Here is a 142,811-nt window from a genome sequence, read left to right as displayed (position 1 = left end):
TTATAAGTTTATTCCATGATCAGCAAATCTTAGTGCAGTAGCAGTGGTGATGCAATGCATGACATTTGCCACCGGAGAAACCTTCAGTTTTACAGACGTACGCACAGTTGTGGTCATGAAAACAATGACCTTTGAACTTATGGCTCTTTGACTCACAAACCCTTGCCTCACCTGGCTGCACCCCCCATTCTACATCAAACAAATGTATATCAGGTCATAGCAAAGGCAAAATGTACATGAACATTCCAAAAATTGAACAACAAAAAATTTTGATAAAAATTTGATCATTCCGTCATTAATATTTTTATATATATTATAAATAAATATCCAAAAATATTGAATTTGCCGCTAGAAAAAACATGAAATTACACTTACGGAAGGCTAAGACAATGAGCAGCAGAAAAAAAATCCCCAACGATCTCTTCTCCATCTCTAGCCTGGCTAGGATCTCTCAAGTAATGAACAATTAGCCTTGCTAATTCTTTCACTTCCGAAACCAGTTATTTCACCCCCCCTATATATAGAGAGAAAAGGTGGGTAGACATTGATGGAATGCACGAATTCCAGTGGCTCATGTAACTAGGATTAGCATTAGCATTAATAAAATATTGTGGGAATAAGAGAGAAGGCGATGAAGATGCGAACCAGTGGAGGCAGACCAGAGACAGTGTCAAAGTAAGAATCAGGTGCTTTCTGCATTGACAAATGAAGCAAACCAAGAATCGGTTCACCTGCTTTCTGCATTAACTAATGAGCCGCCAGGTCGTTCGGTACTGTCCATTACATTAAAAAAAACTTTGTCGTCTTTCTTCCTCGGGCATTGCCTACTCCAGTTAGATAAAATTTGTTTCGATAAAATTCTTTAAAGTTTTATTAAAATAATAAAATCAAAATCAAAATTATAAATTATAAATTATAAATTAGAAAATCTTGTTACATATATTTAATCTCATGTTGAATAAAAACAAAGGTTTTTGAGAATATATATCTGAGTTGAGTTTTGACTTCTGATGACATATGGATTTGAATTTTTTTTCAGACATAAAAACATTTACTATATTTAATATTCACTATATTAAATTAGAAATTAAAAAATTCTTGTTACATATATCTAATCTCATGTTGAATAAAAATAAAAAGTTTTTGAGAATATAAATCTGGGGTGAGTTTTGACTTTTGATGAAATATGGATTTGAATATTTTTGTTATATACATAGAAAGATTCACTATCTTTATTAGATATTATTATTTAAAAATAATAATATAAATTAATTGAATTAAATTTTAAATTCATTAATTTGAAAACTTTAATTTGCACATAACTACTTGAAAACTAAGAATGACAATGAATAATAAATAAATATATGTCTTGCACTATCTGATCCAATTACGTCAAATTTAAATATTTATAAATAGATAATTATCTGATTTAAATAATAAATTTATTATTCATAAAGGATTCAAATAGGATTTAAATAGTACCCTTGCTTATTTGGCATCCAAATCTATTTAAATTTTTTAATGAATAATATTGGATGTTTCTATCTGTGATGTAGAAGAGTTCAAACCTTAGCAAACTAGTTACTGACTCCATTCCTGAATTATTTTATAGAAAGTGACTCTTGTAGTCAACAAAGTTAACATCAGTCCCTGGATACACAACGATCTTCTTTGAAAGTTGTACAATCTTTATTTTAGGGTGAGTAAAATCTCATTTGTTCATATTTACAGAGTTAATTATTTTACAAATTTTTCGTCACCCAAAAAATTATTATCGAACCATTTTCGATGAATTAACAACGCATTTACTTTAATTGGATATCTTGATTTATCGATGAAATTCCGTGGATAATGTTTGACGGCAAAACAATTGGTCAAGCATTATTTTACAAACAGAATTTCGTAGCTAAATTACTACAAGAGAACAGTTCTTTTAACGACGAAAAAATTCTGTCTAAAAGCTTTTAAATCCCTAAAATCCCATCTCATCTCTTTCCCTCTGGCATCCCAAAAAGCATGCATCCTTAAAATCGGGGATTACAATATAAAATCTTATATACCCCTCACCTTATTATTAAAAAAAAATCTTATTACTCTTAAATTTAATAAATGATTATAACATTTACTATAGTGTAGGTAAAAGTGTTCAATGTCCAAGCTGTCCGTTAATGCACATAGTCTTGATTAGAAAATATTAGTTTATTAATAGATTATAACGTTCTTATTTAATTTTAAAATAATAAAATATTATAGATAAATTAAATTATATACATTTTTAATAAAAAATAATATAAATTAATTCACCATGTGTTACATCACATCTTATCTTGTCAAGTGGTTAATTTGATTCATAAACTAAAGAACAAAATATTAACCTTTTGATACCATGACAACAAGATTATCCATCGATAAGGCTTTAACATTTTAATTAAATTGGTTGAAAAATAACCTATATTACATTAAATTTGTAGTACAAATTTAGTCATGAAAATCATATTTATATTTATATAAGTTTTACTTTTGCGTATGGTTATATTGAGTTTGAAATTTAGATTTAATTTTTCCCATTTATAATTGTGCTTGTCGGTAATAATTTGTACATTATATATAGTAAAGATTATATATTTTGGGTTTTTTATGTTACAAGTTTTGAAGTCCCCAATTGGAGAGCTTTGAGAGAAGAAAAAAAAAAGTTTTATCAAATTATGGAATCGATTCTTATACTTTGTTCAAAATCAAAATTTAATCCGTTTATAATAATTTAAATAATTTTTTTGGTATTTAGTTTATGTACTTTTTTTAAATTTGAAATTTTAGTCCAAAATGTAATAAAATTAAAAATCTACCTTTAATTTCCTGATGTCAAAATTTTTTTTACCATGTTTGGCGTCTGAAAATATTTTTCTTTATATTCTCTTTTGTCTCCTCTTTTTGCTTGACCAATTAATTTTCCTAAAAAAACTAGTCACTAATTTATAGATCTAATCTTTATATTAAATTTGTAGTTAGATATGATAATTTATATATTATATCATATAAAATATTTACAATTCACGTATTCATATTATATTTTATATAAAAATTATTTATCAAAATTTGTATCGATACAAAAATAAAAAATATATTTTTTGTTTTGTTAAATCTATTTATAATTTTTGTTAAAATTTTAAATCATGTTACTTTCATTTTTTTTAGCATTTCTATGAATATATCATCATATCGTATTTTAAATATAGATACTTTCATTAATATTTGTTTAACATAATTTACATTTCATTTTTGTAAAATTAAACCATTCTTGCTCACTCTTATTTTTCAATTTAAAGATTTATGTGTACTTTAAAAAAAACTAGAATCTAATTTTTTCAATTTAAATATTCATTTACTATTCAAATTCGTATTCAATAAAATAAGCATTATTATTAAATATTCGATTTTGTTAAAATATTTATTTACTTAACTTTTTTTTGTCAAAATATAAAAACTCATATTCAAATAATAAATTTAATTTTCAAATCCATGTTTCATCCAAAGTCAAAACCGACCTCACATTTGTATTCTCAAAAACCTTTTATTTTATTCAACGTGAGAGAAAATGCACTCTACTAACTCTTCCTTTCTACTTACTCTTAAAATGCCAGCGAGACATATGCTCATATATTGAAATATCTATTTACTTAATTTTTTTTATAAAAATATAAAATAAATAAGGATTAAATTTAAAATTTAAGTTCACTCTTAATTATTTTGTTAGTTCACACTCTTAATTATTAACAAAAAAAAAATTGTTGTTTGCTAAGGTTTAAACTCTTCCACAAACATAAAATTTTACATATTTTACATATATAAATCATAACAGATTGAAATATCCAATATTATCCATTAAAAAATTTAAATAAATTTGGATGTCAAATAACTAAGGGTACTATTTGAACCCTATCTAAATCCATTACAAATAATAAATTTATTATTTTAGTTAATTATCTGTTTATAAATATTAAATATAACATAATTGGATCGGATAGTACAAGATATATTTTTATTATTATCCATTACCATCCTTAGTTTTCAAATAGTTATGTGCAAATTAAAGTTTTCAAATTTATGAAATCAAAATTTAACTTAGTTGATTCTTGTAATTATTTTTAAATAATGATATCTAATAAATATAAAATTTAAATCCTATACAGATATATAAAATCCAAAGCCTTTAGAAAAATAAATAAATAATCCTATGTGGATATATTATACTTTTGCCACATGAAATGCATAGGTAAATGCCACATGTTATATAATTATTGAATTTGACTATATAATTAATTTTAAAATAATTTATTATGGCTAAATTAATTATGTTTAACTATCAATATTCTCGCCTCCTATAAATTAGCTATAATTAATTTGATCATTAATTCAAAAAATCAAAATTTAAATAGAAAGTGAATTAATCATGAATATTTTGCATATTTATTAATCATTATTTATAATTATATAAACATATTAATTTGCTAGAGTAATCTTATATATATATATAGAGAGAGAGAGAGAGACAGACAGACAGACAAAGAGAGACAGAGAGTGTGTCATACACACAAAAGATAACCTCAATATATTAATTTGAAAAAAAAAAAGAACAAAACGAAATAAGTCTATCAATGTATGCAAGTCAATCTTTTATTCGTGAATAGTATCAAATGATGTCATGTGCTAATATCATAATCAACAATTCAAATTTTAAAATTAAAATTACAAACTAATTTAATTTTTAATTTTTTTAATTATCGTCCAAGAAATATTGTTAACTATTCAATGGCTTCAATTTTAGTTTTTTTTTTTTAACTTTAAGTATGAATATTTCTTTCCATTTTTCACAATAAAAGTTTTATTGGCCATTCATAGCTTTAATTTTGTTTTGAATTCTCTGAAATTTTGTATACTTTATTACCTTAATTTTGGGTATTTGATTACAAAAATAAAAAGAACTGATTGGTCAATTTATGTATTTAAAATTTAAACTCTATAATAATATTTAATTAAGGGAGATGAAAATTTTTCATAATAATATGTAATTGATTGATAGTTTGATTCTTAAGATTCACATTTATAAGTGCATATAGTATCTATATAACGGTAATATGATGAATTTGACATATACAACAACTATTGTCAAAATATTTTCATTCATATTCTTCTACTCTTTTTTTCCTTTAATACATTGTTTAAATAATGATCGGACTTTCGGATATTTTACACCAATTTTTTACATTTTATAACAAACTCAAAAAGGATGTTGTAAGATTATAACTTTGTAAGTGTTATTATTTGTTGTGACATGTTCTTTTTTTATTTAGTACTATATTTTTGTAAATATATTTTCCTTGATTAGTTAGTTAGAATTATTAGATTAATCTTAATTATGATTATTTAAGATTTTTTCTTTTTATTTTAGTTTTGATTTACCGTTCTTGAATATTTTTACTATTAAAATTAACTGATAATAAATATTTTCTTTTTGATTTTATAGTTGCAGGGTTTTCATATTAAAAGAAAGAGTTATAATTTTAAAAAAAGAATGTGAATGATGATAAATTTCTTTTATCAAAAGTTTAATTCTTTTTTATAGACCCATCTTATTGACTTTATCTATTTATATATAAGTTGATCTTTTTTTATTTTTTTGACTAATTGATCTTTTTTATTTATTATTAATATTTGACACTTATATGTTTCTGTTTCTTTGATGAATTCATTATCTAATTTTCCAATAAATATTATTAAAAGTCCACTTTTCTTATATTTTTTATTTGATTATTAAGTATTTCATTAGAAATAGTATGGAGAGGGATTATTCTTCACTTATTTTTATTTACAGTTTTATTCTCTTTTTTTTTTGTATGTGATTCAACATAAAATTGAACCAATTTGATATTATTTGAACTTACATTGAATTTTCAATTCAAAGTTCATACAAATCTAATAAATCTTCAGTTCTTTCTTTTTCACACATATATAGTAAATCTATGGGTTTTTTTTTTCTCAAACATATATAATAAATCTTTGGTCCAGATTATACTTCACTATATAATTTTTTTTCCAAAAACATATCTTACAATATCTTAAATTACTAAAATTTTGAGTTTCAATAGTAAAATAATTTTTTTAATGATATAATTTTATGACAAAAATATGTGTATTCAAATTAATAAAAAGGAAACTAATTATTAAAAAGAATCATGCATTTTCTCTAATTGATTAAAAAAGTAGATAAAATCATGTTAAAATCTCAAATTCATTAAGGCAAATTTGATTACACTTATGAAAAAATGTTTAATTTGATTTTTTTTCATTTAACTTTTTAATTACATGTAGTTATTCTTAGATATCATTTGGATATATGCATACATAAATTTTATCAAATGTTTAATGAAGTATTAAATAATATTATTCATTGAATGTTTGAATATTTTAAATTATTAATTTTTTAGGATATCATTTGAATATATACACATATAAATTTTATATTTTGTTAAAAATAATATTTTTATATAATTATATAAAAAAATAATTTATATATAACGCGGATCACAAATTAATTTTAATAATAATAAATCTTTTGTTGTATAAAAAAATTTTGAAATCCAGATTTCATCAAAGGTCAAAACTCACCTCATATTTATATTCTCAAAAACATTTTATTTTTATCGAACGTGAGATTAAATGCTCGCTCCGTTAAAACGCGAAAAGAGACACGTGTCCATCAAATTTTTGCAAAAGTTAGAAATCATGCATTCAATACTATTTATTGATTGCCAAAAAAAAAAAAACTCTTGTTTATTGTTCCCTGGTGCAATGTGTATCGTGAAATCGAGAGATGATTTTATTTTTAAAATCTTAAGCATGTGAACGCAGGATAAATTTTAGATAAAAATTTTTAAATAATATTTATGAAGTTTATTTTTTAAATGTTTTAATAAAAAAATCAGATTGATAAAATGTAATAAAGAATTAATAATATGTAAAAAAAATTAAAAATAATGTTTATAATTTAAATTTGATGTATATTTATTCAATAATAAAAAATTTATTAATATTTTTATTAAAAATATTTATTTAAAAAATATAGTAAAATTTATTAATTTTTTTCAAATTTGAGGTATTTGATTTATTTTACACGATTTTTTAATTTATAATTTTGATTTCCATTTTGTTATTTTAATAAAAAATTTCAAAAATTTTATCAAAAAAAAAAAAAATTTATCTAACCGGGGTAGGCAATGCCCAAGGAAGAAAGGCGACCAAGTTTTTTTATGTAATGGAGTGTACCGAACGACATGGCGACTCATTAGTTAATGCAGAAAGCAGGTGAACCGATTCTTGGTTTGGTCCATTTGTAAATGCAGAAAGCACGTGAACAGATTCTTATTTTGACACTGTCTCTGGTCTGACTCCACCGGTTCTCAACTTCATCGCCTTCTCTCTTATTCCCACAATATTTTTATCAATGTTGATGCTAATCCTGGTTACATGAAACACCGGAATTCGTGCATTCCATCAATGGCTACCCACCTTTTCTCTCTATATATATGGGGGGTGAAATAACTGGTTTCGGAAGTCAAAGAATTAGTAAGGCTAACTGTTCATTACTTGAGAGATCCTAGCTAGGCTAGAGATGGAGAAGAGATCGTTGGGGATTTTTTTTCTACTGCTCATTGTCTTAGCGTCCCGTAAGTATAATTTCATGTAGTTTGTAGCATTGATGACGAAATTATCAAATTTTTATCAAAATTTTTTATTGTTCAAATTTTGGAATGTTCATGTACATTTTGCCTTTGCTATGACCTGATGTACATTTGTTTGATGCAGAACGGGGGGTGCAGGCAGGTGAGGCAAGGGTTTGTGAGTCAAAGAGCCATAAGTACAAAGGTGCATGTTTTCATGACCACAACTGTGCGTACGTATGCAGAAATGAAGGTTTCTCCGGTGGCAAATGTCATGGATTGCATCACCACTGCTTCTGCACTAAGATTTGCTGATCATGGAAGAAACTTATAAAATTTGCCCACATCTCTATAATTTGTTGTTTTTGGCTTTATGGTTTCATGCATGCATGCATAATAAGGTATTTTTTTATGGGTCGATGTTTTAATAAGGTATTATATCTTCCAAGTTCCATCTTTGGGAGATATTTTTCTTTCTCGGTTTGGGTTTTCGATTAGTTTATTATGTTTTTCAATTAATGTAATGAAGCTGCATCTGGTTAACCATCATGAAATCTGTTGATGCCATTGCTGATCACTTTTCCGTGTTCTCCATCATCAAAATTCCTAGTTATTTTACCTATGAATATCTAGCATAATTGTAGGCGTACGTGTCAATTCTCTATTTAAAACGACTTGAATTTTTTCAAAGGAATGCAATCTCAGGCTTTATATTTAGTAAGTTAAAAATCCAAATTTTAACATTAGTCAATTTTGAATTTTTTATACAAAGAAGACCCTAACTTATAACAAAAAAAAAAAAAGAATTATTAGTATTAGTATTTGAATTTCAAAATTAATAAATGTTATTTTTTAAAAACAATTACATAAATCAACAAAATAAAACTTTGGATTCTTTCATTACAAGAAATCTGACATATTGTGATGCTCAAAAAAGTATCGGTAAAACTCCAAAATTCGTCAGTATAGCACCATAAATCTTAAACCGATAATCAAAATGTGTATTCCGATAAATTTTTAACCGTTTATATATCCTTTGTAGGTATAGACCTATACTAATGGTTTTTAAGGTGTCAAAATAGCTTATAGAGATATACTTAAAGTTCAAGACCGTCAATAAATGTATATATATTAGTATAGCATCTGTTATGTGTTTCACCATTATACCTTTTAGCGACGGTTAACACCCATTAGTATAGACTTATATGTTTTAATTTTTCTTGTCTATACCGACGATTAATGGTAGTCAGTATAGACTTTTAATTTTTTTACCTATACTGATGCTTAAAGCCCATCAATATAGATTTGTATGTTTTAGTTTTCTCACCTATATCAATGGCTAGTGCCCGGTAGTATAGACCTATATGTTTTAATTTTTTTGACCTATACCGACAATTAAGGCCTATCAGTATAAATTAGTAATTTTTTTTACCTATATTGATGCATAGCATCCGTTAGTATAGACTTGTATTTTTTAATTTTCTTACCTACATTGATGGTTAGAGATTGTTAGTATAAAATTATATGCTTTAATTTTTTTACTTTTATTGACAATTAGAGATTATCAATATAGACTTATATATTTAATTTTTTATTATATTTTGATGACTGCTAGTATCGCCTGAAATATTCTAACGATCAAATGTATCAGTATAAATGTTAAGACGTTGATAAATTTTTTTAAAAATTATATTTTTAATTATTAATGTTCATTTATTTATAATCATAATATGATATGTTTTTTATATAAACAAAAAAAAATAAAGTAAAAGATATTTAATAACATTAAAACTATAAGTAAATTATTTATAATCCACAAACTTAGTATAAGTAAAAAACTAAAGTCATCGTACCAAGTTTGATAAAACAAACATCGATAAAACAAATATAGATAAAGAGTTACACCACCTCACCCTAAAAGACACAATCATAAGTTTGCACCACCAGACACTTAATAATATTTTGATCACCTTAAAACTTTAATAAAACCCTGAACAAGATAATGTTAAAAAATTTGTAAATGAACAAACAATTACAAAATCATCTCAATAAGAAAAAACATACATGCACCTATTATAAGCCCTTTTCAAAACCAAAATATTTTAATTCATACAAAATATCACAAGTCTTGAAAAGTCAACAAGTGTAACTACATCATATAACTAACAAGCTCAATGAACTCGACTCACTAACAATATTCAACATACCAATCAAGCATAAAAAAACACAATAATCTTATTTCAACAAAGTGCATAATATCCAAAATAAAACCAAATCCCCCTACAAACATAATGCTCCGAGTAAATAAACAACTTCCTAAAATAAATGACCCGATCATAGATTTCTACAAAGAAGCATCTACATAGCATAAAAAAAATCCAATTAGAATTCTTTTAAATTATCTTATATATAAAGAAGGTAAAAAGGTAATCATCCATTCATATACCACTAGAAATAATTTTATAAACATCTTATTCATTCATATATACAGAAAGTAATCATCCATTTACATACTAGCAAAAATAATTTTATAAACATCTTATTCATTAGTGTAATACATGAATGAACAAGAAATAACCTAATTTGCATGTGTAATCTCCTTATTCTTTTAGTTTAATTCCAAATAATAACTTAATGAAACCAACCTAAGATTATTTTAGTTAACAGAACCATCATTAAACAAATATTTTCATTATAACATTCAAGTCTACAACTACAAAGCATGCTTAAATCATAAGAAAGTATTTTCAAAGGAAAAAAAAAGGCAAGAAAACATTTTCAAGGGAAAAAGAGCAGGCTTTAAATCATAGTGTAATTTAATAATTATGGCAGACAATGGGTAATGTTTCAAGATCACAATTACATGATTCAAAATCAAGATTCAAAATTGATTTTGGCATTCTATCTAAGAAACAAGTATTAAGCAAAGCATTTTCACATGTATATCATGTGACGACGAGTTTACCATTTTCATTTTCATTAAGTTGATGACTTAAATTTAAAGAATGATAGTTTTCACGTGTGATTTTTAAAGCCCTACCAACATCAGGAATCTAAGATTAATTCAAAAGAAATTTCAATAAGGTTAAAGATTCATGAGCAAGATAACAATTTATATATATATATATAAACTAAAATAGATGTTATATATACCTTTCTATTCACCATTTGAGTAACAGTATTCAATATATCTATATCTCTTTAGAAAATTATCTTTTAAGTACCGATAAAACAGTGCTTAAAGTTTATTTCAAGTATTTAATTTCAACCTTCAACTCTTGTACCTATTCCTTATGTTGAACCAATTTAGAAAATGAATGACTATATTGTTTAGATGAAGTAGATATTGTACCCATGCAATGAACACACCCTTTTCTCTATGATCCTTTAACTTTTGAATAAACATAATCTTTCTATGAATTCTCTTCACAATTTTGAGTACTAGTTTCACTCAAACCTTGTTTCATGAGTTTCTAAAATTGTAAACAAACATTTTAGTATAAAGAAACTAAACATAAGTAAAAGCAAGAAATAACTAAATTAAATACGACAATTTCAACTACCTTGTCATTCATAACACTTTCATCTTTATGTGTACGAGAAAGAATATACACCTCAGCATGTGATGGTAGAATTTCATTAGCTTTTTATTTTTACAAAGGTACAACATTAATTATTTTAATGATAAATTCGTACATATAAAAAGTAAACTTCATATTCATTTAACTGAATGTGATAAGAAAAATTGATATATGTACCAAGATTTGAATGATTCTTGAAAATGATTTTATTCCTGTGCAATGAAGCTATCTAATTTTAAACCATTTGTCTTGTTTGTCTCACTTTATTTCCTCAAACAAATGAATATGAAAAGAGATTATGATAACATTATAATTATTATCATAGTGTTAAAACAAAATAAATAGTATATTTTGTAAACATTTACCTTCGCTTTATTAGTCAACTAATGTGCAACAAGAAACAGAAATTGACTTTTATCTACTCGAGAATCATCAACCTTTGCAGCTATTTCCTCCAGTATCTTGTGTTTATCATAAAATTTAGCCTTCAATTTGTTCATCCATTTCCTCCATTTATGACCCATGTTTCTTAGTGCCTAAGACTTAATTTTTTGAAATATTTCTTCATAACGAGCTCATCAAAATCAGATTTATGAAATTTAAACTTTGACTATAATTTGAAAATGGTAATTGGAAAGAAAATGTCAATATATATTATATGAATTGCTACTATTAACTAGAAACTAAAAGATTATTGTCATGGCATTAACTAACAACTAAAACATTATCGTATTGATTCCTTTATGTTTTTCACATTCTTCCTTGTTATCATCCAATATTTCATGTAAATTTGTATAATTAATTGGTGCAAAGCTAGGCATTCTCACCATGCTACCAATGAATCGAGTTAAAGAGCAAGATTCATCACCATAGGTATAGCATCATCATTGACCTTAACAACAACATGCTCCCCTTATTCCAAAACCCAAATATCAGCTACATGCTTAAGCATTTTTATGTTGAACATTTTCTACATAGAAAATTACATGTAAAAAAAATAATTAAATTAATTAAAAATTGTAATTGTATAACATTATAACACATAAAGAATTGTACTAACAAAATATAGTGTTTTTATACCTGAATTATGTTCAACTTGTTCATCTTAATCTTCATTATTTATAGATTAAGAAATTGGTTCTTGGGATTCTATAAAGGCTCATGTTGTGAAGCTTTTGGATCTATAGGCACATGTTATTCTTTGGATTATATTTATAGTTGAGAACTAGAGGCACGATTTGCCCTAGTGATATTCAATCATCTACACTTTGCCATCTCAAGTATAATAATACACAAAATATACTAAGTACTATATAACAGAGAACTTGATAGTGGCAAACCATATAAAGTACAAAGTATAATTTAATATATTATATGATCACATAAAATTAAGTAATTCAAGCTAGGAACACAAAAATAAAATATTAGTGAACTATGTCTTACATTGCAAAATCTTAACAACAATTTAAACTATTACATAAAATTAAAAACTATCATCCCCTTTATGTTCATCTATGGGATTTTCTTCTATATGCTTATTTTTCATCTCTGATGTGACTTCTATTCTTTATCCATATAATGTAAGATGATTTACCCTAGTAATAAAATTATATTTAATTTAAAAACTTAAATTAAAATAGTAGCATTTAATTTTAGCACTAAATAAAATTTGATTATGTAAACATTATAGCATATTTTCATTAAGAATAATATTTCAAACGTACATTTATAATTAAACTTATGTATTTTCAAGAGTAGCACAACCAAGATCAATTTCAATTGAATAAGTAAGAAAGAGGCAAAGGATAGAAGGAAAGTAACTCAAAACAAAAAACAAAAATAACTCACTATTGCAAAAAGACAAAGTTTTAAAGCTTGAAAATTTAAACAAGGATTTTAGCTTAAAAGCTAAAAAGATCAAAGGTGAGGTAGAGTGAAATGAGATAAGCTTCATGTAAGGTAAGGATAGTGGGAATAAAATTTTCACTACTTTTGTTTTAATAAGTTTAGATTTTTTAAAAAAAGTTTTCATTCCCAAGATGTGGGAACATAAGGTAAGAATAGTGATCATTAGAGGCATTTTTTGCCAGAAAACACTTTGAATCATCTCTAGAAAATCTTGGCATCTAGTTATTTATGTCATTTGTGGCTAAAAATACCTTGAATAATTCTAAAAATTTTTTTATAGGAAATTATTGAAGGCATTTTTGTCAAAAATACCTTCAATAATCTCTTACAAAAAAATTAAATAGGGTTATTGAAGATGTTTCTGGCTAGAAACGCCTTTAATAATCTCTTAATATTTTTTTGAGTGGATTATTCAAAGTGTTTTTGGATTATTCAAGGTGTTTTGACCAAAAACACATTAAATAATCCCTTTTAATTTTTTAGAGGAAATTATTCAAGGCATTTCTGTCAAAAAATGCCTTTAATAATCTTCTCTTTTTTTTTTGGATCATTCAAGGCGTTTTTATGATAAAATGTCTTAAATAATCTCTTTCAGGCATTTATAAGGAGATTATTGAATGCATTTTTGCCTAAAAAATGCCTTAAATAATTTTTAAAAAAATATTGAATGGGGTTATTGAAAGCGTTTCTAACCCAAAATGCCTTGAATAAATCTTGAATTATTAAAGGTATTTTTGGCCAAAAATGCATTTAATAATCCATTCCAATTTTTTAGAAGGGATTATTCGAAACATTTTCTACCAAAAATACCTTCAATAATTCCCTACAATTTTTTAGAGAAAATTATTCGAGGTGTTTTTTTATGAAAAACACCTTCAATAATATTTTCTCATTTTTTTGGAGATATTCAAGGCATTTTTGTGATAAAACACCTTGAATAATCCTATTCAGGCATTTATGAGGAGATTATTGAACATGTTTTTGCCTAAAAAATACCTTCAATAATCCCTAACAAAATATTAAATGGGGTTATTGAAGGTGTTTTTGACCAAAAATACCTTGAATAAATCTTAGATCATTAAAGGTATTTTTAACCAAAAACATCTTCAATAATCCCCTTTCATTTTTTTATGTGATCATTCAAGGCGTTTTTGTAATAAAATGCCTTGAATAATCCATTGGGGTTAGTCAAGGTGTTTGTGACAAAAAATATCTTGAATAATCTCCTTCAGGCATTTATGAGGAGATTATTGAAGGTATTTTTACTCAGAACATACCTTGAATAATTCCTAACAAAATATTGAATGGGATTATTTAAGACGTTTCTGAAAAAAATACCTTCAATAATCTCCTTCAATTTTTTAGAAGGGATTATTCGAGGTGTTTTCTATCAAAAACGCCTTCAATAATTCACAATTTTTTTATTAGTATCATTCAATGTGTTTTTACCCAGAAAATACCTTGAATATTTTCTTACAAAAAATTAAAGGCATTTTTTTTTGTAAAAATGCCTTTACTGATCATTTTTAAAATTCATTCTCCTATCTTGAACTTTGAAATCTTAAACTGTTATTACAAAGAATGATTAAAAGCTGCATTGCAACCAAACTAAAACCCCTAAACCCATTTAGTTTGCTTTTTGGTTTTTTCATCTCTCATCGCCACCGACCTTCAACAACTGAACGCTATCGCACTTCTCCTTTTACCAGTATGTCCTTATGTATTTTTTTGTATTATTTATATTATTCGATATAGGTATTTTTTTCGTTCCTTACTATATATATTTTTTATTCATTCCACCGTCACCTTAGTCATCTAATCTCCCTTCATTGCATGTATGATATTTCTTTTTTAGTTTTGTTTAAATATTATGGTTTGTTGAATGGTATTATAAACATTGTGTGTATTTTTTTACTTATTATTTGTTTTGTATGGAACTCTTATTTAAGGTAGAAATCACAATATAGCTTGTACTTGTAAAATATTATTGGTTTAACGTATACTAATGTAGTAACTGTAGTATGATTATTACGTACTATGTGAAATTTAAAGAGACAGTTTAGTTTATTTTATATAATTATGATCAAAATAGCAGGTATTATGGAATCTAATAACATACTTCTCCTGCTACTGAACATGAAAAAAACACACCTGTAGTGAAAAAAAAAAAGCAAGGGGACAAAATAAACAAATTAAAGTGATTGACAAGAAAATTCATATCGACTTCAATCAAAGTGGGCAACCTGTGTCTAATAGAGCTACCAAGTTGGCTAGTCATATTGGAGCGATCATCCATAATAGCATTTTTATTACATGACATAATTGATGATGAGTTCCTGATTATCTAAAAGATTATCTATGGAGTCGATTGTGGTGTGTTTATTCAACTATTTCATAAAATTTGTTAAATGATCATTTAATTGATATTCAACGTGTTCATACTAATTGTGTTAAATTTATTAGGAACAGTTCGATATCCCAATTGAGTGTAAAAAATTTATGTTGCAATCGATTGAGAAAGCATTCAGATACTTTAAAAACAGATTGATAACCTAATATATTTTACCATTTGCTGATCATAGTGACATATTGGTTGTTCTATCTTCGTCATATGCAGATGTTATAAATTATCAAAATTAGATAAATTTTGTTCAAGATCGACTATCAAAAGAATTCTCGATACGTATACCTATTACAAAAAATTATTTATAAGATTTTATGTAATATATTCAATATCTTACTATGTGACTTACGTAATTTTTTTCTTTTTTAAAAAATCAAAGAACAACAAAAGAACAATTGGACCAAACAAGTATATTACCATTGAACATCAAGAAAGGGTTATGCAAATGTTAAATATAGGCTTATAAGTATTCATACACTTGTTTTATACTCATAAATGAATATTTCTAAACATTCGTTTAATAAATTATGGTTCTTATATACCATTGATTTATTAGGAATCATCTAACCCCAGCACCGAAGTTTTTAGATGGAGTGTGTGAAAACAAAGACATATACGAAAGGATTAATCGTTTGCAGATAAAGTAACTGAAGAAATAACTAAAAAGATTGCATGTATAACTACTCATATTATCACATATGATGACTTTGTGCTTATATGCATTACTCTATACTCATATAGATTTGTTGTTATAGCCTATCTTATTATTGTTTCAGGATGATTTTGCTACTAAAATTATATCTAGTGAACTGGTAACCTACTATGGTGAAGATCCCTTGTTTTTATTATTAAGAGCGAAAGAAAGACACGATCGAGTTCATAAAGTTGGTAGATTTGTGTTGCCATCAAAGTTTTTTAGTAATCAACTCAAAACCCCTCAAATAACGAATGAACAATATGAAGCAATCATTGAGCAACAAAAGCAAAAACTTGATGACCAAGAGCAATGCCTGAATGATCAATAGTAACGACTCGCAGCTTTGGAGGCAATATTGAAAGCAATGCAACCTAGCATGCTTGTAGGCCAATGGGATAGCATCATCAAGCTAGTACAAGCTTTCGTTGCAAGTCAGGTAGAAAACCCAACCTCTGATACTAGCCATGAAGTATGATTTTGTTTATTCACTTAATATTTATTTGTTTATTATATTTATTGATTTGGTTTTAATACTTATATTTCATTATATATTGTAGCAGGATGTTGAGACTCAGAGAATGACCCTTGCTCAGGCTGCCATTGATGTGTTATCTAATTATGCACTTGATCATTTATCCGAAGGAAAGTGCATTATCATTGAGTTCGAGGATAGGTTATTTGATCATCCATCAGTTTTTTAAATTGGGAGGCTTGAGATTAAGAAATTTTGTACCTAGATGAAATATTAGCTTCTAATATTGTTGTTTATATGAGATTAGCTTATAAATTTAAATATGCAAAGTCAATATGTATTAATCTATGTTACGGTGTATTACCAACTAGTATTGTTGATTGTTATTATGCAACTTCCTATACAGAGATCAAGGTAAGACAAATGACCTATAAATTCAAATTCATTGACCCGAATTTCATTAATTAGCAGAGTGACACTATCATTTTTCATGGTCGTCATGTGGGTCAATGCTTGCAAAAATGGGCCGATTATTTTTTGGTCTCGTATAATGCTGTGTAAGTTATATTCATACAAATAATTATTCCAACCTTACTTGAATTTGAAATGATGCCTAATCTAAGTATATCATTCTTATTATTTTACAGTCGTCATTGACAGCTTATTGTGATTGATACCAATTCCTTAACGTCATACTTATTTAATTTCGCTCAACCAACAATGAAGCCTAACCTTGTTATTCAAAATTTTATAAAAAGGTATTACAAGTTATTATATTTTCTTGTGTTTCTTCATAATTACTTTTATTTTTGTATTAAGTATTTTTTTCTATTTAATTTAGGGGAATGTCTACAGTTGATAAGAAAGTAAAGATAAATTGCTTGTCATTACCGGTAAATGTAAAATTTATTGTTTTATGATAAGTTTGTTTAAATAAATATTTTCTAAACCTACTAAATTTCTTTTTTAGGTACCTCGTCAACCAAGATATACTGAATATGGATATTATGTCTTTCGTTTTATGAGAAAGATAGTTTTATAAGATTTTATGATCACATCATTCAAGGTTAGTATTAATTTCATACAATTATAATATATTTAAAAAAAAGCTAAATTATGTTCTCGTTTATTAACATTTACTTCTAATTTTTTTAATAGTGAGAGAGTAAAGGAAGCTTCATATAGGCGAACTTGATGAAGTCCATAAAAAGTAGGCTGAGTATGTATTATCGTTCACTACACCTTAAGATTGGAGATTGTTGGTTGGGTGTAAATATATGCATTTCATTTTTTATAATGTTTTTAACATGCCATGTTGACTGGATAATTTAAGTTTCTAGATTGGGGTATTGGTTTAATATTATTGGTATATATTTGTTTTCTATCAATTGGCAGCTTATATGAATACACATATATTAAGTACGATTATTTGAAAAAAGTATATTTATATGGCAATACTATCAGCTATAAATTTGGATGTGTGATCAATTTATTGAAATATTATAATATTCGTAATACAAATTTCAAAATGTAATTCATAGTATCACATATATAAACCAAATGGTTTCTTGGCATAAACCTACAATCGACTGCATTCATTTTCAAACATGCTTTTTAAAATGGTAACAACTATTTTTTTCATTTTTAAGTCAAGTCAAATAGCTTAAATTGAAAGCGTTTCTGGCCAGAAATGTATTGAATAATCCCTTTAAATTTTTATGAAACACCTTGAATAATCTCCTTTAATTTTTTAGATGAGATTATTGAAGGCATTTTTGACCAAAAATGCATTCAATAATCTCCTCCCATATTTTTGGGATTATTCAAGGTATTTTTGTGAGAAAACGTCTTGAATAATCGCTTAGAAAAAATTGAATAAGGTTAGTCGAGGTGTTTATGGCCAAAAACACATTTAATAATTCCTTTTAATTTTTATAATGGGATTATTGAAGGTGTTTTTAACCAGAAAATATCTTAATATATCCCTTACAAGATATTAAATGGGGTTATTGAATGCGTTTTTAGCTAAAAATGCTTTGAATAATTTGTGGATTATTCATGGCATTTTTTGTCAAAAACACTTTCAATGATCCATGAATTATTCATTTAGAGGGGATTATTTAAACTGTTTTTTGTCAAAAACATCTTCAATAATCTCAACATTTTTTTTTGGAATATTCAAAGCGTTTTTTCCTAAAAAATGCTTTGAATATTAATCTCAACATTTTTTTTGAAATATTCAAAGCATTTTTTCTCAAAAAATGCTTTGAATATTCCCTTACAAAAAATTGAAGGCATTTTTTTTTGTCAAACGCCTTGTGATCATTTTTAAAATTCATTCTCTTTTTTTAAACTTTAAAATCCCAAACTGCTAATACAGTAAACGATAAACATTATTTTATAAAAAAAATTTTACGAATAACATAGAAAAATATTTATATGAATATAAATATTACTATATATGTAGATTATTTATAATTTGATTTTCGATCTAGAATGATTTTATAATTTTATGAAACCATATTAAAACTAAAATATTAATTGAAACCAAATTAATATAATATTTAAATTTTAAAAATTTTTAGTCTAATATTTAATTATAAATTTATTAATTAATATAATACTTTCAAATTTTATTTAAAACTTATTATCATTTAAAATTAATTAAGTTACAAATTTTAGTTATTAATAATTATAGCTTTTATTAAATTATAGTTTTTAAAAAATTTTATTAGAGGAAAATATTATGATTTAATATTTTTAAAAAAAAATTAGGAATAAATTTTTTTTAGCTTATACTGACAATTATTATAACCGTCAATATGTAATATATTTATACTGATGGATATTTATATACCGTCAGAAAAAGTTTACTTATACTGATAAATTTACAAAGTATTGGTATAAGCACTGTTTATACTGACAATAACAAAAATCCGTTAGTATAAATACTTTTTACTTACATAATTTGACCGTCAGTATAGATAAGTGTCAGTATATAGCATACTTATACTGACGGATAGTTATATACTATCAGAAAAAGTTTATCTATACCAACGGTTGTATAAAGTATTGGTAAAGTTATGGTATATTCTGACGGTTTTAAAAATTTTTCAATAAAAGTCTCTTTTACTGATGTAATATGACCGTCAGTATAACTAAGTGTCAGTATATGAAAAATTTTTAGTAGTGCTTGCCAACCCTTTTTTATTATAAAAAAAATTGAATTTAAATCTCTTGTTTATTTAAAGAAAAAATGTCTTCCATTTTTCTAAAAATTACTTAATTTTAGACATGTTTTGTTTTCTTAATTTTTTTTACAAAAATTTATAAAGTTCAAGAAAAAATAGTTTTGTGTATTAAATATTAAATATTTTAGTTCATTTCATAATTTTTAATATTAAAAAAATATAAAACTATCAATAGTAATTTTAAAATATAAAAAAAATTTTAAACATAAATTTGAAATATATATATATATATATATATATATAAAAGAAAGAGCGGAAAGAAGTATCTCAATGAAAAAAGAAAAACCCAAAATAATTGAACGAGAGTATAATGACATGGATTGGGCAATAAAATGGTGAAGGAAAGTCATCTACGTTAGCAAAAGATGTTATTCATCTACTCTCATATTTAGTTTAATTAGTTCACGTAAAGTTAAAATAATAAAAAAATTCGTGAATTTTTTTAATTTTATATAAATATGTCTTTATATTTTTATTATATTTTGAATAAGTCCTTGATTTTTGTTTTTTAACTTTTTATTTGTATCTAAATAAATTTTTAACTCTTAATTTATAACTAAATAAACCCTTAATATAAATCAATTTTTTATTTAAAATAAGAATTTATTTGGATTAAATTAAAAAATAAAAACTTATTTTACTATAATAAAAGTATAAGGACTTTTTAAAAAAAGTGAAATAGTTTATAGGCATTTTAGTATGCCTTTATGTAATTATCTTTGAGTTGTGTTTGTAAAGGATGATAACCCTAAAAATATAGTGATTTACACATGTTGATTAGAAAATAGTGTTTAGTAAGTATTTAATGATCTTACATGGCAATAATCATGGCCACCAAAAATGATTAAACTTGGAGGGTGACCTAAATACTATATAAAATGATGAAAAATTTTTATCATTAAAGTAAAGTGATATTTAGATTAATTAAATATATAAATTAAAAGTGTTCTTTTTCTCAAATTTGTATTTGTAATTGTTTTATATTATAAATTTTTTATATTTTCAAATTAATATTCATTGTAACAAGTTAAAAAATAAGTTGTGTTTTTTGTACCTTTTATTTTAATAGTTTATGTAATATAATATTTTTTTTTTTGGTTATGAGTTTAATAGATTAGTTTCATTTTTTAATTTAAATATTTTTACATAATTTAAATTATAAAAATTAATTTATCTATCCATAAATATATTTATTAATTTAATATTTTATTATATTTTATTATAAAGAAAATAGAATATTACCTAAATTATTATTTTAAAAAAATATTAAAATCATTAATTTATATAACTATTACAATATGTATTATGATAGTTTTAGCTATCAATTTTAAATAAAATAATATTTAATTTTTAATAATTGGATCCTTGACAGCCCAAATGAAACGCACCCCACTCTCCTCCAATGCGGAGGCTATCGCTTCCATCTGCCGTTTGGTCAGGGTAATCTGGGTTCCGAAGCCAACGTAGACTAATGATTTGTCAACTTGACAAGAATCAAGCCATGCCACGACTTGATCTTGCGGTATTGAGCTTGGTCCACCCCTTTCATTGGATTCCTTGCTGCTAGCTTTTATAGGTAGCAAAGGCCCAACCGCCCACAGCCGATCATGTTTGCTAAAGTCTTCCTTGATCATATTCATTTTACCCCCATCTAGCTCAGTAAAGGTGTTGAAAATGAGACCCCAACTTTCTATACATCCAAGATGTACCCTTGTGGAAAAAGCATCATCCCTAACTTTCAGGGCCTTAACCATCCATGGAAACATTGAATTTGGATCGAGAACACTGAAACTCAGATTTTGGATGTTGAGATGAGAGGCAAGCGAATTAACCCAAGAACTAAGTAACATATCAGACAGAAGTTACTCTCTTCACCAACTAGATTAATCACCTTTGTGGATCGAGAAATAAGAATCATTTATTAGCTATTGAAGAGACCAGAATACCAATACATGCAGGTTCATTAACAGGGGATATATAATAAATCAATGCAAAGTCCTGATGTGCAAAAGCTGGAGATACATTAATAATTAAACATTCACAACTAATTAAGGATAAATATATGCCGAACATTGACAACTAATTTATATATCGAAAGTCTGCATTACCGCCTGTGTGATTTATTGAAAGTCTGCCCTGCATGTAACTTATCAAAGACTGGAAATATTATGTTGTTAATGAATAATCCAATGTTTGATAAGTTACATGACACAACCCAATTTTATAATCCTTGTTTATATTGTTTAAATAAGATAATCTTACTAATGGCGATTCCATTCTTGATGATGAAGTGTACACTTGAAAAACAAAAAATTTTGAGTAAAAAATTTTTCTTAAATATCTTTTCCGTCAATCGAATTATTAAATCTATTTATAATTTTTTATATATTATAATTCAGAAGTGGACACCTTCGCAAAATACTCTTTGGATCTGCCACTAAATCTTACAGACAAGATTTCTTCTCGACTCTCGACCATACTTACATGAATGGTATTTGAAGATCTCGAATTGAATGGTGAAGGTTAATTCTTTTTTATAACTATCACATGGTAAGCAAATTTTATTAATCAATAGCTTTGATTATAATCTAATAATAATTAATATACACAGTATCTAGCTTGTTAATTTAGTGGATTTTTCCTCAATCCAAAATCCAAAGTTTTATTAACAAAACAATATGTACGACATAGAGGAATTGACAGATGGTACTATTTTCTTAACATTATTTAGTCTTCATCTTTAGTTTTGTATAAGCTACAACTAATCTCAATGGCCACTCAAGGTGATTGCAATGGCATCCACATCTTGACAATCCCATTCCCAGCTGGTGGCCACATTCTTCCCCATATGGATCTGATCCACCAGCTCCTCCTTCGTGGCTTAACAGTCACAATCCTGGTCACATCCAAAAACCTTCACTATCTAAATCCTCCTCTTTCCACTCTTCGTCCAACGTTCAAACCTTAGTTTTTCCTTTCCCTTCTCACTCTTCCATCCCACCTAGAGTTGAAAATATGCAAGATGTTACTCCTTCGTTTGCTCGTAACAACCTTGCGTAAACTTTATGATCCTCTGGTTCAATGGTTTCACGCCCACGATATCCTCCTATTGCTATTCTGTCTGATATGTTACTTAGTTCTTGGGTTAATTCACTTGCCTCTCATCTCAGCATCCAAAATATGAGTTTCAGTGTTCTAAATGCAAATTCAATGTTTCCATGATGGTTAAGGCCCTGAAAGTTAGGGATGATGCTTTATCCACAAGGGTACATCTTGGATACGTAGGAAGTTGGAGTCCCATTTTCAACTCGTTTACTGAGCTAGATGGGAATAAAATGAATATGATCAAGGAGGAGTTTACCCAACATGATCGGCTGTGGGCGGTTAGGCCTTTGCTACCAATAAAAGCTAGCAGCAAGGAATCCAATAAGAGGGGCGGACCAAGCTCAATGCCGCAAGATCAAGTCTTGGCATGGTTTGATCCTTGTCAAGTTGACAAATCAATAGTCTACGTTGGATTCGAATCCCAGATTACCTTGACCAAACAGCAGATGGGGGAGGTAGTCTTCGCATCGGAGGAGAGTATGGTGTGTTTCATTTGGGCTGTCAAGGATCCAATGAAAGGAAAACAAAATGGTGACAACCAAAACGTGGTTCCCCCAGGGTTTGAAGAGCGTGTGGCAAGGAGGGGACTAATGATCAAAGGGTGGACTCCTCAGTTAGCATCGAGCCGTTGGTTCATACTTGACTCATTGCAGCTGGAATTCAGTACTTGAGGGACTCCTTAGTGGAGTGTTGTTGCTCGCATGGCCAATACAAGTTGACCACTTCGACAATGCCAAGCTATCGGTTAACGAATTGGGAGTGGCCGTCCGAGTTTAGGAGAGTTTAGACAGTGTCCCTATGCAACCAAACTGGCTCAGTTCTTGCCTGACTCGGTGAGCATGAACAGGGTCAGAGAAGAGAGGGTTCGAGCCGTGCAGCTCAGGGAGACTGCATTGGCTGCCATCCAAATGGGTGATAGTTCAGATAAAGCATTGGATGCCTTGTAGAAGAATTGTGTAGCTTAAGTGTACGGACAAATATGAACGCAGAAGAAAAGGAAATAATTAAAACCTATACAATATTATATTATAGATTTTATATATTGTCAGTGAATCAAATTTTGACAATTCATTAATAAAATGAAATAGATGATAATATCTCATTAATAAATAAATTTTTTTAAAAATTTTAATTTGTGTATATTTATTATAAGGGTTGATATTTACTTATTAATAAATTGTCATTATCTGATTCACTGATAATGTATAAAATTTATATACTTATAATGTATAAAATTTATACACTGATAATATATCAAATATAAACTCTTTAGAATTTATATTTGATAGACTATCAGTGTTTAGAGTTTATATTTGATACACTATTAGTGTATAGATTATATATACTATTCATGAATCAGATGTTGATAACTTATTAATGAGATGAATCAGATAAATAATTAGTGGTATCATTTGCTTACTAATATCTTGTTTTAATTTTCGTATTGTTAGAATGTTGTTGGTATTGGAAATTGATAGTACCTTATTGGAATTGTAACTTGGTCTTTGTTTTAGTGATTCTTGGAAATTAAGATCATCCTTTTTACAATGAGTCTGCAGTTCAAAGTAGAAAAAAAGGAAAACCGTAAATGATGGGATTTGAGTTTTAGATCTATTTGAGATCAACTCTTATACTATGTTTAGATAAATATTAATAAAGGAAAGGAAATGAAAGGAAAGAATGGAAAAGAAAGTTTTCTAAAGAAAAGGAAAAGATATATGTAACATTTATTTGGATAATTAAAATTAATAAAGGAAAGGAAAGAAAATAAATTCTAACAACAATTGTTTGGATAAAGAGTGAAAAAGAAAGAAAATAATTTATTATAATAATTTTTTCAATTATAACATTTTATTGCCTGTGATTTTAGAGCACTCTTGAACCATGAATGTTTACTATCTTATCTAGTCTCAAAATTGCTGCTATATCAATGGCTTTTAATCAAGTGAAATAAGAAGATATTTTACAAACATGCATTGATGGATTTTGAGCTTGTTTGTCATCTTATGAACCTAAAAAATATATCTATTCATATTCAACTATTCATCGAAATCAAATCACCAAAAAATTATAAAAAAAAAATTTATATTGGAAGAGATATGTGAAACTTACTTGAAAAAAGAAATGGCTTTAAAAAAATTACAGGATAATTGTGATCTGCTTAGGTTTTTTTATTAGGTTTTAGTATTAATAAAAAGATAGACATAATAGTCTTTTTATAAAAAAAATATTTTTCAACCTTCCTTTCCTAGCTTTTCTGCCAAATTGGGGTATTAAAAAAATTTGGTTTACAAAAGAAACCAAAAGTTATTTAATTTCTACCTCTTTCCCTTTCTTTAAATTAAAAATTTATCCAAATAAAGAAATGAGAGTTTTGTTTCCTTTACTTTACTTTCCTTTCCTTTTCTTCCTCTCCCTTCAATCTAAACACACTGTTAAGGTAATGTTTGTTATTATTTTCAAGATTGTAATATTAATTTAATTAAATTTAGTATTTAATACATTATCGTGTAAAATTTTAATTATACAAGGAGTGTTAAAAATGTGACACATATCGCATTTTCTTTTTTAATTAGAGTTTTTATTTTTTAAATATATTTAAAGGACATGTGACACTTTATTAATCCCGTTTATTTATTAAAATTTTATATTGACAGTGTGTCAAATATTAACTTATTTAATTATCGATGTGATTTTATCACTCATAATTTAGAATTATTTTATTTGGTTAATAATTATTAATTTTTAAGAATTAAAGATCTAAGTATTTGGTATTACTAAAAATTAAATATTATTTTATTTAAAAGTGCCAAAACAACTATATATATGGTAACAGTTACATAATTAATGAGTTTAATATTGTCTAAAATAATAATTTATAAAATATTAATAATATTCTATTTACTTCATAATAAAAAAAAATTGAATATTAAATTAACAAATTTGTTGATAAATAAATTAATTTTTATAAATATATGTAAAAAATATTTGAATTAAAAAATAAAATTAATCTATTAAAATCACAACAACACCAAAAAAAAAAAAAACAAATATTATATTATTTATAAAATTTTAAAAGAAAAGTTAAAAAAAAACATAATTTACTTTTGAATTTATTACACTAAATATTAATTTTAAAATATAAAAAATTTATAATATAAAACAATTATAATTTCAAGAAGTATATTTTTAATTTATATATCAAATGAGGGATATTAACTATTTTTAATTTTAAATATTACTTTATTTCAATGATAAAATTTTTTTATCCTTTTAGACAAAAATTAGATCATCTACCAAAGTAATAATTTAATTACTTTCAAAGACCCAAAATCATGATCATGTAAGATCACCGTATGTTTATCAAACACTATAATCTAATTATCATATTTTTAAGGTTATTATCCCTTACTAAACATCACTCAAAAATAATTATATGAAGGCATACTAAAGAACGTGTAAACTATTTTACTTTTTTAAATAAGTTCATATACTTTTTTTATATTAAAATAAGTTTTTATTTTTTAATTTGTATCCAAATAAATTATTATTTTAAATAAAAATTAATTGATGTTAAGGATTTATTTAAACTTAAATTAAGGATTAAATGTTTATTTGAATACAAATTAAAAATTAAAGACATATTTAAATACAATAAAAATGTAAAAATTTATTTAAGTAAAGCTATAACTTTCATAACCTTATATAAACCAATTGACTAAAAATTGATTGAATAACATCTTTTGCTAATGTAGATGTTTTTCCTTCACCATGATATTGCCCAATCCATGTCACTACTCTCTCATTCAATTATTTCTTTTTTTTTTTTTTTCTCATTGAGATGCTTCTTCCCGGCCGATTTTTTTTTTTTCAATATTATGTTTAATACTGTTTTTATAGTTTAAAATTACTATTTATATTTTTATATTTCTAATATTAAAAATCATGAAATATAAATTTTATAAAATAAATTAAAATATTTAATATTTAATACACAAAACATTTTTTTTTCTTGAACTTTATAAATTTTTGTCAACAAAATTAGCAAACCAAAACAATCTAAAATTACTTTTTAGGAAAATGGAAGAGATTTTTTCTTTAAATGAGCAAGAGATTCAAATTCAACTTTTTTTTATAGACAAAGACTACAGTATATGGAAGAGGGTTGGCAGAGAATAAAAAGTTTCGTTTAATTGATTTATATAATTATTTTTTAAAAGTAATATATATTAATTTTGAAGTCAAATTTTAATACTAACAGTTCTTTTTCAATTTTAAGTTAGGGTCTTCTTTGTATAAAAAAATTTTTGACTTGAGATTTATATTTTTAAATTATTAAATATCATCTCTTAAAAATTATTGTATAAACTTAAGGGTTTAAGGGTGTTACTTTGAAAAAAATTCAAATCTTTTTAAAAAGAGAATTGTCACGTACACCTGCAATTATGCCAGTTATTCATAGGTAAAATAACTTGGAATTTTGATGATGGAGAACATGGAAAAGTGATCATCAATGGCATCAACAGATTTTCATGGTGGCTAACCAGATGCATTAATGAAGTGGCTGCAAATGCAGTTTCACTACAGTAACTGAAGAACATAATAAACTAAACCAAAAACCAAACCGAGAAAGAAAAATATCTCCCAAAGATGTAACTTGGAAGATATAATACCTTATTAAAACGTTGAGACATGCATGCATGCATGAAACCCTAAAGCCAAAAGCTACAAAATTTAAGTTTCTTCAGTGATCAGCAAATCTTAGTGCAGAAGCAGCGGTGACGGAGTCCACGACATTTGCCGCCGGAGAAACCTTCATTTCTGCAGACGTACGCACAGTTGTGGTCACCCATGCATGGACCTTTGAACTTATGGCTCTTTGACTCACAAACCCTTGCCTCACCTGGCTGCACCCCCCATTCTGCATCAAACAAATGTATATCAGGTCATAGCAAAGGCAAATTGTTCATGAACATTCCAAAAATTGAACAACAAAAAATTTTGATAAAAATTTGATAATTCCGTCATCAATTTTTTATATATATTATAAATGAATATTAAAAAATCTTGAATTCGCCGCTACAAACTACATGAAATTATACTTACGGGCGGCTAAGACAATGAGCAGCAGAAAAAAAATCCCCAACGATTTCTTCTCCATCTCTAGCGTAGCTAGGATCTCTCAATTAATGAACAAATTAACAAGTTATTTCACCCCCGTATATATATAGAGAAAAGGTTGTAGCCATTAATGGAAAGCACGAATTCCAGTGGTTCATCTGACTAGGATTAGCATCAGCAAAAGATTAAAAAAAAAAAATTGTGGGAATAAGTGAAAAGGCTTTGAAGACAAGAATCAGCAGGGTCAGATCAGATACAATGCAAAAGTAGGAATCTGTTCACGTGCTTTCTGCATTGGTTAATGGAGCCGCCCATCTCATCCTGTACACTCCATTACATAAAATCTTTGTCGTCTTTCCTGCTTGGGATTGCGTGCGCGGGAAAGATTTAAGATAAATTTCTTTTAGTGAAAATGTTGAAATTTTTTATTAAAAATAATTAAATTAAATTTTTTTTATAAATTAAGTGTAAAAGTTTTTAAAATTTTTAGCAAATTTTTATATAAAAATAAATATTTTTAATGAAAATACTAATAAAATTTTATTATTAAATAAATATTTATTAAATTTAAATTATAAATGATATTTTTAATAAATTTTTTTATATATTATTAATTTTTTTTATTATATTCTATTAATTTATTAATTTAAATTTTTATTAATTTTTTTAAAAATAAAACTTTTTGAAAATTTTTATTTAAATTTTGTCTTGCGTCCACAGCTTAAGATTTTAAAAATAAAGTCACCCTTGATTTCACCATTCACAATAAATACAAAATAAATTTATATATATATAAAAGATTTATTTTGTTAGATTTAAATTTCTATTTATTAATTATTAATTTTTTAATGCATTCGAATAATAAATTTACAATTTGTGACGGAAATAGATAGATTTCAAATAGTATTTTTAATTATTTGATATTTGAATTCATTTAAATTTTTTAATGAATGATATTGGATATTTTAATATATTATCGTTTTATACGTGTAAAATATATAAAATTTTATACTTGTTAAACAATCAAACTTTAACAAATAACTTTTTTTGTTATTAATTAAAAGTGAATTGGTAAAAAATTTAGAAGTGAACTTAAATTTTAAATTTAATTTTTTTATTTTATATTTTAATAAAAAAATTAAATAAATAAATATCTTAACAAAATTTGATATTTGCGATAATGTTTATTTAATTAAATAAAATTTTAATAATAATTTTAAATTTAACCGGATAGTTAAATGAATTTAAATATAATAAAAATTAAACTAATTCAGATTTAAATATCTCAAAATAGCGAAGATTCGCTCTGTTATCATTTTTACTTAAAACGAGCTGTGGCTTCCAAGATCAACCTTTTTATTTACTACATGGTCTTCTGGTACCGAAAACGGTAAGAATGGATGAAAAATAAGTGCAAATTACTACAATATTCAAAAGTCTCAACATGTAAAATGTAACTGATTACAAATAAAATCATTTGGATGCTATACATTAAAGACTGACAAAGTTCACTCAAATTGTAAGAAAACCCTTTACTCAAAAATACAATTACCAAAAAAGTACAAAAAAAAAATAATGGAATAACTCAACCACCTAAAAAATACACCCGATGCCAATTATGTTTGCACCTTTCACACAACTGCACAAGGCTGGCCCCAAAAGACTGTACATTGACTGACCAAAGCAGGGGCAGAGCTAGAGGGGGCAGGCAAGGGGCCATGGTCCCCTCAAAAGTTTTTTACCTCCCTTCTTTTTCAACGATCAGTCCCACCGAATTACCATTTTGATCCCCTCTTCTCCTTTGAAATCATTATTTAGCTCGTCCTTTACCAATTTACTGCCTTCGCCAATGGACCGAAGTCTATCCAACTAACTAACCATGTGGTTCAAATTTGGAAGCATAAATTATACAAGGCATTCCAGCAATGGAACTGACTAGATTCTAACAAAGATCCAGATTGATATCAGGATGTGATCTTTCAAAGCAAACCAAATCATATAAACAATGGCCTATACCCAACAGCGTAACTCTATATGATGTTTTGGTCCTATATACATTTGAGTACTGTATGAGAAGCTACCCGGGAACTATACACGGCTCTGCTGCTCTTTGTTCTCCATTTCCCGCACATTGTCTTCTATGTGTTGGATCTTCTTTGACAGACTCTCATTGTGCTCCTCAATTTGCTCAAAAATCAATTCTAGATGTCTTTTATAGGTTGCAGCTCTCTTTTTCTCAATGGCTAGTTGCTGTGTTAATTCTCGGATTTTATTATGTTCATTCTGTCAAAAAAACAAAGACAGATAAAGCAAGTTTAAGTACAGAGAATGAATAACAATATTGAAACTCATAACTTCAAAATAAAAGCATTTAATGTTAACTTGTTGGGCAGATGCTTAATCCAGAGGCCATTTTGTAAAAAGAACAGCACACTTGAGTGATACAATGACAAAATTACTGAGGTGAAAATGGCCATTTGATCAATTAATACACAAAATACAGCAATTATATCTACTGAGACAATCCCAAATTCTTGAGGTAGAAGGCTACGAGAGTAACACCAAGAGGAAGATACAAGGCTAAATGAAGCCCTAAGCCTAGATTCAAAGAAATTTTTAACTCCATTCTTAAGGGTTCGAAGTGGTATGTTACCGGTAAAATGCTCAAGATCACATAAGAGCAATAATAGGAAGGAATAGAGAGAGGTCTCCACTACTGCAGCTTAGGATGTAAGCTGTTAAGACCTTTCTGGAGAAAATGGGGTTCAAAGAAAGTGCTAATCACAATAAATAATTGCACGAGAAAGTGTCAATCACAATAAACATCATAATTTCAATAGGATAACACTTTCCAAAAAGCTCTATGTCAAAACCATTTGTTACTACAGCTCCAGTTAGGCCCAACAAGCTCCTATCAGACCTTAACATACGCACAACAGCATACAGGAACAAAATATCTGTCATTTGTTTGAAGGCATGAGATGGAGGAAGGCAGGCATAGATTAATAAATTACTTTAACTGTAAATTTAGAAATTTTTAATTTTAATTCTTACCTAACATGCTAGCACTTCAAATGCCATATATTCCCTTGGTGACATAATATCTGTTCCTCTTACCATTATGTAATGCGCCGAGATGAGTCAACTAACAAAAAATCAAAGCCTACATTGTCATTGATGAAAAGAACCCTACAGTATCCTTAACTATGGAAAGGGACAGAATTATTATCAATGGACCTTTTTGAAGTCTAATCAAATGTAGAGTTCCCTGGTAGCAATTATGTGTTCTAAGAACTCATGAAAATTCAAAAGAGACCATATATTGTGGGATGGCGATTAATAACAAGAAAGAGCTTCAATGCCGCCCTTTAAAGCAGACCTATTTCCAAGCACTTTCACTTCATTAAATTTCACTCTTGCAGTGGCATTCTGGACTTACCTCAATAGTTTAAAGACATGTGTTGTACCAAAGCTATATCAGAATCATCAGCAATAACAGTAACATATTCTGCACATTCTGAGAAAGACCTAGGCCACTATAAGCGCATTATTCTCATTTCAATAGAAGTTTATAATAGCAATTCTGAACTTTATATTAGTTGCCATAAAAAGCCAAATTAGAAGCAAATTTCATTTAAATTATGCATTTTGTTTTATCAATTCATCCATTATTTATTACACTTAATCCCACTAAATATCACTTAACATTGGACCATAATTTATATTAAGAGCACTTTAACAATCTCCTGCTAAGCAGAAAAGATAACCAGCTATTTAAGATACTACTTTCACAGTTAACACATATCTTTTCGAAAGTGTTATTATGTGAGAATATTTTTCAGATTATTTCCAATTTCAAAGAAAGATGAACAACACCAACAGAAATAGGCATGGATGGTTATGATAGAAACCTACAACGAAAAAACATGCATAAACTACAACTTAAATAGAGAAGCACAACCGCATTTTAATAGAAGCAATTTGACCAGATATTTCCTGTCCATGTTCTGCTATTTCTGATATAACTTATATCATCATTATTTAATAGATGTCATTATTAGCCCAGCAGATCACAATCAGTGTCTTTGAATAGGACTTAAAAGTTAAAACCACCTTAATTCAAAGTATGCAAAGATAACAAAACAAAGCCATTTACATGCTAGTTGTCAAGGATCCCCTTATCAAACACAATGAAAATGCTCTGCATTTTCTAGGAATCTAGTATATACACATTCTTCCACCCTCTCTCCCTCTACACACCATTTGTCAAACATCTTCATCCCCAACTAGAAAAAAGGTTCAATTTTCAATCAACAAGAAGGAACTGGCCCAGGCTAATACAAACTATCATCTTCATTTCTTTAGATCCATCATCATTTATTATTAGCAAGGAGGTCATAGATATTCAGACAAAAGTAAAAGAAAACACTTCACCCTAGGGGTTATTTACCTTTTCCAAACTAAAAAAGAACGTAAACTGATATTTTAAAGTTCAGTAAATCTAAGTGTAAATACATGTACAGTCTGGAAAACATCTGTTTGCATGTAATTCGAGCTACTCCTACCTCCCAACCTGAAGATTCTATAAAAAACATTTCAACCATGCAAATAATAAACCTCGACTCACTAACAGATATGGTGGAAGAATATATATCAACAGACATGAGCAGAGGGTGAAAACCGACCGGGTATTGATCATAAATGCAATCCCTCCGACCTTTTCCAGGTGCCAGAGGATGAGTGTGCTCCTTCACAAATTTTGAGATAACCCATATACCAGAACTTACTTTCCTCACCAAAATCATTGCCCTGCATCCAACCCTCGTCTCTGCCCTTTGCCTCACAATTTTTTCTCGCTTGTCAGGCAATCTAAAACCCTCTTTGTTACAAACAAGTGCCCTACCAATAGCAGATCCATCACGCCTTGAACGGGAAAGTTTGCTTACACGAATGATGAATCCCACCCTTGTGGCATATGCATTATAAAATGCATGTGCAGCTGCCTCTGACTCAAACTCCTGACCCACATAAGGCTCATCAGCTGGAATACCCTCTGGGAAATCAACCATTCCACGAGAAGTTGGATCCAATTTTTCATTAAGACCCTGTTGAAAAGCTCCTTCAACAGGATTTTCTCCGGTTTCATTTTCATTTTCCACGCTACTAGCCTCCACTTGGACCGAATTCAGTACCATGCCACCATTAACATCACCATGAACCTCACACTCCACTGCAAGAACAAGCATTTTTCTAATTATTGCTAGAAGATGAAAAGAAAAGCATGCAGAGAAACATAATTAGTTGGTTTTTCAGTTTGTTTTTCTTTTTCCGGTTTCTGATCAACCAACTAGAGCATAGATTCAATCCAAGATGAAAATTAAGGAAAACTGGAAAAGAAAACACAAATTAAACTTAACAAATTGATCTCAAATGGAACCTACAATCAGTCTGATTGCCAAGAAAGCTAAGGCAAAATTTTAAAAAAAAAAAAAAAAAAGGAACATAAAACAAATACAAAAGTTTAAAAGCCTGAGTTAATAAAGTTTATTTCTTGAGTTCTAGTTGAAGTCAACTCTGGAATTCAAATTTGCTCCTTTTCTTTCCTTCTTTTTTTCCCTTTAATTTTCCTTTATTTTACCAACCACCAAACAGATTCTAAACAAAAAATTCCCTTAATATCATCAAATAATTCTACAATCCGAGACCATAATGCTATCATTTACTTGCTACTTACATTCTTTAGAAAAAAAGAATAAAATTACCAGAACAAACAAAACAAAATAAAACCTAATAAAAATTCAAAATCTAAACTTTTTTGCTTACACGTACATTTTTTGGGCAACCAAACAGAGGATAAATTAATAATTCAAACGAAAAAAAAAAAAAGAAAAATATATATGTTCAACCATTGGCACATTTCATGGAAAAATTAATCAAAAAATTAATTAAAAAACTGGAATCTATATATCTTACAATTGACTAAACGATAAAAATTAAAAAAAAAAAAAAAAAAAACTTACTTGAAATTTTATGAAATTGTGATGATCGATTAGGTATCGAAAAAAAGGGCAAAACTTTGAGGGTGCGAGATCAGCTTTGGTAATTTTAGGGACGCAACAGAACATAACGTGGCAAGAGTAGATTGGACAAGGGATAGACAAAGTCAAAGTTTTTCGATGGGCTAATTGAATGGTGAAACGTGTTCGATGGATTGGACTTGACCTCGCTTGATCACCCTGCACTTGATTGGGGCAAAAGACTCAGCTTTGCCTGCAAAATCCAACCCGCTTTTGTTACAAAGGTTTTTGGCCGTTTGCCGCATCAGACTGAACATTCAAGATCCTAGGAGGCAGACGACACGTGCAAACTATAATATATGCTCATGATAAATTAAAGTGCGAATATCATAAATGATTTTTAAATTATATTAAAATTTTTAATTTAATATTTAAATTTAAAAATTTTTTAATATAATATTTAAATTTATTATAAATTTATTATTAAATAAGATATTTAAATAATTATTTATTTATTATATGTTATTTTTTAAAATTAATTATATTAAAAATTAATATTATATTAATTAATATATTTATAATTCATACATCATATTAAAAATTTTTAAACTTCAAATATCATATTAAATATTTTATTATAATTTAAAAATTAATCATGATATTAATCTTAAATTAAAAAATCAATCATACATTTTTATGAATCGATTATAAATCTTACGTATGATTCAATTTGATTCAAATTCGTTATAATTTTAAATCAAACCCCAATCAATTTGATGTAATAAAAAAATTCAATAATTCAAACTTGAAATTAAATAAAAAAAAACATTTCACTTTTAACTATTTTTACGTAATATTATAATTAATCAATTATAATCAACAATTATATAAAAGTTCATCACTTAAAACTATAAGTTTTATATAACATTTTAATAAATTTGATAAAATCCTATGAGTGCATATGGTTTGAAGTTTTGTCGGCATGAAAAATTTCTGTCGTGACTACTGAAAAAACCACTTATTTTTTATTATTTTGCTTTTACTAGAATCCAAACATATTCTCTTTTTTTTTTTTTATCAAATAATTGGCTCTACGCATGAGATCTTGCGAGATGAGCCTAAGCAAAGGCATGGGTTTCAATCATTTTTTTAATTTTAAAATTTTTAAAATATACAATAAAAAAATAAGAGTAAAAGTTTTTAAATATTATAAAGTTGTTTTCAAGATTTCATATAGTAATATTATTAAAAGGAACGCATGCCATGTGATTACATCACTCCTTTTCACTCAAAAAATTGGAAAGCAATGTATCCATTAAAAAAAAAAATTTTCCATTTGCTCAAAAAACATTTTATTATTATATTTATGACTTAATGAGTAGAAAATTCCCTTCTCATTTTATTATTACATTTTTTCCTTTTTATTTTTTAAATAAAATTATATGTATATATACACATAAATACTATAATTATAAGTTAGGATAAAACGTATTTTATTTTGTTTATTTTTTAGAATTGAGCTTAAATTGTGCACATCGTTTTGCCTTTTTTCGCTTTTTTTTTTTTATTTCGTACATTTCAAAGTGGATTTTTAAAGGTCTCAAAACTTTTCTTTCCCCCTATTTTTTTTTTTATTAATTTTTCTTTGGTATCCCCTTGTCCCAATTTGCTGCCGAAAGGATGGAAGATTTTGGGCTTTTTAAAATGATTAGGAATAAAAGAATATGATTTACAATTTTAATAAAAATAAGAAATATATTTTGTATTTAATATATCAAGCATAAATTATGATATAATAATTTTTATATTTTATATGCAATGAATACGAAATAAAGGAATTATCAGGATAATTTGCAATGTGATTAACAAGTCATTGTACCAATTATTGAAGTAGTGTTGGTTGGCAAACACACCATCATGATCCGGATCTCATTTATATTCATATTGACATATTGACATATTGTCTCATGACAGATTATTATTCGATAGTAATTTCTTACGATAAATTATTTATATATTCAATGTAAATTTTGTTGAGACTTGTGACCTATTTTGATTTTGAACTAGAGAAGTCACTTTTGTAAAAAAAAAAACAAAAACAAAAAGGATTTTAGCATTATACAGCATCTCTTCCAAACAAAAGGGAATAGGCGAAAAATTATTTTTTGGATCAGTTTGTATATTATTAAAATTGATATTTAAAAATTATGAGTTCGAAAGAATTTAAATGTGTAATATTTTTTTTCAGGCAAATATGTGAAAATGTAAAAGATTTAAATGTAAATTACAAACTTAAAAGAAAAAAAAAAAAAAAAAAAAAAGGAGCGAGCGAGAGTAGGATGATTCGTGGATGAATTCATATCAAGAAATAGTATTTAATCCCATGAATGGCAACCTCTCCACAAGCATAGTTAATCTACCATAGACCTTTGTCAATATGGGTATGAACTCAAAAATAGAAGTGTCTATTGGACAAATAGATATGCTGGTAATGAACAAAACTGAATAAATAACACAACATTATCTATCATTGATTATGCAAATGGGTATTGTAGCTTACACTATACCAAAAGATTCTTGTTTGGGAGCCAAAAAACAGTTGGATTGAAGTTGGTATGTTTGCACATATAGAACCATGATTAGCATGAGTGAGCTATGACAGGAAATTTGACAGTTGAAATCTAAAATATTATAAATCATTGATTAAAATGATATGATCAGTGGTTTCTAAAGATATCTCAGTTACTTATATATAAGAACCATAATTTGATTAAAATGAATAAATAGAGTTTCAGATTCCATACTTAGAGCTAAAACAATCTACATTTACATAAATGCATACATATGTTATATACATCACCATGCACTTCAATGGTATTATTTGATATGATTCAAACAAGTTAAGGAATAACACAGAAATATAAACATCAATCTAAAAGTAGCTTGTCGAAAAAGAAGTCGTCAGGATATATTCAATTCAATTCCCAACTAATGTAGTGAATCAATGTGGAGTATGACCTTTTGACAGTGCTCAAGAAATGCACGTAGATGTTCTTGCAATTCATGCATCTTTTCACCTTGTGGGCATTTTAGTGTCCACAAGATAAATAGACATTTTAGTATAAATCAACTGCCAAGTGAAGGTAATTTGATCATTTTGATTGATCTGAAATTTTAAGATTTACATCAGTTTGGCCATTTTAATAGCCTATCAGCTAGTGGATTAGGTGCTGATTTGTCATATCTTGAGTGAACAGTCAACTGTCAGCTCAACTTGGGTTTACAAGATTAATCGTAGTCTCTTATACTAACTTTAGGTTATCTAGGCCCAAGGATGCCCATCTCATGTATAGATAGCTCCATCTAGATATTTCTATTCTATCTAACAATCTTCGCATTTATGTCTTTATTTTCGTTTTCTTTTTTAAACCGAACACTAACTTAGAACATCAAAACACAAATACCAAAATAACTTCCTACCTTTATTGTTAACCAATCTCTCTTTCTTGTGTTTTTAAATTTTTTCCCTTCCCAGACAACTCACAAATAATAACCAAGCATCACAACTGGCCTCATTCTCAAGCACAATGCCAGAACATCTGGCCAAGCTTTAGAGTTAAGTTATGATTGAAATATTTTCATTCCATAGAACATAAGGTCAACATAAGGCTTCATTCGTTTTTGCCTTATAGTTCAGAAGACAGAAAGCAAGCAGTAAAAGGAACAATCAAAACGCGCAAAAATCATGCTTTTTCCAGGAAAATACATTCATTAGAGAAAGAAAATGGGATGTCTTGATTTTGAAAAAAAAAAATTGTTTGGGGTATTTTGGTGTCTAAAGAGTAAAATAGATTTTTTAAAAAAAATACAAGCCAGTAGATGAACGAGAACATTCTAATTAAGTTGATGTGTCGAATTGATTTAAAACTTCAAAATTGATCTTAGTTTATCCATTTTAATAATCTACGAACTAAAACTTGAGAGTATTGATTTATCATCCCAAAGTAGACAATCAACTACCAACTTAACTCCGACCTACGAAATCAGCCTTAATCTCCCTACATTAATCTCAGCTTATCTAGGCCTTAAGACCTCAATCACACAGGTATAAACAAGCCTATCCAAGTATTTTAAAATTAACTAAAACTCTTAACTTCTAAACCTTATTTCACCTTAAAGTTTTACCCCTTGCAAACAGCTCCAAACAAACAAAAATGTCTCAAAGAATAATAAAATTCATGCTTTTCACCCAGAAACTCCCCCCATGCCTTTCAGCAATATAGACAGAGCTAAAATGAAAGTAGAAAAAACCCGGAAAGTGAAATATTGAAAGGAACCCATGAACGTTTCAGTCACAGGAAAGAAAGAAAAAAAAGGACCTATTTGGAGTCCACGCTATTGAAGACGCCATTTGATGTGAGAGAGAGAGAGAGAGAGGCGTCCAACACCTTCAATGCTTCCTCTACTTCTGCAGCTTCCATATCAAAGCTCTAACCAGTAACCACCGTTTCAAGAGACCGAAAGGAAGGACTCCAGAGCCAGCTGTTGGCATTTTTGAGCCCAACATTAAGATGGTCGAACCTACTTGACGATAACCATTTGAGTTGCATTACTGTGTGTTGTGTATGACAGACAACAATGAACCAAATACTTGGCAATCGTACAATGATGCAAAAACTGGCTTTGTTTGGTCCTCCAATCATCGGGGGAAAAAAAGTCAAATATCGAAAATCCAATTGATTTGATTTGATTTTGAATTGATTTTTTTGTTCGATGATATTAAATTTATATATTAAATATATATTAGATTAAAATATAATTTTATATTGATAAATAAATTAAATAAATTGAATTATATATTTTTATTAATTTATATATTTTTTAAATTTTTATAAAATAAAATTAATAAATTTATATTAAAATTTATTAAATTATTAAAATTTTATATATAAAAATAAAAAAATTAAATTTTAAAAATTAATAAATCAAATTAAATCCATAAAATTTAATTCAATTCAGATAAAATCATATAAAAAATTAATTTAAATTCATATAAAATTTTTAAATTTTATAATATTATATAATATTTTAAAAATTAAATTTCAAATCAAAATAATATAATTAGATTCAACAAGCTAAAGCAAGATAACTATCATTCACCTTTTAATAATATCAAAGTATTAATTTCGAGTTATAATTTTTTTTTTATATTGGTTTAATCGATTAAAGTTATTTTTTTTTATAAAATAATTTTAGGTTCGAATTTTATTGATGATTATTTAATGAAATCATCTCGAATATATGATCTAAAATCACTTATTTTAACTTGTCAGAGATGATATTTCTTGTTATGATATAAAAAATTAAACAATCTATCTACCTCTAAATTTTTTTTTTTTAAAAGTTATACCTCCGAAACAATAAATAAATAAAAGCAAGCAAGGTGACAGCATGTGCTTGACGCGTGCCTCACACGATTTCCAATTTTTTCTTCGATTTATCTTTATCTATCCTTCACCGTTTCTCTGAGTTTTCCACTACCGCGCTTCCCTTGTACTTGGAAAAACCCTCACCGGAATCTCTTCAGAACTCCGATCTTCGCCAACACCTTTTTACCGCTCTCTTTTTAGTGCAAAGGTCCTTTCTTTTCCGATTCAAATCTCTCTGTTTATTAATATAATAAAATAATTTTGTCTACATTTGTATTTTTGCGTGATTTAATTGAAGTTTTGCTTGCAAATTAAAATGAATTAGAATCGAAAATTTCTTCTTATTCATTATTATTATTTATTTCTTTGTAGTTTAAATTGATCGATCATTGATTCAGAACCGTTCGTGTTCATCTTTCTTTTTTTTTTAATTGTTTAATTCTTGATGACTTTTGCATTATGTAAAGTAGATAGATAATTGAAGATTTATGAGTGAGTTGATTTTCAGTTTTTTGTTCAATCTGGATGTGAAATTTGGTCCTGGCTGCTTTACTGTTGCTACTTCGAGGTTTAGGGCTAATTTGATTCAAATAAAAAGGGGTTTTAAATGATTGAGACGAAGGGTCTATGGGGCATGTGTAGATGTTCAAATTATATTAGGGTAGAACACGATTTTGTTGGCCAAGCTAACAAATGAAGGGTCTTTGAAACCGAAATCCCTTTTACTGTTAGGTGGTTTTTAGAATGATTTTGGCTGAGGTTGGAAATTATATTAGGGTAGAACACGATTTTGTTGGCCAAGCTAACAAATGAAGGGTCTTTGAAACCGAAATCCCTTTTACTGTTAGGTGCTTTTTAGAATGATTTTGGCTGAGGTTGGAGATGACTGAGGAATTTTAGAGCTTATTGCATCTGTTAATTGGAAGAAATTACGACAAAGAGTTTTTGTTGGTACCAAGAGGCCGCAACTTGGGAATAGGGAAAGGGTGATACAAGCCAAATGAAACAGTATAGAGAAGAAGAAAGATAGATAGATAGAGAGAGAATGGGTTGTTCTATCCCATGCTTCTAATGTGACCTTATTATGATGATTCCTCCCCTTAAATCTATTACAGACCAATACTCATCTTGTAACTAATCCAGTATCATCAATTAACTCTGACATTAACATTAATAACTAACTTTAACGGATAATAAAAATACTACACTATAATATTGGACTCATGAACAATTGGGCTTTAATCAATAACCCAACTTCAATATCTTCTGGCCCATATCAAAGGGGTTGCAGCCTTGTAGGTGCTTGGATTTGAACCCTAAACTTGCCACCTCATAAGGATAGCTGTATGAACCAACTAAGTTAAGCTCTGGGTTTGAGAAATCGAGTTCTTTAACCATGGGTAAGTAAGCATCTAAGTCAGAGCTGCTTGGATGACATGAAAAAGATGAATATAGTAAACTGAAAAATTGTACGCACTCTTGGCTTATTTGAACTGATAAAGCTGCACTCCAAACTCCAATGATTATGAAGGATAGAAATAGAGAGGGGAGGTATCCAAATTGCTAGTTAGCTATTTCTTCTTATGGTGCTTACAGTTTATTGGGAAAGTTAAAGATAGATATAAACCTAAGCTTTTAGTTTTGGAAAAAATAAGTTTTCAACTTATTTTGGACTGATTTTAAAAGCTTTGTCTGGTTGGTGAAATAGGAGGAGCCTTCTTGATTTCAGAAATTTGTTGTTTTTCTCAATTTGAATTTTTTTTAATAGGTAAAAACTCCTTATAATCTGCAGAATTATAGAATCTTTTGTGCTTGAACTGCAAATTAGAGGAAATGAAGCTGATCAGCTACAAGTAATGCTCTCAAAACTCGTGAAAAAAAAAGTACTTTAGAGTTATTCTCCTTTTTCTATGAAAGCAATTTTGATGGTCAATAAAACCCTGGGGTGGGGTTTTAGCATTCCCCTTAACCCTTTAAGGCTGTATTACATCTGTTTTCATGCCATTGGAAATGAGAGCTAAGCAGCTCTTCCTCCAAGTTAGTTAATCACATGTCTTCTTTCACCATATAATGAATGAAACAGAGTTAAATTGCATGCCAATATATCTCTGTTGCTGACAATTTGATATGATATTTTATCATTACAGTGAGCTAGTTATGATTAATAAACACAAACAGCAACATGGAAGAATGAACCTTTGGTGCAGATTTCACATTTTAAATCATCTAAAAGATTATAATTCTCCTCATTCTAAACAAGGTTGATTTGTGGTGAGAGGCCTAAATCTGCAAGAAACAAATCTTTTTTCAAAATTTTTGTTGCAAGAAGTAGAGAAAATGAGCTCACTAACTACTATGTTGGTTTTAAATAGGGATGCCATCTGATGTATTTATGGTTTTCTGCATTTCATTTGCATTAGTGCCAGTGTCTTAGCTTTTATCGTTTTCCTGAGTGTGCTTTGCTATTAACAATAACAGTGGTCAATAAGCATTGCTAATTCTGAACAGATTCATATATATATGTGTGTGTGTGTGTGTGTGTGTAATAATAATAATAATAATAATAATAATAATAATCATAATAATCGACAGAAGTATTCACCTTTGGCTTCTGTTTCTACCTGGTAGGATATAGTTTTTCTCTTTTAAATTTGAAGTTTGTGACTTTCTGTTCTTGCACCATTATGAGATATTCTCTTCAAATAAAAGTTTTCTCAGTATATTTTCTCACCTTTTGCTTGATTTCAGAAATGTATAATAACTTGGGAGCCCAGCCTGGGGTGCCAAGACCGCCAACAAATCCTCAGCCAAATCCATTTGATAATGCATTTTATGGGGCTGGTTCTGGTCTTATCCGAGGTGGTCTGGGTGCATATGGAGAGAAAATTTTGGGATCAAGTTCAGAGTATGTGCAAAGCAATGTAAGTAGCATGCTGCTGCAGTGATCTATAGAGTTTTACTTTATTGGTATTATCATATGCTTAAACAATGTATTCTTTCACTCCTTGTTGCATCATAGTATCATGTATTTGAATATTTGCTATTCCAGGATACTGTCAAAGTCATATGTGGATTTTAAATCAAATTTTGGGATCCCAAATCATTTTTCAGAGGATTTACTAATCGTTTGACATGGTTTGAACAGTTTGCTTGTGAAAGGCTTCTGATTGTTCTTAGGGGTGTATCCGATTTGTCTCACTTCAGCATATCGGAAATGCTCCAAATTTATGAATTTTGTTCTTGCCTCAAAATTATTTTTTTTATCTTGAAATGAGCAGATAAGTAGATACTTCTCTGATCCCCAGTACTACTTTCAAGTGAATGATCAGTATGTGAGAAACAAATTGAAGGTTGTTTTACTGCCATTTCTGCACAGGGTAAGCATTTGCTCTCCTTTCAGACATTTTCCATGTTTTTGTTTATTTCTCCTTCTCATATTCTCCCTTTTCCTTCAGGGCCATTGGACAAGAATAACTGAGCCAGTAGGTGGCAGGCTTTCCTATAAACCCCCAATTTATGACATAAATGCACCAGACTTGTACATCCCATTTATGGCTTTCGGTACCTATGTTGTTCTTGCTGGATTGTCACTGGGCCTTCAAGGGAAGTAAGAGATTTTTCCCCTCAATCTAACTGCTTCTTCTATTCCTAACTTCTGTTTCCAAATTTTGCAATGTACATTTTAGTGGTTTGAAACCTTATTCTGGACAGAGGTCTTCCTGCTTTGTTTTAATTTTTAATTAGGTGACTTCCAAACACTTATTACTAACTATAACTTGGTAACTTTGAGGGGCCTAACTTCTGTTTTCTCCTTTATGCCACAAATCCTCTGCTCCCTAGAGAGCTTTCCCTTCCTGTTCTCATGGGTCTTAAAAAAGAAGCCAATAGCTAAACAAATATCTGTGGCAAGCCAATAGCTACACGTATGTGTGTTGCATCTAATGTTTTTTATTTTATAATTATCGCTGTGAGATTAGGGCAAGTGGAGGAGTTTTCATTCAGGCACCAGAGCCAGAATGAATCTTTCTCTAGATGGTGTCCAAATTGTGAAGGAAAAAGAAATGGTTATTGTTATTATTGTACCTTGTCATTGGTTACTCAACATTTTTCTGTAGTTTGTTTGTTTTTGAATCTTGGAATTTTTTTTGGCCAATATCTTCTGAGAAACTGAAGCTTCAACGTTAATACACTATACCTTAAGATCTGGCTTCTTGTAGTCTTGTCTTCTTTCTCGTGGTGACCACTCTAAATGCAGTATTCTGATTCATAATTTCGCAAACTAATTTTAATCACTTAGTTTTCTACATATATATTACTTGGCAAGACGATATATCACATTTTCCATTTCTTTTACCTCAAATGATTTCTATTCTTATCTTTTCATCCAGGTTTAGCCCTGAAGCACTTAACTGGCTGTTTGTTAAGGGATTGTTTGGCTGGTTTCTGCAAGTCATGCTGCTGAAAGTAACATTACTATCATTGGGTAGTGGTGAGGCACCTTTACTTGACATTCTTGCATATGCTGGGTATACTTTTACAGGAATATGTTTGCCTGTCCTTGGAAGGATCATATGGAGATACTCCTACTACTTTTTGATGCCATGGACATGCTTGTGCATGGGAGTCTTCTTGGTGAAGACGATGAAGAGAGTCCTATTTGCAGAGGTTAGAAGTTATGAATCCAGCAGGCACCATTACCTTTTGCTCTTTATTGCCCTGGCTCAATTTCCCCTTTTCACATGGCTTGGCAACATTAGTGTTAATTGGCTTCTCTGAAACTGCAGCATTGTCTAAGTTGTAGCAGGAAAGAATTGTGTGTTTATATCAGTTCTTACATGATTTTTAGGCAATTTTACCATATAGAATTTCTTCTCTGGTTAATTTTTTGTTTACCATATTCATAAAAATCAATTTCCATGTGCTGAGAAAGTGATCAATAGTTTTTCCTTGAATGATTGTGGTGCTTGAGTGTAAACAAATTGGAAGATAAAAAATTAGAGAGTTAAATGGATCACTGATAAATTCATTGTTTACTTTTTATTTATCGAAGAGTGTGCTAGTTTCTCTTTTATTTTTTTGGCACTTGAAGCTGTCAGAATTTAAACTGTCATTGAAATTAAAAATTCAACATTTTATCAAGAGAGTCGATGAGCTCTATTGCTGTGGGTTGAAGGAAATTAAAGCGATCCAACTGGGGCAATGCAAGCATCCCTCATGATGTTATACGCCCCGAAAATCGGTTGTGGGACAGTCAAAGTTCTCAACCTCGCAGGAAGCTTGCAACTAACATAATGGAGCCAAGCTCTAATGTCTGCAGCTTCCATAATCCATTACTGCAAGGAATTCAGCCTGAAAAGCCATTATTTGACAAGCTCATGTGAGTAAAATCTTCTTAGTTCAGAAATCCCGGTAGGGATCTAACCGGAGAGGTCTATTCTTTCAACCTTCTTCAATCCATGGATCCATACCGAGATGCTGCCAGTGAAAATTTGCCATTGTAATGATATAGCATTGTCAATGGCTTCCCATTTCTTATTAGAACTTTTATCCCCTTCTTTATCCAATTGTAATGATTCATATTTGTTTATTTCGCGTTATAATTTTTATCTATATGTCAAATACAAAATAAATTTTTTTTATTTTTATTAATCATATATAATTTTTATTAAAATTTTAAATCGTATCACTTATATATCAAGTTTCATAAAAAATATCAGGACAGAAACTGGGACATCTTCTAAGACAGGCGTTTTATAATTAGAGATATGATCCATTGGCAGCATAACATGAAAGGAGTTGCACTGAATAGAATGAACAGAATATCCTAGAGCAAAGGGTGATGAATTCACCATCTTAAAACAAGCAATTCACACGTCAATGGAAGAAAATATAGATTTGAGTATTCTCATGAACATTTTGCCACCCAAGACTGAATGCAATGTATGTGTATGTGCTAAAGTAAGCGTCCATATGAAAGTATAAACATATAGTTGTTCGGCATATCGACACAGAAGTCTAATTACATCAACAGTCAGCCTAGATCAGGGACTGTGGAGAATTCATCATCATCATCTGGGATTTCAATTCTAGGCTTCTTAAGGGGCATGAAATGATTGGTAGGTCTGCATGAGTTGTTGAAATTGCTTGACTGTGGTACTGGAAGTTGAGGAACTTGAGCTGCTGCTAAAGCTTCCTGAGGCAATTGCTCACCAAAAAGACCCATGTCTGCTAGCCATTCAAGCTCTCCAAGCTCAAGATGCTCTTTCTGCATAAAGACCAGGAAAAATTATAGGAAGATGAAAACTCTTGACTTCCATTGATTGTCTCATGTTTCAGAAGTTTCATATCAGTCTCCTAACCAATCATTATATCTTTTCTCACCTTGTCAGGAGATTCAATATCTGAAAATTGTAACAGATCATCAACAGACCATGAAGATGGGAAGCTTGACTGTTGCTGTGGAGGCAATTTCATCAAAGTCTGAGGTGCACTGTTGTTGGGAGGCTCCAACCCATTCTTTTCAGTATTCTTCTTATTGCAACTAGAGCTTAAGGCAACAAGGATTCCTGTGGCTAGGAATCTTTGATGATTTGCAGAAAGGCTGCGAGCTGAATGGATAGGTTCATCACAATCCCGGCAAAGAAGGGCTCTATCTTCAACACAAAAAATGAAAGCAGCTTTTTCCTGTAAATCATGTAAGAGTGAGAAGAGAATCAGAGCATCTGACCATTCAGAAATTTTTTGCAATTATGATAATAAAACAATGTTGAACAAGCTTATAGAAAATTGAAAAGGATATTTACCATTCAGTTGCATTTCAACGGTATCATATTCTTTTCGAAGAATAGCATGAAAAACCAAGAAAAACATACAAAAGTTAGAACATCAAAATTTATCCATCATTTTTCTCAAAGCCATTGATTTTATTTTTGGTTATCACTAATAATTCCAAGTTTTTCTATATGAAAAACACCCTTAACAATAAGCCATTTAGATCTATGTATTAAGATAAGATCTATGAACTAGAAAATGTTTTTGAACCCATTTAGATCCCCACTCGCCCACCCAGATTTTCTGGTTCTATATTATTTTCTAGTAACAGGTTTAACAACCAAAGCCAATAGATAGATGACTTAGATCTATCAGATTAAATTAAAGAAACCATGAAAAAAGCATCTGACACCTATAAAAATCAAGGGTACCTGGCATATATCACAAGTAGGAAGCTTGTCTGAAAGGCACTGAAGGAGGAGACGTTGGTGCTTGCTTGCAACCTTGTTAGCTGCATGAACTTCAACATCACATTTTGCACAAAGTGCAGCCTCGTCTGCACAACATATCACTGTGGCTGGTGCTCTTTCACAAACATCACACTGGATTTTCATCTTTATCGACCTTGGAATGGAACTCTATTCAACGATCACCCGCAATATTTTTCACTGCCACTAGTTCTTAACCAATATTTCCCTCAGAAATTCAGGAGATACCCATACTTTAAAACCTTGTGAAAATCATGAAAAAGTGAAGCCAAGAAGAAAACAAGATCTGGGTACCCCGAGAAAAAGCACCTGAACTCGAGTACTTTTTTTTTAGAAAAAGAGGGAGGAAAAGATAAGGTAAAGAGGAAAAAAATCTGGGAAATGTAGACAAAACCAGAAGATGAGAGAGAGAAATAGTGGAGGAAAATGTGGGTGATGTAATTAACACAAGTAAGCAAGCTAGAATCTGTGGAAGATATAGGATTTAGGAAAGGAAAAAGTGGTTGGGCAGGAGTTGGACTTGCAGATAAGGCATTTAGATTTTGTGTATCAAAATCAAGAGATTTAGTGCTTACAACAATGCAATTGTTAGGGCCAGTAAGTCAGGCAGTATTCCCCTAATAAACATGTTTTTGTGTGCTTGCCGATAATTTGATAATTTAAAATATGATCTTGAAAATAATATAAAATATATATATAATTTAAAATTTTAAAAAATTTATATTTATATTTAATAAAATTAAAAAATATATTTTATATTTTTATATTAATATAAATTATAATATATAATTTTTATATAAAATATAATTTTTACATATAAATTATCAAAATTTCTAATTATTATAATTTAATGTGTTGTAGGTTGTGGTCACTATTGATTATGGATTTTTTAAGGAGTTTTGATTCTTGGGCTTTCTTTCATATTACAACAATGTTCAAATTGATTCGGTAGGATAAGCTGACTCTCAAACTTAGATCACGATCATCATTATTATTTGCTACATAACTTTTTTTTTTGTTTCAAGAGGACAGAACTTTTACAACAAGAGTGAGGGGAGAGGTTGGAGTCAAACCCCAACTTTTGTGTATTCTTTAAGGCTCTCTCGACAACTATATTAAGAAACTGAAGGCTTTTGCTACATAATTTTTGTAAGAGGACAAATCCCTTTGATAAATTTGTAAGAGTTGGGGCATAGAAAATGGGCCTTTGGGCTGGGTGTGTGAGTTATGGGCCAAGCGTGAAGTCCAATTTATTTATAAGCCAGTAGTTTATAGTTTTGTTTTTTACAATTTGCTTTTTTTTAACAATTTTTTATAAAATAAATGAAAAATATAATATAATAATTATTACATCTGACATGTCATCTCATAAGAGATCAATTTTTTTTAATTTATTTATAATTATAAAATATAACTCACATTTATTTACGTGAATTTTTTTCTAAGTTTCATATAGATTTTTCATTAATTATCATCTATTTCGATTATATCAACATCTATTATTTTATATATAAGATAAAAATAAGATCCAAATACGTATTTTAATTGTTTCATTTTTAAGCCTTTTTTCAGCTAATTTTCTTTTTCCTTAAATTCTAATATACTTAACTAATTTAAATATCGAAACGTACTCAAAAAAATAAATTTTCGATAATTTTGATTATGGTTTCTTTGTTATAGGTCCAAATCAGCCCAACTCACCTACGCTCTTAAACACCATTATCAATAATAAATATAACGAATAAATAGAACCAAAATTACATGACAAAATGTGAATTAATTTCTTTATCTCGTAAAATTTTTTTTCTTTTTTAAATGTTAGTGCATGAATTTTTTTTAAATGAAAACTAGCTATTCTCTTTTAATTGAACAACAATATACTAAGTATGACTTTCTTTGGATATTCTTTCATTCTTGACTTGGAAAATACAACAAATATAGCCATGTGAATCACGACGAGAAAAGGGGAGGACATGAACTCACTTTAGAACTAAAAAAATAGGAATCTTATCCATTAGAAAATTAAATAAAATATATGCATAAATAATTAAAAAAAATCAAAATAGACAAGATTGACATATAACTTGTCTTGTCTCTTATCCAAAAAAAAACTATTCTCTATATATACTTAAGAAAATTATATATATATATTATATATGAATTAATATTTGATATATTATTAGTATAAAATTTTAATTATATCAATGATATTAAAATAGTAATACATATTTTTTAAATATATTTAAAAAATAAAAAAATTAATTAAAAAATAGATCTATATTATTTTTTTAATTCAATTCGTATAATTAAAATTTTATATTTATAATGGATTAAATACGAATTATATATATATATATATAAATAATCATTATTGTTTTTAACCATATTGTTTGTACCCAAAAAAAAAATAAAATCACTTGCTAGGTGTCACTCATTCTCTTAATTATGTAATGAATTTCAAGATTAATACTTGTATTTTTATGTCTAAACAAAACAATTTCTTTTGGTAACTTTATAATTAATCACGCTGTAGAGTATGATAGGTTCCAAAACCAAAATATTACAATTGATCCTCAAATTTTTGTTGGTCACATGTAATTATTTGAAGTGAATTTCATTAGAGTAAGTACTATTATTTAATAAATTAATAATTCAAATATCATATAAATTATTTTTAAAATTTAAATATCATATTAAATATTTTATTATAATTCAAAAATTATTTGTAACATTAAGCTAAAAAAATAACAATCTTATCGTATAATCTTGTTTCTTTATTAAAAGCACCAAAGAAGTAAAACATATATTAATATGTCAAAAGTTAAATTTAATAATATAAAATATGATACGATAATACCATATGAATATGATATAAAAATAAATATAAAAATAATATAATTTAAAATTATAAAAATAAATATATATTTAATAAAACGTAAAATATATATTTCATATTTTATATTAACAAAAATAATAAAACATAATTTTTGTATAAAAATAATAAATATATAAATTTTAATATTTCACACGAAATAAACATAAATCTCTCTTAGTTGAAAAAAATGTAGATTAGTTTTCTAGAGTTATAAATATAAATGGTTCAAAAACTCACTTTTTTTCAGTTATTCATACTCCCTATGAAGCTAATCAATCAAATAAAACAATGGCAAAAGAGTGATATAGGCAAAGATCAAAGTTAAATAGGAATCCTGGTCATGGTATCTTTCTCCCTCTCGCCAAACACGCCCAAAGTAATCCTCTACACAAGCTTCTCGTCGACAATGGCCGCCGCCACTGCGAACACCACTTTTCCTAAAGCTTTCCCTTTAACTTCCTCCTTCAAATCTTCAATACCTTTTTCCAAATCTATCCTTCCCTTCTCTCCAACCCCTCAAAAACTCACCCCTTCCCGTTCCCTCCAGATTTCCAGCTCTCTTTCTCAATCAAGCTCCAATCCCAGATCTGGTGCCACCACCGTCATCCCAATTGTTTCCCCTTCCCATGATTTCGTTTCCCGTTATGCCCCTGATGAGCCCCGAAAAGGCGCTGATATCCTCGTGGAAGCACTGGAACGTGAAGGGGTCAAGGACGTGTTTGCCTACCCTGGTGGAGCTTCCATGGAGATCCACCAGGCTTTAACCCGGTCCAAAATAATCAGAAATGTCCTTCCGCGACACGAACAAGGTGGGGTCTTTGCTGCGGAGGGGTACGCTCGCTCATCCGGCCTTCCAGGCGTTTGCATTGCGACTTCTGGCCCTGGGGCAACTAACTTGGTGAGTGGTCTCTCTGATGCGATGCTTGATAGTATCCCTCTTGTGGCGATCACAGGTCAAGTCCCTCGAAGAATGATCGGTACTGATGCTTTCCAAGAGACTCCTATTGTTGAGGTAACAAGGTCTATTACAAAGCATAATTATCTTGTTCTTGATGTGGATGAGATTCCTAGGATTGTTAGTGAGGCTTTCTTTTTAGCTACCTCGGGCAGGCCGGGTCCTGTTTTGATTGATGTACCTAAGGATATTCAACAGCAGCTTGCTGTTCCTAAATGGAACCACCCTATTAGATTGCCAGGGTATATGTCTAGGTTTCCAAAGGCTCCCGAAGAGGCTCATTTAGAGCAGATTGTGAGGTTTGTTTCAGAGTCTAAGAAGCCAGTGTTGTACGTTGGTGGTGGGTGTTTGAACTCCAGTGAGGAGTTGAAGAGGTTTGTTGAGCTTACAGGGATACCTGTTGCAAGTACTTTGATGGGTCTAGGGACATTTCCGAGCTCGGATGAGTTGTCATTACAAATGCTTGGGATGCATGGAACTGTGTATGCTAATTATGCTGTGGATAAGAGTGATTTGTTGCTTGCTTTTGGAGTGAGGTTTGATGATCGAGTGACAGGAAAACTTGAGACTTTTGCCAGCCGGGCCAAGATTGTGCATATTGATATTGATTCAGCTGAGATTGGGAAAAATAAGCAGCCTCATGTGTCGGTTTGTGCAGATGTGAAATTGGCATTGAAGGGGATAAACAGGATATTGGAGAGCAAGGGAGCTAAGCTTAAACTTGATCATTCAGCTTGGAGGCAGGAGTTAAACGAGCAGAAGCTGAAAAACCCATTGAGTTACAAGACCTTTGGTGAAGCTATTCCACCTCAATATGCAATCCAGGTGCTTGATGAACTAACCAATGGGAATGCGATTATAAGCACTGGTGTTGGCCAGCATCAGATGTGGGCTGCCCAGTTTTACAAGTATAAGAAGCCTCGTCAATGGTTGACATCAGGGGGATTGGGGGCTATGGGATTTGGCTTGCCTGCTGCCATTGGAGCTGCTGTTGCAAATCCAGGAGCTGTTGTTGTAGACATTGATGGTGATGGAAGTTTTATCATGAATGTCCAAGAGTTGGCCACTATCCGTGTGGAAAATCTTCCCATTAAGATATTGTTGTTAAATAATCAGCATTTAGGCATGGTTGTTCAGTGGGAAGATCGATTTTACAAGGCAAACAGGGCTCATACGTATTTGGGTGACCCATCCAATGAGTCCGAAATATTCCCAAATATGTTGAAATTTGCAGAAGCATGTGGAATACCTGCTGCCCGTGTGACAAGAAAGGAAGATCTCAGAGCAGCAATTCACCAAATGTTGGACACTCCTGGACCTTACTTGTTAGATGTAGTTGTCCCCCATCAAGAGCATGTACTGCCTATGATTCCCAGCGGAGGGGCTTTTAAAGATATGATCACAGAGGGTGATGGCAGAACACAATATTGATTTTAATTACTACCAATACGTGTTTTTGAGAATGTATGTATGACACAGTTAAGGAGGCTTAGCTCCGAGTTGTGGCAGTATTGCGGGCTGTAAGTTCGGTTTCATGACAATGACATGGACGAAACTTGCTTGGGCTCCCATAATTAGTTTTTTTCTCTCTTTTAAAAACTATATCAAGTAGGTTTTTAGTTTGTTCCTATCCAAATCTTGTATGTCTTTTAGTCAATAATGTACTATGCAATAGATGAATCTATTTTAAGGGCATAGAGGTCCTGGTTTGGAGCCAAAATTTTCTCTCTTTCCCCCTTGTAAGGGCTATGCCCTCCCCTGAACCAAAAAATATATATATATATATATATATATATTTGTTTACAAAGGAGATCATGTACTGGCTATGAAATTGCGTTTTGCGTCCAATTATGATGAATCTAACAATTTAAAACATGATAGGGTAACACAAAGGATATCAAGGTAATATAATTTAAAATTTTAATAATAATTATATATGAATTTAATAAAAATATATATTTTATGTTTTTGTATCAATATGATTTATGATAAATAATTATTATATAAAAAATAATATAAATATAAAAATTTTAATATTTTATGCGATATGATTACATAAATTATCAAGTATAAACAAAATTATTATCCAATAGCCATTTATGTGAAGACCATGGCAAGTCATACAACTTAATGAAGTAAACAAATTATTAGAATGTTATCACGATGCAGGCACAAGTGTGATGCTGCATGACATCGCCCAAGTTTTGCTTGATGGACTCCAACTTTTCCTCCCAATGGAACAACTGAGCTTCAGCTTTCATATTGATAAAATATTGCATTTCATTTTCGTTTGAATTAATATATAATTTAACCCTTAAATTATATTAATTTAACGATTTAATATTTATAAGAAAATTAATGAAACCAAACTTTGTTAATATAATATTATAAATTCATTTCAAGACTCAATTTAACTAATAGAGTTGAGGTGAAACCTTTTTTAGTAAAAAAAAATGGATTAACATTACAAATGGCTTTTGAATTATAATGAAATATTTATTGCGATATGTTAATTTAAAAATCTTTAATGCGATATTAAAATTGTGAATTTATTAATTAATGTAGTATTTGTAAGATTATTTATTCATTACATATTATTATTTCGAATTAATCACGTTAGAAGTAAGTATAATATTAATTAATAAATTTATAATTTAAATATAATATTAAAGATTTTTAAAATTCAAGATCACCTAAACTCCAATATTAGTTAAGAGATATTTGCATAAGTCAAGTTGGACCTAGGGTTCATCGAGTAATTTGATCATGTAGATTTAAAAGAATCGTTGTAGTCGTGGAGATAGAGAAGCAATATATGATTAAAAGTAAGTATTATATTAATATATTTTAAATCAAAGTATTAAGATTTTAAAAAATCATTGTTGTCATGTAAATAGAGAAACCATACGTAACAAATCAATTTCCAAATTTGGATCATCCTATAACATCGGTTTAAATCTTTTTGATTAATTGTACATTGCATGGACAAACTCTGAAGAATTAATGGATAGTGCAGATTTAAAACTTTTTTAAATGTTCATTTATAATATATAAAACTTGATGATGAATTTATTAATTTTATAAAAAAAATTTTTTTTTTTTTTAAATTTTGTAAGTATCTAAGAGAAATTTTTCTTAAATAATTTTTTTTTTTAAATTTTAGGAATGCTTATAAATATCTTAAACTTAATTTTCAATTGATAAGATATTCGAGCGAATGAAATTTTTTATAAGGTTTAAGATTTTATGTAAAATGAAAAGTTGGGTTTGGTGAAAGCATTTGGTGATTAAAAAAAAAGTTATAGTGATTTTTTTTTTCATTATGAGTCTTTAACGGACAGTTAAGATAATTTTGATATTTATATCAATTTAATATGTCAAATTGATCAAATATATTTAATATCATATTAATTTGATTATATCATTATTGTCTCCCTATGATCTTATATCTCTTATCTATAAATATGAATGTTCAAATATCATTAAAACAAGTTTAATCTATCCTTAATTTCTTAAATAGAAGAAATGTGTTTAGAAGCTGGTGGCTTTTGGTTAGATCCAAACATAAATATTTTGCATCAAAACAAGACGTATCCACATTAAAAATTGAAACTCACTTAACTAACGCTGGAATCATGCAAACGTTGATATGGTTGGATACGGAATTATGAACTTGTTTTCTTTTTTTTTTTTTTTTGAAATTTTTGAATTTTACTTGATATATTTTATTTTTGGATCGGTCCAAATAAATTTGTATACGTTATAATATATAAAGTTGTTTTGACCTATGCCTCAACAACACTCATTTGTAAGCCATTAGACTAAATGAATATTTATGCAATTTTATTTTTATATCATCGATGCATAAGAATTAATTCTTTAATAAAAAAAGAAAAAAAAAAAAGAAGAGGAAGAAACAACTGCGTTTTGGTTCTAGTTAAATAAATGAAAGTCTCAAATTCAAACATTTAGAAGAAATAACTTAAAATTCAAACAATTAGAAGAAATTAATTAATTAAGGATTTAATAATTTATGAAAATAAAAAACAATAATTTTTCCTACAAAATTGTTAGGTTCATTTGATATGTAATTAGATTACCCACAAAGGATTAGTCCAATTAGAAAGTGAAAGAATTCCTCATCCTTGTTAATCATGGTTCAATTTTTGGAAGAAGCATATCGAAAGCAAAATTTTAAAGACTACAATATTATAAGAAATTTGAATTTTATCATTATAAATTTTTATTTTTTATTATTTTTTAATTTGTAACAAATAAGTTTTATTTTAAAAGCAAATTTGATTTATTTAAAGATTTATTTAAGTATAAATTAAAAGTTAAAATTTTATTTAGATAAGATTAAGAACTATTTGATTTTAATAACAATATAAAAATTTATTTAAATAAAATAATAAAATTCATGTTTTTTTAATATTTTAATCAATTTTAAATGTATCAAATTAATACGAGAAATTCGCACTTAAAATCATTGAAAAAAAAATTTAGACACTTAATTTTGAGAATAACCTGTTCCTATTATCAAATATATAAAAAGTAGATTCAATTTTGGAGTTTTGATTTCAAAGAAAAATTCAAACCAAATCATTGTGCTGAGAATTTTTTTTTCTTTGCCAGAATGTTTTCAAACTTTAGAAAATCAAAATGGAATAAAACCTAATTGAATTTTCAATGTTTGATTAAGGTCAACTATTTAGGTTTACATTTTAGTTAAAAGGCTTCTTAAATTTGCAATGATTTTTATTATAGCCTATGTATTTGAACCTTTAAAAAATCTAAATTTAAAATTTATACAAGATAGAATAAGTATTAATTATTAAGTTAGAGATAATTTTAATTAAATTAATTTCCATTTCAAGATTTCAATGTCAATAATTGAAATAAGAAATTGAAAGTAAGTCAAACTATTATGGTAACAATTTTTGTATGAAAATCAATTATTAAAATATGAAATCGAACTAAATTGAATTAATTAATTTATATATTATTTTATTATTAAAATTAAATAATTAGATATAATTTTGTATTAATATTTTTAAATATATTTTAAAATAAGATTAAAATTATATATATCATATAATATAATAAAAAATAAAGTATTCTCTATCAATATAATATATTTACTTTAAAATTTACGATCAACATAAAGATATTTAAAACAATAATTGAGTTTTTAAAATATTTATTCTTACAAAAAAAAAAGATGCAAAATTAACAAGTTTTATTTGGTATAATTTTTTTTATATATATTTGAAACTGTAAATCTAAAACTAAGGGATTAAATCAACAAGTAGCATTAAAATTAAATTTCTCTCAAAAATTCAAATTAAGAAGATGAAAAAGAAAAGGAGCAAGGGTACTTTGGTAATATTGGTTACTCATTTAAACAAGAACAAAATTTTGCAAAGAAAGTCCATTGGGTATGATCGAATTGAATTATTCTCTGTTATCATATTTGTAAAGTAAAAAAAAAAGTATATATATATATATATATATATATAGGTGCAAAACATAGGGAGGCAACCAGGAATCTTGAATCGATTTACAGCCAAAGCTGAGAAAGTAAGATCCCATATGTCCCTCTTTAACTCCTGAAATTTCTCTTTTTAATCTCTCAGTTTCTCCTGCTTGAAGTAGTTAATTGATCGACTGTGAAAAAACCCACTTCTTCTATTGCTGCTGCTTAATTTTTTCTGTGTTGAAATGATTGATATTTGAAAAGTATCGGGTATTTTAGATCTGGGTTTTTTTAATCACTGCAAGATTTGGCTTGATTCAAAACATTGTCAAATATTACCTTTTTAAGAAGTGTTGACAAGCTCATGGTTTTAATCTGGATTTGTGATGTTGGGTTTTTCTCCTTAGACTGAATAAAGTGAGAAGAGAAAGTTGAAGGAGTTTTATATATTAGTGGAGATGGGGAAGCCATTATTTTATGAGATATTGGAAAAACCAGCAACAAGTTGTATAGTAGGAATATGCAGTGCAATATGGTTTTACATACAGAAGAAAAACATTGGTTATCAACATGTGGGTTTAAGTTATGAAACTGCGGTAGACAGTCACTATTGGAGGATAATTACTTCAGCTTTTTCACATATAAGTGTTCTTCATCTTGTTTTCAATATGAGTGCTCTTTGGAGTCTTGGGGTTGTAGAACAATTAGGGCATTTGGGTCTTGGAGTGGCATATTATCTTCAGTACACGCTGGTTTTGGTTGTGTTGTCGGGGTTGCTTGTGTTGGGAATGTACCATTTTTTAATTCAGCGGTTTAAAATTGAGTATTTTCGGCGAGTGACTGCTGTTGGGTATTCTTGTGTTGTTTTTGGGTGGATGACGATTTTGTCTGTGAAGCAACCTTCATCAAAGTTAGATCTTTTTGGATTCCTTTCACTTCCCATTAGTTTTGCCCCTTTTGAGTCATTAGTTTTTACTTCAATCATTGTTCCTCAAGCAAGTTTTCTTGGACATTTATCTGGAATTATTGTTGGGTATGCTATAGCTTGGGGTTTGATTCATGGGATGACTAATTATTGGACAGTTACCATTCTGGGATGGATAGCAATTGTTTTTGTATTCAGTTTGAAGCGTTCTGGTGCTTATGATTTCAATTTTCTTGAGATTGAATCTGTTGCAGATCCTTCGTTGCCTTCTGTACGGTTTATTGGAAATGGTAGAACCTTGCAGATGACTACAATTCCACTTGAAGGCGTTGAAATTGTCTAGTTCCTTTGTGAAGACATTGCCATTACAAGTACAATGTAGGCATGAATTATTTAGTCATCCCTTGAGAGTATATGTGATTCTGCTTTGTCCAAGACAGTAAATTGGAAGTGGGATGGTCTTGATCAGTAGATGTTTCAGATTCATTGCTTTCCTCTGCTGTGATCACACAAGTTCCCAGGCCTCTTTTTAAATTCTTTGTGATTCTGCTTTGTCAGGCTAGACGGTAACTTGGAAGTGGGATATTCTTGATCATTACATGTTTCAGATTCATTGCTTTCCTCTGCTGTGATCACACAAGTTCCCAGGTCTGCTTTTAAACTTACAGTGATGTTACATGAATTTCTTCACTGCCCAACAAGGGTTGCAAGTTACTGATCATCATTGCTCACTTCTGCATCATTTATTGTTCTTTTTCCTGATAGTTTAAACTTTAAAAAATTTCTAGATTGTTCTACCATTCTTTTCTGTAATGGTGAAAAAAATTTGTTTACCCTGTTGAGATTCAACTTCATCGACAATTTATATAATTATTGAATAACTTAATGTAGAAAAAAGATGCATTTCTTTAAATTTTATTTTCTAGATTGAGTTCTGCTGGTTGAAAATAGTTGTGGTGACCTATGAGTTTGGATAGCGAGAAACGGTTATATAAATTTGCCGAATGATATGACATTATGTGATGACTGTTTAATCAGTTACTGGTTTTATGATCCTGCTGAATTACATAAATTTCACTCAAACCATTATTGAATTAGTAGAGTGTTTATAAAAAGAAGCCATGCTTTTTCTTGAAACAGATGCGAATTGGTTTTTGTTAGTAGGGTGGAAAGGGCTGTGAATTTACAGAAGGGTGATCTTATATGCCTCAGTCAAATAGTATAAAGGGGTAATTGCTTCAAATGAAATTTACTATTGTTATGGAGGTTAAAGCCTGGGGGAAATCTTGACGTTGAGGCTACAATGCATGCTTGCAATTTGCTGTTTTCCTTTGTTGTCACAGCCTCCTTTGAGAAGCAATTTTCCAAGTGGATTCTTGGGTTTCTTCTGTTTTCCCCTATATTTTACTATCTAGGGTAAGAAGTTCCTTTGCAGTAGAAAAGTTAAGGCCTATTTCATATGAACTCCAATTTCCAAAGTTTAGTTTATCAAAGCCAAATTTAAATAAAAAACATATGTTTTGCCTTTTGAATTTTTGAATGAAATAAACAAGTAGTGATTAAATAAAGCTCATGAGTAAACTCAATGATGCATATTAAGATCAATTTGGATGAGCGATGAGATTTGATTTCGGTAAGAGTAAAAGCAGTGGCGGAGGTGAGATTAATTATTGTAGCAATAATATTAAAATTAATGGTGAAATCATGTGTTTGAATTAGACCTGACAATTCGTGTCATCATGTGATGTAAAATATTATATTCATGTCATGTTTTTCATGAAAATTGTATGTCATAATTCGTATCAGTACGAAAATATAAACTATAATTTTTTTTGTTTTATTAAACTTATTTCTGTTTTTTCTTAAGTTTTAAGTCGTGTTATTTTCATATTATTTATTCATATCATTTTCATATCGTATCACCGTATCGTATTTCAAATTATTAGGTTTAGTCTGAATGCATACACAATGATAGCGATGAAATAAATTTTAAAAAAAGGAGAAATGATAATTAAAAATATTAAATTAAAAATTATATGTAATAATATTTAATCTTTATAATAATTACAAAGACAAAAAAATTAAAAAAATGGTTCATTTATTTATTTCACAAACGAAATTAAGATAATGATACTTATTTTTAATACATATTTAAAAAAATTAATTTAGAAAAACATGAAATATATGTCATTATTTTAATTTCATTCATAGAATTAAAAAAATTCACTATATCAAATAATTTCTGATTTTTTTATACATGTAAAATTGTTTTGAAAATAGTAGTGCTAAAGTTTTGAATTTGATTTGGACGTTTAATGTGATGAGATGTTCATTGGATTAGGCATTAGAGAATCCAACAAAAATAAAACAGGGTTCGGCTTCTGTCTCGGCCACAAGTTCACACCCCGTGACTCCACAAAATGGGTGACGAAGAGTCTCAACAACCGACAGGGGGAAAGGAATGTCACGGACTCCATCAATGATAAAGTTTACTCTCTATCCCAAATAATTTGGTCCGAATTAATTTTTACGAAATTTAAAAGAAAATTTTAACTTTAGTGAATTTAATATTAAAATTAAAAATATTTTATAAAATTAAAATTTTATAACTTTTAATATCAAAAAGTTAAAAAATTCATAAAAAATAATTTTAAAATATAAAAAATAAGAATTTTAGATGCTCAAAAAAAAATATATATATATATATAATTTTGAGACATCTAAAAAAAAACCCAAAAAAATGGGACAGAAGAGATACATAATATTTTTTTTAGGTCAAGTTTGTATAATTAAATTTTAAAAGTGAATTAATAAAAATTTTAATAAAAAATCAAATCAATATATTAATAGAGTTTAATGTAAAAATCAATAATATACAAAAAAATTTCTAAAAATATCTTTTGTAATTCAAATTTGATGAAATTTATTTAATGATAAAATTTTTATCAATATTTTTATTAAAAATATCTATTAAAAAATAAAAAATTATTAAAAGTTTTTCAAATTTAACATATTTGATCTATGTAACAATACCGTTTAATTTATCAATTTTAATTTTTAATTTATATTTATATTTAATTATTTATAGTAAAGATTAACTTCACGAATTTCACTTAAAAATTTTTATCAAAGTTTTTTCCCTCCATCAAGCTTAATTCTTTTTCTCGCCGATTCAATTTTTTTAAAAAATTATTTACTTATAATATATATAAAAACGATCGATGAATTTATTACTTTTTATTAATAAAAAAGTGTCAAAAGAAAAATTTTAAGAGTATTTGATAAAATATTTTTAAATTCTTTATTTTTCAAATTTTGAATGCCTTCTAAGCATAGATCATCCTTTTTCATACCCCTATATAAAAATGATAACACTTTTTATTAGATTCATTTTGGTTTTTTTAAATATTATATAATATTTTAAATTTTTTAAATTTGATTTGTATTCGAACCGATTATTGATACGATTTAATTTAAACCAAACTAAATTTTATTGGTTTGATTTAATTCAATTTATCAATTTTTAAAATTTAATTTTTTTGTTTTTATATATTATTAGAATATAAAATTTTAATATATTTAAATAGATTTTAATAACAATTATTTTTATTTTATAAAAAATTAAAATATATAAAAATTAATAAAAATATATAATTCGATTCGATTTAATTTTTTATCTTTTAATTCAAAATTCGATTTGAATTTAATATACATATTTAATATCCGAATTTAATCCAAAACTAATAAAAAGATATAAACCAAATCCAACATTAAAATTTCAAATTGATTTTCGATTTGTTAGATTTTTTTTTTCTCATCCTACCCCTATAAAAACCAATATTTGCCTAACTTGGCTCCTCCACTCTGAAACCCCCATATCTCACCAACTCAAAACTGCCCTCAGAGATCAAGAATGGAGAGAGTAATGGAGAGTCTGGCATTTATAGCAGCATTAGTAATGGTTTTGGCTATTGCTACAACAGATGCTCAAAGCATTTGCAACATGCCTGCTTCAGGTTTGATTGCATGTAAGCCAGCAGTGACCCCTCCCAACCCTCCTCCGCCGACATCCACCTGCTGCTCCGCCCTCTCCCACGCTGACATGAGCTGCCTTTGCTCCTATAAGAACTCCAACCTGTTGCCTTCCCTTGGTATTGACCCAAACCTCGCCATGCAACTCCCTAGCTTGTGCAAGCTTCCTCATCCTGCAAACTGCTAAATCCCTGTCATGATATTTGGTCTATGATCAAATACCTAATGCTTCCAGGACTAAAGATCAAATTATGCATATTATAAGCCTCTACTTCACATAATTGTATTGAATTTTGGGCTTTATTTCTCTTTTGTTTTCGCTTTTCATGTATGCTGATAAGACTCTTGGAATAACATTATCTGATCTTCGTTTCCTTCATGACTCTTTTTAAGTTCTAAACCATAAGCATACATGCTTGTGAAGAACAAGAACAATAATGGTCGCAACAGCATCAGCTCTCCTTGATTAAAAAAAACCCTGATAACTAATGGCTAAAATGCTCGATTTTGTCCTCAACATTTGACCAGTTACTCAAACCAGGATCTAATTTTTTTTTTTTTAAATTTTAACAAATAAAGACTTAATATATCCAAATATAACAATTAGAGACTTTGATGGTTGACATATGGCGAATATAACACGTTCCATTAATTTTGCCAAATGGCTAATATTTTTGTCAAATAAAATTACTACATGTAAAAAATATAAGAACAATTATAAAAAAATAAATATTATGAAAATTCATTTTCTTTCTTTCTCAATTTCCTAGCAACCAAACACTCTTCCCACGGTATGTTCCCCCCCCCCCCCCCCCATTTCTACATTCTTCTCAAATTATGTGATTACTAAAGAAAATCTTCAAGCGATTACTACTTGAAAACTCATTAAAGAGGAATAAAATATTAAATTTAACACAAAAAAAAAAAAAAGAAATATCCATCAACCAAACAATATAAAAATCACAAAGAATTCCCAAAAAAATCTCAAAGAGTAAAAAAGTTTTAAGCTTTCTTAAAAATCTTCGAATTTAATATCTTTAAAATACTTTAACTAAACTAAAATAAATCAAAATTATCAAATTGATAAAAATAAAAAATACCCATAAATTGAAAACTAAAAAAAAAAAAGATACCCAAAAGGAAATTCGCAAAAATAAAGATCAGAACACTTGGATTAAGAAAAAAAAAAAAAAAAAGAACTTGAAACCCTAATTAAATACCCAAATGACCAAAAAAAAAAAACACAATAAAAAATCTTTAAGAAGTAGGTACCACACAAAGCACAAAAATGGAGGGTTCAAGCGAGAAAACATCACAAAATCGATAAAGAAACTAAAATTTTCCTGGGTAACTCAATTGGTTTGACGTTTGCAAAGAAAAATTTTGAAAAATTAGAAATTTATTTGTTATAATGGGTAAATTTGTTAAGGGTAAGAAGATTTATTTCGAGAGAAACTTGAGAATAAAGGGAAAGGAGAGGTTGATGGATATGAGAGAAGCATCTCCTACAATCATAGCGTTAATTACATAAGTAAAAAGGCAGAGTGGAGAAGGGTTTATTTCGAGGTTTTTTTTATAATAACTTTTCATTCGATAATTTTTTTTTTTTACTGAATATTCAAAAAAAATTCAAATCAACATTAAAGTTTTAGATCAACTGAATTTTAATATTTTCACGTGTTATTATCATTTGCATCATTCCTGACACAATTTTTATTAAAATAAATTTTACATTATTACAAATCAATACTTAAATATGGTAATTTAATATGTCTCCGATAAGTTTATGATCCCACTTGATCTTATGAGATCAATTTTTTTTTTTAAATTCAAGTTTCGGGTCGGATAAAATTAAAAAATAATCAAGGTCGGATCGGGTTCAAGTTTTAGGTAAATCTGACCCGATTTAATCCGATATTATATAAAAAATTATTTTTAAATTTTTTATTTGTATATATATTTATATAATGATATTTTTAAATATTTATATTTAAAAAATAATATTTTATATTTTAAAAAATAATATTTTATTAATTTCGGATCGAATCGGATATTGTTTATATAGTATAAGATCGAAGTCGGGTTCGAGTATAAAAAACAAAAAAAATTTCAGATAGGATCGGGTTCGGGATGAGCAAAACTCGTCCCGATACCAATCCTATTAATAACGTTCATTTTTTATTTATATAAATTAAAATATTTAATTTTAAATTAAATAATTATCTAAATGTTTAATTCTGAATATTTAGTCTAACTAAACTTTTTGTGAATTTCTGCTGGTGATACAAAAATCCCGAAATTTTCAATTTGTAGGAAACTCAAATATAAAAAATATGTCATCAGCTTCTTCAGCACAAAAGATAAACATTTACAATTTTGAATGAAGACAGACTTGGGTTGGTTTTATAGCAGCCCTTCGACCGACTCAGTTAATCAGCCATTTTTTAAATAATCAGTAACCAACTGGAAAACTTTTTTTTCTCTGATGCAATGTTCTTACTGCCAATTATGATATTTGTATATGGTAAAATTAAGTTGCTGCATATGCAATCAATGAATGGATCATAAACAGGGAAATTAGATAAAGAAGCAAAGAAATAAATCAACCAAAGCATTCACAAAGCACAAAGTTAATGTCTCAAGTTTTGCATGAACTTAAAGATAGATCATCACCAAATCCTTTTTTAATGACTTCAATCCAATGCAACAAGAATCGCTTGTATACCATCAACTCTCAATCTTTTTCCTGGCAATCTTCTTGTTGGGTTGCATGGCAAAACTTGTTTCATATCAATGGAGCTAGGCAACCTTCAACATCTGTTCGAACCTCTCGGATGTGCGGGCGATCGTAACAGGCCCATCAATCTTGGTTTCAAGATCATCATCTTGCGATGGGATAAGCAGTTCATGAAACGCTGGAGAAGACAGATACTTGATAGGAATTACGCATCTCTTTGCTTCTACCCCCACGTACAATGCTACGTACCCTCTTCGAGCTCGAAGGGTTTTGGCGTCCTCAGCCTCTTCCATCCGATTGTAGGAATTTTTGGGCTTGCTTCGTCCAAGCTTCTTCATCAGCGAACCGATTTTGGGTGCTGAATCCATTACAGATATCAGTCTCAATGAAACTTGTCTTGTTTTTCCAGGCTTTAATAGAAAGCTATGGAAATTCAGAATAATAAAGGTTTGGACTTGAATTTTGGTATTGAAAGCCGAGTTCATCTATGAAACTTTCAGGGGATTGCTTTTTTGGAGTTCACGTTAGTTCATTGTTAGTAACCCCATGCAATAGAAGGGAACCGACTAGAAAAAAGCAAGTTTAACCCTTTCTTCCTGAGTTTTCAAAGAAGACAAGGCTTCTTTTATATGGACGATGAAACTAATTGTGATTAGATTGAAAATAATAATATTATTATTATATTCACGATTGAAAAAAAAATTATTGTAACTGTGATTAATAAAAAATTTATATTAAATAAATTTCACTAGAATTGACAACTGATGATGTGATAAATTCAATCACACCAAACAGGCACTTAGAATAAGTGAGATTCACGGTAAAAACAAAGAGCTTTGGACTATTTTTCGACAAGTTTTCACCAAATTGAAGAATCGTAAATCATGAATTGACAGTAGTGCTGAGCATGGATATTGGCCTTATCGAAGCATAAGACAAGGATGAATGCATTTTCCTTTAAGCCACTACATTTTCAATGATCATATTATTTGTGAGATGAATAAGAAAGATATGAAGTAGAATCCAAGAACGAAGAAGTGTAAAATCTCATAGGTCAATGATGGAGAGATGTCGATATCTCTCAATTCCAACTGCTAAGAAAGTTTGTGTTGACTGTTGAGAGAGTAACCTAAAGCAAACCAAGCCAAGCCAAGCCAACACTGATGAATGGAATGGATGTAGAGCTCTAACCACCTATCAACAGAATTTTGGGAATTTTGATGATCAAGAAAATCAAGATCTAAACATGGTGCAGACTCTGACTATTAGCAGCTATCAAACTCTAGGACAACCAGATTCTACTAATCATTCTGTTCACCTTGAACTTGAAGATCAGTTCATCATGGCATCAACAGTGAATGAGCCGAACATGAAAGAACTAAATTTTTTTTATTTGTTGTATACCAGATGATATTATATATATCTTTTAGTTCAATCTTCAACTATAATTTAAATATAACTACCTAGACATAACTGTTATATAGAAACGCCTGAAGAGATGTGAACAAACAAATGAAATGAAGAAATCCGTCCTATCTAATGATGGGTTGCAACCTAGATTTTGAACAACAGCAAAGACCCATCAATACCTGGCACTATGGGCCTCTAACTCCTCAATCCTTTGACGCGGTTGAGCTGACATCAGATGAACCATCATTCTGATTGGGGGAAGGCACGGATCCTCTAACTCTCATCTCCCCTGTTTGCTGTTGCAGTTGATGCTGCTGAAGCTGATGCAATTGATGTAGTGGGAACTGATGCTGATGCTTCTGCGAGTGAATCTGAAGTTGCTGGAACTGCTGTGTTGTTAGAAGAGAATGCATAGCATGATTATTTGGGTAGTACTGATGACCAGCTCCAAAAGATGCAAAGTTCATCATTGGTCCTCCATTTGGCATAGATTGGCCAGTCAGCAACTTCAGATGCTGGATTTCCTCTTTCAGTGCATCATTTAAAGCTATCAAATAAGAAAAACAGAGTAAACATCATTAATATGGGCAACAATAAAAGCAGCGCAAACATAAGTGGGGTGCTCATGATAGAACAAGAAGCATTTATATATTCCAAACTGATATGCAAGCCAAAAGTTGAAAACCTACTTTGAGAGCCATTCAATAACATTGAATAATAAATAACATCCTTATACACACAGAGGTATCTCAGGTACTGTAAGTATAAGACATGTTTACAAAAGGCGCACAGCTAGGAGAATCCCATAAGATCAGTTAAATATGAATATCTAAGGGAAATATTGTAATTGGGGTACTTGCAAGCTACTCAGGCTCCAAGAAATACTCTTCACTTGTTATAACACTTGATTTGATAGAGCACAAGACAAGCTCGACACCACAAGGAACGAGGTCAAGTATTTCTCTCATCAAGTTTAAGTGAGCCTGATGGCGTCAAGATAGAGTAAGTCAAACTGTTAGCAGAGCCCAAATTTGAATAATGAAACTAAGTGAAGCTCAAGCCAAGCTCAAGCTCAAGCCCAAGCTCAAGCTCAAGCCCAAGCCCAAGCCCAAGCTAAGGTTTGCACTTTTTCAACTCAGCCCGCTCAAATACACCCTAAATACAATTTCAACATAAACAGTGAATTTTATTTCCTCTAAAAGTAATGCCTTCAGTAAAAATTGAATTAGAAACATAACAGAATCACATGGTTGATCCATTAACTAACATATACATAAACACTAATATCCTAAATCAGCTATGTTATCTGCTCCCAACTGCTAAATGCATCCACAACCCATGGAGACAAAACAATTAATATAGAATCTCAAATAAAAGAAATGATAATTCATATAAAAGCTGCAAATTACAATAAAAAATAATCCGCTTCTGACTGGAGTCCAACTCGAATTACAATTAAGAGTCTTAGAATCCTTCAAAATATGTGTATTTGTTTAAGTTTGATATTATTCAAGTTGTGAAGTGACATCAAATACCTAACCATTAAAATCCATCTTTGGAGTTTCAAATCTCAATGTCAAAATCAGAGACAACCCAACTATTTAGAAATTTTAAGGAATTGGTAACTTATCTCATCAACATCCAAACTGCCAAACCGTAGCTCATGAGTTACCCTTTTCTTTCTTTAGGCCCAAAATATAGCTTAACAATTAATGTGACAAATACTTACCATTACTAGCCCAATGTCACTAATAAAGTAATAAAAACCAACTCAATTCCATCATATCTTACTATCCCAATTCGTATGGCATTTATACCACATACCAACCCCCAGTATCTCAAATGTCTCAAACCCTATTCCCAACCAAGTAATCAATTGCATACAGCTTGTTCTAGTCTAGCCAAGATAAAATAGTCTTGCACAGTGACCACTGACCCTATACAGATAAATGCTGACATCCATAGTAATGGCCACATAATCTCAAATCTTGGCCATTTTTCTCCATCATGACAAACGAGGGAATAAGCAGCATAAGTACTTAAATGCATTTAAGAAGGTGTAGTTGGACCAAAGCCAATAAACAATTATTTACTCATGATTTTTATCAGTAATGAACCTTTTCATGTTTAAGAGAAAAAAAAAGAAAGAGATAAGATCAATGTTTCAATTCAATCAAATACTATTCCTGTTCTTTTTTGTACAGGTATTCACAGTTGACTCCAAATAACAATTTAAGCACATATATAATCCTAGCATTGAAACATCTATTTTAAGAGCATTGTTAATCGTATCATCAAAGGGCATTTTCTAACATATGACAAAATGCTGTATTTGCAAAAGGTAAAATTGTTGCTCCAAAACATTTTCAAGCCTGAGAAGCATCGTATTGCACTCTTATGATGATAGATTAGGAGCAAGAAGAAGTTCCCAAAAATACTATCTCTTTGCTAAAATATAAGATCCATATCAGGATATAATAAATTTAGGACAAAATTACAGGATGTTAAAACGATGGGTAGTATCTCAGGGACCAAATGCCTACTGTACCAGTATTTGAACCAGCCCCCAGCTTGCGATAAGAAAGACTAACATGCAGACCTCTCCCTTCCTCTCTCACTCCCTCCATACACACAGCCCCCCCCCCCCCCCCCCTACTATTGAATTTCTAGAATGGTATGTATGTAAAGAACACAAATCCAACTTGTTGCAGCTTCAATCTAATTTTATCTCTCTCCAAGTGTCTATCCAACCAAATTCTCACATGTAAAATCTGTCCAACCATCATAAATATCATAGAGCCCATAATATGTCTCTCCATTAAGATGAGGAGGAAAACAGACAAAAAATAATAAGGAAAGAAGAAGCAATAAAGCAAAGAGATTGGCATTTAAAGAAAGGTTTTCAAGAGGTGCTCACCGTCTTCCAAGTGAACCTGTTGTTCCATTGTTTGCAACCGCAGTTTCAACTCACTATTTTCAGCAGTCAGACCATTGGTATCTCTCTGTCCATAAGTTAGCAAGAGAAGAGTCAAATGAATGAATCATTAGATCTAAATAAATAAAAAGAACACAAAAACATAAAAGTAAAAATAAAAAAAAATGAAGGTCTGCAGGAATAAATATATATTTATATAACCAACAGAACCCTTGGATCTGGACACCATTTAACAAACACACAAGGAGAAGGTACTGAGCTGATGCAACTACCTGTAATAGAGCCAGCTGGGCAGAGAGTGATGTTGCTTCAGTTTGCAGCGTCTGTACTTTCCGTTCAAGCTCAGCTATATATCTCATCTTTCTTTCTTTTGACCTTGCAGCAGATTGCCTATTTGCCCAGATCCTATTACATGGAAAATACAAGAAAAGGTGGTGTCAAAACAAAAAACATATGGACGAAAAGAAATTGGAGGAGAATTATCAAGAGACACAAACATGCAGAGATAAAAAAATCAACTATAGCATAGGCAATTGCACTAGTTTCATAGTCTCTCTGCCATTAAATCTTTATGTAACTGGTCCCAACCTGACACTAAAAGGATTAATTCTTAGATTTACAACATTACGTGGAGCATGATTCCTTCACTAACATGTAACGCACCCATATAACTCTTATCTGTCATGAGTTACATCACACTTTCATTCCAAAATCTAATAACCAAACTCATAAAAAGTAAACTTGTCTGTCATTAAAATAATAATTATAGGAAAAAGTAAAATCCCAAACTACTTACTGCAAAAAACGCAAACCTTCCTTCTAAAACATAATCTTTTAACTGAATTCATAATTAAAGAAGCTGACAATATTACTAAGCGTATCTAAGGATTTGAAATGAAAAGAAAAAAGAATACCTCTTAGCACGCTTGGGATCAATAAGAGCAAGCTCAGCAAGCTTAGCAGCGGACATAGCCTTATTAGAATCAGCAGGTGAAACCTCTTCCGAACCAGACATAAGCATTTCCGGCTTAATACTCGTCGACCCATCCATCGACTGGCTATGTTGGTGCCTAACTCTAGGCTTCTCAGAAGACCCAACATCAATACTCACATTTTCCCCACCTACCGCAGCCACCAGAGCAGCAGCTGGACCAGCCGGCGCAGACGACTCACCGACCTGAAAAGTTGAGGTGGCAGAAGAAGAATTGAACTTATCCATATCAAGATACATAGACAATAAATCTTCCTCTGTTTCGTCCGAATACGAAGGCCCGTCGGTTGCCCCCACAACGCCGAGATCACTATCGAAGCTAATGTCGTCAGGAAGAGTAAGGATTTCGGAATGGGCACGGCGGTGACCTAAGTTCTTCGGTGGATTATCAGGCATTTTGCTTATATCATGACTAAAACGATTCGTTTCATGTTTCAAATTGAAAGCGTTTGGAGCATTTGAAAATCGACCTGACGGTGGCGGTAAGCCTGGAGATTTATCCTTTTCCATTTTAGGAAAATATATGATACCCGAAAACTAAGGAAACCCTAGAATTAGAGTCAAATTTTTATATTATTGGAAGTAAAAACTGGGCAGAAATGAAACCCTACGGAGAGCAAAGATCTAATACTAGAAAAAGCGGTGTAAAAACAAACAAGGGTCTGATCTTTACAAGGGAATTATGTAAAAGAAAAAACTGAGCATTTGGTGAAGAAAATGGGAAACAACAGCAAAAGCAAAGGAAGATTTTCCGGGAAAAAAGAAGAAAATATAGCACTAGGTCTTCTAATTAAATAAATGAGAAAAATGGAAGGCAATCACTGAGAAAGGGGGGAAAAAAGGAAGGAAATGAGAGGAATTGACGACAGGCTTTTTACAAAAAGGAGAATTGAACCGAACGAAGGAAATCACATGAGAAACGAAGGGAAAGAGTAAAGCCTTAGCGGAAAATTTTTTTAAAAAATATTTTTTTTCTGCCATTTTTTATATTTCTTTGGTTTTCTAAAGTTTAAACACAATACTTTTTTTTTTTCTCTTGACACTTTTTTTAAAATTATTTTTAAATAAAATTTTTAATTTTTTTAATTTTTAATTTTTTTGATTTATATATTCAAAAACTTTTTAAAAATTTCAAATTTATAAATCCAAAAACTTTTAAAATTAAGAAAAAATCAAAAAATTTACATGCATAATTTTTTATCAATTTGAAAATCAATTATAATTATTTTAAAAAATCATGCTTTTTTTTTTTATAATGTTGTAAAAATTTTTTAAGATATAAGATTTTTTTCACAACTTATTTTTTTAAATTATAAATTTAACTTACTGGATATAAAAATTCAATAAGTAAAAATTTTATAAGTTATAAAATTTTTTAAATATGCATATCAGAAAATTTTAAAATTAAAATGAGTAAAAACAAATAAATAATTATATTTAAAGATAATTTAAAGAAAAATAAGTGTAGAGAAGAAAAAAAGGAGTGTCTTTACAAATGTTGAAATTTTGTGTTGTACATTTGAGATAGGAAAAAATGTCCTGAAAAAGCACTTAATTACTTGGTTGTCCTGAGGTACAATATTGTTTATGCTGGAAAATTGTAAACAAGCGTTAACTGTTGAGTACGGAGATTAATTGAGGGTCTAATTGATGAGATTAAAAATAATAATATAAATTATTATATTTATAATTAAAATTTTTTATTATAATTATAATTAATCATACAGATGTCAATAAATAAAATATGAATAAGATAAAATATTTTTTTTATTTTTAAAATTTTATATTATATTTATTATTAATTCATATCTAACAAATATTTTAAATTTATTTTTATCCTCATGAGTATTTAATAAATATGAATAATCCTCATACTTTTAACTTTTTAAAAAATAAAACTAAAATTTATTTTTTTAATTTTTTTATGTTTATCTTGTATATTTAAATAATTTTTTATAAATATATATTAATATATATTTTTCAATAAAAATATATTAATTTTAATTAATTTAAAATAATAATTTATATTATTTAATAAAAAATTATTTACTAAATATATATAAATATATATATATAATACAAATATAAGATAAAAACAAAAAATATATTATTCATCTTCATTTTTATATTCAATAAAATTTAAAACTATATCCATCTCTATTTATATAATCTAATACTCATATCTCTTTTCTGAAGAAAAAATCAAAATCTGACCTCAACTACGACGCATTAAAAGTACAGTAAAATCTAAACCCATAAGCGTGGGCTGGCTACTAAACATGAGTGAAAGCAAAACGGGAATTATTTGGGTGTTATCCGAGTATAGGAATGAGTGTGCTATTTTGGGACCCACTTGATGGTGATGATTTTTTAGTTTTTCTCAAAGTTTGTTTAGTGGTCAAAATGAAATTGGCGAACAATAAATCAGGCTTCAGAATTAATTTTAGTTCTAATTAAAGTGTATAATCAAGTTAAATTACTCATGAGCTATTTAAACTTGGACTCAAAAAAATCAAACTATTCATAAGCTATTTGAACTTGATTATAAAATTAAATTAAATTACTCATAAATTATTCGAACTCGATTCAAAAGAATCAAATTATTCATAAGAATCAAATTATTCATAAGCTATTTAAACTTAACTAAAAAAAAAGAAACTCAAACTCGACTTATTCATTATCAAATCGAATTTCGCTCTTAATTACACCCAGTATATAAACCAAGAGCCATTCAATTCACAATCGCGAGTAGGGTAACATATAAAAAACGTTTCACAGTTTCAGGATAAGCAATCAGGCAATGTATAAAGAGCAAAAGGGGTTCAAGTTCACACATTCAAACAAGCCTTCCATATTTATATTAACAGATACAACATCTGCCATATCAATGGCCTAAAGACCATGCAAGTGTTTGTCAGAAAACATAATCCGGCTGCTGCAGACGGAACCGTGCCACTTGAACTTCAAATGGACTGCCTTTCGGGTCCACCAACCTACCAGGAACAACCAGAAGAGCAACAGTTTACAAAGTTTCTTTGCTCTCCATGCAGGGGGGGAAGAGGGAAAAGAAAACGAGGTCGAGTTATTCTAGTAAATAACATTGTAACAGGGAACAAAGATTTATTATAGAGTAGCTTTAACTTTTGATTGCAGACAATATCTTAGAAACAACCCAAAAATATATAAAAGAAAAAGACAATTAAACTATGGGAGGGAACAATACAGATCCAGATCAGATTACATGCAGAATCACATATACGCATCTTAGTACGGATATGCATAAGTAAAACCTATGCGATTTGGTGGGTATACCGGACTCTAATACTCCATCAATAATTCTTTACTCTTCTATTTGGAGAATTTTTAAGCTGTTGCCAAAACCAACAATCAACCACATGTACACTTCCTATGCCACGTCTACATTACTCTTAACACTTCAGGCAGGAATTGCTTGCAGTTTGTGCTTTTCTTTACCAACAAACAATTCTGTAAGATATAAATTGTTATGTAATTATCATTCCGTTTCTTCTCAACAGATTTCTAGGATGGCATCACATGTAAAGTTAAAACATTAGTGACTAGACAGTTAGTCAAAGGTAGTATAATTCATCAACATAGACTTTAACAAATTAAAAGTTTGTGCAGAATACCTGCCAGGGACAAATGTGAAAGAACCTTCGACAGAACCTGAAGAAGATGGTAAAGACGTGCAGCTCTCGTAAACAAATTCATCTTCGCCAGGATGCAACAGAGGGAACTGCAAGCACACAATAAAAAATGAGATTTATAGCATATGTCAGAGACTCAATTACTCATATTAATAATATATGTACAATAAAAACTACATAGGTCTAGTCATAGTCGATAGAATAAGATGGAATTTCTTCAAAATTATAAAAGATGCAAGCAAAAAGGAGACTTTTTCCTTTCGTGTCATGATGGTTACCTAGTTTACTGCCTCCATCTTTATCATTCATGCAGCTTACTAATAAAGAAATCCAGTAAAGCTGCATCATTTCAACAGCTTATTTTCGGATAAGGCTACTTTTTATCAGGAAAATTAAGCAAAAGGAAAAGAAGGGAAAAACTATAGTTTTTCTCCCACTCTTTCAAGGTGTTCAGTTCTCCTTCAAACTTATACAGAATTTTATGTGATATGAAAAATCATGAGAAAGCAAAACATTTTGTTCCCAGGAAAGCACATTTCTTTTACTCATTTTCCTGCAAAGGTTCCTGAAAATAGATTTACAGACTTAAGTGATTGTCAAGTAGCGATTGAAAGGTGACTGTTTAATAATCTGCCAAGTGCCAACAAAGAGAATCATAATCCTTGAAAACAAAAAGTAAGACAATTCTAAACTTTGAGATGATTAATTTCTCACCCGTTGAACTGTTGAATTTTTGTATCACAATAGATTCTAAACCCTATGACGTATACCGGAATACAAATGTAATGCTTCAGCAACAGAATAAAGAACTCAAAATGATGCATCAACATGACAAAGGATAACTCACAGCTAAATCCCCTCCACTATATTTTTCCCATGGGATTTAAACTAGATCCCAATTAATGATCAATTGCCATTCTTTACAGCAGAAAACAAAATTGTCAGGCACAGTATCTGTAGGAAACACTGAAACAAGAGAAATTGGTATGTCATTACCTTTCCAATGACAGCCTCTCCATTAACATCAAATACAATATCTTCATTAGCACGAATGATCCAGTGCCTCCAATTCAGTTGGCAGGACTTGAAGGTCATTCCATTAATGATGCACCCCTCAGGCAAGAGGGACAAACGGATTGAATAAGCAAACCAGTACTTCTCAGCTTCCGGCTCAGCAAATTCTGGAACAAACACAGCAGAAGCACGAACCTGAAGCAGATAAAATACTTTGTTAGTACCATTATGAAGCAGACCGCAACACTGTTACTCATGGGGTAAAAGCAAATTTATAACAGTGAAAAGAAAGAGAACACTCCATCAAAAGCACAAAAAGGTCTTTTAGTAATCAAATCATCTATGTTAGAATCACAAAAAGCAAAAAAACTAGAGCAAAGAGAATTAAAACTATTGATATCAGATAGAAAGCTGACAAGAAAGAAAGAGAATTCTTCAAAATGCAACACTGATTAAAATTTGAGAAGAATAAAAGTTAAGCTTTTCCAACTTCACTTATTCTCAGACATCAAGTTCCTTTGAAATCTATCAAGAAGGAAATGGTAAATTCTCACTCAGCTTTTAGCATCCAAACCGAGCATTGTTTAGTTATAGGAAAATATGCATCTTTTCATAGGCTCACTTGGAGGTACATCTTGAAGCAACCCCAAGGAGGTAAGACCCTCTGCCCTTAAAAGGTGAAATTACTATATACTTTCCAATATGGATAGCAAAATACAATAACCAGAAATTTTTTTGCTTAGTCACCCACAACTGGTAGACACTGAACTCAGCTAGCCACCCACACACTAATTCTAAAAAATTCGGTGAAAAAACATTCAAAAGAAAAAAGTACCAGAAGAAGTAACCCATGCACAAGTATTGTGCATAAAATTACCTGCACACCATTTGTTACAGCAGTGGAACATTGGGGTGGAACCTCTGGAAATAGACTGATACTTCGGACATTTCGTTCTTCACGAACTTTAATAATGCCATTTTCTAAGCGGCAACCGTGTTCTTCTAACCACAGCAGCATGGCATCTTGCTGCTGATCACCATGCAAATCATGTACAGAACGAACCAGAGCATTTGGGACACATTCAATCATTTCTCCATCCGTAGGATGGCTCCTTGTACAAACATAAAGTTGGCCATTGGTACAGTTTAAGAAAAACAACTTCTCAGTATAAGTGTAAGAAGTAGAAGAAGCAGCCATAACGATGTACTTAGATCTGCTAAAAAAACCTAGGTGATGTATGAACCCTCTTGTTTCCATTATGACCTGACTTATGGGTAACAAGTAGACATTAACCAAATGGTGAGGGAAAGAGTAGCCACCTATAATTCCCAGTGAGTGCTCTTTATCCGTCAGTTCTTGACCATCATGAAAACGATAGAGAAGCCTAGTGGGAAGAGGCAATTTAACTTTAAAAAGTGTCTGCAATTGTTGAATATCAGATTCAGATGCACCCCTTCTAAGTGTAGCCCCAGCCTCCGGAAAATTGTCGCTCAACCATTTTTTAAGCTTGTCCCAACATCTTTTAACTCGTTTAACAAGTGACCATGGATACATAGCAAAAGCCTCTCGCCATAATTGATAAGCTGCCTGGAAAAAAGAAACACAGACAAAGATAAAAAGCATTCCAGATGGAATTCAATCATCTAGACACTTTCAATCTTAAGCAAATTAAACATTTCTTTAGAGCTTTCAAATTGATTAGTAACATACTATGTATTCACTATCCAACCCTATAGAAACAAGATTTTCCTCCTAATAAATTTTACATTTTTCTTCTAAAGATTCCAAATTTTAGCCTCAGATCCCAGAAAACTTTTTTTTTCCCAATTCAGTAAGAAGTACAGCCACAACAATCAACACAAACATGCATAGAAAATCAAGAATAACTAAAAAAACCCCAAGAAATGAATAGATGAAAAAGTGGGTTTTGGAAATTGTTATGAAAAATCCAATTACCTTGAAAGAAGGAGCAGGGTTTCCTTGATGATCTTGAGGGGTTGAAAGATGAAGATCTTGGAAACAAAATAGGGCCCAAAGAGAATCCTCAGAAGCAGAAAGTCTAAGCCTTTTGCAGACACATGAAACCTTGACAGTGTCAGCTGGACCTAATTTTGATAAAATTATGTGGAGAGCAAAATCTTCTAACCCATCCAATCCCACCTCTCTTTCCATCAAAAATCACAACTTTCTCTCACTAAATCAACAGTGCATGTGTCTGGTCTCTGCTGTTGTAAGAAAGAGAGTTGTTCAGTTTACTATGGACTCGGTTCCAATGTTGATGAAGGTTTTATGCTCGTCAGGGGTGCAATCCATACGGCGTAATCGAGTCAATGGAATCCGTACAGTAGAAAGCTCAAGCACGAACTCCACTTGAAATTTTGTGCTGGAAACTCCGTTTGCGTTTCATCGAATTTTAATTTTCAAACTCATTTAAGATAAAAGTTGAATTATATAAACTCCTGGATTAGGTTTGTTAAAAATAATTATCGGGTTAAATTTTAAGTTCGATTATTTATATTAAAATTTAAATTTGAATTTGAATTTATATATATAAAATAATAATAATTTTTAATTATAAAAATAAAATTATATATTAAAATATAAAAAATTAATTAAGTTAATAAATTATTTTGATAGAATATTAAAATATTTAATAATTTGCTAAATAATTAAAGTGATTGAATTTGAATTTAATTTAATAATAATTAATTTAAATTTAAATTTTATATAAATTAAATTTAAATAATTTATGAATATTAATATATTATTTATACTTCTTATGCTTATTTTGATGTTTGATTCATCGATTGCAAATACATATATTTTAGATTTTTTATTAAAAAAAATTATATAAAGAGAACTGTATATATCTATGCTTACTAAAATAACAAAATCCTTAATCCAATTGATGTCACAAGTTAAGTGATTAAAATTTAATTAAAAAATAAATTATAATAGTAATTTCATTTTTTTAAGTACAATGAGAATTTAAAATTTAAATTCCATTTATTTATTTTTCAGTTTTTTCATCTACGAATAAATGTTTTATTTTGTTTTTTTATATTTTAAAATAACCATAAAATCTTTTTTTAATTTATTTAAATAATCAAAATTTCATTTATTTATGAGTATTACTAATATTACTATTAAAGTATTTATAAATTGCAAAGAAACCATTTTATAATATATTACTAGAAAAACAATCTGTTACAATCGGATTACAAATTTTTTTATTTGGTGAAAAATAAATTATATGAATTTTTTATTTAATAATTAAAAATAAATATTTTTTAGTGTTTTGCTAGTTTTTTAATTTTTTTGAAAACTATAATCAATTGAAAAAAAAAATTTATGCTCAATCATCTTCTATTTTAAATAAAATAAATTACTTTAAAATATATATAAATTAAATCAAAATTTAATAATATATATATAACAATCTAATCTATTAATATACTATTTACATATTACCACATTGATTAATTATCAAATTCAAACCCATTTTCTTATAGAATCAAAGCTTACAAAATGTGTACATACATATATATATGTATGTATATATTGATGAAACTCATTTATTGATCAAATTTGATATATGTAGGTCTTAAACAAAAAAAAAATTCTTAAAAATATATATAATTTTATAATTTTTAAATGTATTTATTAAATAATTTTTTAAAAAAATAAAGGAACAAAAACGAAACCTAAAAAAAAAAATGACATGCAATAGTAAAAAAAAAATTTGTAAATCGTATACAATTTAAGTGTACTAAAAAAAAACCTTAATTACTTTTTTTAAAATGAAAATCGAAAAGGGTAGAAAAAAAATAGTAATAATAGGTCTCACTCACAAAAATATAATTTTATAAATATATTTTTTATAATTTTTTAAAAATTTCTTAATTTTTTTAAAGAAAAAATGAAAAGAAGGAAAACAAAACGAAAAAAAAAAAAAAAAAACTAATATTATAACGACAGTGACATGTGGAAAAGCCAATGCAATCCGTACATTTGCTTTTCAAAGAAAAAATTTTAACAAAAAGTTAAAAATGTAAAAAAAAATAATAAAAAAACCAATAGGATTGCGACATGTGACATACTGAGCAACATCCTGTTGATCTATACAATTGCAACCTTTATATAAAGGTTAGGCAGCATTTATACAAAGGATAGCCATACCTATTTTCATTTTAAAGAAAGAATTTGGTTTTATATAAAGAATAGGCATACATTTTCTATTTTTAATATAGTAAACGATTTTAACTTTCTTCTTCATTGAGAGAAATAAACTTGATAATTCATTAATTCATGTCATATAAAATATTAAAATTCATAAATTTATATTATATTTTATATAAAAATTATATATTATAATTTATATCATCATTAAAATATAAAATTTATTAAATTATTATTAAAATTTTAAATTATATTATATTTATTTTTTATATTTTATTCATATCATATTATTATTTTGTATTTTAAATTATCAATTTTTTTAAAAAAAATCTTATTTAAAAAAAAAAAAAAAGATAATTAAACAGAAATTATGAGTTAAAATATTTGACATGAATAAATTAAGAACAATATTTGTTGACAAAAGTGATCTGAAAGAAAATTATAAAAAAAAGAAAAAAAAAAAAAAAAACCAATTTGTACATCCTCATTATGAAACAACTAATCAAATAACCGATTACTTGGAGTTAATAGACGTTAAAGAAACTACATCCATTCTCATGCAAATTGCAATTCGTTAACTTTTCTTCCCAAAAACAAAAAAGTTAATAATAAAAAATTCACGTAAATGATTTTTGATAAGCAGGCGTTGTTTTCAATGAAAACAGCTCGAATTTACCTACACAATGCAAAAATAAAAAAGGTCACATACCTTGTAATGTTGAGAATTGAGAAAAAAAAAATTAATTTCGATTTTATTTGACAGAATAAGAAGTAGCAAGAAAATACAAATAAAATATGACAACATCTGACCTCCCAATAAAATATACAAGCACTTTTCAACTTACTCGTCAGCTAATATATATGATTTAAGTAAGTTATACGATTTCGAGTTTTTGAATTACCAGACTGTAGAAAAATTAACAAAATAACATTAAAAAATGTTTGACTTAAAACTTAGTTCATATTTTTATTGATGAGTTATATTCTTAAATAAATCCAACATAAATAAAGTTTGATACGTTCGTGATTTTTTTTTAATTAATAAATTTTAAAAAATTATTTACATCATTTATTAAATTTAATAAATAAACATAAATAAACAAAAATAAAATATATTAATATATTATTAAATTAGTCATCTATCGCTTTACACTTTATTTCTACAAACCAAATATAAACAAATTTTGTTATATTCTTGATTTATTTATTTACTTAACGAATTTTGATTGTCTGATAAACTCATAAAACGCTGCTTATTTACACTCGAATCTAATGGTATTACCTAAAGAAAAATATATATATATATATATATATATAATTGTTTAAACAATATCCGCCAAGTTTTCCACCCACTCAAGTTTTGGTTGTTAGTAAGTCATGAACCCTGCTATAGTTATAAATTTCTTGTATCTGTTAACATTTTACTATCAAGAATACCTGAGCTCGGCTCGGTGGGTGATTAAACTTTGAAGTAAGTAAAAATCTCTAAGTTTGGCCAACAAAACTGTGAAATTTTGGTTCAAATGATTAACACTTTAAGCCATTTAAACGATGACAAGAAAGAATGAAACAAAACATGAACGATTTAAATGTATGTATTAATATATGTATGTACAAGTGTACTTAATTAAGATTAATGCAACTCACAGATAGATGACAGAAGTTACAGAACATTAGAGATTTGTCCATTTAATAAAGTTTTAATTTTTTATGCAAACTAGCTAAACTCATCGGACCATAACTCGAAATGAATTGCTTTAGATATCCAAGAAAGATTGTTCAATCTCTTTTCTTGACAAGGTCTTCCAATTATACCATCAAAATTTAACATTCTTGGCATGAAATGCGCAATCCTAATCAAATGCCCAGAAAACTCAGTCATGTCCAACGGATAACTTTAACATCTTGGAGAAGCTACATACAGAACCTTAATCCAGATTTTCGATTACATACACTAACGATATCTTTCTTTACCATGAAATTATTTTTCCTTTTTTTTTAAAGCAAGGCTAACAAATATAATCAAATATAATCGCGCCAAACATGTATCAGTTTGAAAAGATTTTCATTTCTAACTATAAATAAAAACTACAATTGATTTTGTAGGTTTTAAAGTATAATAATTCCACCACAAGCCACATAATATACCATGGGATTAAGACCTAAGCAATAGGATTATAGGAAATGAAAATTCTCTGAATGATTCACAACATTGTTCCTTTCTCTATGAACTAGAAACTCAATCGAGGCTGATATAAACGATCTAAATTATCCAAAGGTCATGATAGATCAAAATGTTGGACAAATGTGAACGAACGGAAATTCTTTCTATTTCTTTAATGCAAATAGATTAAATTAAAGACAGGATGGAGCATTTGACTGGACAACAACAAAAACAAAAGAGTCACCAACTTTTGGAATAATACTAGAAGACAACATGAATTACTCATCATTTTGATTCGTTAAACCAACCATTCCTAATCAATTTAAGTGCAGATTAGAAGCTGCTATTCTAAACTAATTGCAACTGTATTAAGTGAGATTAAAATGTTTTGACTCATAGTGTGTTGACATATTATGTTTCTAGTTATCCGACTAATTTTCTGTTAGTTCGCTGACACTCCATGCTATAAAAATTAAATCAGTATCCAAACTCTTGTCACATCATCAGCAAAGAATTCTAGTCCCCTGAAAACATTGTTAGGCATGTCAATTTGGATGGCAGTAGTTTGTTTTTACGAATTTTTTACAATTTGAAATTTGTGGCTTTCAGAAATTTTGAGATAAAGATGATGATGATGATAAAGAAACATCTTTAATTTAACATATTTAACCTTCATAAACTTATATATTCAACAAAGCTTCTAGCTCTTTAATTTTGACTTATTGAGGGTACTGAATTTAGTACAAGTTGGATTTTTTTTTAAGAGCGCACTCGACACAGTTAAAGACTTGCTTGCACCTAGAGTTAACCGTAAATACTTGAGAGTGAAAGAAACATTTTTAACATTTCGACATTAAGTGTTTCAAATTTAATAAAACTCCATTTTACAAATTAAAATTACAAATTCGAATCCCATAATATTTACATTTTAAGAATTCTGAGAAAGGTTTATCCTATTGTCTAGTTAGAAGTGCAAACAAGGCAACAAAAAGCTTCAAATTCATTGCAACAATAAGATGATACTAGTGTAGATGAAATAATAAATAATAGTAATAATGCTTGCAAACAAAAGAATAAAACAACTAACATATACTACTTGCAGAGAAAAACATACAGTAATAACATCTACAAAGAAAATAAAATAGTGAAGAATCAGCAAAATCAGAACTTGTTAATGCTTAAAACAACCAGTTAATGCGTCAGACATAACAGATAGGAAAAAAATATTAAACATCAAACACATGCAGAAGACATGTCTATACAAAATGTACTCAGCTTCAATAAGGAATATAATTAATTATCGAACCAACTATCTATATACTATAATTTATCCCCCCCCCCCCCCCCCCCCCCAAAAAAAAAAGCCTATCTATAAGCACTGGAAAGAAATGTGAAATAAGCACTTAGTAAAGCTTCATACTTTGCTAAAGCTGGTTAATCGCTCATAATCTCAGTGAAGAAAACTCAAAATATATGATAATTCAGGATCAAGCCCAACTAAAAAGCCACTCCAGCAAAGCACCAATTATTTGCTTAACTCTCCAACAACTTTATAGACTATATCAATCTGGACCCTCTTGATAGAACCACAAAGCTTGCAACTTAGTACTTTACCATGGGAATAAGTATCCAAACATTTTACAAGGCAACACTTCTGAAAGAGACACCAATACTCCACTCATCCCTGTTCTCAATTCATTAGTATTTAACCAACATAAGAAAAGACCAAAAGTGCTTTCCTGCCTCGTATCAGACCACTTCATCCTAGCTTGAACTATTAAATAATCACCATCCTACCTAATCTAAGAAGTACTAAAACCAATAGAAAACCATCTGCACATGGCTCACAAGGGAAAGGCTGAGAATAATAGTGCATAAAAAGGTATGATATTGACCCTGTACTAAGGCCCCAAATCTAGTTCAAACAAGCAAAGAATCAAATTAACATACTACAAAAGCATTAGAGTAAAAGAATCCTCAATCCAAGCAAAAAAGCCCTAAATGCTAGAATAGAAAGTTTCAACTTTAGAGATTCCACGGTCCCTTAGCACCAACTGAAAAGGGAATCGGCTTCAAACACCATACGATGACATATAGGACATGATGGCTGATGTAAATAAGTCACCCTAGAAATAAACTCTCCAAATGCACAAATCAGATTTAAATCGACTCCCATATCCTTATTGTCACAATCAATCCCATAACATTCTCAAAATGCCATGATACCTTGAAACACTTTTACCAATAAAAAAGATCCCAAGCACCTCATTACATCACATAACATCCAAACACTCTGATATTGATGCCCCATTTCCTACTCTCAAAATAGCAAAAGGTCTGGCTAACCCCATGAATAGTTGCCCCAAACACTACCCATAAATTTTCTAAGTTCTAAATGCAAATGGTTTGACTTCCTATACGTAATTTTCAGAATGCATATGTAGCCATCTAAAGGAAGGACAATAATGGTCAATATTATCACATAATAAACAAAAATCAAGACCATTCCCTAAATGAACCAGTTAAGCATGTATCCATTCAAGAAAATAAGTTATGACAGGAATAATTACCTAGATTGAAGAAGATTTCATAGCTGACTCCCCGCTCCTTGTCCACCAGGAGTATTTGTCTGCTGTTGCTGCTGCTGCTGCTGCTGCTGCTGCTGCTGCTGCTGCTGCTGAATCTGGAGGAGAAGGCTAGCTGCAAATTGCAGCGTTGACTGGTATCGCTGATTCTTATCAACCTCCACATCTGATGTTCCCTGACCAGCTCCAGAAAGCACAGATTGCAGCTGATGTACTTGACTAGGAGGCTCTAAATTTTTTCTGTCAGCTTGCATCGCATTTTGTGGCTGGGAAACATTAGCACCATGAACCTGATTAGACAAAAGAAGAGGATTGCTTGGCTGCCGAAAAGCTGCTGCACCATACAACCCAGAAGCATCTGCTCCATGCATCATTCCATAGCCCTTCTGTGTATTGGAAGGTACTTCAGACTGAAACTGCTGGCTGATAGGGGCAGAAACTGCACCATGTTCACTTTGAGAGGGAATATTGAAATTAGTCAATGACCTTGAAGCTGCAACACCTTGTTGTGGCAAGCTGACAGCAGACTCCTGAAACTGAGTGCTGCCAAGGACCATTTGGGCAGATTGGATGGGTGTACTTGATATAGATGAGTAATGCTGAACTGTTGGTAATTGTGCCAGAGGATTAAACTGTTGGAAAGATGGGGCTGCAGACTCAGAAGATTGCTGATCCTGATTCCAAATCTGTCCAGCACCTCCTTTAGGTGCAGTGGTTTGAGCAAATGACTGTGCAGTTGATGTCACTAATGGAGGCTGAACACTTACAATAGCAGTATGTGAGGTTGTTGGAAGAAAAGAGGCTAGAGTAGCAATGAGATCTGGTGTTAAAGCAACACCAGTTTGGGACAGTGCTGCCCCATTACTGGGTAGTTGACCTTGCACGTTAGATTGCCCAAGTGGACTTGCAGGAGGTTTGGAGTCCTCATGCAAAACCCTTCCATACTCCATCTGCAGAGCCTGTTCTTCCTTCAAGTGTGAAAGACTATAATCAGGATCAGAAAATAGAGGTGGACGCGGTTGCAGTGGTGTAGTGCTTGGCACCTGTGGAGGAGGCAACTTTAAAACAACACCATAGAGCCGTTCAGGTCCTACAACTTTTAGAACCTTTGTTAAGAATTCTGACGGAGGCACCAAAAATAATGTCGTTCCATCATCGAATTTAGCAACACCGGCTCTGTTTTTTGAACCAAGGTAGCGTAGGAATTCAGTGTATGAGGCAAAATCATCTTCACTGTCCGGTAAGAAGAAAACAATATCAAATCCAACGGCCTCACCATAGTGTTTTGCTAGCATATCCAGTCCTGTTCTGGCTGAACAGTTGACAACTTCGGGACTGAAGAAACAGGACATTCGGTGAGTAGCATAACTTATAATTGATTGACTGGAAGGAATTCAAAAACAAACACAGAAGTTGCAACAAAGCAAACTCAAATTTAACATAGTTTGAGGAAGTGAGCCTTCAAAAAAAGGACCTTATTAGGCAATGCCTCAATGAGAAAAACAAAGAAAAATCTTTAGTAAATAAGAAACTTCACTCAGATCCCTGAGATACCTAAAGAGGCGGAGTACCAATAAATGTCAAATTAGCAGGTTAGATGTAAATTGGCCATAAAGAAATCTGAGAGGAATTTAGTTATTCAACAAACTACAAGAGTGTCATAAAATGATTCCAAAAGGGCACTCCAATTTTAAGCTACTTTATCTCCCTTTTTCATTGGGTGTGTCTCATGTGTCTGAATGTCTTCAAATTCTCCCTTCTTCAAATTCTCCCTTCTTCAATGTCAATAGAATATTCACAATAGAGTATACAGGATGAAACAAAAGAATGTGTCCAACATGCATTTTATAAAAGATACATCAAGTAAAACCACAATCTGCTATGCTATGTCCACAGATTCAAAACTGAAAGGAAACGATATAGGAAATCTACACAGACCAAACAAGGAATGGAGCACTTCCTTTACAAAATGCAAAATCTGCATGGAAAGAAGTCATGTACAAGTAAAAAACACTTACAGTTCTGTCTCTAGCCCCTTTCCGATGGGAACACATCGAGCCTGACAAACAGGCGTTCCACCCTTAGCAATAATGCCACGCCATATGTAATCATTATCAGGACAGGCTAGTCCAGGTCCACCAGCAGTGACCTTTCCAGGCACTGGACTTAGACGACCATTCCCTTGAACATTAACAAATGGACCTGAAGCACCCCCAACAATTACTGGCCCAAGCCCATATGAGTGGTCCAAGCCAGGCCCAAGATCATCGATCTTTCTTAAAGGAAAAGAAACATCATCAATAGGCAATGAAGCCTCTATCCTTGAACGCTTTGCATCTCTCTGAAGTTGGTTCACATCATAAACATCCCATGAACCAGATGCCTGTCTCATTGGATGCCTAAAACCTTGAGCAGAAGGGAGAGGAGGAGAAGGCCTTCTCCAATTTGGACCCATGTGATTTTTAGGATCAACATCCTGCATATTATGATGTGCAGACAAATCATTGTATTCTGGACCTGAATGCAGAGGATCATAGCTACTTTGATGACTAAAAGGCCTGATTGCCACATTTGATCCAAGAATGCCACTAGGAGGTAATTGTCCAGATACTGTATTAGGTAGCACTGCATGATTTTGACCAAACATGTCCATTTGTGTAGGTCTAAATGGCTGATCACTAAAGAGCATGTCTGACCTTGGCCCCTTTAGACCTGAATAAAGGCCAGGTGCAAGTTCACTACTTGAGAACATAATAGTGATCCTTGGATCACTAAATAAACGACCCTGTAAGCCCTCCTTTGCACGCCGAGCTTCCTCCACACTCCTGAACTCCACAAAGGCATAGTTTCTTGAAGGAAAGCTCTTAATTTTCTCAATCTCACCAAACAGTATCATGGCATTATGAAGCATTTGTTCATCGATCTGCACAGAGGGAGGATAGCCTACCCATAAAACTTTGCTAGGCTGACCATCTCCTTTTCGGCCACCTAATTGAGAATGCTGCAAAGGTGATTCAAGAAATCAGAATGCAAAAAATTCAAGTCAGGCCATAAATGTATGTGCAGGAACAATGAAGAATAATTATGAAAAATATAGTTCAACAGAGGCTTAAGGTTTAAAACTCACAGGTCTTTTTGCCATCGAATGGCTGTCAGAAGGCCCCATCCTACCAGAAAAAGGTCCATCTCTGAGGTCATGAGAATTAGGCCATTGTTCCTGTCAACAGGATCGAGAAGAAAATTCATTCAGTATCACAACTATCAGCACATTAGAGCATTTAAAATGAGTGTTTCAAGATACATGGAAGAAATGGACAAACGGTTTGAGATGAGTTAAGCACAGGAAAATGAGTAATTCTAACTATTAAAAGCAGACTTCAAATTCTAAACGCGTTTACTTACTCGTCTTAAAGGGTGGGATCTTAAAAAATCAACACGTATCTGTTCACTACCTATTCGCTTTCCATTCATGCTTTTCATGGCCTGGGAAGCATCTTCCATTCTAAAATACTCAACAAATGCAGTATTACGATCTCTAAGGAACTTGAAATCTTCAATTTTACCAAACTTGCGAAATTCTTCTTCCAATTCTTCCTTTGAAATAGTTTGGCTAATACCACCAACCCATAGACTCTTACAAGGCTTTGCCTGAGGAATTTCACAAAAAACCCAAAAAATTTCAAAAGTTAGATATGGTTTCTCACCAAAAGCAGGACACTTAAAAGGAAAAAGTTAGATGATAAAGTTAAAGCACATCAATTCTTGGAGAAATATAAATCATATAATTTCAAATTTAAATCATAACCTATTCACCTATAATGCTAACTTCCAATTGCTCTGAATTCATATAATTGCAAAATGCTCCAATATTAGTTCTATAGCAAGCAAATGTTTAGATCTGGCATTCTACCCTCCTTCTACATGACCAATTTCTACATGCTTTCAAGACAAAAGCAAAATCAAGAAAAGAAAACAGAAATTCACTTCCTTTTGAAGGGAATTAAAATTCAGGCATATTTAAAAAACAAAAGAAGAAAGAAAGAGGTAAGTCTGTAGATATTCCTACAAGACCAATTTCTCCCTAAGGCGATTACTCCTTGACTCTAAATGTCAGAGTGAAAACAGTTTAATCAAGCATATTAGAAATATGAGATTATGAAACTCAAAATTATCTTACTACTGCTCCCTCTAATTAAAAATGCACACAAATGGATTTATGAGATTCTAATCATCAATTCACTATCTAATGACACATTCAAGAAGACTTGAGTACCTTTTGTGATATATGAAGTTAGCAAAGAAAATGTAATACTCAAAGAAAAGAACATCCCAATTTAAAGGAGCTCCAATCTTTTAGAGCTTTCTGTAGCTTTCCTTGCTAATTAAGATTGAGGACTACAAGATTCTCACTTTTTTTTTTTTTTGTTCTTTTTTATCATGGTTACAAAGACCTAATGTACATAGGATTTATTAAATTTAGTAGAAAGAATGAGGGGAGATAAAGATGGATTCTAATAATAAGAAACGAATTTGTTTCTTGAGATCTTTTAAAGGCTATAGCTCAAAATAACCCCAAACTAGTTTGGGCCCAAAGGTTAGTTGAGGTGAGTTCATACTTTCTTCTTCAAGCCTAAAAATGTTATTTTGATCAAAATATATCAATATATGTTTTTTCCAACTTCTAGAAATAAAATGGATATATTTGTAAAGATCACATCATGATTAACTAGATAACCTAGATAATAATTTTATTATATTCCATTGAGTCACAAAGCTTGTTTAATTTCCACCCAAGTTTATCAAAATTTAAACCAAACATACATAAATTTGTTTTAATATATAAATTAAAAGTATAAGTTGCAAAAGATAACTTATCATTCATCATACAAGAAGAAAAATACAAAAGCTTTGGTTGAAGCACAAGAGCTCAAGAACCAATTTGATCAAACTCCTTTTGTAAAAATATGGCTATCAACCTTAAAGTTTCATTCTTTGATCAAAATTTTTCAGATGGAACACTAGTGAAAATCAAACCAGTTTTAAAGGAAATCATAAATTGTTAAATACCTCAATCTTGTGTGTAAGGGAATGATGTCCATTTTTTTTTTTTTTTGTTATTCAACAATTCAACAAAATATATATATATATATATATATATGTATGTATCTTTTTTATTCATTTGGAAAGGCATTTAGAGATGCAGGTTAGTCAATTGATTGAACACTTTGATAGGTTTTGAGAGGTTTCTCTCTAGTAATACTAGTTTATAATTTTCTTTCTGGGACGTTTTCCTGTTATTGATATAAGTTCTTAGAGTCTGCCTTATCTTTTTTGGCAAAATACGCTGTATCTTGTAATTTTTGGTAGTGATAACACATCAATTGGCAGTTGCCTCCAAGTATGGACCAGGGAATGGGGGAATGGAAACATGAGATCAATAGTAACTGCCAAATGAAGGTAAATCAACCCTGATAATTTCCATCAACTCAATATTATATCCTTCCATCAACCCACATTAAGGGGAAGATGTGATAGACACAAACATGAAATTAAAAGAACCCAAAGCTTAACTCAATTGGTTTATGAAGCCACTCTTAAGAGCTGGCATCTAGCAGGACTTGGGTTCAAATCCCAGCACATACAACCCCTTCCCATATCCCCAGACTACAGCCTCCTTTGTACAAAAAACAAAAAGATAAAATTAAAAAATCTAGAGCTTTACTAATAAGAAGAGAATGTATATTAAGATCTCTTGATCAACCCATTGAGCATCCATTTTTCTATTCAGATATAGGTAAAAGAAGTATAGAACATATTAAAATTGGAAATAGTTAACCAGTTGCTAGCTTTAAACCATGTAAGATTATAGTTTCAGGGGAAAATTGTAAAGTAGAAATTGGAATAAAATAAGGAACAAATAAAAGTAGCATAGAAATATTTGTACATATGTTTTAGTCTTCTAATTACTCATTTTTCTTTTGACACATAGTAACATAGAGTAGAACACCTGCACATTGTCTTAAAGATCTTCACCATTACCCTCCTTAACCCATAAATCCGTAAAATTTGAACGATTTTCTCATTATAAAATTTGAACGATTTTCTTTGTTGGTTGCAAAGATTTGTGGGTTCCATTAAGCAAAAAATTATGAAACTTTTAGGCTTAATAATTATGAAAAAGAATTATATCAGATTGCGCTTATTCCTTACATTTTTATATTAAATTATTAAACTATAAATTCCTCCAGTTTCATATTTCAGCTGCATTACTTAAATTTAAGATTCATTGCGAGCGTTCATACAACTAATATATGAAAAAATCTGCAGAAAATATATATATACGAATTTGGAAGACGTAAAACAGCTATTTGTCTTCTGTTTCCTTCAAAATATAAACACAAATAATTACAAAGAAAGAGCGGATAATTTGAAAAACCTAACGAGACGGAGAAGAGAAGAACAACGAAACGAACCGGTCGAGCGAACTCAATCTTGATCTGGTTTCCGTGCAAGCTGGCTCCTTGAAGAGCGTCCTTTGCCGCCTTGGCATCCTCCACGCGTTTAAAGTAGACGAAAGCGAAGCTTCTCGATGAGTACGTCGTGACGCTATCAAGGGCGCCATACTTGTTGAACAACTCTATCAGATCCGAATCCACCGTCTCTCCAGACAGGTTTCCCACCCATAAATGGTTCGACGGCGTTTCGGGTTCTTCCGATTCTTTCCCTAGCTTCGGTTGCTTCATCGTCGGCGCCATTGTTCGGGATTTTAACAAGAGGGATTTAAGAAATTGTTAAAATGGAATAGAGAGAGAGAGATTGGTTGAAAATCTGAAACCCTAGAGAATCCAACGAAAGAATTTGAAAGTGAACCGATGTAAACGAAGGTTAGGGCTGCTTTGAAACGGTGTCGATTGACCACGTCGGTAAAATTATGAGATGCGTAACTGATGAGGGCAGTTTGGTTGGGCTAACGTGGCGTATTGGTGTGTGTGCAGCGTGGATTTTTTGTTTACTAAGGGTGTGAACAGAGTTTTGTTTGGGATTGTAATTATTCTAAAACAATGAACATATGGAATTTGTGATTGCAGCTATAATTGCACGTCCTTAATACTTTATGATAGGAAACAAAGCATCACACAGCCATTATTCGCCAGTAACCACATTTTAACAGACGAAATAATTCAGATAGAATGAAACTTTTAAGATACGAAAACTGTCATATAAAATATATTCGTATGACATCTTAAATATAAAATATTTTTATTATTTTTATTAAATTAATATATATTTTTTATTAAAATTTTAAATCATATTATTTTGATATTATTTTTATTATTTCCGTAATCGTATTAATATGTGAATTTTAAAATTGATAAGTCCATTTAAAATATACATGCTTGTCAAACGTCAACTATTTTTTTTCTAGTAGACTAGACACGTGTTACAGACGCTTTTATGCATGTGCATGTGTTCCTATAACCTGCTTTGCTTTAAAATGTACAAACTCATGCTGTTCAATTAAAACTAACGAACTCATCTACTTAACTATTTTGATAGGAAAAGCAATTTCTAGTGTCTTATTCAACTTTCAAGTCTAACCAGGATAGCCGATCACGAGAGCTTGATCCGGCTATTTCCACTCCTTTAACAGAGCAGGGGCTTTTTCTTGAAGAAATGATGTGATGGAAGCTGTTAGGTTCCTCCATAGCAATTCTTTTGACTCCATGATACCATAGAACAGAACCTTCCCTAATCCATCAATCTCTGATTCATATTGTTCATAGACAAAAAATGCGGTGAAGGCAAAAACAAGAGCTGCATTTCGGATTGTTTCCGAAGTCAATACCAGGATAAACCGAAAGAACGGTTCATTTATTGGCAAAAGTAAATTGTTACTTATCAATGCCAATAAGCACAGCCAAGGAATAAGACAGAATCAACTTGGTGAAATAAAGAAAACCTGCAACCTGAATAAGTTACATGCATAAGTCAGAAGTTCAATGAATATGGAAGAAAAAGGTTGCATAGGTAAAGCAAAATTCAGCACAGAACTTAATGGTGTGCTCTTAGTTGTGCATTATATAGACTTATGTATAGCTTGTACAGTTATGATCAATCAAAAAAATTTTGGATGTGTGTATGTTGCAAGTTGGATTCAAGTCACAGTTTCACAAAAAATCCACATTGAGTTATCGGCAAAGGTTATCTATGCAAGGCTAATAAAAGAATCTAACCCCTAAGTAAAAGGTCCAACCAAAACCAAACTATTCACAGCAAACTAGAGGCAAAAGTATTGCTCAAGCAGGCTTTCAGTTGGCTTTGTTATGTGTAGAATTATTTCCTTATCAATGTGTTTTGATGAGGAAATCAATCTCGGATCTAATGAGACACTTCTAATTTCCTCCGGGAATCTATTACATATCTTTTATGTGCATGTATACATCCAAACTGCATATTCTACTCATACTCCAACAGCCAAGCTGTATGATGCACCTACTAATAATGCACATCAGAGATCATTAAGGCACATGCAAGTGAGTGCCTAAAGCACAGTAGTTAAGGTGCTGCTATTGAAAATACTTTCAAATTTAATGGTTGAATCTAAATGTAGTAATTTCCAATGCATGCGAGTAAAAGATTCTCCTATTTCCTTGATTGTTACTAACCTTAACAGGTTCCTTAAAGCACTCATTAGCAAGACCTTTGCAGTCGGTTTATGTTCAACAAAATTCGGATTTTAGGGTTAGAGCCTAAAGGTTAAGTAGCACAGAAAGAAATACTCCAGTCTAGCGGAAATTTTGTGGAATTGACAAATTTTAGGGGTTTAATAATCAATTGGTGCAGTTAGTTGGCATGAATTGATAGAGAGATATGACCAAGTTTTAAGGTAGGATACCATAGAGAAGAAAACATCAGGTTTTCTGGAAGTAGTTTTGATCTATGAAGCATGAACATGGATGGGAACAAGAAAGAATTAGCATTCAACCGTCACAAGTCATCCATCAAATAAGTCCAAAGTACTACGGAAGTTCATATAGGCATAATCCTGAATCCTAACAATGAAGTTCCTCAAACCACAAGATTTGGAAATAGCATTCAAACTAAAACATTAGACAATATAAACAAGCCAATAACTTTATTAGAATTAACCTTAGACGCAATGGACCATCATAATGGCACATTTTGGAAAACACAAGATTACTAGAATGAACCTGGATGAACTCAACTGAAACAATGAGGGTCTCAACTTTCAAGGGAACACATACAATGAAAAGTTCTAGGTTGGAGATTTGCTATTATACATGTTTTAGAATAAAACCATGATACTTATAAATAAAAACACTATAAAAATGCCTGAAATTGTAAAAGAAATGCCATCAAATTACAAACCTTGAAAAACTTGCTCCAATCCTCCCCCTTGGCCAACAATCTGATATTACGAACTACTCTATTCCACATGTATGATATGGATCTGAGTGAATTTTTCACAGCTGATTCTGGGGTTTCAAAACAAGACGAAGATATCCTTTGAACAGCAAAACCACATCTGTTGCAAAGGCAACCATAATTGAGACAAGATATGTGCAAATGTGCATGTGTGTCTATCCTTTTTGAAAAAGATATTTCAAAAAGTTTTACAAAAGTCAATAGGCTATTGAAGGAAAAGTAAAACTTGCAGACTTTATAAGTTAATGACGGAAATGTAAATCCTTTAGAGAGAAAAAAAAAAAAAAGAAGTGTAGGTATGTCAGGTGCTCTATACCTTGTAAACAACTAAACCACATTCTTTAATTGTTTTAGGAGGAAAAAAAATGTTGTGACATCTAATAAGCTAGTTTTACTGTACAGGGAGAAAGCCTGATTCAGTCATGTTGACAAATCGTTAAAGTGAACCAAGGAAACATGATAAGTACTTCAGCGCATCTCTTTAACTATAAAACCTCGTGGAAAAATAACAAACCCTCTTTCTCAAGCCACATCCCCCGTTGCCAATGACTCACCCAAACAGGAGCAAAAGCAAAATTAAGGGAATGGCAGGAAAACAGGTACGAGTAAGAGGATATTAATCAAACGAATTTGGCATTGAGCATGGACAGGGAAAAAAAAAAGGTGAAAAGGGAAAACCAAAGGGGGAATGAGGACTGAGCTACTGCTTCACATTCCAGATAGAATCAATCAATGTGTTGAAGTAGAGCTCAAATAAACTATAGCAAATTGAAGAAGCAGTTGCAAGACCCAATGAAATGCCATAAAACAATATAGGCATAATTAACAACACTCACATCTTGGATGGTAAAATGCCATATCCATAAAGAGCGACTGTAACTAGCAGCAGAAGCTTGGCTGCAGATGAGGTAAAAGCTCTTCGACAGAGAAAGAACCAGTAAAATACGAAAACCAGAGTAAGGAAGCATGTAAATGTTCTCTTTTCATCTCTCCACAGCAAGACGTCTGCAACTGAATCAAAGTAATTCAAGGTCATTATATAGCGAAAATTGCACTATCATGCCTCATTTATTTACAGGAGCCTATTTCGATGCATCCAAAGAAAAGATGCAGACTGTAGAGCAATCTCTATCTAATTGTACAGTTTGCCATGAAAAGTTTGGCTTAGGCTTCAATCTTAAGTCAACATGGCCTATATAGTCTGTCGGTTAAAAATTACAAACCAAAAAACCTTCACCATAGTACAATCCTGTGACATAGCATGCATCAGAAAGACCTGGACTTTGAAAATCAGGTACAAGAGTGGTAGTCAAAATGGTAAGCAAAAGAAATAAACAGTTCCATGATTAATCTAAAAACAAATTGATAACGTGCTCAATCATTGAAAGGACACTACTTTGAATTCTTTGGCAAAACATAATCTTCAGAAAAAATGCCTATGCAATGCCATTATGGAATTCTGCATAAAAAATCATATAATGGAATACCTATACCACCGCCTAGCAGCTTCTCTGCTTTAGATTGTTCATTAAAATCTCTGTATCCCATAAAAGATGAGTCTTTGGCTAAATGAGAGAATGATTCAATGGTTGACTTGACACCATCCTGTATTATCAGCAACAAGAAACAAAAAAGATGTCAAACTTTCAGATAAAAATATTGCAGTTTCCCCACTGGATCTTGAAAAACAATTTTCAAGTGATTGAAGTAATCGGGAAGTGAGAAAAAACAGTATTCAAATCAAACATTTCAATGTGCTGAATTCAATCAGCTAGTGCTTAAATCTAACATTAATTATCTCTTGAGCTGGGATAGAATGTAACATGAATGGAAAAAAGCATAACAGAGAATGAAAATTGTCTTTCAGATTATCAACTCAGGGGAAGGAAAAGAATAAGGACATAAAGAACAAGGCAGTTATTGGATTAGACAAGAAAATCCTACGCCTAACGGCCATTTTCTTTGCTTCAATTTCCTCCAGCTTTTAAATTTAGTAAAGCAATGAGGATACCTAATTCTACCAAATCCCAGTCATCCTATCATTTCCATTCAAGGATATAAGCAGAATTAACCTCACTCTATTTATCTTCCCATCAAGATTGTCCATATGTCCCTCACAATGGATATACTTACGAATTTGAACAAGAAAGCATTAGCATTGTTACCTATCTACATTACTGCTTTCCAGGAAACAAATAAATTGAAATCAAGAATGTTTAGTTGACTGTTCAAATCAACTGATAACTTATAATCCAGTTGACGCTTTAGAAGTGCAGACAAGGTGTAGGGCTTCTACTCTATAAAGATTAATATTATGGCAATAAAATACCATGAGATGAAAAAAAAATTCAAAAGCAGAAAAAGAAATTGAATGCAATGAGTAAAATCTTTGGCTAGTCAAATGATAAGAAGTATTCTAGTTTCTAAAAAGTCCGAATACAAATCATGAAAAACTATAGGCTAACAGAAGAACTAGAAAATATTCTATTTAATATAGGAGTGCCAAAAGAAATAACAGATAGTGGGAACATTATATGGTAGAAAGGAATGCATTTACATACAAAGAAAGACAGCGGAAACTTACTTCTAGGGAGACAACAGGTGAGTATCCAAGATGTTTTTTAGCTGCAGAGCAGTCAAAAGCTCTGCTACATGAAGCTAATTGAACAATGTAGTGAGGCAACACAGAATATTTATACATTCCAGAGCACAATTTGTCATGCATACATTGATGGAGTGCGAGAATATAGGAAACCATCCAAGTAGGAACCTTTATGAATGGTCTGCAACGCGTTAACAACTACAGTTAGGAGAAAAATATTAAAAGTCAGGCAAAAATTTAAAAATAAAGGAAAAAAAGGAATTTTTTGTGATTGTTCAGCAGCAAATCTAGCAGAAAAACAAGATCACATAAGTTGTCAACTACAAAAAATGAGAATTCAGAGAAGGAAGTCAAACAGGATGGTAAAACATATAACAACAGATTTATGTACCATAACAGTAGAAATCCACTGCAAAACAAGCAAGAAAATTCATTCCTACGTAAAGATCCTTGTTGTTAATGGTATGGAAAAATCCAGCAGCATTTTGTGCTGATGAATAAGCAATAAACACCTAATTTCAAACTTCATAGACCAAAACAAAGCATCCAAATAAAGAATAACGGTTCACAAAATAATAACAGATTCTTTGTTCCCTTCTCTGGCACATTGTTACCTCTTTTGTTTTTGGGAAGTGCCGCGGATTTAGGTGGCTATACTGTGGCAATGCTTGAAATTTACACTATCTGAGCAACAGTCTTAGTAACGCAAGTAAATCTTATTTCATGTCACAACCATGTTAGTTTGATAAATCTACAGTATAGTAGCCTGCTGTGAATCAGTATGATATAGACTTACACATATGAAAATCAGCACACTTTATCTTTGATAACCTAAGCCTTCAAGTATGAGAGATACAAATTCCCAGAACATTACAGGCTCGAGATTTGTGATGAAAAAGGCCTACATATTGAAAACATCTCCCTTATACATAGATTCAATATAAATTGAAATATGAGAGAACTTTAAATATCTAACAACACTCTTAAGTAGTACCTTTCCAGCCACAGAGACTATTCTAGAATCTAGAGTTTCTGCTGCACAGATATGAGCATGAGCAACATTCTCTGTATAGGTAAAGTCAGACATATTTTCACCACTTCCTGTAATAAACTGAAATGAGAAACCCTGTTACTATAAAAGGGATTAAATAGAAATAATCCATCTTCTATGGTAAAATAAAATGAGCGATTATTTTTCCAAAATGACAAGACAAACAATAGAATTTTACAAACAGACAACCACTGCACATTTCCAAAAAATGCATCAATAATCTAGGATGCATAACAATGAAGGATCTTACATGAGATAAATCCAAACATGGGAAATTAGGGCTAAAAGTGGAGAGATTCTTAAAACTAAATTGCTGTATTTCACTTTCAGCATTACTTGTGATTACCAATATAGAAATATCCATCCAATATGATATGATTGATAACATCAGGAAGTTTCCAAAGAAATAAGATACTAGTAAAACCACAACTCTACACAAATAAAGTGATGTTTAGACAGTTCACAAACCTTTGCCAAACCAGATTTCGCTAGATTCACTAGCGAAGGCATGAACCGTGTGTCACCAGGTCCAAAGACATTGCTAGGGCGAAGTACACATGTTAGAAGACCATCAATATTGTTAGCTAACCTGATTAATCCTTCTGCTTGAAACTTAAGGTCAATCAGCATATCCTGAAACTTATTGTGCATCAACAAAAGAAAGGACAATTAGCAAACAAAAAATGCTAACTCAGAATCCAAAATGTTTCATCAGATTGCAGCAATAAGAGACATACTTTCCCCGGGCAAGTGAAGGATTCATCGCCATTAAGCATATCCTGTGAACCATCAAAAACAACATCTGCAGAACTGTTGTATACAAGTCGTCTAACTTTACATTCTCAGCATGCATTAATGACATATTTTGCACCTGAACATATTACCAACCCAAGGGCATCATTTTAAAAATATATTATATAATTATACATCTACAACATCAAAAGAGGGGGAAAAATACCCATCAAAAGAGGGAAAAAAAAAGACCCATTACCTTGAACTATGATCATGTAGCAATAACAGAAATCTTGTGTGTCTAAATCAGTAGGTTCCATGCAAAATACAACATCTGCACCTTTAGTTACTGCAAGAGGTGAATTGTCAACGCAGAGTCAACTTCTAAAACATTTTCAATGTTGTTGAGAATGAGACTAAAATTGTAACAAATATGAATTCAAATTATTTCCTCTCCATCTCATATACAGTTCAGTTTCGTAACAAAGAGAATTCAGATACTACTTTCTGTTATCTAATTTTGTCACAACCAGACAGAAACCAGTACATTTTGTAATTCATCAGTTGCTGGGTTACATTATGAAGGGAAAAAAAATAAACAAAAAGATTTATTAAACTCTAGCATTTTCACTTTTTCAATTCTCACATTTTGTCATGGTTTCTCAGGAACCAAATATCGGTATCATAGACTTTAATTTTACTTTCTTTCCAGCTAAAACTAAACCCTTCCAGTAATATTAATCTCTGAGAAAAAAACTATTTCTAACATTTTCTATCTTTTTAATTGCTTAAAAAAAAAAAGAAAGTAAAAACAAAAGGTCTCCATTTCAATTAAGAAATGAAATTTTGAAACTATTTGCTTTTAGTTTTTTTCAATAAAACATAAATAAAAAATAAACTGAAAACAGGGAAAAAATAGCAAAAAGTAAAAACACCATAGGGAACCTTTTCCTACTTGCTTTCATTTCCAAAAAAAAAAAAAAAGGTTTTTGAATTAAAAAACAAACAACATTTTTGAAAATTTTAAAAAATATCTCTTCTAGATAACAAAATATATGATTTTACTTTTAGACTAATTATGATATAATTGGCATTAGTTTTTAGTCATTTATTCATTTTTAATCAACTATGAATTTGCTTTTTCTTTTTTATAATTGCAACTACTTTTGAAAGCAAAAGGCAACAACCAACGAAACAATAAAAAAAATTCTTGCAAAATTCAAGTAGATTCAAACAAAAATGCTCTGCGCAAACTCAACCCTCAGCCAAACAAACTCAAAATCATCCTAAATTTGAAAATATAAATAAACAGATACGTATACGGATCGTATATTTATATTTATATCTATAGTAATATATGATGAACAATTTCTTTTTACCTTGGATGATTTGAGATGCATCGCGAACGTCGACATGGCAAAAGGAGGCTTGACCAGAGCAAAGAGCATCGGAGAGGAGAGAGTCGGAAACAGAGGAAGAATCGAGCTGCAACGAGTGAGAAGATGAATCGGCGACTCGGACGATCCACCCTCCGAGTCTCAGCAGCCTGGTGACGAGCGATCTCCCTAAGAATCCACGGCCTCCGAGCACCACACACGTCCTCGTCTCGCTCCAATCCCCATACCCCACGTCATTCGCCATCGTCGTCGTCACCACCAGTTCCTCCCTTCTTTTGGCCTCTTTTTTCTATTTCCTTTTTACCTTTCCTTTTTTCCTGCGAGAATTAGGACCGTCAATGTTTTCGATTAGTGTGCGGACAGAGGATTATTACTGTCATGGGCGTTGTGAAATAAGAAGGTGTTTGGCGCGGAAAGCTTGCATTTACATATTATCCTTTCTGTTATAGGATTAGGAGAAAAAAATAAGAAAGTACCTTTTTTTTTTTTTGGTTAGGAGAAAAAAGTTGATAAATTAAATTGGACCGTGGGGGTGGGTCCCGGAATCCGGTGAGCTGGTTCACGCGTGTCAAATACTTGGGCTGTTTCAGATTAAAATTATTACTCCATAAAAATTATAATATATGCATAAAATACAAAAATTATCATATTATAATTTATATTCATATATCAAATATAAAAATATTTTTTAATTTTTATTAAAAATATATATTATTTTTTATCAAAATTTTAAATTATATATATTTTTTATATTATTTTTGTATCATATCTAAAATTATTTTATCTAATATATATTATATCACAACATATATAAATAAATTTATCATATGAACACTTATGTGGATAATTCTCTTAAATGATATATGATAGTTTTTTAAAAAATATGCTAGTTTCTTTTAATTACAAATTAAATAATTTTAAATTTATTTAAATATCAAAATTATTTAAATTATAATTAAAAATCAAATCAATTTAGAGATATATTTTTTAAAATGAAAAATATGAAATATGAGATTTCTTTTAATAAATAATTTTAGTTATTTATCAAATAACCTTATTTTAAAAATTATTTAATTATCAAAATATTTCAAATATGTTTAAAAATTAAAAATTATAAATATTAAGTTCATCCCAATTTTTTAATAATTTTTTATCTTGATTTAAAAATTTATTATTTTAAAAAATTTACGTAAAACATTAAAAATTTATGTAACTTTACGTAAGATTTTAAAAATTCAAAAAAATTTCATCTTAAATTTTAAAATAATAAAATTATCAAAATGATTATATCTATTTGAACTCTAATTATGAAATTTATGTTTCAAATAAATATAAAAAATTTAATAATATTTTTATCATTTATTATATCTATTTTAAATTTTAAAAAGTTAATTTAAAAATTATCTATTTAATCCTAATTACCATTAAAAAATTCTTTTACAAATTTAAAACTACAAATGTAATGTCCTATACATTAATTTTTTTACTTTTTCAATAAATTTTTTTCAAGATATATTATATTACTATTACAATTTGTTTTTTTTTTTGTTTATAACTTTTTTTTAGATATATTTTTATTGTTGTTACAGTTTTATTCTTATGAAAAATATTTTTTTTCAATTTAATTTTTTCTTTTTTTCACATATTTATAACATTTTTCATATTTTATATAATAATTTAGTCAAGATTACTAAAGTGAAAATATGTTAATATTTATTTTATTATTTAGTTTATCATTCATTAATATATATTTTTATTTTTTTAAGAAAAGTATATTTTATTTTTATTTGATATAATCTTACAAGTATATAAATATTATTGTAAACAAAAATATTCAAAGAAAAGATAATTTTTTTTGTTGTTTTCATAAAACTTTCTTTTTAATGACAAGTTAATATATATATATATATATTTATATATGTTATGAGTTTTAAATATGTAAATATAATTTAAAAATAAATTAATTTATATATATTCATATTAAATAAGTAAAATTATTTCGTGCATCGCAAAGTTATAATTTAATTTTCTTATAAGTTAACTTAAAAATTATATTAATAAGTAAAAAATTATTTAAAAATAATTATTTAAAAAATAAAATACAAAAAGTGTTATCATATCTTGCTTTATCGAAGGTTATTTTCTTTAATAAAAATTTATTATTTTCAGTATTTATTAATTATTAGTGATGACTTTGTTTAGATGTTATTTTGCTAGTAGTATTTAAATCTAACTTTTTTTTCAAAAATTACTATAAAACAATAATAAATAAATAAATAAATATCAAATGTATTTTTTATTTAGTGATGAAGGGGTTGGTTAGTAGATGAGATTGAGAACATATCAAACATGCCATAAGTAAAAAAATCATAGGGATGTCAAACAAAATATTTGAAGATATATTCAAACACTCAGGTCAGTCAAAAATACGAGAAAAAACAAGATAAATGATAGACTAAGATAATAAAAAATAAAAGAAAAAAGAAAGAGAATTGAGTAAATAATGTATTACATGCTTAATCTAATTCTTTTTTTAATACTTTACTGATGATGACGTGATTAATTAAATCGGTATAGGTAAGTTTTAATAACATGACAATTATAATATTCATTGATATTATTATTAAAATATAAAATAACGAAAGTTAAAATTAGTAACAATAAATAAATATAAATTCAAATAGTTATATATTTTATATAAAAGTTAAATTTTGCATTATAATTTAATTAAATGAATTTTTTAATTTTTGAGAAACATTGTTTTTTTATAATTAAAGAAGTTATTTATCCTTTGAATTAAAATAAGTTTATGTCCTTGCGATCCCTGTTGTGGCAAATGGTGTGAAATGTGAAGTATTACCGAAGGTTAAATATTTATACGGAGATTGCTTTGAGGCATATTACCACTAAACGAAGCATTCAGAGGTCGAGGAATGAAAATGGCCCATAGATATTGTGTTCGTAGAGAGGAGAATGGAACAGATTATTAGAGGTGTTTATAATTTAATTTTAATTAAATTAATTGATATAATAGATTTAATTTGATTAATCAATCGATTATTAAATTAATTTTGATTGATTATCAAAAATAACTTTTAAAAAATTTCAAATTTTGGTTAATTTTGGTTAATTTATTTCAAAAATCAAATTAATCGAAATATAATTTAATTAAAATATAAAGTATAAAATATAAAATAAATCACTTAATTTCATAATTTATTATAATTTTTAATATAATATTTTAGTATTTATATATGTTATTGAATAATTTTATTTAATTTATTTAAAATATAAAAATTAAGAGTTTAAAATATAATATAATTTAATATATTTATTATTTAATTAATTAAAAATTTAATAAAACCTACTAATTAACTTGAATTTAACTTAAATTTCGTCAGTTAATTTTTAAAATTTATAAATTTGATTTAATTAACGTAAATAAAATAATATAATTTGATTAATTCAATTTGAAATTAATCAAATCGACTGAATGAATACTTTTATAGACATCATATCTTTTTTTATTATGTGTTTAACTTAGGGGTGTCAATCTTACTCATATCCAATAAAAAATCTAATTTTTTATTCAAATAAATATAGGGATAGATATCACATTATGAGTATATGGATGGGGATACATATGATTTTAAATTCTTATTTAGTACGAGATAGAGATGAATAATATAGTTATTGTCCCGTATCAATACCTTACATATATATTTATATATATTTAGTTTATAGATTTTTATTAAATAATATAAATTATTATTTTAGATTAATTAAAATTAATATATTTTTATTGAAAAAATATATATTAATATATATTTATAAAGAATTACTTAAATATACAAGATAAAAAAAAAAAAAACTAAAAATTTTTTTAGCTTTTTGCTTTTTATTAAAAGTTATGGATATGGAGATTGTTCATATTTATTAAATACCTAAAAAGATGAAAATGATGATAAATTTAAAATATTTGTTAAATATAAATATAAATTTTAATATAATATAAAAATAAAAAGTTTTAAAAAAATTTTAGTTTTTATTTTTTATTTTTTTAAAGTTAAAATATGAAAATTATCCATACTCATTAAGGATAAAAATGAAAATAAATTTAAAATTTTATTTGGATAAGGGTATGGACATAAGTATAATATAAAAATCTATGAATGAAGATGGTCAATGCTTTACCTTACCCATATCTTACCAATTGACATCTCTACATTAATACCAATTGACATCTCAACATTAATATTAAGCACATTAAATGGACTTAAACAAATAAATAAGGTCCAATCAAAAAATAAAGTTGAGCTTAAGTTTCATCGTTAAAGGTTTGGATTCGGTTTAATTCGAAAATTAAAAAATAATTTTTATCATAACGAGACAAAGCTCATTTATTTTTTTTTTTATAATGAACGAGACCCATTTACTTTATTATTTATAATATAATAAAAATCTATTATTTCTTTATACAAAATAATGACTCAATTTTAAATTATATTTAACAAAATTAAATTGAACTTAAATTTAAATAACTCATAAATTCAATTAAAATTAATTAAATTAATAATTTACAAAAAAATAAAAAAAACTATTTTCCTTAATTTTAAATATAAATATTTTTGGGCAAGTTTAGACTTTATTATTACATATAAGAATGAATTTGGGCAAAAAATGAGGATCGAAAAATCGAAACAGAACGAATCTAAACTTACTTAAAATACTAAAATATCATGTCAGATTCGATCAAAACCCAACTCGACCTATGAGTAGGGTTATTTTGAAATTTATCATGTTTTTAATTAAAATTTTTAATTTTGTTATAATTTGATATCTTAATTATGTTATAATATATTTTAAATATATTTTAAATATGTAAATAATTAAATAATATTAATTTATTTTGTATACATTTAAATAAATAAAAATAATCTGTGCATCAAACTATCACAAACTAATTTACTTTTTTTTTTTAGAAATAAGAAAAAATTTAAAAACTTAAAGATGAGCTATATTCCAATAAAATTACATTTCGTAAGTATAAAATTCAAATTATAACATCTATAATTCTTTCATGCATTTTTAAATTATAATTTATTTTATTAAAAAATTCACATTCTTTTCATTTATCTTCAAACTATATCTTTTTTATTACAAAAAATCGAATTACCCAATTCCAAAAACAGGCATCTTGATAAAAGGTAAAAACAAAGCCTTGCAAGAATTGCTCGTGCATGGTCCATTTATAATCCATGAATAGAAAATTCCTTAAAATATTCAATGTAATATTTAAATTTTAAAAATTGTTAGTATAATATTTGAATTAAATTATAAATATGTTAATTAGTATAATACTCACTTGTAATATAAGTTACTTAAAATAATGACACATAAAGGACAAAAAATCTTCAATTAGCACAATAATTAATAAATTTATAATTTATGTATCAAATTAAAAATGTTTAAATTCATATATCACAATAAACATTTTACTATAGTTTAAAAGTTATTCATCATATTATCCATTTCATTAACAAAGGAACTAAGTAGAAATGTTCATGTATACGGCCAAATCAGATTCGGATCTAGTTCATATTTGATATTAATAGTTTATATGCTTATTTAAGTTCGATCTGACCCAAAATTTCAAGCCTTAAAATTTTCTCAAATTTAATCCAAATTTAAAAAATTAAATCTCAAACTCACTCGTTAAACTTAATTTGCATAATAAAAAATAAAAAGATGTAATTAAATTTAATTTAATGAGATTATATTCAATTCACATATAAGTAAAAAATAAAAATAAAAATTATATATGTTTTATTAAATTTAAGTTTTACTTTTATAAAATATTTATTTTTATTTTTAATTTATATATATAATTTACATATATATAAAAATAAAAAATTTATATGTATATAAATTCTAATCGAACTGGATCATATTCAAATTTAAATCTTTTGCTCAAAATCATATCCAAAATTTAAATAGACCTAAAAATTGTGTCCAAACCCTTTTAACATATTTTAATTTTTTCTTCAAATTCTCTCAAAACTTGAGTGGACCTTCAGACTTGGACGGATAACTTAGACTTCGAATAAATTTAGAACAGAGTTTTCTGGAATAACTTTTTCTATTCTTAAATGAAATTTTTTTTAAAGATGCATATATATTCAATTTGGACAGAGGAAAAAGCCAACATCTCAACTCTTCAGACTATTTTCATTTGTATAATAATGATTTCAGGCAACAAATACCAAGGAAAAAGAAAAGAAAACACCTGCACTTTGCATCAAACGCTTTTCTTTGATATGATTCAGGCATCTATACCTCAAAACCCATGTAGGATTTATATACATAATAATGATAAACTAGTAAGCTCCTCCTACCTTTGTAGGATGAAGGGCTACCTGCTGTGCATCAACACTGCTTGTATGCATTTCATGGAGACTACCTGAGTCACTTTTTCGACTTTGTTTCCACTGTTCGAATGGGTGGTGATGACTGTGATCCACCACCACCTAGAGCTGCAGCAGCAGATTGAACATGTGTAAGAAGATACTCGTATATTTTCTTCCTTAGCCGATCAATTGTCTCCGATGAAACATGGGGCGTCTCTCCTTCATCTTTGCTCGTGCTTATTTCGTCTAACCAGTTGTTCACACTCTTGAGCTGTGTCAACATGCCGGCTATTTGACCATTGTCTGATAAAGCAGATGTGTCCACGTCCGCATCCAAGAATTTCTCCACAAATCCTAAGAACCAATCCTGAGATTCCATTCGCAGCATTTCAGCCAAGTCAACAGCCTCATCCAGGCCATTTCCCCTTGTCCATTCTGTTGGTGGTTGGACCAGTGCCTTCGGACCAAGGCCTGAACCATCCCCCATTTTACGAAGAACACCCTGAGCTACAAGCTTAGAGCCAACTACCGGACGGCTTTTCGCTTTTGCAGAAGAATTCTTGGCAGAATTTTCTAGAATTAACATGCTTTGATTGGCAGGGATAGTCTTCTGGCTTTGTGCAGAAGCTGAAGAATGACTCAGCATTGGATAAGGTTCTTTGGTATACACAGAGATGGATGATAGATTGGTAGCCAATGCGGCTTGCACCCATGAGACTGCATATTTCTGTCTATCCGATGTGACCTTTCCTGCCTCTTCTGACAGGTTTCCTTCAGATTCTGGAGATGAACCGATTTGAATAGTTTTTGATAAAGAATCCGCAATCATGTGAGCATTATTCAAGCTCGCATGGAGGGTCAAGAACTGGTCCACTGCAGGCTGAGGGTTGTCCTCCTTGGCAGAGGTAGTAAGATCAGAATATAAGCTGCAAGACAAAATAATATACCAAATGTCATATAAGAAAGCAAAGAACATTGGAAAAAATTAAAACCTTGAAAACCTCACTCATTTAGTTAAAGAACACACAACAGTAAGAGAACAGAACTTATTTTTCGGGCATGGCAAGAGAAAGCTGACCATGCCATTACAGAGGAACCCACATAAACATTATGGTTCCATCCCTCTGCTTTTGACCTAAAGGACGGAGCAGTGGCCAATCTGACCATTTTGCTTATGGCATTAGACAATGCCAATGTATAAATTTTCTTGAGACAATCTGACCACTTTGAGATGAAATATGTGCCTATTACGTTCCTTAAGTGTCCCATTGAAAAACTCAAAGTTTCTTTTTCTTCACCCTTACCCAAAAGCAAGAAATTCTGCTGGTGCAACTCCAGAAGATCAATTCTTAATTCTCAGCTGTTTCCAATCCTGATGAAGCCAAGGTTTGAGTTGCTAGTCTATGATTGCTAAGCAATCAAACTAGAATGTTAAGACTGGACTTCACAGGTTTACGATGGAGATGAGTTTTAAAAAAAAACAACATGTAGGTTCCGGGTCAAGTGGTTGATTGTTTAACTTGCTACCTATAAGGCTTGAGATAAAACTGATGAAGTCCAAAGTCACTCTTATCTAGTACTACCTAGTAAAAAACAATTACATGGTTAGTTCCTTGCACCCTTTGAATTTGAAAAGCGAGACAACAAAACGAGAAAGGCCAATACATCTAAAGATCAAACACATTGGCCTTATTCTTTGCATGCAAGAACAACTTCATTATAACTATGGAGAAAGGCACCCAGGGGCCGAGAAGTGTTAGACCCTCGTGTTATCAAGTTTTTTACCTACACTTGCAGTCATTTGAACAAAATTGGCAGGGTATTGGCCACCCCATTCCATCTTATTCCCTCTTGAAAACAGTTATAAGAGCTACAAATTCCATCCCACAACCATTCACTCATTTCAAATTGCTCAAGCTTCAAGAAATTTTAGCTTTTTGACTTTCTTCTGAAAATCTTCCATTCTTCCACATATGCTATTGATAATAAGGTTCAACTAAAACAGAAGCCACCAATAAAAAGGAAATATAGGAGTCAAAGAATTAACCACACCATTCTAAGTTCCAAGAAACTAGATCAAACACATATAAAAAGAGGACAGAAACAATTGATCATGGAATGTATAGCATGAAAATTTTTCCATGAACTCTCGTTCTGGTGCAGCAATTCTAACCTGATGGACTCTAACTTTATTGAAGTTAGCACATTCTAGAGGTTTCAGTTACAAACATAAGTTACAACATGCAGATTGTTCAGTTGAGAATTGTGGTTTTTAGGATTTTACAATTTGTGTACAAATTAAAAAGTTTGACCAGGGTAATATGGAGAATAGAAATCCAGACATCTAAAAGATATTTAATCTTTTGAAATTAAGAGGGACTTAGCTTTTACTGCAAATTCTAATCGTTTTCTTTGCTAACATTTCTTTTCTTTTATTGTTAAATAGTCATACCTTAAACATCTAAGTAAGCTCTCTGAAGCAGCAGCCTCTTGTAAAGCTTGTATTGCTGCTGTTTGTGCTGCATCCCTGTGTTTCATGACCTCCTGTGACAACAATCACGAATTTGACATGAGGAATCACAAAAAGAACTATATATTTCACAATGCCAGAACGTGAATGACACTGTCAATGCAAGAAAAATAAACCACTAATGACAAACTATAACCCTTAAACATCAATTGATGGATGTTGTTGCCATGCAAAAGGTTGATGGTTAACCACATAGCCCAGTGATACTATGAAATCAACCCTTTTTACGACTGCAAGATAACCCTTAGAAGAGACTTTCATTTAAAAGCTAAGAATGTTGTCAAGATCCAAAGAGTCATATGTTCATACCTTTCCAAGCCTTGAAAGAGATGAGGGGAGTGAACCCCATGAAACACTTCCATCTGTCAATCTTTTATTATTTATCGGAACCTTAACCAAGTTCCCCAGGGCACCATTATTAGTTAATTCTCCAGATTTCTTCCCAACATAAGTTCTTGGCTTATTTGGTTTCTCTTGGTCATCCAACATTCCATTTGCCATGACTTTCTTAGTTGACACCTGAGATTTACTCTCCTCTTTTAATGACCTGGTATATGTATGGAGCTTAGCCTCCTCCTTGGATGATAACTTTTCGCTTGATGTGCTCTTTCTAGGAGCCTGGTATCCAGATTTCAATCATAAAGAAGAAGGGAAAAAAGTAGCTTGACAAAACAAGACCTTGAGACAATGCAGAAATCATACACATGTATTTTCCAAATTCTAAAACATTTTGACATTAAAGATAATATAGGAGGAGAAGTCATATTCAATGCTTAAACTTCTTTAATCGAATTCCAAAAAAAAAAAAAAAAAGATTGAATTATTCTGTGTTGCTTAGACGTTTCTACTTGCACTAAGCAACCACATCAAACACATATCAAGCACTTAAAAAATCGGCTCCAAATAAAAGGAAAACTAACAAGAGAATAAACAGACCGATGTCACACATGTATGACATATCCTAAACTTAAAGCTGAATCCAAGCATTACCTTGAGTTATATCCTTCAAGAAAAGCCAGTCCACAAATTGAACAATTAATATAAAACAGTAAAAAACAATTTACGAAAATAGAACAAATAGATTCTACTATCTCATATTTTAAACTTCCTTATGTTTTACTCAGTTAGAAGCAGCAGATCAAGAACAAGAAAACTTACAGTCGTGCTCCCAGATTCTCGCTTGGTAGCCCTCAGTTTAGAATGGTCCCTACCCTTCACTTCCATATTCCCTTCCCAGCTCTTTCTCAAAGCCTTGGCTCCTAATTCAATCCCTTGAACCAAAGTTTTGATCACAGGTACTTTTTTTCCAGTTGAACTCAACCCATGGAAGGAACTTACTTTCTCCACAGATCCCACCTTGGGACTTCCCTTCCTCAACCCCTTTATTTCAGCCTGATGCTTAATCCCAGTGGCAAACTTCTCAAAAGAAGTTGGCAATGAGTAACAACTAGTGGGGGAAGAAGGAATAGACCGTGAACTTAGTGCCTTCAATCTCCCCAAAGGTTCCTTCTTCACATCCAAACCCAACGCTGGTTTAGTCAATTGAGACTTTGATCTAGTCAAAGAAGACATTTTCTTATCCAATTGATCCTCTTTCACACCACCATTTGATCTACTCCCAACAGACTTCTCTTTCTCTCCACTGTGACCACTGCCTAAAACTGCTTTTGATGGTGACTTAACTTTCTCTCCAGGTTTTGAACCCAAGGCACTTTGACTACCATTATTAAGGAACCCAAGAGAATGAGTTGCAACAATATCCTCAGGGCTCCCTACACAAGGGTGTCGCCCAGGGACCGGCCTAACCCCACGGAGAATGGGTACCGGTGAAGCAGATTCTAACCGGTCAACATGAATAAACTGACCTAATTGGATCTTATCACTAAGAATTAAATCATCATGTTCATCAGGCAAAGATACATATGTAGCATGAGATGAATCTGAAACCTTAAGGTAAAAGCCTTGGTTAGGGAATAGCTCACCTCCTGCCAGTGCAGGAACTATACTCACTACTTGCAATAGAGATGACCTGTGCTCACCAGCAATCTTCACATCTGTGTTCATATGCTGTAAAAGCTTCAGAAGGACTCCTGGAACAAGATTTGCCATTTTGGGTGCTTCCAATTTACATTACTCTTAGAACAAAAACCCCAGACAAAGAAAATAAAAGATTCTGTATGAGAGAATAACAGAAACCTTGAATCAAAGAAATTGAAAAATAAAGAATTTTGGTCAATACCCAGATTAATAAAACAGCTTGAAACAAGGAATCAAGAATCAAAGATAATAAATTTGTTACCATAAAAAGGCTTAAGGTTTAAAGAGAGAAATAACTGTACAAGACACAAATTGGTGTCTGCAGCTTTTTTTGGCTCTTTAATATTAGTTTAACAAATAAAGAGAAGGAAAACAACAACTTAGACAACAACTCAACAGAGATTTATTAACAAAAAAACACATTAATCATAGACCCCCCTGAATTGTATTCAATAATTTTGTTGGTACAACTTGGAAAGAACAAAGGGAGAAAAAAATGAATTAAAAAAAATCTACCAAACCCAGATAAGAAAAGGCCTAAAGTAATAAATGATGAAGATGCCTATGGCAGTTTACAGAGAAAATCCCGCTCCAATATAAACTAACAAACCATTTACTTTCCAAAACCCAAAATGGAAATGGAAAAGAATTGCAAAATAGAAAAACTATGGGTTGGTTTTTCAGTCACGTAATGAAACCCAATCCAGCACAAAGAGTTTTAAAAAAGGTGACTTTTTAAGGAAGAGGATGAGAGAAAAAACAAAGCTTGAAAATGGGTTGCTGAAATTTTGCAGGAAACAGAGAAAAAGGTTGGACAAGAAAAAGAGAGTAACAGATTGGCTGGTTTAATCCATGAGTGACATAAAACAAGGGAGAGAAACAGAGAAACGTGTGTCAGAATCTGACACACTTTCAGATATAAACACATGCACAAACAATGTGAAGACAATGCTTGGAACCTGACCCCACTTAGGCTTCTGATTGAGTACCAGTACTATGGTAAATAAAAGAACTGATAGGATAAAGAAATGATTTTTTTTTTTTAGTCAGATGAAGCAAATAGTCAAATCGGTTTCAAGAATTCTTACAAGAACTGGATATGGCAGACAGAATTAAGTTATTTATAAATTCATTCAAGTTTTTTAATTAATATTTCAGTTTTTCACTAAGGTGAATTTTTTTTTCTTTCAACTGCTAAAAAAAACTGTAATGAGTAATGAACAACTTGGGCTTAGATTAACTTTTTTGATGAAGGAAATGAGTTCAATATGTATTAAGTTGTGAATTGCAATAGCAAAAAATTAGTATTTATATCCATTAAAAAATTATTTATGATAGAAATTTTTTAATTTTAAGTCAAAAAGTTAAAAATGTCTTTAAATTATAATTCAATATTTATTTAAATTATTAATATTTTATTATAATTAATTTATTTTTTATTTTGAACTCAATTAAAATTTTAAATGAATAGATTTAATTACGTGATAAATTTTAATTAATCAATCTCTAAATTATAAAAAAATTGTTAAAAGGGAAGAAAAAATAAAATAAAAATCTTTTATTTATTTTATTTATATATATATCAATTATATGTTATAAAAAAATTTATTATAATTGGTATTAAATTTTCATTTAAATAGATTTTTAATTAAATAAAAAAATAAGATCGATTGATTGTAATAAAAAAAATAAAGAGAGAGAATAAGTTATCTATAAAAATTAATCTATAAGCTTTTTTAATAATATTTTATTTTTGATTTTTTTTTAATACTAATGCAAGTGGTTACATGTGCAGAGAGCAATGGGGGTGTTACAAACAAGGTAATGGCTATCGGTTACCTCAAAAAAATTGTCACATCCCAAAATTACACTTATATATGTGTTACACTTGTCAGATTTTGTTGATATCAAAGTTTAAATTTATTATATCAATCAATATATCTAAATATAAATGTATTTTTATTTTATTTTAAATTTATATATTTTTATTAAATTTTAATTTATTTTAATTTTATATTTTTTATATTATTTTTATATCATATTATTATATTATATCTAAAATTACGGGTTTAATCAAATATAAGCAGTTTTCCCTTTTTTTTAATTTTTATTTTTATTAGACAATTTTATACGTAAAACTCTGAGCGAGATTTGAAGAAAAGTCGAATCCGTTGGGTCGAATTTATTATAATAATAATTTTTTTAATATTCAAAGTATTTATTTATTTTATATTTATTCGGAGGATTGTTTTATTTTGTCTTGTTAACATAAAAGATCTTATCAATTATGATGAATCAAAGTAATATAATGATATAATATAAAAATAATAAAAAAAAATTAAATGTGATATAATTTAAAATTTTAATAAAAATTATATATAAATTTAATAAAATAAAAAAATATTTTTTATTTTTTATTAATATAAATTATGACATGTATTTTTTATATAAATATAAAATAAATATATAAATTATTAATATTTTATACACGTTAATATATAAATTATTATGTCTACTATAATATAGATATAATCGATCGAGTTCAATCGATATAGCATTAGACTCGAGCTTAACTCAAAATTTAAGGCTTAAAATTCAATACAAATTCGATCAAATTTTATTTTGTAGCTTAAGTTTGATTTGAGATAGAAATAGAGTTCGTTCGATAAAATTTGATTAACATGTAAAAATAAATTTGATTTTTATATTTAATAAAAATTTGATTATTTATATTCGAATTTAAATTTGAGATATTTTATTAATTAAAATATATTAAAATATAAAAATTCGATTATATTTACGAAATACTTAAGTTAAAAATAAAAATATTTGAGTTACTCAACCTCGAATTAGATTCAATAATAAATTTAAATTTTATTTAAATTAAATCTAAATAATTTATGAATATTAATATATTATTTATATCTTTATACTATGATAAAAAAATTGGTGTAGCCACACACACAAAACCATTATCCAATTCAACTATTCAGAAAAAAATATAAATATTCTTTGTTTCTGGCCAGCATCCATGCTAGATTCTTCCCTTCTTATCTTATTATTTTTGTTCTAATTTTTATACAACAAATCTGATTTTGCAATAAAAAAAGAAAAAAGAAAAGGTTAACATTTTCTTTTTTATATATTGCTTTGGCACTACATTTTATTTTATAATGTGAATTTTTTAAGCAATGCATGTGGAAAAGAAAAAATTTTGAAAAAAAAAATATGGATTTTGTTTTTATGATCAATTGAAAAAAGATTCAATCTAAACAAAATTTAAAATATTTTTTTATCGAATTATAAAAAAAGTAATGTCAATTAAGCTTATAATAAAGTATCGTAAATGTCAATTAGTATGAAAATAATTATGTATGTGAAGTAAATATGAATAATTTACGATGATTTTTTTTTTAAAGAGAAAAAATGTACTGCATGTGAAAAGGTAATTTACAACAGGCAGAAGAGTTTGAAAATCACTGTGAATCAAAATGTGAAACCTGCATTGCTGTAAGGAAGCAGGAAACAAATGCATTTTCCTGCAAAGCAAACAGAAAATTATTGAACCCTAAAATAAAATGATAGAGACTCTCAAGTCAACTAGAAAAACAAAAACAAAGAGAGAGAAAAAAGGGAGTTCCAAACAATCATACTGCAGCCGCATCTCTCTTTCATAGACTCTTTTTTGACGTTCCCAAGTCAAAAACTAGTAGTACGATTTATATATATATATATATATATATTTAAAGTTTTCAAATTTTTTTTATATCATCGTTTATTATAGATTAATAATATTCACTCATTACAGATTATAAGCAAAAAAAATTTAATTTAAGTGAAAGTATTTTATTAATAATTACGGAGTCATTAAAACCTCAAGAACCAAGTCAAAAATTAATGGTACAATTTATATATATATATATATATATATATTTGTCTGTTAGATTATTTTAAGAAAATTAAACTAAATTAAAGATTAAAACATTCAAAACTTTTATTATAAAAAAATTAATATTATGAATAATTTTTAAATATAATAAAATATTCAATACGATACATATATTTTAAAAATTTTTAACATGATACTTAAATTATAAATCTATTAATTAATATAATATTTAAAAATTTATTTATTCGTTAAGAGTTTTTATTTAAAATTAATCATGTTAAAATTAAACATTGTATTAATTAATAAATTTATAATTTAAGTATCATATTAAACATTTTTAAAATTTATATACCACATTAAATATTTTATTATAATTTAAGAATTATTCATAACATTAACTCTAAAAAATGCAAATTCATTTTTTTTCTCTTTCAATTTTCTTCTTAAAAGGATGGAAAAATATGAATTATACACCATTTACTTCCTTCCCTATTTCCATTCTACCAAACATAACCTAACATCAATTTGTCATTAGTAAAGCAATTAAAGCATGATTATTTTAGTACACATAAGCAAATAGTTGCTTAACGGAGTTTTGTAAACAACACTATCCCTTCACATTTAATCAACATTGTGGAATAGAAAAACCATTGGATACTTTAGCTTAGATAATCCTAATACTAATAAATTATATAAATATAAAAAAAAAACACCAAAGTTTTACCTAAACATTTTATCTTTGAGGAAGAAGAGAATCCTAAGTGCTTTTTATTAATATATCAATGGGTTTAGATTAATCTATTCATAGGTCGAATCAATTCAAATCATATTGTCCTTTAAAGTTTTTTGTTCAAGGTTTAGTTTGATTTAATTTGAATAAATATCATTATTATTTTAAAATATTTTAAAATATATTTTATTTTAATATTATATATTTTTTCAAAATAAATTTTTTATTCATTAAACAGTAATTAGGGTAAGACCATATCAAAGTTTTAAAATTCACATTTAAAGCTTGGCCTAAACCAAACCAATGGGAAATTTAGTTTAAATTGGTTTCTTGTTATTTATTTTTAGTAAGATTAATCTAAAAATATATATTTTTATGAAGAATTTGGAAGCATAATACATACAATGATTATAATACAATTAATCAATCACAATTTATAATTACGTGAGGCTTATCAAAATTTTATAGAAAACATATATTTATAAAAAAAAAAAACATTTTAACTATAATTCTTTTTCTACAATGATATAATTGTCCAATCATAGTCAATAATTAAGTGAGGGTTCACCACTTATAAGAGTGAATTTCACATAATATTTTGATAAATCTTACACAATTTTAAAATATGATTTATTGATTGATTGCAATATAATTATTGTAAGTAATATGCTTTTCATTTATAAGTGATGATGACCTTTCTATAAATTTTTATTTTGATTGAATAATAATAATATTATAATAAAAAAATTATAAATGATATGCTCCAAAAAAATTTAATTGGCATTCTAAAAGTTATTGAGTGATTGAAAAGGGAGAGCTTTTTTGTTTCATTCACCAATTAGATTTCATTTCCATGCAATTGGTTTTTCATTTGGCCGACACAAGGATTACTCACTGATTTCTTACTTATTTTTTTCTTGGAAAATTGTTTCAAATTATGAAATACAAAAAAAAAGAAGCAAAGAACAAAGCAATTGTAATTAAAAAAAATGAAGAATATATACTAAAGAGTAGTAATTAGAATTTGTTTGTCTTAAAAGTTAATAAAGATAAAGTAACAAATTTTTTATCATTGCCCACTCTAATCATTATTTAGCCAGCAATCTTCAAGCAAAAGATTTTTTTTTTCTTTGAATTGGCAAAAGATTCAATGTTAGTTAAGAAATTAATTCACAATAAAAAAATAAAAGCATTTTAAATAAAAAAAATCATTTATTTTATAAAAAAATCAAATTTGAGCTCAAGACCTTGTTTAATACTACAAAATTTTAAATCATGATGTATTAACTTAATTTTCTTAAAATTATAAAAATGAAAATGTAAAAATAATAGCACATTTTTCTCCCTTATGAAAAAAATTATGTTTGATATTTTTTATATAAAAAATTATTTAACATATTATCAGTTAAATTTTTTAATTCTACAAACGAAATTAATACGATGATATATATCTTCTTTTTATTTTTTTAAAATTTATTTTAAAAAATATATGTTATTTTATTAACGTTACTTATGAAATTAAAAAATTATACTGATAATGTATTTAATAATTTCTCCTTTTATTATATGTTCAAAAATATTTTAAAATTTTACTTAAATTTAATTCTCTTAGTGATAAATTAAAATATTCAAAAAATATATAAAATAATACAAATTTAAAGATAAAAAATAATAAAATTATTTTACTCAAAAAATTTGTTATTGATGGCAGAAACACTTTTTTTATTATTATTATTATAGTTTAACATTGATAAAAACTGCTTTTGAATGCAAGACCACTTTCAATCTGAATGTTAAAATTATTTCGTAAAATTGATAACTAATTAAAAATGTACCAATATTAATAAATAACAATTATTTTAAAGAAAAAAATTAATGAAAAACTGTAATCTTTACGTCATTTTCAGTTAAGAAAAATCATATGATGCTCTGTGATCCAACCACCTGAGATTCGTAGGGTCTCATAAACATTTGTAGGACCACAGACACAGTGTCTCTAAGCGTAAAATCCATACAAACGTCGGCTGCTGCAAGAAAACAAATAAAATCAACAAAATGTCGGCACGATTTATGCTACAAATTTTTAACCTAGTTTTTTACTTTGTAAATATATTTTTTATCTTTTTTATTATAATATTTTAGTTTTTTTTTTTTAAAATGATATATATTGATACTAATTGTTTCAATATATTATTTTAAAAATTTTAATTTAATATAAATATATTTATAAATATATATGAATTTATATATAATAATATTATTAATAGTCTGTGAAAAAAATCTATAAAAATATTTTTGAAATTAAATAAATAAATTTAAAAGTACTAAAATAATATTACCAATTTATTATAATCTTTTTAATTAATTAATTTGATCATACTATATTTAAATAAATATTTTTTAATGTAAAAAATTATTAAAATAAAAACAAAAAGAAAAAAATTAACAATAAAGAGATTAAAAAAATTAATTTTGATTTCAAAATTGTTAAATTTTTAAAAAAGTACAAATGTTTTCTTGAAAGATTAAAATATTTATGATCTTTGATTTGAAAAAATTGTGTCAAAACATGTTACATTTAAAAACAAAAAAAATTCAACTTTCAAAGATTATTTTATCCATTAAATTTATTTTTATTAGATTAAAAATAATTAAACAACAAAAAACAAATTAAAAATATATTTCACATTCATATACCGATGGAAACAAATTAATTCATCAAAACTAACTGAAATCAATGAAAATAATCGGTATTATTCAATATCAAATTTGGTACAAAAAACCAACTTTAAGTGTACCCTTTTTTTAGTATAACTAAATCGTATTGATTGACACAACCAATACTAAAACTAAATTAACAACATTGCCTTTGACCTTGAATGTTTCTATAACACTTAAGAATTTCCTTCATGCAACAAGGACAAAATCCAGATCTTAGGATTCGAATAATTCTTCATAAACTTGTAGGAAACAGGAGATTCATTTAATCTATGTTGATCCGATTCTTCATTTTTCTTGAAATACCTGTATCTGAACATATTCGTCTCTGATGCTTACTTCCCTATTCTGAGTAAGAGCATTTAATAATTTCAAATTCCAAGCTTTTAAATAGATTAGCAAATTAATAGCAAAATATTCTTCCTCTCAAACAAGAGGATAGCAGTTCAATGAAGACAACAGATAAATTGCAACATTTATATTCTCTGTTCAAATATCATCAAATCAACCTTTTAAAACTGTTGCTGAAAGCCATTGCAACTACTAATTGAGGCGAAGCAAAACAATCGACAAAATTTAATTTGCATCAAGATTTTCTAAGAAATTGCAATGGAATATAAAGAGTAAACACTAGAAGCTTCACTTGAATTTCTCCCCCTATAGTGAAGGAAAAGACAAACCAGTTTTGAGTTTGGATTGTGTTGTCTGATCAATTATTGTATGCTTTTTCATTTGTCTTCACAACAGCCTGCTGAGAGACTTGATAAGTGATTTCAAATTTTTTCTTGTTGATTCATCACCCGTGAATCCCAGTATATCAGAACTTATATTCTGCAATGGTGAATGAAGAGAGAGATGCAGGACAGATGAGAATTTAAGATCTAAATAAAACAATTGAGTTATTTCCGTTAAAAGTAATGCCAATAGTGGGATAAGTAAGATCTTACCTCGATATTCTTCAAAGTAAAAATTAGAGTATAAACTGATTTTTGAAGCAATTCGGTGTTCTCAGGAGTCATAATGGATGAATGCACCCTTCTGCACAGAAAGGAATTATAGTTGTAAGGCAATAAATTTAAGATGAGAAAAGGGAAGCCAAGGCAAAAATCAAGGGACACATCTTGTTTTCCACATGAAGCAAGAGACTTTGTTTACCTCATACCATAATTAGAAAATTCAAAGTGTGCATACCTATGCTTCCAAGTTACTATTAATTTATCAAATTCAAGTCACATCATTTCATGATGAGATTGATAATTTTAAATTCGTTGCTCCAGATTCAAGGTTTCTCAGAGTAGCAATCGGGATCATGTATGAGGTTCAGGGCACAACTGCACAAAACTGTAGGAGTAAGCATAGATAGCTTGGTGGCTGGAGGTTGAGCATATCGTCCTTCGGTTTCATGGGACTACAGAGGCTGAAGAAGATGAGGTGGAGGCTTGAAACATTAAGAATAAGGGTGATTGTGGCAGTAATATAATGCTAGCTATTGATTACAGAGGTAAAATCATAACAATAGTCCATAACATGACATGGAGGCAGAAAAGGACTATGTAAAATGTAACAATTAACATCATTGTGTGATATATTTCCAAACATTACCCAGAAAATAAAAATCATCAAGCACCAGTAGAGTTTTTATCTAAAAAATAAACTTTTTGAATTGATGCTAGAGAAATGACAAAGATATTCATAACTTGTTTACTTTGAAGTTTCATAATATTTTCTTAAAATAAGATATAAGTGACAAGATTAAAGTGCCAACTAACATGAATTAATATTTAGGAACCCAAAAATTAAAGCCAACATTATGCTACAAAGCGTGACAAAAGGCCCGTCGATTCAAGCACTAAAGAAAGCTGATTAACTTCATCTCATAGCTCAAACATCTACAGCCAAGTATGAAACACCCAGACAAAGCACATAGCACAGAAGAGCTCGGACCAAAATAACTAAAAATTAACAATAGTAGCATTTAGGCCCAACTGATCCAGCCAAAAGCTTAGGCATTGGATTTCAGGTATTATGTGGCAACAGTCTTATGGCATGGCATCTATATCCACTGTTTAACCTGATAGACAAACTAGATACAAATGTTAGGAACTCCCCAATCCCAAGTCTTGCCTTCTTGCTCAGATCCAAAATTACTAAATAGCTGCCATCCTCATACTTGAGTGATTTGCAAAGCCGGAGGGCTAAGAATAGCTGGGCAAAATCTCAGTTCAACTTTGATTCAGGGATAGGATTTGCTCAAAATATTTTCATGTGAAATGATGAAGCAATGGCAGGCTGGGGGGCATTGGTTACCTGGCAGGGCTATTCCAATTTTCTAATTTACCCCTTCAAAAATTTGCCATCTTTCAGCTCCCACCATTTTTCTCAAGCTTTTTTGTTTAACCTCTTAACTTTCTAAATTCTTTACATCCTTTACAAATCCTTATAGTTTTTAAAACTTTTCTATAATTTTTTCCTCAACACACATTTTTTTTTTATCTTTTACATGCTTTGTTTAATTTCATCAATATAGACATATAAATCATCCACATACGTAACTTCTAGTTTTTATTTTGGAAATTCCTTTCAGCATTTGATTTTTTAAATATATTTTTCACTTTAACAGCAAATAATCAGGAAAAGGAATATAATCATTCTAATTGAACTAAATTCGAAAATTAATTAAAATAATTAAACAAAATATATTAATTTAACCATTAGAATTTTGGCCCTATTGAAAAAAAATCTTGGATCCATCCACGTACGTGACTGACACCATATCTTACAAGCCTGGTGCAGTCTAGATACCATGACACAAATTTCATGAGCTTTTGGATGGGATCCTTTATCTTAAAATAATTCTTAGTTATAAGCATGTGAGGGTAACGCTTTGTAACAAGCATATCTCAATCAAATTATAACCAAGGGAGAAAAGAGAAATCACCTTAAATCCTCAGAGGCTTGTATTAGGCTTCTGGTCAAATTCTCAACCTCCTTAAGCAGACCACTACCATGAACCTCAGCCAACAAAGGTTGCATATCTTCGGCCATGGCTTCAATCTGAAACATCACTACATCAAATTCAAAATTCTGAGCATGAGAATCCATCAAAACTTCAGTCTGAAGTGTTTATCCAGTCAGTTAGCCAGCAGGGAAACACATAAGACATAAACTCTACAAGGAATCCAAACAATGATTATGGACAATTTTCCAAGATCTAATTCAAGGAGGAAATTCTAACGCTACACGATCATGAATTCCAAGTAATGCTCTCCGTGTGAAATCATTAATATGATGTTAAAACTTTTACCTTTATCTAGTTTTTCCTTCAGGAGAGTGGCTTGCTAAAGCAACAATAAAAAAATATTTCTGTAACTCTATCAAAACAATTTAATAGATTTTGATGTTAACATAACAATTTTAATCTAATTTTTTAACTTTGTCTGATCCCTTCCCAACCAACAGAACTCACAGAAAAAAGATTAATATAGCAGACCCAAATCACTTCTTTTGGGGTTTAATAGAACTTTCAACATTACAGTTTAGAAGAAGAAATATTATCAATGACATAAAATGTAACAAGGCACGTCACACCTTTGTGAGCAGGGGCTTTGCATCCTGGATGACAGCAGCAACTCGTTCAGCAAGAGCATAGGTGTTAGCAATACCAATTTCCTCAATTTGACGAGCAAGACGGGTGACTATCCTTACCAATGCATCCAGACTTACCCCTTGTTCTCCCTTTATCTTTTGCCTATCACATATAATTAGACCTTCATTAGGACAGTCTGCATCAAGAGGTCCCACTGAAGGTGATGGAACCGGATCCCGAGGTGTGATGTCAATCAAAGTTTCCATCAGAAGACCAGATTGGTTCACCTCAATCAGTGAATTTCGAGGAATAATAATCTTATCATCTTCAACCTATGAATGGTGGCAGCAATGTTGGTGCATAAACAAACCAAAACAAAATATTACAGCAAAATCATTATACTGAAATGTACCTCAACAACTGCTTCTATACTTTTCAAGGAGGGATTAACACGTACAACATTGCCTACAGTCACACCTCTAATCCTTACAGGTGTTCCAGTGCAAATACCAGATGCCTGAGCAAATTCAAACACCACCAAGTACTTCCGGAATTTAGAACGTATCAGAAACCCCCTCAACCAAGCCAGACTAAGTGCAAGAAGTACTGTACCAGACACAATAAACAACCCAACCCCACCTTCCCAAATGCTTCTACGACCAAACCCAAAATCACTAAGTGGACGTAATGTTTGTCTCCAAATATTCCGAGGAATATCTAAAACAACAGCAAGTGGATTCAATTGCTCTGAAGAAGGAGGTGGTGGAGCATGTTCAGTACCAGAAGTCATAGCTCTAACTTTTGCCAACCTTGTTCTTGGTTTTGGAGGAATATATGGCAAAATTTTTGGAGAAGAATGTGGGATGTTGGTCAAAGTTGAAGACAACATAGATGGGGATGTTGAAATCTTGAAAATTGTAGTTCCAACCATTTTCGGAAAATTTGAAGCTAAAGGCAATTAAAACTACACAGTCCAAAATGCTATCTATGCTATCCTTTTTAGCTAATTACAGAATGAAACAAAACAAATTCTCTCTAAATCTTCTGCAGCTAAGACTTCCATTTAACTGAAAAGGCAACACAAATGAGATTCCATCAGTTAAAGAAAATTCCACTTCCTTGAATAAAACAAAACTGAATTTAAATTAAATAATTAAAATACCATCAATTACATTGGAAAAAGCAGAAAATCAGGTTAGTGACTCTTAAACATTGCATGAAACGCCACTTAAAAGCAAAAAAAAAAAGGGGGGGGGACCTAGCTTGAAATTGAAAGAAACAACTCAAGTTTCTATTATATTCAATTCAGTCCTTAAGATGAAAAAGAAAATTCACAATTAACTGGAATAGTACAATTACGAGCCACGATAATTGTAGTTCACATCAACTTAGTTCACTAATACTAAGCTAAGATTTCACAGAGAGAAGCTAAGTTAAAATTTTGAACATTCACAGTTGATATATCTTTCGATATTCTTGAAATTTAAAGATACCAACTTTTTCTCGGTAACCAAACAGATCAAGAACAAGATTTAACGTTGTGTGAGTGAGGAGTGAGTACCTTCTGGAGCTGGCTAGGGCTTTTCACTTGACGAATCCGGAGGCAATAATTCCGACATTTTGTTGGAAATGAAACAGAAAAGTGCAAAACCAGGTTTGAGAACTTTCAATTTTTTTAATTTATTTTCTAGATACTGTAAAAAAATGTAATGACTAATCAGTCCTCAATTTAGTTAATATGTTTTTTGTTTTATGAAAACATGGGGGTAAATTGGTGATAACATTAATAGGCACAAACAAAATGTGAATATTGTATAAGCAGGCCATATTTTATTTTATTAAAAATATTTATATTTAATATACAGTTAATATATAAATGTTATATATTATTATTATATCATAAGTAATTATATGTTTAAATATAATTAAATATTTATAATTTCAAAAATGTTTATTTTTAAAAATTTTAAATTTATTAATAAATGATGTGACAAAGACTATAAAATATTGTATTAAATATAAATCTATTTATTAATGAAAGAATTGAAAATTATTGGAAACATTGAATTTTACAAAAACTTTTAAAAGTTGTGATAATTTGAATCTAAACATATATAAAAATTATACAAATAAAAGATACAAAGATAATATAATTTAAAATTTTATCAAAATCATAAATATATTTAATAAAATTAAAAAATTATATTTTATATTTTTATATCGATGAAAATTGTGATAACTGATTTTTCTATAAAACGCGACAACATAAATTATTAAAATTAATTTTTTGCAAGAATTTGTTGATTTTGCAAAATCTTTTCTTGGATATTTAGGTATTTTATAAAATTTCATACAAATTGTTTCATTAATTCAATAAATAAATCAAATAGTACCAATTTTAATGTTTGAATTCACATAGAAATATTGATAATTTATTTTTACAAAAGAACCATAATTTAAAAATAGAAAAAAGATTATAAATAATTTCAAAATTGTTAGAGGCTAATCATCTGATATAATCCTTAAATTCAAAATATTAACAATTATATATATATATATATATTCACCTAACATAGGTAAAAAATTTAAATTAAATAAACAACATTTAAAATTATAATATATTTCATTAAATTTAAAACTAATGTAATTAAATTGAAAATCTAAATACATTCCTTTAAACCATTCCAATTTCATAAATAAATCTAATAATTTAAAACACAAAATAATAACACGTAAACGATATAAATAAAAAAAAAACAAAAATAATACAACTTAAAATTTAAAAAAAAATCATAAAATTATATTTTATATTTTTATATCGACATAAATTTGTAACATGAAATTTTCATATAAATCATAATACGAATATAATATTTTACATGATGCAATAACTCAAGTTGCCAAGTCTATCCATTAACCTTTCTCCAACGGTCTCTTTTCTTCACAATTCCATGATTCCATCCAATCAAGGAAGGCAAGAAAATATATTGAGAATTGATACAGGAAATCGAACAAACAAAAGCAGAAGCAATCATTAAGCATCAAAAAGTGCATATCATCCTATTCATCCATCAAAACACCAAATCAAAATCCATTAAAGAAAATTTTGAGTTTTGACTGTTGCAAAATGGCATAAAATACAATAAACCAAAAATTGAAATCTAGCTTTAACCGCCGAGTCCCGATGACAGACTTGAAGCATCCCTATTTTCACAGGTCTTGGACACTCAGACCTGCAAACATGAAAATGAGAATTATGGTCAAGACCAAGAACCTTGAGATGTTACCAACATGATCAAAAAGAACAGTAGAATCAATTATAATGCTGATGGTACGATGGATGATTCTTTCTGCTACGTATCTACAATTCTACATTATGCTTGTTCATTTCAAACAAGGATGCTGGTTCAATAATAAAAAAGGAAAACGAGGTTCCTTCATCATGTATTACCTGGAGGAAGAGATTGCTTCAACTTGTCAGCCTTCTCAGCATCAGACACACAAAGGGTGTACAAGTACTTGGAGCAGCGGACCTTGAACTTAACAACATCTTTGCTCTTCTTGATTTTTACCGAGCGTGCATCTTTCCTTCTGGCAGTGAGAAGGAAGTCCTTGATCTCATGAATTTGCTTAGGCTATGCATCACAACATAAAAAAACAAATAGAAATCCTTAGGAAATAATGCAGAAATCACAACCATAGAAGCCAAAAAGATGCAATGGCCAAACCAATAAAAGGGAAAATGCAAACTGCGAGTAAGAGAGATAAAAAACTGCACATTCATTCTATAACAAAGGTTACTTAACAGATACTGTAGAAGGCATCATAATTTAACAGGGATCCAATGACAAACACTCCAATGTTTCATCTTTGTTCATTAGAATTGTCAGCAATTTAGCCCCAACTTCAAACAAACTTCATCAGCCCGAGCAACCTACAATTAATAGCTTTCCTCTTTTTTTGAGCAAGTAATACATTAACAGCGAAATAGAAACATAGATACATTATAAATACCCTGCAACTCACTCCATTAAAGTTTATTGCTAATGGCAGTAAAATAGTTTCAAGCAAACCAAACACACAATAATTCATCAAAACATGTACCAATGGGTGAAAACAAGAAAATACATACACTAGAAACACCATTTATCACAATTTTACAATCCCTATAACTCTAAACTGACACAAAGCCACATATCTTTCCATTTTCTCCTTCTAAAACACATAACCCAAACTAATTTTCAGTATCTTTTACAATAACTGCTTCAAATTTCAACCCAACTTCACTAAGAACAGAAAATTGAAAAGAATTGTAACAATAAAGCCAAAAACGGAATATCAAACACAATTCCAGGTAAAAAAGAAAAGATCTGATGCATAAATATCAATAAATACAAACATTAGGAATTAATCATAAAAAACAAAATCAGTTTCGGATTTCTATTCAAATAATTGAAGAGATAAATGGGGTTTACCATTTTCGATTGATTTTCAGAAGAGCTTATTCAATTGGAAGAAACACCTAAAAACCACGCTCCCAACCCTAGTTTTTTCGAAACTGGATTATATAGAGGGGCTCGACGAAACCCTAAAATATTTTCTCCGTTTTGCCCATTTTAGCCTTGCTAATTTGGTGACGTTGAGAGTCCTATTCGTCAGCTTGATCTGGATTGGATCTTTTGTTTTCCAAAGGGCCTATTGGGAATATTATGGGCCTAATGACGAAGCACACAATTTTAGGGAAAAGAATTGTCTAAAGGATATTATAAAAGAAATTTCATAAATTTGCACACAAAATTTTAAATATCTAACAAGTGTTTTGAACCATAAATTAGAATTATAGAAGATAAAGTGATGAATCTTCAAAAGTTTGGACTCCTAATTTTTTTAATGAACATTGTTCGAGGTATTCTTGAAAAGATAAAAAAAAAATGACGATTAAAAAAAATATATATATATATTCTTTACATTTATATTTTGACGTATAAATTAAAATAAATGAAATCGAAATGAGAGTAATAAAAAAGCTTAGGGGTAAGATGAATTTGTTTTAAAGGTATCTAGACCTTTATATTTATAAATAAATAATAAAAAATTATTAAAGGATAATAAAAATAATGTCAAGCTATGTGAAATTAGGTGTATAAGATGAATCTATATGTCAAATTGACACAAATATTAAAATTATTTTTAATTGTATGCTAAAAATTTGTAATAAAAAAAAATACCACCGTCTTTTTTAACCACTAAATATCCTCAATAAACATGTATTATAGTTGGTTTTCACTTTTCACATCCAAACATTGATTTTAACTGTTGAGTTACTTTGTTGATATGTGGTTTTGATCTCATTTGGATTAAACTTTATATATTAATTATCAAATTTGGGTCTATTTGATCTTAAATTATTAATAAAAATATTTTAAAAGTTTAATTAATTGTAATTCATAAAGAGATTGATTCAATTTTATTGTGTAACTAAATTTTATCTAATTACAGGTTCAATTTAGCCAAAATAAGAGATTAAAGGCTTAATTAATGATAATGAAATAGTAAAACCTTAAATAATAATTATTTTTTTGCTCTTTTTTTTTCATTTTTTGCTCACAAATAACAAACCATAAAAAGAAAAATTTTTAAATATAAAATAGCTTTTAAACTATATATTTTTTGTCAATTTGATATTTAAAGAATTAAAATTATCAATTTAGTATTCTAATTTTTATTTTGTTATCGTGGTGGTATTTGATATTAACCTCGTTAATCAAATTCGTTGACATGACAAAAATATCAAATAAGATATTAATAAGTGTCAAAAAATTTTAATAAATGCTAAATCATCAAAGCCACGTCTAAATAGTTTTTTTTATTTTAAAAAAATTCTAGAAATTTTCTTTAAAATTCAAAGAAAAAATTCAAAAATTCAAATTTTTTTTTTAAATTCTAATTTTTTTTAATTTTATAAAAAAATTAAAAAAATATGAAGTATTTTTAGAAATCATAAAACATGATAAATTTAAAATTTAAAAAATTTAAAAAATTATAATAATAAATTTAAAATTTCAAAAAATGAAAATTTTCATAAAAATAAAATTTCTTAAAATTTAAAAAAAATATAAAAAACTTAAAAAATCTAAAAATTATAAAAAATTATAAAATTTTTGAAAAATTAAATAATTTAAAAAATATGAAACATTCTAAAAAATTAAAAAATTTTGAAAAAAAATAAAAAACCTATAATTTTAATAAACATTCAAAAAAATTTTAATTAAAAAATATATAAATAATTAATTGGTAAGGTTCAAAAAAATTAAAAATTTTAAAAATTTTTTTAAAAAAATTTGTATATTTTGTCAAAAATTTTAGTTTTATTTTAAATATTTTTAAGTTTTGTGAAATTTTTTTAATTTTAGGAAAATTTTATTTTATTAAAATTTAGTTTTTTTATTTTTTTGAAAAAATTTTAGTTTTTAAAATTTTTAAAATTTTTGAATTTTTTGAATTTTTTATAGAATTTTTAATTTTTTAGAATTTTTAGAATATTTTAGAATGTTTTTTTAATTTTGTTTTATAATTTTAAAAAAATTTTAAAAATTGTATAGAATTTTTTAAAAATCTTTTAAAAATTTCTTTTAATGTTATTGTAGTATTGACGGTGTAACGCTAATTGATTTTTTTTTTTCATGACACTTTAATAAAATTGACTAATAATATTAATATCAAATATTAACGTAATAAAAACATTAAAATTAAAATATTAAATTGATAATTTTAATTTTTTAAATATCATACCAACAAAACATGTAGAGTTTAGAGGTCATTTTTATATTAAAAAAAAAGGTGAATAGAAGGTTTGGAGGCGTGATCAAAGTAGTGCCCACTTTATCTCTTGAACTTAAGGATCAGAAAACGAAAGGGAACAAATGGTATAATTTGTAAATGCGATACTTACCATCCACTTCAACGCGCTCAAAGAAATGCCCACTTTTTCTCTTCAACTTAAAGATCAGAAGCTCAACGAACAATGGCCACTTCGCTGACACCCTCAAAATCTACTCTTTGATGTTACAGAGCACTCATATTCATGGCAACACCTTTACTTTCCCATTACTCTTCAAAGCCTGCGCTGCCCTTTCTTCTCTTCGTGACGGAAAAAAGCTCCACGCCCACGTGCTTCAGCTTGGTTTCCAACAAGACATCTTCGTGCAAACGTCTCTTCTCGACATGTACTCTAAATGCTCTGATTTGGGATCTGCTCGGAATGTGTTCGACGAAATGCTTACCAGAAATGTTATTTCCTGGAACACTATGATTTCTGCTTATTGTCGTGGTGTACGTGGAGCTGAAGCAATAAGGTTGTTGAAAGAAATGCGGGTTCTTGGTTTTGAACAGAGTGCTTCCACTTTTATTGGTATTTTCGCTGCTTGCACCAATCTTCAACTAGGCTTATCAATGCACTGTTGCGTATTTAAACTTGGGTTGCTAGAATGCGAGATACCTTTAGCGAATTCTGTTATGAATATGTATGTTAAATTTGGTTTAGTTGATGGAGCTCGTTCTGTTTTTGATACTATGGATGAAGGATCGATCCTTTCATGGACTATTATAATTGGCGGTTATGTAAATGTTGGGAATGTTGGGGAAGCATTCAATCTTTTTAATAAAATGAGACAAGTGGAGGGTGTTAGTCAAGATATGGTGATGTTCATTAAGATCATTTCAGGTTGTGTACAAGCAGGGAATTTGTTATTAGCATCATCGGTTCATTCCCTTGTTTTGAAGAGTGGGTATGATGGTGAAGATCTGATGGACAACTTGGTTCTTAACATGTATGCAAAATGTGGTGACATTGTCTCCGCTCGAAGAGTTTTTGAAATGGTTCAAGAGAAATGTGTTTTCTTGTGGACATCTATGATTGCTGCGCATACTCAACATGGTTACCCTGCTGAGGCATTGGATTTATTCAATAGGTTATTAAGAACAGGGCTCAAACCAAATGAAGCAACTATTGCCAGCATACTATCTGCTTGTGCTGATTTGGGGTCACTAAGCGTGGGTAAGGAGATTGAACGTTATGTGAAACTGAATGGGTTAGCATCAAATCGTCAGGTCCAGACCTCTTTGATTCACATGTTCTGTAAATGTGGGAGTATAGAGAAGGCGGAAGAAGTATTTGCTCGAGTGTTAAATAGAGACTTAGCTATTTGGAGTTCCATGATAAATGGTTACGCAATTCATGGAATGGGAAATGAGGCTCTGAAACTATTTCATCAGATGCAGATAAGTGAAATTTTCAGCCTAGATCATGTTGTTTTCACAAGCATATTATTGGCTTGCAGTCATTCAGGGCTTGTAGAGGATGGATTGAAGTACTTCAAAAGCATGAAAAACGATTATGGAATAGAACCTGGTATAGAACATTATACTTGCTTGGTCGATCTTCTTGGTAGAGCTGGTCACTTTGATTTGGCTTTGAAAACCATCCAAGAGATGCCTGTGCAAGTACAACCTCAAGTTTGGGGTCCATTGCTTAGTGCATGCAGGAAATATCGCAATGTTGAGCTTGGGAAGTATATAGCCAGGAAGTTGTTAGATTTGAATCCTGGAAATATCAGTAATTATGTTTTAATGGCAAATATATATACATCTGGAGGTAAGTGGAAGGAAGCAGCTGCAACAAGAAGCATGATGAGGAACAGAGGATTGGTTAAAGAACCTGGTTGGAGCCAGGTTGAGATCCCTGGCTATGTACATGTTTTTATTGCTGGAGATAGATCACATCATCAGTCTGCTGATATCTATAAAAAGTTGGATGAGCTTAATATTAAACTTAAGGAAGCTGGGTATATTGCTGAAATAGATATGGTGGTTCATGACTTGGAAAATGAAGAAAAAGAGGAGTCTCTGAAGGTTCATAGTGAGAGATTAGCGGTTGCTTGGGGACTTATAAGTACTGACCCAGGAACCAGTCTTACAATCATAAAGAATCTCCAAACTTGTGGTGATTGTCACTCTTTTTTGAAGTTTACCTCCAAGGTTACAGACAGGCATCTTATTGTAAGAGATGGTCAACGCTTCCACCATTTTCAGTCTGGCTCCTGTTCATGCAAGGATTTCTGGTGATTTTACTTATCTTTTAACACTTGACACTATTTACTGCTGTCAAATAAAGATCATGGTCTTCGTTGCTCAAAAGGCATCAAGCCATTCAGCAGACATTGGCAATGTGAAGAAAGCTCCACTAGTCATTGGGTTCATAATTTCAAGGGAAAGAATGTAAGCATCATGATTTACTTAAATTACCATACTGATTCGGCCTAGATCCTCCACAGGTAGCCAGTTTCGATGCACCACACTAGAAGGCCTAGGTGGCATTGGACCCAGCTCGTGGTAGAGTTTGAAAGAACAAAAAGCTGCCAATGGATGAAACTGGGGCAAATAGTCCTTTGCAGTAGAGAAAGGTCCAATTCTTGCATGTATAAACAGAAGAGAATCAAACTTGAGTTGAAATTACTATCATATTTTCCTTGTATAAATCCCCTGTACAACCCCTAAATCACCTTTGCTGCATGAACTACCTAAGAATTGAGTACAGAAACAAAAAGGAACCAAGAAACTGCTAAGCTTTCTATATACAAGGAATGGAGGGAAGAGAATTTATTCTAGCAGTCAAGGCGAGTCAACATCATCGGCAGTTATTTTCTCATTCAGCACAATCACATACCGTGCTTTGTTATCGGAAACTAATCAGGAGACTTGATGAGTCCGAGAAAGGATCATGATAGCATAAGATGAGGTGGAGGGGGAAGGATAGTGTTGGCTAGCTCGTCGTTCACTCTCACCGGAAGTGCTGGCATCTGCTTCATTATATGTGGCATGTTATTCAAGCTGTAAATGGATTACATTAGTGTATGAAATGATAATCAAGTTCGAAAATCCTTAATGCAAACCAAGAAATGAGCATCCAATAGCACATTTAGTTGTACAAAATTCAGTTGGCCTCTTTCATAATCCATGCTCAGTTAACAGGTGCCAAACACCCATGCATCCACATCCTTGACAGGTTAAAAAAACAATGTAATAAATGATATGATCAAATTATCACCATAAAAAAAGACATTGTGCATAAACATGAACATTTTTTGAAGAACTCAAATTCTTTTTTTAAGACAAAAGGAGTTAATTTTCAATTACTATATATATAGAAAGCGATAATCAGCAAAAGTTGGAACTTACCTATTCATGATTTTGAGAATATTGTCACGAGTTTGACAGAGGAGACCAATATTTTCCTGTATCTGGAAAAAGGTAAAGGCGATAAGTTCTGAACAAAACCAATCCCATCATGATGTTAACATGAATAATGCAACCACTTTCACCATAGAATAACAAATGCTTTTATTTTTTTAAATACATTTGAAGCATACAATTATTAAATAAATAAATGATCATTCAAGGGAACTTCTATTGGCCACATAAAAATCAAGCACTCCTTTCAATTTTGTCCATTCTTGTAAAAGTTGGACAACAGTGAGAAGTGGCTGGGATAATTCCTTGCTTGAAGACTGGACCTGGTAGTATCCAACCAAATATACATACATACATACATACATATATATATATATATATATATATATATATATACTTTTGCTCACACGTAGGCACGAGTACGTATCAGAGAGGATTTTGGGTGGGGAATGTCCCTAGGGTAGATAATTTCATAAAGATAATGTGCCTAGTAAAAAAATACTATACAATAGAATTAAAAGAAGTGAGAAATCAAGATGTTCCAAAGATAGGGCTAAGGTACCTGATACCAGTCATCTGCACAAAACAAATACATAGGAGCATCGAGAACCTGGAATGCAAACTAAATAAAAAGAATAAAGTAAAATCAATCTATTCATAATATGAGTACTTCACCTGAAAAGATGAAAGATTTGCAGATATTTGATTGAAGGCTTGAGCATTCTGCTCCAGAAGTTCTCCTGTTGCACCACCAATGGCTATGAAACAGCATAATGCAGCTTTCAATTATATTTTCCATAAATAACAGCATAAAAGACATAAAGCATTTTCATGCTTAGCATATTTCAGGCACTATAAACTAAATTCAAGCTTCATTGTTTGCAAAAGCAATAATTAAGAACATAAAAGACAGTCGATAAATAGTTGCAGCTACTTCTTACTTCTTTTTTGTACTATTTTTAGGCATGTGTTGGACCCTTTTTTTTCTATTACTTGCATTCTTCAAAGAATTGACATGCCTACACAAAACTAAAAATGTATCCATGGAAAGAACAGCATATTTTCTTCTTTCACTTTTCTCACTTTCTTTTCTTTCTTTGAAATTGTTGGTTTATTATTAAGCTGACAACAAGACATAAAAGAGGCACCAATCATGTCTGCCAAAAAAAAAAAAAAGAATTATGCTTCACCATCCACTGTTGGAATCCTTCAAAAGTCTTAACTTTTTTTTTTCAACCAAAATTTTAACCGCTTTGACAGACAGCTTGAACAAATAAGCATGGCAGGGATGGAATAAATCCCAAACCCGAACAACATCTAAAGAGAACACCAGAAATCGAATACAACTAGTGAGGCAATAAAACATGAAACACTAGGACTCAGTATCTTTGCCTCAAGACAATGTAAATAAAACTTCTTTTAATATTATATCTTGATGAAACAGAAAACAACTAGTTATAGTAAATTTAAATAAAAAATTGCAGGCCAAAAGATAGTGCTTTTAAGAAAGTAAAACTTGCATATAAGAACCAACAAAGCACATCTCTAAACCTTAAACTATTAGGAGCAACTTAAAAATTTTCAAAGATAAAATCCAACCTCTGTAAGGAATACCATCATCATAGTCCATAGGAATCATTGGGGGTGCATACGGAGAAGGATTAGGTCGAGTTGCAAAATGAGTAGGCTTTGCAGGAGGGTCAGCAATTCTTTCCTGAAAAACAAAAGCAAAAGACATTCCTAAGAATCTATTGGTCCACAAAATGGTCATTAAATATAAATATTGCCTTATTTCTCATCATATCAACAAAATATTATCATCAATTAGCAACCGTGAAAGAAAATTTCTGGTTAAATCTAATACATTCCAACTCTAAATATCAGTTAAAGTAGATAACTTTTCATCAGCAGACGAAGGCAATTCGATGCAAATTTCCCCAAACAGAGGCCTCAAAGAAAAGATGATGGAAAAGACACAGACAGATAACAATGTGCCCATAACATGATTCGAGCATATACCACATAAATCTAAGGTAATCAATCAAAATTCCACCAAAGAAACAGCTGCTTAGCAGCAGGTACTAATTAGATCTCCATATAAAATATCTATCAAGAAAAATATATATAAAAAAAACTGTGCTAAACTCAATAACTTTTCTACACTCGATGAGCTTCCCTCCAATACCTCACATGTATAAGAGAGTTTTCCAGTGTGAATGGAAAGATCTGCATGTCAGTATCATAGAGAGAGATGTCTAATTTTATGCATTCTAATAAGTAACCAACTGAGCAGGCTTACAGGAGCTAAGAAAACACAAATTAGTACAACTCTGCACACAGAAAAAGAGAATGAGTATATCATACCTTTTTGTCTCTAATTTTCCTGACTAAAATGTGTTCTTCCTTCCTTCTCTTGCTATTTTCCTTTTTCTGCATAAAGCATTAATCAGATCATGTTCTTATATGTGCATTGCATTCAAGGTTATATACGTTTACGAGCGCGCACACGCGCACACACACACACACACAAAAGCAATATCTGTCTCTGTAAACACTGAATAGAAATCCTTTTGACCAAGCAGAAATGCTACATCTTATGAAGTAGAATTAAGAAATAAAACCATCAAAAGATGAATTGAATCTAATGATTACAGCCTGTCTTATTGGAGTAGCATGCTAAAGCCACATGACAAAATTTGTTCTACGTGTGGTTATATATATATATGAGTCCATATATTCTACAATTCTGGCAAGCAATAACTGGTGGGTTTAAATAGAGACAAATGAGAACCATAAGGCTTACAGTCATCCATCTGCAACGCAAAGCCACATCCCGGACTGTCTTATTTTGTAACTGCATGGCTATCTTCGCATAACGAGTTATGCTCGGTTCTGATGCATATCTGCAAGGAGATACCAAAATTACATCAAAACTAAATCACCTCATGAAAATAAAATTGATCAAATCAATACAAGTCAAACACAAAAACTTTAATTCATTTAAGTTTACGTTTCCAAGATAAAATAACCTTAAGTTTCCTTTACGTTTTTCAACAAGAAAGGAAGTAATATATTATATTGCACCAAGCCATAAAGTATCTACAAATCAGGGGGAAGCTTACTCCAAAGAAAGGTCTTATCCACAACAATTGCACAACGAAAACTAACACTCAAGCCAAAAGCAAATATAACAGAATACAATGAAAGAATGAATGGTTCAAACACAAGCACAAGGAATAAAATCCGCTCCAGAAACCTTAAGATCCAAATCAAAATCCTTTTGTCTGTCTCCCAGATACCATTGGCAAAAACTAGTAAAATATACATAATCACAAATTATTATTTTCTTTTTCTCATTGCTTACAGGTCTAGAGATGAGAGGTCCCAAGAGAGGAAAACAAGGTCAGTTATGAGAAGGGTGTGTAGAGAAGATTAATGGGTATTGAAAAAGAAGGAATGGGAATGTGATAGAGGATAAGATGGCAAAATGGAAGAAGCAAGAAGAAAGGAAAGAGGAAGGAGACGTAAGAAACAAAACAAATGTAAAGAAGGCCGGAAAATCACCAGAGGAAGTAACTTGATTTAATTATAATATATATATTAAACATAAAAACTAATCCAAGTTATTGTAGTAAAGGTATCGCTCTAAATAATTGTAACACGAATTCCATAACTTTGATGAAAGTTCCTCAATTTGAGAAATCGGCTGCAACTAAATTTAATCTTCCCATCAAAATAATAAATGCAAAAAAAGAAAAAAAAGTTTAGGAGAATCACATGCTTATGGGCAGATCAGATATAGATTGGAATTCTATGATTATATAGTACAGAAACAATACTTAGGAGGAAGCAAGATGCTTAAGAGATGTAAGCCACTCGATCAGATGTTCAGATACTAAGAAAGATGTAAAACGGTGTAGTCTTAACTTGGTGATAACCATTTGGTTACAGTTTGGAAATATAAGAAAGAAACATAAACAAAAATACTATATTTTCCATTATGAAACCTACACATTGCAAGTTTTGAAGAGGTGATTCTATAAGTTTTGATATAATTGAGGCCAAAAGTTATCCCAAATGTCAGAAAATAGAGATTAATAAAATGTTAACTGTATAGAAGTTTAATGTCTCTGAGGTCAGCTATTTCAACTTTCAAGCACAACCCTTCGTTTTACCTTACAAATATAAATAGTGTGTCTAGGCATGACAAAAAATATATCAACAAGCATAAGATTTTCGAACAGCATTTAAAACACCTCGTTACAATTCGAATCATATCTACAAGCAGAGTGCAACTATGATTAGTAGATTGGGAATATAGATAACATCTTGAACCATAGAAGTGAAATAAAAAATAGTATATTTGCAAACAAAAACAGAATTACAATAACCAGTTAACCACCATTGATGCATCCCCCCACCCGCTTTCACAACAAAAGGAAGAAAAGACAAAAGAAATTAGGCTAATAATGAGCTCATTTGCTCAAATGAGGAACGAACTCACTTGGGTTATTTAGAACAGCATGGTTATAACAAAATAAACAAAGAATTCAGAAAAATAGAATCACTGACATTCAAAAAGGAAAAAAAAAAAGACCCTTATCTCCATTAAAATTCACTGTAATATGCATAGTATTTCCTTCATTGTCATTTCCAAACAGTTCCAAGAAAGATAAAGAAACCACGATTCAACTAAGAACCTAATTATCCAACAACAATAGACTTTCATCAAAGAACCAAAATTCCATGCAACAAAAGAAGACTCACTTTTTTAACCCGTCTTCGAGTATAGCTTGCTCTTCCAAGGTCCAATCTAAGGAAATATCCGGGTTATGCTTCATACCCGAACCCAAGGTCTCGTGCATAGGATTCCCGTTGTTCAAATGTGCTCCATTGAAGGAAGATGACGCGTGGTTCGCTTCTTGTTGATGGGTCCCCGGTGGGTTCGCCATCAGTTTTAGCTTCAAAAATCTCCGATTTTTACACCCTTTTTCAACGCTTTACAGAACCAAAGAAAAAAAAACTGAATTCCCAGAGAAAAAAGGCAAAACCCAGATTGGAAATGGAAAGAAGTGTTGAAGATTGTGAAAATAAAAGAGGGTTCAAAGATCAGGAAGCAAAGAGAGCATGGTGTCTTAGACCGAAGGGAGCTCTAATTGTAATAGAGGAGAAAGGGAAAACGGCAATTGGATACAAAGGATTGAAGAAAGAGAAAGAGAGACAGATAGAGACGGAGAAGTGTACGGAACTGGGAAAATCAAATCAAATCAAAATCAAAATCATTAGAGAATTGGGAAGGGAGGGTGTTTGATTTGATGTTCCACAGCTGAAAGTACAACTCTTCATTATTATTTCTATTTTTTTGTTGTTTTTTGTTTTGATATTTTTATTTTATATTAGTTTGCCAGCTTTGATATTTTATTAAATGACTGTTTTACCCTTCTAAGAATAGTAATTCAAAAAATAAAATTATAATTTCATATATTCAATTACATAATAAAAATAATTATTTTATATTATATTTTATTTTTAAAATAAATCATTATTTTAAATTTAAAATTTGAACCCAATATTTTATTTTTTTAGCTTAATGAATTTTTAAAAATAACCTCAGTTTTCTCATCAAAATTTCTTATCTGAAATAAATATAATAAATTGCAATGGAATTTTTTAATTTTAATATGAGCAATTTCGAGTCTCCACAAATAGGGTTGAAAAAGAAATAAAAATAAATCAATTTTCATAATTTTGGGTAGTTGAAATCAAACTGAAAAGGACAGATTGGTCAATAATTATTTCTTTTTCAATTGGCTTCAGAAAATGTCTTTAATTTGGGTCATGGGACACCCCATACTTGTCAGTTCCCAATTATTAATTGTTTTTTTAAACTATTGTCCTTATCTTTTTGTCTGAGAGTTTATATTTTTGGACTTTTTCTTTATAAATTTTTAATGGGTTAATAGCATTTATATTTTCTAAATTTGATTTAAATTTTAATTTGATTTTTAAATTTTAAAAATTTTTAATTAGATATTTAATTATTCAAAATTATTCTAGAATCATCTAAATTAACTGTAAATATAAGTTGATATCACGTGATGACATTATCTAACATCTCATATGATGAATAAGAATCAAAGTAAAATTTTTTCAAAATTTAATGACCAAAAGTAAAATTATTTTAAAATTTTATATATTTCACACATGTCTTATAAAAATATTAAATTTTAAATTATATTTTTAATTTTTTTGTTATAATATAATTTATTAGATAGATTTTTGTTTTAAATAGAAGATAGATAATCAAAATTTAAAATTAAGTTAGAATTTTTAAATTCCTTTTTTAAAAAATTCAATACATTTTAAGAACAAAAATTTTTTTATTAAAAATATTATTTTACTCATAAGTCATAATAAAACATATTACTTTTTGACCAAAAAATTTTATTTTTTAAAATATTAAATATCTTTTATTTTTTAAAATATATTTTATACAAATAAAAAAATTTTAAATTATATTTTTTTATTTTCTATGAATATAAAAGTCTTATATTTTTTAATAGATTAATAAATTTATTTTTGAGAATGATTTGAAAATTTTTACATAATATTTTAAAATGATATAGAGTTTTTATTTAATTTTTTAACCCAATATAAAAATTTATACTTAATTTTTTAAAATGATATGTAATTTTAACAAAATTATTTTAAAAATTTCAACTTAATTTTAAGTTTTTAAAAATCTATTATCTATTAAAAATATTATTTTATTGATAAATCATATCATAATAAAAATTAAAAAATACATTAAATTATAATATTTTATAAAATATATTAATATATAAAAATCAATTTAAATGATAATTAAAAATTTTAAAATAGTACAACTTTGGACAATTAAAGATTTGATTATAATTTTTTAAAATTTAAGAACTTACAAAAAAATTGAATTAAAGTTTAAAGATTACAGGTACTAATAACTCTTTTTTAATCAATTTCTTTTAACCAAACTATCCTTCTAACAATTGATTTTTCCACTGATGAAATGATTGAAAAAAAAAATGTAGTATCAAATCTTATTGAGTTGAAATTTAGGACTATTAGTGAAATATTAAATTTTTTAATTTTAACACTCAAAAATTAAACTTTGATAATTTTAAATCAAATATTATGATTATTTTGACCTATTAAAAGGGATTAAAAATAAAAATTGTCTATCTCCCTCCTCCATGTTTCATGTACATTTCTCACTAAAATAATAATTTTGAAACTTAATATGTATGTATGTATAAATACTTAAAATAAAAAAACTTAAATAATTAATATAAAACAATTAATATTAGTATTATTGTAAATGTTCAATCATGATTTATCAAATTTGGCACATCAATTTTGAATTTGGCTAAGTTTTTTCCAATTCTAAGTATTTTTTATTGAGGATTATATATAAAAATAAAAGTTATAATTACAATCATACAATTCGATTTTTAAGCATTGGTATCAATTTTTTATATGATAATTTCTTTTATTAATAAAAATATTTTTCATTCTTGCATAATATAAGTAAACTAATTTGGTATGATAAATTTTGACCGAACAATTCATTAATTTATATTTTATTTGTTTTATGTTAAACATATATCAATTTGTGAATTTTGTTACAATTTGTCTCCAAAAAGAGTTGCACAAGCAAAACTTACGACACCTAACTTCAAATCAATATGAAATTTGAATTATAAAAGTTTTTAATATAATATTTAAATTATAAATTTATTAATTAATTTATTACTTAAAATATTATTTATTTATTAAATATTATCATTTAAAATTAATCACATTAAAAATAAAAACGAAATCTCGTTGGAGCCTTAGGATTCTTCCCCTCGCAAAATTTTGCAAACCCATTAATGCCAATGTTAGGGAGAATCAAATGATGAGCTACTTAAACATTTATTTTATTAACGAGCCTAATCATAATAACTTAAAAAACTGACAACTTATAAAACATAAACCTGCCATTATTAGTAATAAATTTTTAACTTTCTTAATTTTTTATAAAACTTCACAATTTATTATTCATAAAAAAAAAAAAAAAAAACTGACCCTAGCATTTCTTACTCTTGCATATCATACCATGACCTGCTTGTTTATATGAGCCAGTGTTGAAATAGAATTGTACAAGCAATTGTTTCTAGTACTCCTAGACTTTTTAATATATATTATATTATATATACTATAATTATTTTATACATTTAAATTTAATTTAATTAGCTCTCCTATTAAATTTATTTGTTAAATTTGTTTTTTATTTCTAATTTAAGTTTAATAATTATAATTTAAGAGGAACTAAAATCATATTATTATTTTTCTATGTATTATATTTGCAAATATTATTCTCGAACTCTTAAAAATAATAAATTTATAATAAACATTAAATCACATTCATATAAATTAAAAAAAAAAACAAATTAACCTTTTAATTTTCTCAATAAAATTATAACTTTTCAATTAAATATAAAAAATAGATACTGTTTTAGTCAACACTTATCTTTTAATATTTTTGTGACTTTTAATAAATTATGTTAATTCATCAAAATCTTTTTTTTTTAAGTATCTGTGTTTGATATGTATATAATAAATGTGAATATAGAGATTGAACAATCTAAAAATATAAAAAAGATAAAATTAATATATTTTTATTGAACACATACTTTATCTTACATTAACCTTCGAATTTGAATAACATAAAAAATGAATATATATAATTTAATTGACACTTCAGTACCAAATGTTAAGATACATTATTGATTAAGTTAACAAATTTATAATTCAAAACCAATAAGTGATTGATTTAATCGGTTAGATTTATTTTTCTCGACGAAGAGATATTGAATTTGAATTTTATCGGTGATCATTTGTTGAGATCATCTAAAATACACGATCTATAATCACTTATTTTAGATTGTCAAGTATGTTACATTCACCTATTTTAAGTTGTCAAATATGGTACATTTTATCCTGATATGAAGAATTGAATAGTCTATCTACTTTTGAATTCTTCTTAAAAAAAAATTTTATAATTCAAATATTATATTAAAAAATTTTTAAATTCAATTATCATATTAAACGATATACTATAATTTAAGAGCAACTCATAACGTTAGCTCATTTACAAATAAAAACAACCCCAGCAAAAACTAGGAGAGTCACTCTGCCAGGGAGGGAATGATTCATGATCATAAATTTATAGGGATGATTGCCGTTGAAATGCCAAATGTCTTGAGTTAAGGTATAGCAAAATATCAATAAAAAAACAACATAATGGAGAAATCCATTTTTTTCCCCACAAATAAATTGTATAACTTGTTCAAATTGACCTTTAGATTTACAAATTTTTTCATGCACAATTTAACATTTATATTTGCAAAATAATTTAAATCATATAAAAGTAAAAAAGCCAGATCATGCTCGCCTAACCTGGGAGAGATTCCCTGTGATAGCTAAATGCTTACATCTATATGAACCTTGAAAAGATGGGACATCTTACTACTTTCCATTTTTTTTTTGTACCTTCAAAATGAGGGCAAAACAAGAGAAGATTGTATTTAAAATTGAATAGCATGATTTATCGAGTAAATTATTTTTAAGTAATTTAATTCCTTCAAAATGAGGGTGAAAAAAGAGAAAATTGTATTTAAAATTGAATAGCATGATTTATCGAGTAAGTTACTTTTAAGTAATTTAATTTACTTAATGAATTGAATTTAAGTATTTTAATATTTAATTCGAGTAATTTATGAGTTTAATCGAATTTTTATATTTTAATATATTTTAATTAAAAATTAATATTTTACTTATATATATATATATCAATTCAAGCTCGAATTCAAACAAAAATAATCGAGTTTGAAATTAAATTTAAGAATTGAACTCATTTCTTATTTAATAAATAAAATTAATTGAATGAATTCGAATAATTTAATATTTACTTCGAGTCAAAACTTAAAAATTGAATCTCAATTGATTTCAAGTCAAATTTCGAATAATGAATTTTGAATCAAACTTTAACTCGAACTTTTAATTGCATAAATTCGATTTAATTCGATTATATTTTATCATAAACATCAAACCGCATACTAGCACATATTAATAAGACAAGTGTACTCTAAGAAGATACAACAGCTTGTTCAAATGATTGTCAATCCACACAAGCATTAATTGTAACCAAGAAAGATTTGTATGGAAGCTTATATTATACTACACTAATCATAAGCCAGGCACCAAACTGGTAGGAATGAGAGCATGGAACAGTTGAGAGATCTGATAAGTAGGTCATCAGACCAAAAAAATGAAGGTCATTGCTATGCAGGAAAGACTAAGATCTGTAAGAAAAATGTAGCTCGATCATTTTCATGGAAATTTTCTACATTAATTTTATACATTCTTTTGCAGCAGATATTGACAGTAGTTACCTTGGAACCGACTTGAGGATAATGAAGGTGAAATAGTAAGACGAATCTTTGGACAGCAAAGGCACTTCTGCTTTATACTCCATCATAAAAGACCCACCATAAACTTTAATTGACAGATCTTATTAGAGTTGGGACAAATTGGTACCCTCTAAGCCTATCCCATTGCCATCCATGGTTAGATCCTGCTTAAATGAATCATGCCATATAGTTTAGAAAGGATGTAATAACCAAATGAGAATATGCATGTAAGCATGTAATGTTGAAAATGACTAAGATAAAGAATCTGGCAGGAAAGCAAGAATAATGATTGACAGACTCTTGACATTTGGTGCTATTTTTTTCAACAAAAGAAAAAGAAAATTTTGAGGACATTAGTTCTCACCATGGACCACCATTGCATTTCCGGGTCTGCAAGTACAATACTAATACTAACATATTTACAAAAAAATGCAACGAGAAGGCACGACAAGAATACCATCTTGTTGAACATGAAGTTCGAAAAAAGCAAAACTAAAACATAACCCCCGATAGGCATGAAAAAAAAATTGAGAAATAAAAAATTGATTCAAAATTATAGTGTTTGATTTGAATCAAATTAAATTTTTTTATTTTGATCAGATTAAATTTAGATATTAAATATATATATTAAATTCGGATCGATTTTGATTTGAGATGTAAAAAATAAAAAAAATTAAATAGAACCAAATTATATATATTTTTTAATTTTTATATAAAATTTAAATTTTTATTAAATAAAAATAATAATTTTATATCAAAATTTACTTAAATATATTAAAATTTTATATTAAAATAATATATAAAAATTAAAAATTAATAAATCAAATCAAATTAAATCAATAAAATTTAATTCAGTTCTATTCAAATTAAATAAAAATTTAATTTATATTTAAATTTAAATAAAATTTTAAAATTTCATAATATTATACAATATTAAAAAAAAAAAAAAAAAACCTTATAAAGTCTTATCCAACCGACATCATCCCTTTTTCCAAAATAATCAACTACACTGCTTTTGAAAACCGACAACCTTCCCTTCGTTATCAAAAAAAAGCGTGCCACTTCTCTGGTTTAAGCATCTTGCTTACCTGCATCATAAATACCTGGTTTATCAATACAAAAAAAAAAAAAAGAAAAAAAAAACCATGGTCATACCAAAATCAGGAGATGGAAAACCAATAGAGTAACACTTTTACACAAATCAATTTTCCAAAACCAAGCAAGCCTTAAGAAGACATGAACCCCAATCTTTCCCCCTCGCCTTTGTTGTAGGGTTTTGTTTATCTTGAAATAATTTTTTTTTTTCCAAAACCAAGATAATTTGTGCCACTATTCTCTCATATTGACATTATTAAAATAGAAAGGGGAGAAAATTAGTAAAGGAACATTTCAATACATGAAAAACACTCATTACTCATAGTCATGCAGCACTAATTGCTAAGACTATAATGTTGCAATGGCTTTCAACCCACATTGGATGGTATCAACTCATTTTTCCAGACACCACCATACATTCTAATATATAGCTATGTTTGCCAAAGCACAACGTTCAACTCTCAGACACACCAACCTCCCTTATAATTAATGTTTCCTTGCATTTGATTTTTGGGAAATATATACATTTCCTCGTAATTCAAAATTTTTTCCTTCACGAACGACCAATTCTACTATTAAAGGAAATAACTGAAAAACTTAAAAATACAACAAATCTTTCAATCACGGAATTTCAAATTTAACTCGATTGATTTATATAAATGTAATATCTAACGAATTTGAGATTTAAATTTTAACATATGTAATAATTTATTTTATTTCTTTGCTGCAGCATCCTTTGTACCCAAAAAAAAAAAAAAAATTTCAATCACTAATTATTTTTTTCACATTTGTTCAATGCCTTAAGCTATTGAAACTAAAATTGTAAGCAATTAAAATTTTCATTTTTGTAATAATATCCTTTCCCATTTTCAAATAAAACCCTAGCTCCAGCTCCAAGGATCTCATTGACCCAAAATGTTAGCAACTACAGACTTTATATAAA

General features: G+C 29.1%; 15 protein-coding genes and 5 pseudogenes across 45 annotated transcripts in view; 7 read left to right on the top strand and 13 right to left on the bottom strand.

Moving 5' to 3' along the window:
* Positions 1-537, bottom strand: part of LOC149519014 (defensin Ec-AMP-D1-like) — a 771-nt gene extending 234 nt beyond the window's left edge. Inside the window, exons 1-2 of the mRNA XM_089760291.1 lie at positions 376-537; positions 1-189 (exon numbers count right to left, since the gene is read on the bottom strand). The exon at positions 1-189 is cut by the window's left edge and continues 234 nt beyond it. Coding sequence (XP_089616417.1) covers positions 20-189; positions 376-430 — 225 coding nt within the window. The 5' untranslated portion in view covers positions 431-537 and the 3' untranslated portion in view covers positions 1-19. The remainder of the gene's footprint in view (positions 190-375) is intronic.
* Positions 538-7,669: 7,132 nt separating this feature from the next.
* LOC111288683 (defensin-like protein 1) lies at positions 7,670-8,033 on the top strand. The gene is made up of 2 exons (XM_022879668.1): positions 7,670-7,724; positions 7,864-8,033. The coding sequence occupies exons 1-2, from the start codon at positions 7,670-7,672 to the stop codon at positions 8,031-8,033; spliced, it is 225 nt and encodes a 74-aa protein (XP_022735403.1).
* Positions 8,034-21,374: 13,341 nt separating this feature from the next.
* On the bottom strand, positions 21,375-21,881 carry LOC111287705 (flavonol 7-O-rhamnosyltransferase pseudogene; annotated as a pseudogene).
* Positions 21,882-22,729: 848 nt separating this feature from the next.
* LOC111287704 (flavonol 7-O-rhamnosyltransferase-like) lies at positions 22,730-24,611 on the top strand (annotated as a pseudogene).
* Positions 24,612-27,663: 3,052 nt separating this feature from the next.
* LOC111288490 (defensin-like protein 1) lies at positions 27,664-28,393 on the bottom strand. Its single transcript, XM_022879395.2, has 2 exons — positions 28,243-28,393; positions 27,664-28,057 (listed from the first exon to the last, which is right to left on the bottom strand). Exons 1-2 carry the CDS (start codon positions 28,295-28,297, stop codon positions 27,888-27,890), a joined length of 225 nt encoding a protein of 74 aa, XP_022735130.1. The 5' UTR covers positions 28,298-28,393; the 3' UTR covers positions 27,664-27,887.
* Positions 28,394-29,654: 1,261 nt separating this feature from the next.
* Positions 29,655-34,616, bottom strand: LOC111288527 (protein FAR1-RELATED SEQUENCE 6-like). Of its 3 annotated transcripts, none has more exons than XM_089758979.1 (3): positions 34,278-34,605; positions 32,943-33,487; positions 29,655-30,540 (listed from the first exon to the last, which is right to left on the bottom strand). In XM_089758979.1, coding segments are annotated over exons 1-3 (741 nt in total). In that variant the 5' UTR covers positions 34,279-34,605; the 3' UTR covers positions 29,655-30,345. The 3 variants fall into 3 exon arrangements, 1 of the variants encoding a protein (XP_089615105.1); XR_016341339.1 differs by having other exon boundaries at positions 30,402-30,540; positions 31,312-33,487; positions 34,278-34,616; XR_016341340.1 differs by lacking the exon at positions 34,278-34,605 and adding an exon at positions 34,087-34,208 and having other exon boundaries at positions 30,402-30,540; positions 31,312-33,487.
* Positions 34,617-39,801: 5,185 nt separating this feature from the next.
* On the top strand, positions 39,802-45,962 carry LOC111287196 (uncharacterized). Of its 5 annotated transcripts, none has more exons than XM_022877536.2 (6): positions 39,802-39,911; positions 42,452-42,624; positions 42,982-43,080; positions 43,159-43,310; positions 44,092-44,368; positions 45,421-45,962. In XM_022877536.2, the coding sequence occupies exons 2-6, from the start codon at positions 42,454-42,456 to the stop codon at positions 45,442-45,444; spliced, it is 723 nt and encodes a 240-aa protein (XP_022733271.1). In that variant the 5' UTR covers positions 39,802-39,911; positions 42,452-42,453; the 3' UTR covers positions 45,445-45,962. The 5 variants fall into 5 exon arrangements, with proteins under 5 accessions (XP_022733271.1, XP_022733270.1, XP_022733269.1 ...); XM_022877535.2 differs by lacking the exon at positions 45,421-45,962 and adding an exon at positions 44,877-45,267; XM_022877534.2 differs by lacking the exon at positions 45,421-45,962 and adding an exon at positions 44,844-45,267.
* On the bottom strand, positions 45,528-47,410 carry LOC111287198 (B-box zinc finger protein 24-like). Its single transcript, XM_022877537.2, has 3 exons — positions 46,906-47,410; positions 46,085-46,387; positions 45,528-45,968 (listed from the first exon to the last, which is right to left on the bottom strand). The coding sequence occupies exons 1-3, from the start codon at positions 47,086-47,088 to the stop codon at positions 45,735-45,737; spliced, it is 720 nt and encodes a 239-aa protein (XP_022733272.1). The 5' UTR covers positions 47,089-47,410; the 3' UTR covers positions 45,528-45,734.
* A 2,681-nt stretch (positions 47,411-50,091) lies between these two features.
* Positions 50,092-52,512, top strand: LOC111288306 (acetolactate synthase 3, chloroplastic-like). Its single transcript, XM_022879135.2, has one exon. It carries the CDS (start codon positions 50,178-50,180, stop codon positions 52,221-52,223), a length of 2,046 nt encoding a protein of 681 aa, XP_022734870.2. The 5' UTR covers positions 50,092-50,177; the 3' UTR covers positions 52,224-52,512.
* Positions 52,513-56,378: 3,866 nt separating this feature from the next.
* On the top strand, positions 56,379-58,106 carry LOC111287229 (RHOMBOID-like protein 13). The gene has a single exon (XM_022877606.2). It carries the CDS (start codon positions 56,727-56,729, stop codon positions 57,534-57,536), a length of 810 nt encoding a protein of 269 aa, XP_022733341.2. The 5' UTR covers positions 56,379-56,726; the 3' UTR covers positions 57,537-58,106.
* Positions 58,107-61,044: 2,938 nt separating this feature from the next.
* LOC111287230 (putative lipid-transfer protein DIR1 pseudogene) lies at positions 61,045-61,604 on the top strand (annotated as a pseudogene).
* Positions 61,605-65,332: 3,728 nt separating this feature from the next.
* On the bottom strand, positions 65,333-70,198 carry LOC111287228 (putative transcription factor PosF21). The gene is made up of 4 exons (XM_022877605.2): positions 69,222-70,198; positions 68,580-68,712; positions 68,290-68,374; positions 65,333-65,919 (listed from the first exon to the last, which is right to left on the bottom strand). Exons 1-4 carry the CDS (start codon positions 69,806-69,808, stop codon positions 65,576-65,578), a joined length of 1,149 nt encoding a protein of 382 aa, XP_022733340.2. The 5' UTR covers positions 69,809-70,198; the 3' UTR covers positions 65,333-65,575.
* A 1,744-nt stretch (positions 70,199-71,942) lies between these two features.
* On the bottom strand, positions 71,943-76,403 carry LOC111288095 (F-box protein SKIP16-like). 3 transcript variants are annotated; one of them, XM_022878857.2, is made up of 5 exons: positions 75,938-76,403; positions 74,858-75,568; positions 73,963-74,175; positions 72,949-73,055; positions 71,943-72,291 (listed from the first exon to the last, which is right to left on the bottom strand). In XM_022878857.2, exons 1-5 carry the CDS (start codon positions 76,151-76,153, stop codon positions 72,213-72,215), a joined length of 1,326 nt encoding a protein of 441 aa, XP_022734592.1. In that variant the 5' UTR covers positions 76,154-76,403; the 3' UTR covers positions 71,943-72,212. The 3 variants fall into 3 exon arrangements, with proteins under 3 accessions (XP_022734592.1, XP_022734593.1, XP_022734594.1); XM_022878858.2 differs by lacking the exon at positions 71,943-72,291 and adding an exon at positions 72,401-72,838; XM_022878859.2 differs by lacking the exon at positions 71,943-72,291 and adding an exon at positions 72,401-72,784.
* A 2,216-nt stretch (positions 76,404-78,619) lies between these two features.
* On the bottom strand, positions 78,620-89,775 carry LOC111288196 (flowering time control protein FPA-like). 8 transcript variants are annotated; one of them, XM_089758974.1, is made up of 7 exons: positions 89,383-89,775; positions 86,312-86,557; positions 86,037-86,126; positions 84,928-85,910; positions 83,005-84,244; positions 82,895-82,974; positions 78,620-78,836 (listed from the first exon to the last, which is right to left on the bottom strand). In XM_089758974.1, exons 1-6 carry the CDS (start codon positions 89,662-89,664, stop codon positions 82,912-82,914), a joined length of 2,904 nt encoding a protein of 967 aa, XP_089615100.1. In that variant the 5' UTR covers positions 89,665-89,775; the 3' UTR covers positions 78,620-78,836; positions 82,895-82,911. The 8 variants fall into 8 exon arrangements, with proteins under 8 accessions (XP_089615100.1, XP_022734710.2, XP_089615103.1 ...); XM_089758975.1 differs by lacking the exon at positions 78,620-78,836 and adding an exon at positions 78,854-80,013; XM_089758976.1 differs by lacking the exon at positions 78,620-78,836 and adding an exon at positions 81,150-81,449.
* A 481-nt stretch (positions 89,776-90,256) lies between these two features.
* Positions 90,257-98,616, bottom strand: LOC111287546 (3beta-hydroxysteroid-dehydrogenase/decarboxylase-like; annotated as a pseudogene). The gene is made up of 14 exons (XR_016341306.1): positions 98,121-98,616; positions 97,001-97,090; positions 96,747-96,880; positions 96,478-96,648; positions 95,953-96,069; positions 95,785-95,859; positions 95,399-95,470; positions 94,941-95,156; positions 93,844-93,961; positions 93,193-93,367; positions 92,752-92,767; positions 92,300-92,683; positions 90,813-90,876; positions 90,257-90,727 (listed from the first exon to the last, which is right to left on the bottom strand). The product of XR_016341306.1 is annotated as a 3beta-hydroxysteroid-dehydrogenase/decarboxylase-like (transcript).
* A 5,718-nt stretch (positions 98,617-104,334) lies between these two features.
* Positions 104,335-109,945, bottom strand: LOC111287655 (protein CORTICAL MICROTUBULE DISORDERING 2-like). The gene is made up of 4 exons (XM_022878330.2): positions 108,234-109,945; positions 107,385-107,693; positions 106,998-107,089; positions 104,335-105,471 (listed from the first exon to the last, which is right to left on the bottom strand). Exons 1-4 carry the CDS (start codon positions 109,182-109,184, stop codon positions 104,604-104,606), a joined length of 2,220 nt encoding a protein of 739 aa, XP_022734065.1. The 5' UTR covers positions 109,185-109,945; the 3' UTR covers positions 104,335-104,603.
* Positions 109,946-116,465: 6,520 nt separating this feature from the next.
* LOC111288420 (protein TRIGALACTOSYLDIACYLGLYCEROL 2, chloroplastic-like) lies at positions 116,466-121,760 on the bottom strand. 4 transcript variants are annotated; one of them, XR_002690097.2, is made up of 7 exons: positions 121,597-121,751; positions 120,448-121,102; positions 120,038-120,367; positions 119,388-119,503; positions 117,397-117,487; positions 117,130-117,280; positions 116,466-116,797 (listed from the first exon to the last, which is right to left on the bottom strand). XR_002690097.2 is itself a non-coding variant. In XM_089758971.1 (6 exons), the coding sequence occupies exons 2-6, from the start codon at positions 120,964-120,966 to the stop codon at positions 117,188-117,190; spliced, it is 1,146 nt and encodes a 381-aa protein (XP_089615097.1). In that variant the 5' UTR covers positions 120,967-121,102; positions 121,597-121,755; the 3' UTR covers positions 116,913-117,187. The 4 variants fall into 4 exon arrangements, 2 of the variants coding, with proteins under 2 accessions (XP_089615097.1, XP_022735036.2); XM_089758971.1 differs by lacking the exon at positions 116,466-116,797 and having other exon boundaries at positions 116,913-117,280; positions 117,397-117,484; positions 121,597-121,755; XM_022879301.2 differs by lacking the exon at positions 116,466-116,797 and having other exon boundaries at positions 116,913-117,280; positions 121,597-121,750.
* A 1,309-nt stretch (positions 121,761-123,069) lies between these two features.
* LOC111287442 (large ribosomal subunit protein eL38) lies at positions 123,070-124,665 on the bottom strand. Of its 2 annotated transcripts, XM_089758970.1 has the most exons (4): positions 124,511-124,593; positions 123,842-123,969; positions 123,487-123,670; positions 123,070-123,268 (listed from the first exon to the last, which is right to left on the bottom strand). In XM_089758970.1, the coding sequence occupies exons 2-4, from the start codon at positions 123,860-123,862 to the stop codon at positions 123,246-123,248; spliced, it is 228 nt and encodes a 75-aa protein (XP_089615096.1). In that variant the 5' UTR covers positions 123,863-123,969; positions 124,511-124,593; the 3' UTR covers positions 123,070-123,245. The 2 variants fall into 2 exon arrangements, with proteins under 2 accessions (XP_089615096.1, XP_022733752.1); XM_022878017.2 differs by lacking the exon at positions 123,842-123,969 and having other exon boundaries at positions 124,511-124,665.
* A 2,181-nt stretch (positions 124,666-126,846) lies between these two features.
* LOC111287240 (pentatricopeptide repeat-containing protein At3g12770 pseudogene) lies at positions 126,847-130,007 on the top strand (annotated as a pseudogene). Its single transcript, XR_016341337.1, has one exon. The product of XR_016341337.1 is annotated as a pentatricopeptide repeat-containing protein At3g12770 pseudogene (transcript).
* Positions 129,535-135,653, bottom strand: LOC111287241 (uncharacterized). Of its 10 annotated transcripts, none has more exons than XM_022877624.2 (8): positions 135,051-135,652; positions 133,087-133,186; positions 132,648-132,713; positions 131,883-131,997; positions 130,959-131,041; positions 130,846-130,893; positions 130,272-130,333; positions 129,535-129,923 (listed from the first exon to the last, which is right to left on the bottom strand). In XM_022877624.2, exons 1-8 carry the CDS (start codon positions 135,233-135,235, stop codon positions 129,812-129,814), a joined length of 771 nt encoding a protein of 256 aa, XP_022733359.1. In that variant the 5' UTR covers positions 135,236-135,652; the 3' UTR covers positions 129,535-129,811. The 10 variants fall into 10 exon arrangements, with proteins under 10 accessions (XP_022733359.1, XP_022733366.1, XP_022733368.1 ...); XM_022877631.2 differs by having other exon boundaries at positions 130,846-130,859; XM_022877633.2 differs by having other exon boundaries at positions 130,846-130,859; positions 130,959-131,023.
* Between the last annotated feature and the right edge of the window lie 7,158 nt (positions 135,654-142,811).

The sequence above is a fragment of the Durio zibethinus genome, chromosome 4 (genome assembly GCF_047325235.1).
Source record: "Durio zibethinus cultivar Kanyao isolate XHJ-2024 chromosome 4, ASM4732523v1, whole genome shotgun sequence".
NCBI lineage: Eukaryota > Viridiplantae > Streptophyta > Magnoliopsida > Malvales > Malvaceae > Durio > Durio zibethinus.
Note: the sequence above shows the minus strand (reverse complement) of the source record. Positions and strands in the feature narration are given on the sequence as shown.

Bases quoted from the DNA above. Each gene is read 5' to 3' on its own strand.
- LOC111288683 (XM_022879668.1), top strand. From the start codon at position 7,670: ATGGAGAAGAGATCGTTGGGGATTTTTTTTCTACTGCTCATTGTCTTA. The intron at 7,725-7,863 runs GTAAGTATAATT...TGTTTGATGCAG, and splicing joins GCTCATTGTCTTAGCGTCCC to AACGGGGGGTGCAGGCAGGT.
- LOC111288490 (XM_022879395.2), bottom strand. From the start codon at position 28,297: ATGGAGAAGAAATCGTTGGGGATTTTTTTTCTGCTGCTCATTGTCTTA. The intron at 28,058-28,242 runs GTAAGTATAATT...TGTTTGATGCAG, and splicing joins GCTCATTGTCTTAGCCGCCC to AATGGGGGGTGCAGCCAGGT.
- LOC111288527 (XM_089758979.1), bottom strand. The intron at 30,541-32,942 runs GTCGGTTTTCAC...TTTTTTTGACAG, and splicing joins GCATTTATGATCAATACCCG to AATGAACATAATAAAATCCG.
- LOC111287196 (XM_022877533.2), top strand. From the start codon at position 42,454: ATGTATAATAACTTGGGAGCCCAGCCTGGGGTGCCAAGACCGCCAACA. The intron at 43,081-43,158 runs GTAAGCATTTGC...CTTTTCCTTCAG, and splicing joins TACTGCCATTTCTGCACAGG to GGCCATTGGACAAGAATAAC. The intron at 43,311-44,091 runs GTAAGAGATTTT...CTTTTCATCCAG, and splicing joins TCACTGGGCCTTCAAGGGAA to GTTTAGCCCTGAAGCACTTA.
- LOC111287198 (XM_022877537.2), bottom strand. From the start codon at position 47,088: ATGAAAATCCAGTGTGATGTTTGTGAAAGAGCACCAGCCACAGTGATA. The intron at 46,388-46,905 runs GTACCCTTGATT...CATGATTTACAG, and splicing joins CTACTTGTGATATATGCCAG to GAAAAAGCTGCTTTCATTTT. The intron at 45,969-46,084 runs GTGAGAAAAGAT...GTCTTTATGCAG, and splicing joins ATATTGAATCTCCTGACAAG to AAAGAGCATCTTGAGCTTGG.
- LOC111288306 (XM_022879135.2), top strand. From the start codon at position 50,178: ATGGTATCTTTCTCCCTCTCGCCAAACACGCCCAAAGTAATCCTCTAC.
- LOC111287229 (XM_022877606.2), top strand. From the start codon at position 56,727: ATGGGGAAGCCATTATTTTATGAGATATTGGAAAAACCAGCAACAAGT.
- LOC111287228 (XM_022877605.2), bottom strand. From the start codon at position 69,808: ATGGAAAAGGATAAATCTCCAGGCTTACCGCCACCGTCAGGTCGATTT. The intron at 68,713-69,221 runs GTATTCTTTTTT...TCCATGTAATAG, and splicing joins GATCCCAAGCGTGCTAAGAG to GATCTGGGCAAATAGGCAAT. The intron at 68,375-68,579 runs GTAGTTGCATCA...ACTTATGGACAG, and splicing joins CCCAGCTGGCTCTATTACAG to AGAGATACCAATGGTCTGAC.
- LOC111288095 (XM_022878857.2), bottom strand. From the start codon at position 76,153: ATGGAAAGAGAGGTGGGATTGGATGGGTTAGAAGATTTTGCTCTCCAC. The intron at 75,569-75,937 runs GTAATTGGATTT...TCTTTTTTCCAG, and splicing joins ACCCTGCTCCTTCTTTCAAG to GCAGCTTATCAATTATGGCG. The intron at 74,176-74,857 runs GTAATTTTATGC...TATCTGCTTCAG, and splicing joins CTGTAACAAATGGTGTGCAG to GTTCGTGCTTCTGCTGTGTT.
- LOC111288196 (XM_022878975.2), bottom strand. From the start codon at position 89,664: ATGGCGCCGACGATGAAGCAACCGAAGCTAGGGAAAGAATCGGAAGAA. The intron at 86,558-89,382 runs GTTCGTTTCGTT...GAAATTCCTCAG, and splicing joins AGATTGAGTTCGCTCGACCG to GCAAAGCCTTGTAAGAGTCT. The intron at 86,127-86,311 runs GTAAGTAAACGC...TCCTGTTGACAG, and splicing joins GATCCCACCCTTTAAGACGA to GAACAATGGCCTAATTCTCA.
- LOC111287655 (XM_022878330.2), bottom strand. From the start codon at position 109,184: ATGGCAAATCTTGTTCCAGGAGTCCTTCTGAAGCTTTTACAGCATATG. The intron at 107,694-108,233 runs GTAAGTTTTCTT...TCTGGATACCAG, and splicing joins GAGAATCTGGGAGCACGACT to GCTCCTAGAAAGAGCACATC. The intron at 105,472-106,997 runs GTATGACTATTT...TTTGTCTTGCAG, and splicing joins AGCTTACTTAGATGTTTAAG to CTTATATTCTGATCTTACTA.
- LOC111288420 (XM_022879301.2), bottom strand. From the start codon at position 120,966: ATGGTTGGAACTACAATTTTCAAGATTTCAACATCCCCATCTATGTTG. The intron at 119,504-120,037 runs GTGTGACGTGCC...GTGATGTTTCAG, and splicing joins CAAAGCCCCTGCTCACAAAG to ATTGAAGCCATGGCCGAAGA. The intron at 117,281-117,396 runs GTAAGATCTTAC...TCACCATTGCAG, and splicing joins TTACTTTGAAGAATATCGAG to AATATAAGTTCTGATATACT.
- LOC111287442 (XM_089758970.1), bottom strand. From the start codon at position 123,862: ATGATGCCTTCTACAGTATCT. The intron at 123,671-123,841 runs GTTAAGTAACCT...TGTGATGCATAG, and splicing joins TGATGCCTTCTACAGTATCT to CCTAAGCAAATTCATGAGAT. The intron at 123,269-123,486 runs GTAATACATGAT...TCATGTTTGCAG, and splicing joins GAAGCAATCTCTTCCTCCAG to GTCTGAGTGTCCAAGACCTG.
- LOC111287241 (XM_022877624.2), bottom strand. From the start codon at position 135,235: ATGGCGAACCCACCGGGGACCCATCAACAAGAAGCGAACCACGCGTCA. The intron at 133,187-135,050 runs GTGAGTCTTCTT...ATCTCCTTGCAG, and splicing joins CTCGAAGACGGGTTAAAAAA to ATATGCATCAGAACCGAGCA. The intron at 132,714-133,086 runs GTAAGCCTTATG...TGCTTTATGCAG, and splicing joins TGCGTTGCAGATGGATGACT to AAAAAGGAAAATAGCAAGAG.